Source organism: Clytia hemisphaerica, unplaced genomic scaffold, assembly GCF_902728285.1.
Source record: "Clytia hemisphaerica strain Z4C2 unplaced genomic scaffold, Clytia hemisphaerica genome assembly, whole genome shotgun sequence".
NCBI lineage: Eukaryota > Metazoa > Cnidaria > Hydrozoa > Leptothecata > Clytiidae > Clytia > Clytia hemisphaerica.
The window spans coordinates 382,948-486,334 of NW_027104297.1; the positions used below are offsets into that span (position 1 = coordinate 382,948).

Sequence of the window (103,387 nt, forward strand, 5' to 3'; positions counted from 1 at the left end):
ATCAAACATTTTGGAATTTCTAAATTCGCTTTATTTAGTCTTTGAATTATACGTTTTTTAATTGACATTCAGGTTATTAAATAGACTCAATTCCAAGATTACGAACCTCTGTTCTTAACCTGGATTTATTCCGACTGGCACATAACGTTGTTTCAACGTTCATCTAGCGTTATATAGACGTTATGAACGTTAAAAGGGCAAGCCAGGTTAGCGCACAATTTGGTTTTTTCATTCTTTAAAGAGGCCCCCGGCGGTTTGTGTGATCTTTGATTTCGAAAAGCGTGCGATACGTTATCGATAAAAGAATTCTTTATGGTTTGAAAAACTCCACCGGGGGGCCTCCTTAAACCCAATGAATTTTTAATACTTTGGGCCTTATCAACTTGTTACCATTGTAAAGTGTGTATGCATTACGTTTCAATTCATTGGTCAAGTAGAGACTTGCAAAAACCGTTATCAGATTTATGTTAAGGGCCCTTAGATACCTATATTGATATCTAAAAGAAAACAACCTTTTTTCCGGTATAACTTAAGCATTCAACCAAGTGTCGTTGGAATAGCTCTTACACACTGAACAAATTGGCCAAACTTTCGTCCTCGGAGAGAAAAATTCTTTCAAATATATCCCCAATTGAAACTTATTTGATTTTTGAGGAGCTAACATTCAAAGTCGAAATACTCACCCACTGAATTTGAGCCATTCAACCTTGAATCTCTCTAAAAGAGTAAAACAGCAGTAAAGTCTCTTATCTGACAGGGTTTCAAAATTAGAATTATTAAAAATCGACTCCCCCACAGAAACATAATTTCTCGTAATTTGGACTAGTTAGAAAAATTTTGGCCAAAAAATTGGGAAAATAATTTCTCACAGGGCGTAAAAACGTCAAAAAGGGGTAAAAATTAAGAAATTCAGTCTCCCACAGATCGATTTTTCATTTTATCCCAATTGGCTTAGATTTCTAACAAATTTCACTGAAACAGGGGTGACACAATCATAGGTTTATAAAGCCCGAAGGGCTAGATGTTAAACCTTTGCTGAAAAGTGTGCCGTGGTTAGGTAGGAAATCCTACCTAGGTCACGTGACATTACAATAGGATTTCAGCTCTTGAACAATCAGAAGCTTCACGGGTTTTCGAAAACAAAAGCAACAATATTTTTTCCGATATTCAATTTTTTTTGTCTGCGATGGCTTAAAAACGACATCTAGTCCTTCGGGCTTTATAAATCTATGGACACAAGGTTTGAAAAAGGAAAATGCAGAAATGTCTATATCGTTATATTAAAAACGACGGATCTTTACTTAGTAACCTTGGAACAATCAGTAAGTGAGGAATTGTATAACGACACTTGACCCAATCTAGATGTTGATATTTCCATTAGAAACCAAAAGAAAAAAGTTTTAGAAAAACCAACATCGGACCAATTATGATATTAAACTTAAAATCTTCATAAAGATAGCGAACTTTTTAAAAGGATAATTACTGGATTTAAAGATAAATCGATATCTCGGTAGAATCTAAAATCTTAAAAATCAACAGATTTATAATAAATCACAATAAATTATATTTACACGAATTACAATATTATGATATACACAACAAACTCTTTATATTATTAAAATGATGTACAGAGCAATCTCCGTTATCAAAATCATGCAGGTGTCTATTGCCGGGGTGGGGGGGGGGGGTGGTAGGTACTTTGGCAAAACTTTTTTTACACCCTCGAAAGTCTCTCAAAGGGGGTACAAAAAGCATAAAACAGCAATCGAGTCTCTAACAGGGTCCCAAAATCACGTAATATCAAAAATCGACTCGCTATTAGCGCCATAAAGGGGCAAAATTTGGGCTGAAAATCAGGCAAATAGTCTGGTGGTGTCTATTGAACTTTTTTGGAAATACTTTTTTTGTCTTGGACAAAAGCCATCATGGAGATGAAAAAACTTTGAGCAATACAGCTTTGGAAATTCAATGTAAGGGCTGTGTACAGAATTTTAGCCCAAATCCATCACTACAGCAAAATGGGGCGACATTACAAATAGATTTAGCATACCATGGAACGGCGAGTGCTAGATAAAAACCACAGATTGTGGCGATAAACATAAGTAAAAATAAAGCTTACAATTTGACCCTTGTTTAAAAAAATAATAAGCACACGCAAACCATACCAACGAAAAAGTATTTTTTGTACACACTCGCAGCCAGTCCAGTTATAACGTTTCAACTTTTTTTTGTGTTCAAAAGAAAGAAAAAAAAACTAAAGTTCGAGAGAGTATGTGTTTTTTTGCGACGAAGATGTCACGTCTATGAAACTTTGTGTCAACATTAAATTCTCCGATTTTTTTGAATCTATTTTTTTAAAAGTCAATATTTTGAAAAGGAAAGAATGTGGAATTTTGAACTAAAATAGTAGTGTGATAGCGATGGTGACATAAAGGGAATATTTTGATTGACAATTGATGACATTTTGCTGATGTCAGCATTTTTATCTTCATTTTATTTTTTTGAAGTAGTGGATTGATGTAGATTTTAGCGAATAAAGAGGATATCAATTTCGTTTACTAATTTTACGTCAGCAGGAAAAAAACGTTTTCTCTCTCATTGACTTCTCTAAACAACAATTTTTCAAATCATTCAATTAATGACGTAATCTTTAAAGTAGAGGATTGGAACGGGTCGCAAATCTCAACACAGATCACCTAACTTCAAGATCATCACACGGCAGAACCATGCAGAATGATTAGAATCTACCCGGAGATATTTTCTCTCATCAAAACCAATCGGAAAAGGAACTATGCAATGAATACATAAAATATAATCTAAAGTGTCGGCTGTTGAAGGAAGCGGGCTAGCCCGGTTGGCTAAATTTTGAAGCAGTATCATCTGCTTTAAACTATTTTTTATAGGCCCAAAACAAAAAAGCACTACTACTTTGAATGTCCAGTTTCAACTTGCAAAACACGTGTCGGTGGAATCTCCAATTCTTGATTGACCTGCAAACAAAATCGTGATAAATTGTCGGTTAGTGGGAAGCACGGGTTAAAGGTCACTGGTTATTTAAAGTACAGATCGGAAAATTGTAACGCGCTCGAAACATAAAATTCATAACATACGTTTCTAAAAATATTATAGGTATGCATTGGAAATGTTATGCACAAGTATTCCATTAGAAGATTTGAGTGACAAATTGCCAATCGCAAAATATTGATTATTGAAGTTGTATTAAAAAGTAACATATTCTTGTTGCTTAATAAAATCCTATACCCGCAATTCAATCGATCCCCCCTAAATAAAAGTGCTAACTTACCTTAGAGCTTAGGTACTGATGTAAAAGCATTCGCAGTTCGGAATTCTAAAAGAAAATTATACTATTGATTTGAAGTTGGAGGCTTTTCAAAAAACCATAACTGAAGAAAATTAATTTTCGCGGTCGAAAAGTTTTATAACAATACAACATTCTGCGGACACTAATTTCGTACTTTTTTCGGACAAATTTTACATTTTCGGGGTTTCCTGGAACCGAAAAAATAAGCAAACGCGAGCAAAATTATTTCCATTAAAAGATTCAATTTATATTAAAATTAAAATGATGGCCTGGGACACAAAGTGTCTGAGCGTTGTTCTTACGTTATGTGGACACAACGACGTGGACACATAACACCCGGCGGGGCGGGTTACTCAGTTCATCTAAAGTCTAAAGAAAAAAGTTTCCTGGGTCAACTAGTTCAGTTAAAAGTAAATACCTGTTGTCTAAGGGAATCAGTTTCACCAATGAGAGTCGATCGTTCTTTCAATATCTGACTGTATTTCTCAAATCCTGATACCATCCCATCCCACAGGCGTTCTCTCTGTAGATCAATAACCGAAGCTAGCTGCGTCCAATATTGTTCGTCGTAACTGCTATCACGTCCTGATGAACTACCGATACGGACGGTGTTTGATTTGCGACTGTCCCTAAAGCAAAGATACAGGATGTCTAGGATTAATTCTCACCTAGTTTTGAAGTGTTCTAGATTCTTTGACCGAATTTTGGAGTAACTTTAATATTTTGTTTGTAGCTATGTGTAGCGTTTCAAAGCTTTTTCGATGCTCATTTTGATTTAAATGGTAAGATATACACTCTTTGTAGCCTTCTTCTCTTATTAAAGGGATAATCAGATGGTTTGAGATATTTAGATTACAGAAATCTTCTGTGGTCCTTAGTAAAACCTCAAAGTATTTTTGTGTAACAATTTTCAAAAGTCAAAAACTTGCAATTTAAATATCTCGACTTTGAAAAATAGTTACCTTAAGGGAAGAAATTTTCGCGAGAAGAAATTTTCGCGGAATTTAATTTCGCGAATCAGAGTTTCAAAATGGCAAATTTCGCGGAATTTAATTTCGCGAATGAGCCAGTTTTAAAAGTTTCACGGAATTTAATTTCGCGATTGAGAAGAATTTATCAACTTAGATTAACTTTTAAGCATCATGGAGTTGTTTATATTTGTTTATATTTGATAAAAAATACACGTTGTAATGCTTAAAAATCAATTGTGTCCATCTTTTTTTTGGTAATACCTAGTCAAAAACAACAAAATAAAAGAAGAAGAAAAAAAATCGAATTTCGCGGAATTTAATTTCGCGATTTAACAATTTTGGTGTGTTTCGCGGAATTTAATTTCGCGAATTATGCCCAAATTCGCGAAATTGAATTCCGCGAAAATTTCTTCCGCGAAAATTTCTTCTCGCGAAAATTTCTTCCCTTAAGGTAGGCAAAAATATTTTGAGATTTTGTTCGAGACGATAGAAGGATCCCACATGCCAAATATTACAAACCATCTGATTATCTCTTTAAAGCGGTTAAAACAAAGCGAAGGAGCTACCTGGTCACCGGGATTATACCTACAAAAAACTTTTATCATACACGTGAGTGCTACGCCATATCAACTTAAATCTTACTTGAATGGTTCTCGATTATCGTCAATAAACTTTCTCAAAGATTTCACAACTTCGTTTGGATGAATGAGCTCTTGTCGAACAACCATCGGTATCGATTCTAAACTTTCATTTGATGCCGTCTCCTGATTGGTTAAATCACAAGCTTCTTGTTTCTGATTGGTTGGCGTGTCAACCTGATCTTGATCCTGATTGGCTCCTTCTGTTATTGGAGCGTTTTCATTGGTCAAGGACTCTTCTCCATTCTGTTCCTCTTCGTCTTCGGGTTGTTCGAGTTTCTCCAAATAACGATTATAGAAATACTTGCCGAGTGATACGATGTCTCTTTCTGACTCGATACCGATGGCCTGGTAAAAGAAGATAGGGTTTCATATAGCAGTTCTCACATTGACACAATCAAATACAAAATTAATTAATTGTATGTACATTAACATTATTCGTGCAAACTACACGGGATCGTTTATTGAATTCAACTTTAGCATACGGAATTATCTTTTATATGCCTGCTAACTCCTTCTCATCGTTGGGACTATATATCATTTTAAAAGCTGAAACTTTCAGAATAGATCACAACAGGAGATAGCAAACAAAAATGAACTCTTTGCTGTTTTCAGAGTTGTATTTCGTAAACTGAAGGAGCTAGACAAATTTTTTAAGATTATGACCTGGGAAAAAGCCAACACTCCACTTTTCAAAAATAAAAACGGCACCATTACCATGGAAACTTACATTAAAGATGGCATCCAACTTCATCAGCGATTGTTCATCTTTTTCAATGGGTGCCAACAGTTTGATCAACTTTGCTTCAACAAGAAATCCCTGTCAATTATAAAAAAAGCTAGATTGACATCAGACAAGGTATCAAAACTTGTAGATTGAAATAGTTTTTAAAGAGTTTTTTTACAGGTATTGCACTGAAGTGAGCCTTTGCCTGGGCTAGTAGGCTGCTGAATACTACCTGCAGTTTTGCAGAGGAGATTAGCGGAGATTAGCCGAAAAAGTTAGCATGGAAGTCACCGTGAAAATGAAAATCAATCTGAAATTCAAACACAACACGTTGTTTTAAGGCACGACCACATAAACACGTTCGCTGCCGATTAGGAGTACACTCGGTGGTACTTCGAATGTCCATAACATTTTGATACAGAACTCAGTTTGTTGCTTGTTTTAGAATTCTGGTTTAATACTTAAAGCCACTGAAAACAAAACTAATGCCACAGGTGCCACTGAAGAGTTTGGTTGAAATTTTTGGTTCGGGTAAATTTTTTGATTCCTGAAATAGGTTCAGCAGTGAAAACATTATACTAACTTACCGATTCATCACAAAGCAGTTCCAGCATTCGTTTGATCGCTCCGGTGGAAAGCGGTGCGTCCAAATCTTCATGGCTGTGCTCAATCTCTTGTTTGGTGCTGCCCTCCTTCGTAGAGGTCTTTGCAGTCATTTTGCCGTGTGAGTTACTGTCAGCGGATTCATCATACGCTAAGATCTCCGTAGCTGCATCCAACGCAGTCTTCGATATAGCTTTCTTCGAGCCGTTGATAGGACCAACTTTTTGCAGAAAATTGCTACAAATGTTAAAAGAGAGAAAAATTTCTTTGTTGTCATTTTTGGATTGCAGTTTCGGAAATAAAATGTGTTGACTAAAAGGCTTATTTTCTCAGCTTTCATAACCTATCCAAGGATTATCCTTTCCACCGATGATTTATCTCTAACTGTAACCTTTTCACAAATATTTTTTCTGACAAACGGATTTAGTTATGGGTTCGTTGTTAGGGGTCCGGCCCTCAACATTCCCCAAACCTACAGAATCTAGCCTCCTAGTGGTAAATCAAATGAGAGTCATAAAACTTACATTTCAGGTGAACGCCACGTCATACCAAGTTGCTGTTCAAAGATGATACGATCAGCGGATAACAAATCTTCGATCAACTCTCTTGTTTGTTCTTCATTCATTTTCCAAATATCCACAAACTTCTTGTTGTCCGTTGTTTGGAAATGTCTGAAAAATAGTTGAGTAACAAGATATCGTCTTTTGAAGGCATGCACTGAAGTGAGCCTTTGCATGGGCTCGGCTGATACCGTTTACCGTATACCGTATACAAGATACCGTTCATTTATCAGGTACTGTCAGGTGCCCTCTGTTTGCTTTTTCAAGTTTTCGAGGTTTTCCCTCATCATTAATCGAGAAATAATCTTCTCACCGATTTATAACCTCCACCAATTCAACCAAAAATAAGAGCTTTTCGTCTTTGGGTGAGATTGGCGCCGAAATATATTAGCAATTTTGGGTATTTTAACGTTTTTCAGAATTTAAAGATCGGGCGAGAATTGCAGTTTCAGTACTTCCACTTTGTTTCATTGGATTTTTCGATTTTGGAGGTGTTAAATGGCTTCCAGACTATATTCTCAGCCTTATTGGAACATATTTGAGCTTTTAGATCTTGAGATCCTGAGATCCTGAGGTCGTAAGTCTTAAGTCTAATGTTAAAACTCAGCTTTCAAACCGTACTTCAAAGTACTTAAAAATCACTTTCAGTTTTAAAGTTTTGAGGGAATTCCCCCTTTGTGCCAAATATTTCGGCGCCGATTGCAATGTGACTATTTCAAGAATTGATCCTACGTATGTATACCTTTTATAAACGTCTACAGACTTTTAGCTACTACTTACCTAAATTTCTTTTGTAGCTCCTTGTACTGTTCAGTCATTCGTTTCAAATCATCTGAAAAAGCTTGGTTCTCGTCCCTTTAAGAAAATTTGGTTGGAGTACAAAGAATACCAGCAAAAATGAATTTAGCTTATCATCTTAAATTTGCAACACCTGCTTTCTGGTGTTGCGTACCGACTGGTTTGTTCTAGCATTTCTAGTGTTTTGGGAGTCCGTAATCAAGAAAAGTAGGCACTAAGTACCCTTCCCAACCCCTTAAAGTTGAGGTGAAATCTAATGAAATCACACACGCGACTTTCTTAGTAAGATTTCCTTTCAAGAGTTGCTTTTATAAATCAAAAGTCCTTCATTTCGAACGTAAAGACAATACCTTAAGGGAAGAAATTCTGGCGGGAAGAAAATTAAATTCCCGGCAAATTTAATTTTTTTCTTTTGTGTCCGATTTTTCACCCCCCCCCCCCCCCCAATATCAATGTTTTCACCGTGATTTCGGATTTAAAAATCCGTCATCCGCCAAATTAAATTATCGCCAAAATTAGCTTTTTCCCTGATTTTTAGATTTTTCAGCCATCCACCAAATTAAATTCCCGCCAAAATTTCTTCCCTTAAGGTAGTGACTGGACCTTTGTTGTTCTGTTGACATATAATGCTATCTGGATTTTTCAGCTTTTCTAAGCATAACGCCCGAAGCTAAAATCAGACCTCAAACAAAATCTACATGACGAGTAAATGTTTCTCTGACATAGCCCTAAGGTTTTGCTTACTTGTACTGTTGTTCTTGCTTCTTGAGTTTAAATTTCAAATTGTTGAGAAGGTCTTGGAGGCGTGTGATTTTACGCTTCTGTTGTGATTTCGTTATCGTGTTCTCTTCGTCCCGCTTTTTCAACACCTGTTAATGAATGAATGTATGAATGAATGAATGGCGAATGTTAAAATCCAAGGTGGTCAGTAAAATGAGTCAATAGAATGAGGTTGAGAATCCAGGTTGTTCCAAAAGATGTGAAAAAAAATCCAATTAGGGTCCTGAAAAATAAAAAAAAAACCAAGAAGGGTTCACCTTCCCCCAAAAAGACCTCATCAACGTTCATAGGGGGTACAATTATTTTCTGGGATAGCCCATTAGGATATTGCCAAAACAAAGTGTCGATACCTGAAAATTATACTCGAGTTTTTCTTGATTTAACTGGTATGTTGCTTTCATCTGTTGAAGATTTTGCTCCAAAATCTGAACAAACAAAAAAATTATTATTCAGGTTTCAAGTCCAAAGACAACAGAATGTGAAATGATACGACTATGCTCTTTAAAACATATTCTAATAAAGTTTTTATTACATTCAAAAAAATTGCTACGTTGGACAAAAAGTCTAATTGAAGAAATTTTTAAAGCTCAGAAGTTTTATGTAAGAGCCTCCCCCGTAGCGTAGCCAAGAGGGGCGCAAAATTTTTGTAGGAGAGAAGATTTTTATGACACTGTAATGATCTATTTGTAATATAAAAAGATAATTACTGTGTTATAAAAATCTTCTCTCCTACACAAATTTCGCGCCCCTCTTGGCTACGCTACTGCCTCCTGATATACCTGAACGTCAGTTTCGAGTTTGATTTTGACCATGTTATACTCCTCTGCATCTTGAACTCGCAACGTGTTCAATTGTTCCTCGTAATTTTCCACGTGTTTCTGACGTAATTCTAAATACTCTTGTTCTTTCTGACGCCGTTGTTCACTCTGATTGGTCCTGAAAAATTTTGCATACCATTTTGTAAGGGTCAAATTGTAAACTAAACTAAAACATGTAAAACTTTGTTTGTAAGAAACTAGGTATAATCATACGAGGCCTCAAAGTTCAAGTAAAGAGTTTTGAACCCAGCGGGCACACAACGTTGTTTCAATGCTCATCTAACGTTATATGGACGTTGTGAACGTTGAATAAACGTTGAGACAACGTTGTGTGCCTGGGAAAAGGTTTTGTTTCTAAATAAGTTGATCTTGTTTGCGTGATTACCATTATAAATCATATTACAGTAGAGTCTCCTTTAATAAAAAAATACCATTTATTTTTGTGCGATTGCAGTACATCTCTCCGCTCGGAATAGAAAGCATTCTCAACATTGTCAAGTTCTTTCTTATGAGCACGATTCAATGTTTTGATTTGTTCTTCCATTCGTTCAAGCATGAGATCCGCATCTTCTGACTGAAACAAAAAAAAGAAAATTTGAATAAAACAACACATAAAAGCCAAAGTACCCCAAACTGAAACCTCTAATAATACTTTCGCAGAAGAAACTTTCGAATATTAAGTTCCGCGAAAAATGCTGAAGGTCGCCATTCGCGAAAGTTAATTCCGCGAAAAAAATTTTTTTCGCCTTCGCTTCCACATTCAGGGAATGGCTTTCTGATTTAAAGGTTTTGTTTTCAAATAAGAGAGATATTGTTTGCTTACTCATCAATTCTAATTCACAAGCTTTTTGATATACGGATGTGGAGCAAGATTGGTCAGAACGAGGAAAAGAAAAACAATTTTTTGTTTATATCAGCATAATATAAAATAGCCAGACACTGTCCTGATATGAATTATATGTCTGATATGAAACGGGAAAACTTATGTAAAAATGAAACCTTTAAAGTTATGAACCAACTTTCGTCAACATCTCCTGACTGGCATTAAAGGGGTAATCAAATTGGGAAGATCGCCGAAGGATCAAAATATTTCTACCTGCTTTCTTAGGTCTTTATGAACAGAAGTCATTGAATTGATTATAGTCTCAAAGAGACAGACCTTTCAACGTCATTCCTTTCTGATAAAGACGACCTCGATGGTCCAGAAATATTTTACCTGTTTTCTTAGGTCTTTAACATACTGGTCATCTTTTTGTTTTAAATCTTGTTGCAGCTCATCAATCAGGTTGTCTTTTTCACCGATCATTTCGTCACATAGTTCACGTTGTGATTCCAGCATCTGAGATTAAAGTAAGTAACTAGTAAGTAAGTAGATTATCAATTTGTCGAAATAAGCGAGTCGAGCAACCACACTCATAGACATAATGCTAAACTAAGGATGCAGCCGCACGCTAAAAAGAACAGATTTCGGAGGTTCTTAACTTTTTTTAGATTTTGAAAATTAAAATAATTCTTTAAGTTTTCTTATTCCCAGCACTTTGTGAATGATTTGGTCTAATTTCCTAAGAAACTGCAGAGCTTTGAAAATTTTCTTAAAATGTACTTAAATTTGGCCTCAAAGTCAATGTTTCCATAAACTTTGTTCTTATATAGAAAACATGTAGTTCAAAATAAGAAATCTAAACTTACTCTTGTACCTTTTTTATCAAAAAAATCTAAACTTATTTACTTTCAATCTTTGACTGAAGTCTATTCACGATAAGTGTGCACTCTTTTTTCTTTTACCTATAACTTTTGAAGGAATTCTTCAATCTTTATAAATTTGGTATCGTTGGAGAGATATTTGTGAGTGGAACAATTTGAAATAAAAAAATCTTCAAAAGAATTCTAAAAATGAAGATGAAAATGAAGAAGAAAAAAATGAAGATCTTGTAGAAAAGTGCTATAACTTTCATTTTCACTGGAGAGATATCACTCTTTGATCTTTGGAGGTCATCACTGTGAAGAAATTTCACTAAAATATTTATTCAATACAAAGTTATGATACAAAGTCAATAAGTGATTGACCCCAAAAAACAGCAAAAAACAGCGTTTTTAGACGTCAATCAGCTTATAACTTTGTTTGATATCTTTTGACTGAATGATTATTTTTGAGAAATTTTTTCACAGTGATGACGTTCGATAATCAAGGTTTCACTTCAGTGAAAATGATAGTTATAGCACTTTTCTACAAGATCTTCTTCATTTTCATCTTCATTTTTAGAATTATTTTAAAGATTTTTTTATTTCAAATTGTTCCACTAACTAATATCTTTCCAATGATACCAAATTTATAAAGATTGAAGAATTCCTTCAAAAGTTATAAGTAAATGAAAAAAGAGTGCAATCTTATCGTGAATAGACTTTAGTCTGTCATAATTTGGACAAAATACAATTTTGAACAGGCTGCAACTATGAAAAAAACAAAGTACTTCTTTTAATTGTTGAGGGACGTCCTTCTTCAGTGCACCTTCCCATTTTTTGGTGATCTGAAAAAAAAAATTGAAAAGTAACGAGGGAAAAATAAAGAAAACTTTTGAAACCAGTCTTCATTAAAGTTAATTGGTTATGAAAACCCTGACAGAGCGGATATAGAGAAACACTGCCAGGATCACTGTAGTTTTTTCTTCGGATTAACACATGTCAAAGCTCAAATTTTCGCTTTTTTTGAGCCCGTTGAATGAAACATATCTGTAAATGACAAAATGACAAGGGATAATTTCAGATTTTTTTAGCACTAAGACGCTTAAAATGGTCGAGCTGTTTCTAAAATTAATGAATTTCTGAATTTCATGTCGACTTCCGAAATTCACTTGTCAAACCAACTAGATGACTAACTCGGGCAAAAAAAATAATGGAAAGGACAAATACAACTAATATTATATTATAACGTTTAAGAGGTGTCTTGAATATTCAGAAAACGTTGAAAAGTTAATTTGATAGTTTGATTATCTTGATTTTGTCCTTGTACTTCGTCTCATTTTATAATTATACTTGCACTTTTAATAACCTAATTTTTATTTATTTTTAGAACACTAAATAATTACTGATGATCATTAATATATCGAAACATGTTTAAAAATAAAAATTAACATTGCTTCTGTCAAGCTCATTCGACTATCTCTTGACTTATCACAACTACGAATATCTAATTATCATTTTCAAACACATATTACTGTATTACATGGATTATAAACGACTCCAGTCTACAAACCTGTTCGAATTTGATAGCAGCTGTTTTGACTTCATCTTGCAATTTTTGTGTTCTAAAAATAAGAGAACAATATGATTCGAAAATACCTTAAAAATAATTCGAAAATCATCAAACTGCTTCTATTGTTCGCAAAAAAGCTGAGTAAGCAAATAGGCCGTTCAAGGAAAAAGTTTTATCCCTTTGAAGAAGTCATTTTACCATGAGATGGTGCCCTCAAAAAATATAGAACATCGAGATGGGGAGGGGGGGGGGTAAATTGACTATCCCCAACATGAGAGGGGAATAACTTATCTGGAATAGCCTAAACGACACGAGGTATGTTGTGAGAAATATTAGATCAAGAAGTTTAAAATCATAATTAGAACAAAGGTAAGTACACACAGTCAAATCTCTCTAATTCGAACCTCTATATAAATCTTTCTATAATTCGAACTTAAATCTTGGTTAAAATTAGTGTAAAATGCTCTTTTTAAATATTTCTCTAATTCGAAGAAAAAAATATAATTATAGTTACATGAAGATCGAATTAGAAAAAGGCAACTGAATCACTGATTTTTTCCAACCTTTCACATACCTTTGTCTGACATTTTCATCTTCTTCTTGTCGTAGTGTAGCTTCCCTCGAGTCACACGCTACCTCGATATTCGATACCAACTCTGTACCATCTGAGATCAACTTTGCTAATTGCTATTGAGAAACGGAAAAATAAAGTGAATACTTTAGTAAGGAAATATTACGACCACTGACCTTTATATAACCCTGGACCAAGCAATATCTGCCATCTTTGATTGGAGTTTTTTTTGGAATTGGTACCCGAGGAGAAGCCATTACAAGTTAAAAATTAACGTCTAACGCCGCTACATCATCAAAAGAATTCGAGGAAAAGTAGACCTAGCGCTCTCGATGCATTTACACCGCTATCGAGTAGTGCCGCCATTAGGGTACCAATTTTCAAAAAACTCCGATCAAAGATTTTGCTTGGCTGGGATTGAGAAGCTAGGTCCAGGGTATATAAAGGTCAGTGATTACGACCGCAGTCGAAGGTGACCCGAAGGCTCTTCTTTCGATAGCTATCTACCCGAAGGTAGCGGAGAGAGTGCTACTCTTTTATCTCCCTTAAAAAACTTTTATCAAAACTACATTGGTAATACGCCAATGGGTTAAACCAAAAACCAAAACTTCATTGTATATATTCATGATATAGACCACTGCAATGACTTTACGAAATTATGCAACTTTTCTGTTTTTGTTCCACCAAATACGTCACTTTTTCTATTGTTTAAGTGACGTATTGGGTGGAAAATTTTAAAAATTCTCAGAAGACTCTCCAGTGGTGCATATCATGAATACATACTTGGAAACTCTCTTCAATTTGTTTTCGGCTTTTGGATAATTCTTTAGTTGGTTCGGATGAAACTTTGACTGTAACATCTTCTCCAAGAGTGTCTCTAAAATGAAAAGACCAAAAAACTTTTTGAAAATGTTACATCCAAAAGCGATCTATGATATCCAGATCTAGATCGTGTGTCCATAGGGTGAACAGATTCTTTAAAACAATAGTGCTCTGTTGTCATCCAATTCTGACGTCATGTCACGACAAAGAGTATATTGAGAAAATTGGTCCCGATATACTATGTGGATTCTTTCCCAAATAAGTAATATAATTTAAACCCTTACAACTTGTGGGGAGAATGGGCATGGGAACCGAGTTTACCAAATGGAGAAAGACAAAATTAAATTATATCAAAATTAAACCCAGTCGTTGAAGGTCATTAAAGCCTATTCACGATTAAGTGTGTACTCTTTTTTCTTTTACCTTATAAATTTTGGAGGAATTCTTCATTCTTTATTTAAATTTGGTATCATTGGAAAGATATTAGTGATTTCGCGAATTTTTACTATTTTCGCGAGATTAAAACTCGCAGAAAAGTGTGAGATTCCATTCAAGTAAGCTTTTTAGAAGGATGAGAGAGATTTTGAGAAAGTATGAAAAAGAAGATAGCAAAAAAAAACCATACTTTTTTAAAGCCTCCATACGCCTTGTTATCCTCAATCGTCTTGCAGCAATGCGTTCCTCGATCAATGGTGAATCAACGGAGGGTCCAATATCTTCATCCATGGCAAGATCTTTGATTTGTGACGCCATCTTTGATTATTAATTTGTACTGTTGTAGTATCAATTTTTTCTTATCATTTTTACTTTTTGTTTTGGCTGAAAAATATAAAGAAGTATTGTGAAATTATATGCACTGAAGAAAATACAAACTAGCGACTAACCATGACAATTTGTAATAAAAACCAAATATACATTTTGGATGAAAGAAATAAAAAAAGTAAACAACAAAAGGAAAGCACAACACACAAAAGGAAGTGGTAAGCTGAAGACCGAAGTCTGAAATCAGGTGCGGTACAGGAACACTGGTTTGATGATTTCATGATCAGTTCAAGAGAATTTAGTAATAATACTTAATCACTCAAATTTAAGAGCATAAACATGTTTTTTTTACAAGCAAGTGTCTACGCCTTGGCCAGGCTCGTGTATGCTTAAGCTTTCAAAGCATCAAGGCAGAGCGTATGCTTATTATATGCTTACTCTTTTGTGCTTAATTGTAGGGGGTCACAAAAATCACCCCACCCAATAGCATTTTATAATAACCCCCCTCCCCCCGACTTTATGAAATTTTCATAAAAATATGCCAAAGCCTTCATTTTCCTAGAGGTTTTAGGGAAAATCACCCCAAAATCACTTGATATTGACCCCCCCCCCATTTTATGGATTTCCTCCCAGAGTACCAACTCCCCTGCTTATTCAACTCCTCCTACGATTAAGCACAGAAGAATATGAATTATAATGCATTTATTTCAACCAGAGCAAAGTGTTTGTAAAATCTCATAAAACTTTGTAAACATTCAATTAAAACGGCGTTCAGATTTTGAGACCTAACCATGTAATGTCTTTTTGTGCTTGACCACTTCCAAACCTTTTTGAACATAAAAAAATGAAGACTTGGAAAATACTTAGGCTAGCGTTTATGTTTATGTTATGTTTAGGAAATCTACAATTCTGAGCCTTCGTATGCTCATAAGCGTTGTGCTGATTAAAAAAAAATTGTTATAGCCGTTTTTGTGGTGTGGTGATTTCAATTTTCTAGATTTCAAAATTAAATGACTCAAGAGTGCACAAAATTGACACACAACGAACCATTGAATGCCAAAGCTTTGGTCTCCATGATCAATCGAGTTTTCAAGTAAGAATATTCAGTTTCTATTTTCCTCTCCGATATTGTACTTTCGTTTGGTACCAGTATGTATCATATTTTGAGACTGCAAGAAAGTTTCCAAATCTACCAATTCATTCATCAGCTTAAAATATCCATCTCTTTTCCTTTCATAAATATGTCGTTCTTTTTGCAGTATAATTTCAACTGTGCCTTCCGTTGATAACCTTGCGACCGCAGTAAAACTAAAACCAAGTCCAATATGTGGTTGCGCCCAATCATTAATCCAAAAGTGTGCGATTTCAAGATTGTTAACAAAGATATTTCTACCAATTAATTTCAACGTTACTTTGTTACTGTGCAGAAAATCTTGAATGTTTGTGTTTCGATTGAATCTAGCATCCGGTTGTTCCCATGAAAATTTTGGACATCCTTTAACTTGTAGATGCTTTAGGTTTTGTATTTGAACACGAACTAGATCAATATAAAAATCATGATGATAAAATTCTGTTTTTAAATCAATGATCAGTCTTTGCAAAATACTTTTCCCATCAGCGTTGCACATTTTGTTATCATCTTTGGTCTTCATTTCATCGAGTTCTATCAGTTTTTTAGCTGTATCTGAATAAAAATCATCTTTGAAAATCATTTTTACATATTTCAGCATGCTTTCATATTCTGCATCTCTGGTAGATCCAATAACGCTCAAGGACTCACGATGCAGAACCTCCGCAAAAAATGGAACACCACATTGAACGAGAACATTGAGACGCTCTGCATCAACTGAGTCCAAGCCTTCAAATAGTTCAATATATTCACTAAAGTTTTGTTTGTGATTTGAGATATCAAGCACTGTTGGCAAGATGTCCTTAACCAACACCCAATCTTGGTTATTGATGAAAAAATGAATGATTATTCTATAAAAAGGAAGTATTTGAGATCGGTTATTTTTAGAAATAGCCTTTCCAAAATGGCGCAGTAAGGTACAAAAAATATCGTTAGATTTCCATTCCTCTATATCAAAACAAGCATTTTTGATAAACCCTGATAGAATGAATTCCAAAGTCATTGCTCCAAGAACGCGTCCATCTGATATTGATTTTGACATCAAACTTGCCAGAATGAATTTGGTTAGAATCTTTGAATTGAACATTGAGTGTTCGACACCAAAAAGCAATAGAATACTAGCATACATAGAATCGACTTTCACAGGTTTAATTTTGCTGTAAGATTTGGAGTTTAATAAGTTCATCAACTTTTCCATTAATGAAGTTAACATCTTAGTAGAATCAACTTCCTCATATACGTATCGAAGTCTTCCCAAGAGATATTCGGTGATTTCGGACAAGAACTGCGGATCTGTCAATGTCTTACATTTGTCTACAAAACGTTCATAATCTTCCTTGGAGCAGTTAGATATATGAAGTTGTTGGGCAGCATCCCAAAAGTCTTTTTGATAATCATTATGATTTTTTTCCTTCGTTTGACTTTCCATTCTTGTTATGAAATAACTCAAAAAATGGTGAAGAACAATTTTTAGGCTTAAAAAAACTCAAAAAGTTAAGAACGTCCCAAGGTTTCAAAATTTTTAGATGTTCTTATGAAAAAAAAAACAAGTGATACTTTTATGGACCTACCTGTTTATAAAACGAATAATAACAGTTTAATGAAGGCAATGTAGAAACAAAAACTGAATAATTTAAAATTTTGAAAGTTGGTGCCAAATTTTTTTTTTCGAAAAATGAACTTTTTCATATTCAGCACACTGTAATTCTATGTCTTTATACAAAAATTTAGGAAAAACTAAAGAACAGATTTTTAACAAAAATATTTTTTTTCAAAAATCGGGCTCCGTCAAATTTTGGTTATCACCATTTTGCACCTTTAAAAATACCAAAAATCGCAAAATTCCTATGATTCGATCCAGAAAAAAGTTGGTAACAGACGAACAAACACAGGTTAATTTATAGGACCTCCAGGTAGGTCCAAAAAACAAAACGTGTAGACAAACTGTCATTTTAGTGAATGGTAAAAAAAAGTTTTACCCTCTATGACAATGATAATTTCTTTTTTGTTTTTGTCTCAATGTTTTTTTTATTTTTTGCTGAAAAATAAAAACAAATAATCAATGTTAGTATTTCTATGTAAGTAAAGCAAGAGAGCGTGGATTTAACGAGAAAGATAAAGTTGACTTTTGTTCGAATAATTGGATTTTTATCATTTCCAAAATATCTAAAATACAATATTCTATTTAATGAAGCTAAAGGAATGTTTTTGCAGAATTAGCAAACCGACCCATGAATAGATATACTGGCTTTAATAGGAACAATTTAAGGTCAAATTTAGACTAAGAGTGCAAAAGTTTGTAGTAGGGGTATGACCCCCTAGGTTTATTTCATCCCCCTTTATACCCATCCCCCTTTCTGTAATGAAGTCTTTTATTACCTTATTTTACAGAAATAAGGTAATATAAGAATGTTTCGAATTTTGCAATAAAACGAGACAATGGTCCCATTGTGACCATTTTGTATATGAATAAAAAATTGACCAAACATTTCCAACCCCCCCCCCTTTCTTATGATCCCCTACATTTCCATCCCCCATTTTCTTGGCAAATCTTGGTACCCCCCCCCTATAAGGCCCTCAAAACAAGAATATATCAATTGTTACACTAGGAAAATCTCCATTCAAGCAGAAAAGTGAAGAGAAAATTTTTTAAAATAAGCTACACTTCACAATAGGAAAAAAAATTTGGCAGAAAGAAAATTTGGTAAATTTGGCAGATTTTCCCAAAACACACTGCAAATTTTTTTTTTTCAGCCAAATTTAACTCGTTTTATATATATCTTCCAAATTCTTGCTATTTACGGACTTGAAATAAGTCTTTTTCTAATAAAAACATGGTACTTTTGTCAGCCGTCAGCCAAATAAATGAGTCTTAAAATTCAATTCTGTCAAATTTAAAGTAATACATTAAAGTCTATTGACAAAAGTGGTAATTCAAAGTGAAATTTGAAGACCATCTAATTTCTTTCTCTTTGTCTGAGATTATATTTTCTTTTGGTGCCCAGACGCATTAATTTTGGGCACTGCAAGAAAGTTTCCAAATCTACCAATTCATTCATCAGCTTAAAATATCCATCTCGTTTCCTTTCCCAAATATGATGTTCTTTTTGCAGTATAACTTCAACTGTGCCTTCCGTAGATAGCCTTGCCACCGCAGAAAAGCTATAACCATCTTCAAGATATTGTCCAGCGTGATCATTGATCCACGCATGTGCAATTTCCAAGTCGTTTTCAAAGTCATCAGATACAACTAGCCTCACTTTATCACTTTCTAAAAATTCTTCAATACCTACGTCATAACCAAACACGGCATCTGGCTGCTCCCAAAACAATTTCGGACACCCTTTGTCTTGTAGTGGCTTTAGATTTTCAATCTGAACACGTACTAGATCAATGTAAATTTCATTGTAATAGAAATCCTTTTTTAAATCATGGATCAGTCTTTGCAAAATGCTCTTTTTATTTGTGTTGTATATCTTCTCGTGATCTTTGGACTTGAACTGGTCAAGGGCTATCAGCTGTTTTGCTATATCATAATAAAAGTCATCCTTGAAAATAATTTTTACATACTTCAACATACTTTCGTACTCTGATTCTTCAGTAGACCCAAAACCATACAATTTTTCACGAGAAACAGCCTTTGCGAAAAATGAAATACCACTTTGAACAAGTATTTTGATTTGTTCAGATTTCAATGATTCCATGCCTTCGAAGAGTTCAAAGAAACACCCAAAATCTTCATTGTGATCTGAAATATTAAGCACTAAAGGTACAAGCTCCTTTGCCAATACCCAATCGTAATTCTTGATTAAAAATTGGATCATTGTTTTGTAAAAACGATGAACTTGAGCTCTGTCATTCTCAATAGTAACCTTGCCAAAATGCCGTAACAATGTACAAAAATCATCATTAGATTTTAACTCTTTTTTACTAAAACAATCCTTTCTGAGTAAACCCCATAAAATGATTTCGACAGTCAAAGGTTCTTGAACAAATCGATTGGATATGAATTTTGTCAAGATTTCTGGACGAAACAGCCACTTGGTCCCAAAAAGCATAAGAACAATAGGGTACAAGGAATCTTTTTCCAGCATTGCTGGATAAACATCACTATAAGCTTTAGAGTTTAACAAATCAAATAACGCTTCAAGTAATGAAGTTAGCATTTCAATAAAACAAACTTCTCGATTTTTACCAGGTAGCCAATTCAGGAGCTTTTCAATAATTTTGCACAGGAAATCTGCATCAGTCATTTTCTTACATAGCTCAACAAAATGATCATAATCTTTCTGGGAACAGTCTGCATCCCCGAGTTTCTCGATAGCATCAAGAAAAGCCCCTTGAAAATCAGCGGAAGATTCAATTCTGTCATTTGTCTTCTCCATTCTTATAATGAAAAATAACAAGTTTTTAAAACTAGAAATAAATGAAATCTTAGATTATAGATATTCTTTCATATGATATACAAAGGAGGCACACCTCTATGCTGAAAAAGCAGAATAAAAGAGATATTCTAAACATTTTGTGCTTGAGTGGCAGGAATAGAGAAACAAATTTTCTTTGTTTGTTTAAAAATAGTAAGCAAATGTCAGGTATAATGTTAGGATTGGTTAGGAGATATGATAGTTGAAATCTATTTCAGGCCCTAAAGCAGCTTGCATGAAAACACACACAAGCTTGTATCATTTGGTGAATGCATGAAAATCAAAACAAAATTGTGTGAATAAAATGAAGTGAAATTCTGAATGTGAAAATCAACTTTAAGAGGTCAACAGGTCACAGGTTATTGACACAGGTCAGCTTTAATTATTAAAAAAAGCAAAAAGAAAATGTTTGAAAACACTTATTGTCAAAAATATCATACTGGAGGTATATTGATCTAGAACATTTTTAAGGGGGTACTGAAAAGTCTGCAAAATTTGCCTTGTTTTAGAGGCAAACCCAGTTTGCAGAATGTGGCACGTTTGCTTGAGATCTTGAGTGCACAAATCGGAAAAAGTCAAGTGCAGGTGCAAAATTTGAGGTTTTCAGGTGCAAGGTGTTTTCAGACAAAATTCACAATGTTTGGGGGGTAAATTTCCAAAAAATGTTATATCCTCCCCACACCCCCTCATATTCAATTTTTTTCTGAAGAAGCCCAAACTATATCCACTCACACAGCCAGGATCCTACTAAGGATCCTAAAACATACTTGGGGTTAGTGATTTGTCCTTGAATGTTCTAAATAGCTTACAACATTGCATATAATATTTTAAGAAACATGTTATAAATTATGCTAGAAGTAAGTTATACTTTTCTGTTCTGTAGTTTGTATGACCTGTGTGTATGACCTGTGTCTATGTCCTGTGCCCTGTTGACCTGTGACCTGTTGACCTGCGTTTCAAACTGGCTGCTTTCAGAGGCATAAATTTGTGAAATGTACAAATATTATAGCAAAAATTTCCCTAGAATTGGAAAGAGTGGAGCCTAGAAAGCATCAAGGGCAAAATTGTATGAAGAATAAATTATAAAATAGGGTCAAACATAAAAAACCTGTAGAATATCAAAATAATTCTTTGTCTTTAAATTGATGGTATGTTATGTCCTTCATTGTGTTTTCTTTTTTGTTTGTTTCTTTTACTTTTCGACTGAAAGAAAAATAATAATAAGTAAAACCTTAAAGTATGCTTTAAATTAAAGAAATTATTGAACATAGTAGAAAGAAAGACCTCTTCAGTTTAATTTCTAATAAATAGTTTATCATATCAACGTTCATTAGTGCATACTGGAATTCAACGAAATAACAGAATCTAATTAGCAACTAAATTTGGAATACAAATTAAGGGAACTTATTTTCAGTTTTTTTCATGGTCTTTTGGCAATACCAGAAAGGGTAAAACACATGAAACATGTTAAAAAAATTTTTAGTTAAGTTTTTATCAAAATTTTGAAAAATTCCTAGAAATTAATAAAATAATTACGGTCTTGCTACAATTTTATGAATTATCTACCTAATCTCACTCAAACAATTGAAAAAGTGAGGTATTGGATGAATTAAGAAAATTTTCTACGATAAGATACGATTTTCTACAATAAGATTTATTTTCTTTTTCGTTCTCTGAGATTGTATTTCCTTTTTGTGCCAATACGCACTATCTTTGGAGACTGCAAGAAAGTTTCCAATTCAAATAATTCATTCATCAGTCTAAAATATCCATCTCGTTTCCTTTCATATATATGTTTTTCTTTTTGCAGTATAACTTCAACTGTGCCTTCTGTGGATAACCTTGCGATAGCACTGAAACTATAACCTCTGTGAAGATGTGGTCCGGCATAATCATTAATCCATGAATTTGCATATTCCAAGTCATTTTCAAATTCATCAGAAACAACTAGTGTCACTTTATCACTTTCTAAAAATTCTTCAATATGTTCGTCATAAAAAATGGCATCTGGCTGCTCCCAATACGATTTTGGACACCCTTTGTCTTGTAGCGTCTTTAGGTTTTCTATCTGAACACGTACTAGATCAATGTAAGATTCCTTAAAATAGAAATCCTTTTTCAAATCTTGAATCAGTCTTTGCAAAATACTTTCTTTAGTAGTGTTACACATTTTTTCATAATCTTTAGACTTGAACTCATCAAGGGTTGTAAGCTGTTTGGCTGTATTGCAATAAAAATCATCTTTAAAAACAATTTTTAGATACTTCAACATGCTTTGGTATTCAAATATATCAATATATCCAATACCATACAATTTTTCACGAGAAACAGCCTTTGCGAAAAATGAAATACCACTTTGAACAAGTATTTTGAGATGTTCAGATTTTACTGATTCCAAGCCTTCAAAGAGTGCAAAGAAATACTCAAAATCTTCATTATTATCTGAGATATCAAGAACTGAAGGTAGAAGCTCCTTTGCCAATTCCCAGTTATAATTCTTGACTAGAAATTGGATGATTGCTATGTAATAGCGATAAAATTGGGCTGTTTTGGTTTTAGCAGTTGCAATTCCAAATTGACGAAACAAGGTGCAAAAGTTCTTATTAGATGTCAAATCTTTTTTGACCAAATAATCCTTTCTCAACAAACCCCATAGAATAGCCTCAATAGTTGATGGCTCTTGGGAGATATACTGGTTGGATATCAATTTGGTTAGAATATCTGGATTGAACAAACCATCATTAACATTAGCAAAAAGTGTAATAACCACACCAGACATAGAATCGATCTTCACAGGCTTGGCTTTGCTGTAAGATTTAGAGGTTAACAACTTCAACAAGGTTTCCAGCAACGAAGCTAACATTTCGATAAAACCCTCGTTTTCGTAATATAATGCAACATATGGGGTTAACCTTAGCAGCCTCTCAGTGATTTTGCATAAGAAGTGTACATCTTTAATTTTCTTGCATAGAGCAACAAATTTCTTGTGGTCTGCTTTGGTGCAGTCAGAACTGCTAAGTCTGTCAACAGCAACAAAAAAGGCCTCTTGGTAGGAAGCAACTGTTTCATTTTTTCCAATCTTCAGCAATTGATTCTCCATTCCTATTATGATCAATGAAAAATATAAAGTGATCATAATATTGATTCAATATAGATTTAATAAACATTAGTGACGTAGATAAGATCAAAGTAATTCTTTTGTCTTAAAAATCTGTTATAAGGTATGTATGGGCCCTTCAAAAAGTATGTAAACTCTGAGGGGGAGGGGGGAGGAGGGAGGCTCTTCAAAAAGCATATAGAAGCGTACTAGTTTTTTTTCTAACTTTCAAAATGAAAAAGAAGCGCTGCAAATGAGGAAATTTCAGTTGGCCAGTAATTTTTTGAACACAACAAAAATAATTTGAGCGGGAGGTCTAGCAGAACCTGTTTAGAAAAGTCCGAAATAATCTTGAGATTGGCTACAGTAAACACTAATTTAAAATCTATTCGACTCTTAAATTAGAAGCGCTATTTTAAGTATCTAAAGCCTCTAGTCTTCAAATTTTAACTGGACAAAATGAAAGATTGAGCTTCAGAATGGCCGGTAGAAACTACAAGATGACCGGTAATTACCAGTCATCAGTTGTTATTTGCAGCACCGCTTAGTTTAGTAAGTTTCTAAGTTTCCTTATTACGATTTCATACCAGAAGAAGTGAACAAGTGGGGTCGTTTAGCATAATTTAGGGAAAAAATAAGATCTAGCTGAAACACTGTCTGGCAATACTCACAATCTTAGTGACTTTTTTAAATAGAACATTTGTCGTTCGATTAAGTTTGATTGGACTTGAATAATTCAGCCGTTTGATTATAATTTAGCGACTCCAGAAGTCACACACCTTTTGTTGACATCAAACCAAATATTTCATTTTTCCGTGAACTTTGAACGCTTCTAACTTTTCTTCTATGTATGCTAAAGCATTCCAGTTTTTAATAAAAGAAAGCCAGTGGTCTTAGCTTTCTAGCGGTATTTAACACTGTGGACACGAGCTAGACGGGAAATTGGTAAATTGCAGAACGTTTTTGCGACATTTGAAAATTTGAATTCCATGGGAGAAAAAAAAGTTGCAACTGTTGATTAACAAATGTTTCTGGAAATGGAGGAAAAAATAGTTGAAGGCTGAAAATTTGTATGTTTATCAGAAAAAGGATGTGAGGAATTCAAAAATCATATTCACTAATTCTAGTTCTTTCATTTTCATGTAGTTTTTTTCACTTTTTTGCGGAAATTGACTTTCTCTGTTTCAGAAAAACTTATTCTTTACTTATAACTTTTTGTTCCTCTGTTCCTGGAAATGCCAGAGGCCCCTTGAAAACGTCCTACCACCTTTTTTGACTCATTTCAACCTTTTCCAAGCTACATTTCTTCAAAAACAAAAATAAAACAATGCAATGTCTTCTTTTTTCAAAAAAAGATATATCTTTCATTATTTCGATAAATATACTAAATATTTTATACAAATATCTTTATATAATCCAGACGTAATTAATCGATTCAATTGAGCGGTATTTTTAATCGAACTTTGTCAAACTTATTCTTAATCGAACTTTGTTGTCGATTAATGTTCAACTGAGTTTGGTTGTTGAACTTTAATTGAATAATCACAAATTTCTCAAATTACAAAGTTTGATTAAGTTTGATTACTGAAATCGGACTTACAGTAATCAAACTTTTTTAAAGAAAACTATGATAGTTCGATTAGTTTGATGACATTAATCAAACTTAACCAAACTAATCGAACTTAATCAAACTTTGTCAAGTTTAATCAAACAAAAATTTGAGAAAACCCGAGCAACTGAAAGCTGCTCCACTTCTTGCACATAATTTGATCGCACTTTTTCGAGCAAGCTTGTACGATATTTGTCAAAAGAAAAAAAGAACAATGAAGCATTTCGAGCATGCGCTAGTCATCTGGGGTAATTACGGGACGATTTTGACATATTTGGGCATTACTCTAAAAGTATTAATCCTAGAGATCCAATTTTTTGATATTTCATTTATCAGAGTATGACCTTTACACAAGATTTATTACTTTTCCTTGAAATTTAGTAGATGCTCCTAAAAATAATTTTAAAGGTGTCCCATAAATACCCTGCATTTTGGGGTATACGGGACACCCTCGGGGTAATTATGGGACAGGTATAAAATGTTATCGAAAAATCCAGATATCTTTCCAAAAGGCTATGATATTTGAGGTTTTGCATCCACTAAATGACTTCAAATCCAAGTGCTATCATTTAAAGGACTTTCAACAAAATTAGTGACAGTGTCCCATTTTTACCCCAGCCTTTTTCCCATTTGGGGGTAATAACGGGACACTTCAATCAATAATATTTCTATAGAGCAATCTAGACCAACTGAAGTATATTTAGATGCAAACCTTTGCAGGTTTTGAAAGACTTAGAGTGTAGTTATGATTCCATTAAACTAGAAAATCAAGTTTGTAGTTTTCTTATAAAAAATAAACACTTCAAACTCAAACTTTAGTGTCCCATAATTACCCCAAGATTAAGATTTGACTACGGGGTAAATATGGGACACACTTTTTAGAGATAAGGTGCCTTGTTTGATAATGTGACTATTATGATTTCAAACCATAGTATCTTGATGTCAGAATTCAATCAAAACATAATCAAAGTGATTGCAGTTCTTCCTGACACTAAAGCTTGGAAAATTCCTTCTAAAACTACGAAAATTGATTTTTATGGTGACATGTGAAACTTTTGTTGAATCATCAAAAGTATATGTTAAAATAATCTAACTAGAAATAATCTAACTAGACATTTTTCTAGCAGCTAGAATGACTATCTCCAAATCCTCTCCATCTGAATCCAAATTTATAATAATAGCACCATTTTAGGGGTGTCCCGTATTTACCCCTTAATTTTAACTGTCCCGTAATTACCCCAGATATGACTATACATTTTTATGACGTAATCTTTTTTCCGAGCAAAAGTGAGTAAAGCCAAGCAAAAGGTGAGTTTGCAGCCCTTGCAGGTCGAGATCTGCAGAATTTTGCAAGACCATATATGTCAAGGATTTTGCAGCGGCAGATCTGAGGAATGCAGCCCTTGTCATAAGATTACGTAATCGCTTGTGAAAGTGGCGACTAAATAGGCCACTATTTTCAGGGCGCTTTCGTTTTACACCCTCCCCCCCCCATCCCGCTTTTGCTGAGTGGATAACAGCCTACTTATGCTACCTTATTGGAACTAATTTTCGCGGGTTTTAATTTTAGCGTTTTTCGCGGTTTTTCGTCAAAATCGCTAAAATTTGATCCAGCGAAAAATTTTGAGAGTTGAAAACCGCGAAAATTAATTCCCGCGAAATACAATTTTTTCCAATTTTAACGAAAAAATTTGAAAAATCCCTAGGAAAATGAAAGAAATTTGTCCAAAAAAGGGCAAAACCGCGAAAATTAAAACCCGCGAAAATTCCAGAATGGAAAAAACCGCGAAAATTAGAACCCGCGAAATGCAATCTTTCGGATATTTTTTTTCGACCGCAAAAATTAGTTCCCGCGAAAATTAGTTCCAATAAGGTATGACTTACCTGATAGTCGCGCGGCTGAGGTCGAAAAAAGTGGCTAGAAAATGATTTTCGTGATACACCTCTTAGATTCCACTTTTTTCGATGGAAACTCTCGAATTAGTATGTGTAGATTACAAAATCAAAAAGTTTCCACGATATTATCGTGCAAGTAACGAGTAATACACCTTTCCCGTAATTCAAATTTCTCAGAAATGGCCCGGGAAAATGTGCGCTCCACCGTTGTGTATAAAATTGTTTGGGAGGTAAAAAACGCATTTTTGCCTGCGAGGGGTTAGGGAAAGTGGGTTTTCAGCTTCTAACTTTTGATAGCGATCTTCTTTTGGCAAAATATTTTCAGGGTGGTATAATATCATGAATAGATTGAACATACTAAAATTTGAGGGGATTCTGTTCGACAGAACTTAAGAAAAGCTCAAAAAACCAACTTTCCCTAAGGGAACGCAGGCAAAAACGGGTTTGTTTACCTCCAGAGACCAAACGATGGAGAGCATCAAAATAATGCGCGCGCATTAGTTTTACGAATTACGGGAAAGGTGTATTGGCGATTTTTTGCGTTTCCAGGCAAAATTGCAAGGCCTGGAAATTCATGATTTTTGGGGGGTCTTCAAATTAAAAAAAGACCTATATCACATGATAGAGCTCTTCAAACTGAGCAAAAAAGTGTATTACACCAAAGTCCCAACTTCTCTAGATCAAAATTTATTGGCCTATTTGTGGTAAAAAACTGATGGAAAACAGGGAATTTCCCCACAATCTGCATTAATTTATGCAAAATTAAACACCTTTTTGACCACAAATACGAGTTTCCGTTGTTTTTTTTGGAATCTAAAATATGTATCACGAAATGAAACGTTTTTCGACCTCAGCCGCGCGACTATGATTTTTTGTCAAAATTTGTTTTGAGCAAATTATAGTCTGAAAATTATTTAGATTTTGAAAATTGTTTGATTAGACTCGGTAATATTTAGTAATTTTCTTTTTTTTTCAAAGCTCTGCAAGAAAAGATATGTTTCGAATAAAAAATTGAAATTTGAAAAATCTTCTGGAGTTGCTATAAAAAATCTTCTGGAGTTACGTCTGGTTTATTGTTGGCCTGCCTTGACGATGTTCAATCTACGGCAAAATGTTTCTATAAATGAAACTGTCTAAATTCACAGAAAAATGGAAGGCCAAAGTTACACTCTAACAACTTGGATACAAGATACCTCTCACAAACCGTTGATATTTTTTGCAAACGATATGGCTTCACCGTTCACGGTTTCACGGTCCACACGCGCGTTTCTTTTTCGCTTTCGACTCTGCTACCATGTTAGATTTTTTTTTTGGACTTGATTTTTCAAAACATTTACTTTTCCCCATTCTTTATTCTTATTGGGCAATCAAGGCTTCGTCTAGTAGCGAGGAATCTCTTCAGGTAGCTCAGTAAACACGCGCACGAATTTTCTATCGACACATGTTTTTTATAAGAAAAAACTATGTAATCTCTAATAAAATAAGGGCGTAAGGCTTTTGGGCTTCGATGGCCAATGTATTAAGATCAAGTCAAGAACATTTCAAAGGCTTTCGGGAACACCCAATTTCACAAAAATACTCACAATAATATGATGGCGAAATTAAGAACATTAAGGCTTAAGGCTTACTTATAACTCAAAAAGTTAAGAACGATTCAGCGATTTTCCGATATTTTATACGGCGGCTTCAATAATTTTAGATGTTCTTATAAAAAAAGAAGTGTAAATTTTGTGCGAATTTGGCGATTTGGAAACTGTACAAATTCTGCTAAAATTATCAAAAATTGCTGACTCGTCAAAATAAGTTTAGAATAATTATTCATATCATCAAAATTTTAAAAATTGTTGACCTCCTACACCGGGCTCCTACCTACCCCTGCCCTTTCTAGTAGTAGTAGTAGAAACTTAAAAATTCAAACCCACATCCTTAAGATTTTGACAAATTGGTACGATGACTCGAAGGCTGTGTACCCGCAGGGGGGGGGAGGACTCGTTACCTAAACGACATGTGCAATTAACCGGACCCTTATGAGCAGTGAAAAGGTACCCACGGGAGGGGGGCACTCATATGGTCCGACCTACGGCATGTGCCACACTTAAGGGTAGGTTTTTTGAGACCCTTGAAATGCACTGTAAGGGTGTACTTTTGATAGAGTGCACTACAAGGGTTTTCTTTTAGCTGGATACACTATAAGGGTGTGTTGGGGGGGGGAGGGGGCTGCTGAATTATAAATCGGATGTACCTTTACAGTTTTGATTCGCACTCATTTTGATTTGTTTTGCACATTGTGAAATCTCAGTCTCACTTTTGTGGCTTCAGCAAAAAAAGATATGAAATCAAACTGAACTAGAAGGGTCAGAAACTTTCGGTAAAATGCACTGTGAGGGTACCTTTTCACTGCTCAACTGCACAACCGTTTCTCACCCTTACTAGGTTGTTTGGTTGCATATCTTATTTTGTTGAAGGCACCCAGAAATGAGCCTCTGACATATCGAAACAATGTTCGAAACAAATCAAAATGGGTGTCAAAACTAAATCAAATTTTCTAGCACCAACGGTTATCTAGCTAATGAGATTTACTTAACAGAGATTTACTTAAAGTAACAAATTTTCACATATATTTGCATGAAATATTTCAAGGCCAGAAAAGCTTGAATTTCAGTCTCAAAATAATTGGACACAGGTGATTGAACATGAATCATTGTAATTATTTTCTTTTACTTTAATATGATAATGAGTTTATAATTGCAAATAGAAAATAAAATATTTTTCTGAATAATATGCAAAAGAAATTAGCTATTTTTTGGGTATTTATTTCTATGTGGAATAGGTTTTACAAAAGCAGTGATAAACCATAGTCATTATAAAAACACTGGTCTGGAAACCTTTTGTCTCTTTTTATTGTTAAAAGATAGAGCTTACGTACCAAAATCGATTTATTTTGCAGACCTTTTGATCATCTGATTGGAAAATAGACCAATCCCAAGAGGAGATTTTGGTAACGTGATCAAAAACAAAAAGCTAAAACAATACATTGCCAGACCAGGGTTTTTATAATGACTATGGATAAACTAAATACGGTATGTAGTAGAGAAATGTTCACAGTTTGTGAACTGAACAAAGATTGAGGAGGGGAGGTAAGATATAAAAAGAATAATAATATAGGTCTGATTGCTTCAAGGATAAATTTAATTAATCTAAAAAAACGGGATGAGCTGGAGTTTTTACAAGATGCTTAACTGATTGGTTATTTTTAAACAATAGGGATGACGCGTTCTTTAGAAAAAGTAATAAAATCGTTTGCCTCAACACTTAACGACCAACAGAGTCATCAAAGAACTTGTAAAAACTCCAGCTTGACCCAAAAAAACTTCAATAAATTAAAATTGCCTGGTATAAAATATAATTTATAGTCCTAATTTTGTGTAAAAAACTTCTTTTTTATTCGTCATTCAAATTCAATATATTTGTACCAGTGCTAACATATTTAAATAATCATTCGATCTTGACTTGCTTACCCAGGAATTCCCTGAAAGATGAAAGATAAAATAAGGCTAGGACATTTTTCTACTTACTCAAATGTTCTAATTGGTGCCACAGTAAAAGAAAAGAGTCAAATGGGATACAGTAGACTCTTGATCATTCGAAACTCCAAGGGGGGATAAGAATTTACTTCGAATAAGCGGGATTTCGTATAAATGAAAAATTTGTTTTCCCACGAGATTCTCAACTTAACCTTAATAAGATGGAATTTTCTGAAGTAATCGAGGCATTGTGGTTGAGTTGAGCGTAATAAACACAGAATTTTTACTTATGCTTTTGGAAGAAAGAATAAGTTTGAAAAAATAGACCTTTACATAAGTTACATCAGGAACATCGCTTGCCTCGTATTCAAACAATTACCATGGTGATTATGTCCCTTGAGACAATAAATGATTCTTTTATAAATAGGAAGTAGTTTTAATAAAACTGCTGGAAGTTAATCACCATGGCAATAATTTCAAAACGAGACAAGTGATGTTCCCGACGTAATTTATGAAAAGGTCTATTGTTAACAGAAAAAACGTTTTTTAATCGTAGAAAATCAATCTCTCAATACGAAAAATTCGAATAACTGAGGGTGATTTAGCCTATAAATAGGCCCCAAGGGGAATAGAAATCGCTTCGAATAACTAATGAGACATTTTAAAATTAAGATTTTCAAAGATTATTTAGGCTGCTGGCATCCATTAACGGATTCGATGTGTTTTACCTGGGGTTTTGTAGAGGTTTGCGATTCAAATTAAAGATTATTAGGTATACGACGTATAAAAAGGGGGTAGAAACAAATACTACTACGAAAACAAGACATAGATCTACGACCTTTAACATCAAAAGCTGAATGTATTTTTGGATTATTGCAATGTTTTTGTCAAAAATTGGGTTTACTCGAAAAGAAGTCTGAATCACTCGCTAAAGAAACAGATGAACATAGCTCTTACCAATTATGAACCATAAGTTTTTGAACAGCTAAAAGTGCTTCATATTTTACTTGTTCGTTCTCATGACCCATTCGCTGCATCACCAACTCTTTGCATCCCAAAGCATCAAAAGCTCTACAGAAAAAAAAAACAATCAAGTGATACTTTTAAGGACCCACCTTGCTATTTAACAGAAAACATTAAATACATTAAATTCAGAAACATTTAATGATTCAAACTCGAGGAAATCTCAAAAAACCTTATTTTTGGGCATATTTTGGCCCAAAATCGGGCTCCGTCACATTCGAGGGTTTACCATTTTGATTCTTTGTGCAAAATATCGGATAATTGAATGAGTCAATCTGGAGAAAAGCTCATAACGAACAAACGGACGAACGAACGGACAACGGTTAATTTATAGGATCTCCACCGGGGTAGGTCCAAAAAAGAAATCAGGAAAATCTAATAAAAACCCCCAAAAAACCCCACTTTTTCCGGGACATTTCAAGGACCGAAAAACTTGGGTCCTTGGCGGGTTTTTATAAGATGATCCGACAATTCTAAACACTACTATGGCCAAGCCACTACTTACGGTTTAGCACGAGGGTAGTGTCGAATGAATTCACCCAAATCGTGGCATGCAACAGCTTGAATGATTGGATCAGTATTGAATTGCAACAACTTCACCAGAATCCTGTAGCGATGAAAGTAAAAGTATAAAGGTAAGAAAGTGGTGTACACATGAAGATGTTTTTTCAATATTTTTTTTTAATTCTGTACTTGATAATATAGGTTTGTCTCATGAGAAGCTTCGTATTTTACTTAGAAAACAAGCTAGATGCTGAATGGACCTACCTGATGATGAAAGTTAGATAGCAATGCAAGGAGGAAAATGAAAAAAAATCAGTCAGAAAACGCATATTGTTAGCGAAAATGCATAACGCAAGAAATTCATCATTGATTGATGGTGGGGGGAGAGGGAAGGGTTGTAGGGAAAAAATAGATAGAAAGTTCTGGTCGCAAAAATCAGTTTTATTGAAAATTGAATCATGCTTGATGGTGAGCATTGTTATCAATAATGTTTTTGTGTGAAAAACATAGAAATATAAGGAAAAAATCCAATGAAAATCTGCAAAAACAGCAATTTCCGGAATTTTCAACCGGAAAAAATTTTTTCTCAAAAATCGAAGTCGGCCATGTTTTGAGCATTGCGAAATACGCATCTTTATGCAAAAAATCAGAAAAAAATAAAAATAAAAAATGTCAAAAAACCGGTTTTCCGGCATATTTCCGGCATTTTCGGCCGGAAAAAAATGTTTTTCAAAAATCGGGCTCCGTCACATTTTAGGTATTGTCATATTGCGTCAGTGTGCAAAATTTCATAAAAAAATATAAAGTACAGCTCGAGAAATTCAAGAAATACTGTCTGAAACATGCTTGATGGTGGGCATTGCTATTAATAATGTTTTTGAATGAAAAAACTACCAATTATAAGGAAAAAGTCCAATGAAAATCTAGAAAAACGGCGATTTCCGGCATATTTCAGGCATTTTCCGCCGGAAAAAATTTTTTCTCAAGAATTGGACTCGGCCATGATTTGGACATTGTTAATACGCATCTTTGGGCGCAAAATCAGAAAAAACGTTTTCCGGCATATTTCCGGCATTTTCGGCCGGAAATGAATTTTTTTCGAAAATCGGGCTTCGTCACAATTTAGGTATTACCATTTTGCATCAGTGTGAAAAATTTCATGAAAAAATATAAAGTACAGCTCAAGAAATTCAAGAAACACCGTTTTTCCGGCGAAAATCGGCTATTCCGGCGATTTTCAGAAAGTTCCGGCTTCAAATATCAGTTTTATTGACAATTGAATCATGCTTGATCGTGGACATCCCTATTAATAATATTTTTGTGTGAAAAAACAACGAAATATAAGGAAAAAGTCCGATGAAAATCTGCAAAAACGGCGATTTCCGGCATATTTCCGGCATTTTCGACCGGAAAAATTTTTTTCTCAAAAATCGGACACGGCTAATTTGGGCATTGCTAATACGCATCTTTGTGCAAAAAATCAGAAAAAACTAATGATGAAATCTTGAGAATATGCCAAAAAAACGGTTTTTCCGGCATATTTCCGGCATTTTCGGCCGGAAATGAATTTTTTTCGAAAATCGGGCTCCGTCACATTTTGGGCATTGGCATTTTGCATCATTGTGCCAAAAATCAGAAAAAACTAATGAGCCAATCCTGAGAAAAGCTGGTAACAAACGGACGGACGAACGAACGGATGGACGGACAGAGGTTAATTTATAGGACCTCCAGGTAGGTCCAATAAATGTGTTTTTAATATATATGTATATTAATATATGCTGGATGGCATGGCTTATTGATTGATAATGAAGATAAGAAAGGTTTAACACAATCCAAGCTGATTCGCAGGTTCCCTTTTTTGATAGTTTTTTTACCCGAAGGTAGGGGAGAGATTCTATCTTATATTCCAATGGTGTATTGGCGGCCGCCCACACTAAAGCTCTGAAGGGACAGGCCAAATTACTACCAATGTAGAAATCGCCCGACATAGAAAGCAAAGCGTGCCGTAGCAAATTTCCACATCTGGTATCAGCTAAGTAGAAATGCCATCTTCATTTTTCCCTCAATTTCTTTATTTCCACCCCCCTGATTTTTGTTTGATTATTCGACAAAAAGCAGAATGGCATCGAGTATCAATTTTTAGTAATTTTTGATGACCCTCACACCGTAAACAAATTTTTAATCAATACGGCCAGAAATATCTCTTATCACAGATGACAGGGATAAAAGTCTTACTTTAGGAGTTCGTAATTCTTTTCGCAGATCTTGATTGCATTTTCGCGCTAAAAATTGGAAAAAAACATGATCGTAAAAGTCAAATGCCAAGTAAATGTGCAAAGTTCCCATATGCAATTGCGTAAAGTCAAGTCGGGATGGTAAAGAGAAGGGGAGTAATTTACCCAACAATGTCATTCCAAAGATATTTAGCCCAAAATAAACATTGTTTTGGAAAAAAAAACTATCAGATATCAAATTCATAATTTAAGCTAGGTACATACCCAATTTGGTTTTAGTGACTAAAATTGGATAGATAAGTAAGATGGTTGGATAATAGCCTAATAATCTATGACTTACAGTCTTTTGATGGTTTTAAATCCGAACTGAACAGAAAATTGGAAGGAGCGGAGACCCCTGGTTTCACTTTCTGACGCTTTAGACCACTCGGCCACCACACCTCCACCTCCTTCTCGCTTATTTCGAAAACCTTAAAGGTAAAATATAAGCATACCCAGAATTTTTCCTCTCTGTGGACAGGACTCCATTCTAATCGACCAGATTTCACTTCTGCGACATACTCATCCCAAGTGCTGTAAAAAAACAATAAAAATGAATCAAGCTACTAAAGCAAGCTGTTCCAGAAATATTTCGTACAAGGATTTGACCTTTTCGGCAGTTTATTAACGAGTTTATGTATCTACTCTTTGGCTTTGAGGAAGAATGACTGGCTTGAAATGAAAAGTTATATCCCGTATTTTTAACCCACAAAAACAAGAACAGCGTGAGCGCTGATTTACCGTCGTCCTCAGTCAGTCAGGATCTAGGAAAATTAACCGTCTTTGGTTCAGAAAAGACAGGTACAAACTCGCTATTGTTTTTTTTTGGGGGGGAAGGTAGTAGTACTTTACATGTTATCTTGTTGTAACTTTGACCTAAGATCGACCAAAACGTTGCTTTGGTTATCAAATTACATACATTAGCTAGATGTTTTACTCTAACTTTCAAGAAGCTAAATTTTAGTTCTAAATTTTAAAATCTTATATCGAGGAAAAGTACAAAAAATCAAAAGATGTTAGTTTAAAAAAATGTTTGTCAGCCGAAATAGACATTTTTTAGAATCGCTAAGATTTGATTACATCTAACTTACACCATCAGTATAAGAAATGTACTTTTTTTAAGATGCTAAAAATAGGATTAAAGTTATTCCCCGTTTGCGTCAAAACCCCATAGTCATAATCTTATCTAAATAAAAAGCTTATTATTAAAAGGTCAACGATAAACGTTATATAGGCTTTTCTTGTTCATGAGAATAATTTCATAAGAACATGAGTACACTTAAATTTGAACAAAATCTAAGAACAAATTAATCAAACAATTCCGTTCTCAGATTTCAGAAATGGCTTAAAAAATACTGATTTCAGACCCCTTTGAAGTAGTCAATAAGTAAATTTAATTGAAGTTTAACATAATAATAGTCTAACTTTTTATACCGATACATCATGATTAAGAGCAGTGGAGCCTCAGCCAAAAATTACTGGTTCTTATATAAAGTAAAAAGTGCAATTTTTTGACCTATGTGTTTTTATTGATCTTAAAACTGATGACGCTAGTTTCTAGATCACCTTTCAGTCTATTTGATCCTCACAAAAAACAAAATAAACAGATTAGCTTTCTTTCCCCCTTGCTACGATATATAAAGTCTTTTGTCAATGCTAGACGTGATACTTAGTCCAGATGAAAGCTCAAGTAAAGTATCATTTTTAAAACTTTCTTTGGCTTTGATATTTTAAAATTTTATGTTGACTTCAATGAAATAAGATCAGTAACTTGGCAACTATGCTTGAGCTAAAGTATCATGTCATGGTCACAGAAAGTATTGAATTTTGAGAAAATAAAGCTGATATATTTTGATATAATTTTACGACTTTAAAGCTTCTACTCGCACCAAGAATCCAAGGATTATAGTAAAATGGACGAAAATGGAAAAATCTCTTAACGTTAGCGGTCCAAAAAACACACTTTTGATTTGAAAACATTTTTTAAAACGTTGGTTCAAATTTTCGATCCAATCATTAAAGCTTCTTTCTAATAACTACTTTATTCCACTTTTTAGCAGTTATTTAAAATAAAGCAGAACGAATCATACAGAGTGATGATGCAGTGCAAAAAGGTGACCGTAATTTTACTGCTATTTGTAGTTTCTACAACAAGCGGATTTTGGATTGATTTTAGACACCCGGGAGGGTTATCATGCGATGCGGTTATCAAGACAACTGTCAGCATTTTATTGGACAGTTATGATGACGCCGATGCTGAAGAACCAAAGAAGTTCGATTTTTATCGCCGATTGTTAAGGTATGTGTCAGACGAGCTGTTATGGTCAGTTGTGTGTACCGATATCGAGATTTATTCACCACTAACCAGTCAGTTTGTACGTTTGAATAAAAGAGACGTGCGCGGGTTTTTTTATTACGAGTTTGAACAATACAGCGCAATGGAAGATGGCGATGTGGTAAACTTAATTGATGATTTGCCAAGAGAACGTGATTCCGAGACTAGAGTCTTGTTTTACTTGGACGCTAAAACGAGTGACTCTGATGGTAGGAAGAAGGTGATGAAAGAATTAAAGTCACTTCAGAAATCAGGGTACGATATTATAACCATGTGTCTCATTTCTGAAGCTAACCAGGCGTGCCAAAAATATGATTGGCTGCCAAAACATCATGTGATTCCTTATTTGGATCTAGAGTCTGGGTTCGATTATAATTTCAAAAAGGTCGTTGTTGACGTAATAAAAAATCCAGCTTTCGACCGGTTGAATTTGTTCAGTGATTTGAAATCTGACTGTCAAACTACTCCCTCCTACAGAAAAGTAGATGTCTATGTTTGGGCCTCGCAAGAGACAAGCGTTGTTTCATTGCTGCTGTTAGATTTTCTGGATCGCAAACTGTCGAAAGCTCAAGTTTACGGAGTGACCTTCTCAAATCGACCCGGTAAAGAGTGGTATCTGTCAAAATTGTATTCTGATAGAGTTTACTATCCAACAAGCGAAGAAGTATTAAAGGCTATCGATGACAAGAATAATACAGCTATCCATATTGATATTAAGGATTTAACGAGCACTGTTCAACAAAATGCTACAGCCTCATTACCCAGGGTACAGAAAGTAGTTGTGGATGAGAAAACCCAGGGTTCACCAAAGATGAAAAATGACGGCGTGATTTACATGGTGGAAGAAGATCTGGATAATGAAACATTCTATAGAATGTTGATTGGACGAATGAATAAACTGTTGTGTGGTAATAATGAAATAGAATAAAATAGTAATAAAACTCTTTATAAATAAAAGACAATAAAACTTTCTATTCAGAGCTCTATTGCAAGTAATTTAAAAATGACAGTCAACATTCAAAATTCTTTGAAATGATTGGGTATTCTTATCTTACTCGTTGACGAGAGAAGATCAATTTCAAAGGAAATGTGATATTTAAAGAAACCAATCAAAATATTGAGACGGTATTTATCAGTAACTGTAGTAAACACCAATCGTCAAAAATCACCAGATTGCTTAGACACATTATCTTTAACTAGTTTTTACATGTAAACAGATTTTGATTTTTAATATTCTTCAAATTATATTTTTTTGATTCAAATAAGAAATCCTGCATTATTTTCAATCTTCAATCTTTGCTGGGCCAATGAAACTCGGTAATCAGGCTCTGACCAGTCTGGCTCAGAATATTTGTCTTAGTTTTTATAAGCAAAAGTTGCCTAAAAATCGCCCGAAGGCCCCCCAAAATACATTCCTATGAGATTCAACCAAAGATCAAAACTTCGGCAAAGCCTCAACAGATCTTGATCAAATCTTGATTTTGAAATTCTCCAGCTTACCCTACTTTGTGAATGATAACAAACAAACAGACATATAGACAAATTATACCTTAAATCTTGAACACTGTGGGATAGTTTTTCACTGATGAATTCCAGGTCTTCTTTGATGTCTTCATCTCCCCACGTTTTGTTGATCAACACATTGAAAACCTAAAAGAAAGAATAGGTGATTTTAAGATTTATAATCTAACGAGATGAGTAAGAAAGTTTGCAACCGTAGTTGAAGGCGAGGACCTGAGAGCTCCCATATCTTTAGCTACTGTATATTCTCCTGAAGCAACGAGACGGCGTCGCCACTCGTTTCCCTGGATTTCTCAACTTATCGTCTCCCTTCAGTTGATGAGCATCAAGCAGAGCTACATTAAAGGTTTTGTTTTTAAATAAGAGTGATAACGTTTGCTTAATCATCAATTTAAATCTACAAGCTTTTCCACATTGGATCGATACGGATGTGGAGCAAGATTGGTCAGAAAAAGGAAAAGAAAAACATTTTTTGCTTATATAAGCATAATATAACAATAGGTAGACACCTCCTGATATGATGTCCTGATATGAAATATGAAACGGGAATATGAAACGGGAACACTTATGTAAAAACAAAACCTTTAAGTATAATTTTATATGGATTGTTTGGTATGGCCCGGGTGGAAGTCGATGCTTAAGGAATAATTGCTCATTCACAATCACATCATTCAGAGATCTTTTCCGATTCAGGGCGAGCTAGACGAAGATAAAGGCGGAACATACTCTGACTGACAGAATTTCAGGCTTTAAGTAGCAGCTGGAAATTGGGTCTTTTCCATATAAGTTCCTCTTTTCTATCTAGATGGAAATCTCAAAAGTGTTCAAGACTTGGCACTTACCGGTAACAGCTTGCTTTGAATAAGTGCAACGCATGCATTTTTGATTGTTCAGGCTTCTCTAACAAATTCTAAGACAAAAAGTAAAAATTAGTGATAATCAATCAAACAACAAAAACTAAATACAATTTCAAATCTCCCTTTTTTAAGTCAGCCTCCCTTCACCCCACTCAATTCTATTTGAATATTTCAACCATCCAAAAAATGTTTATTCAAGAGAGCAAAAATTATTAGATTTCTCAAAGTGTTACAGTCTGTGATTAAACTGAACTTGAATTTTCTCAGACTGTAATGTAATTGCAGGGTTCACACAATGATAACACATTTTTTGAAAGCCTACATTTTCTGATCGAACCCTGTGCTGGTTGAATTACTACAGCAAAATCTGAAAAGCAACTTCTAGGAAAGAATATTTACATTTTTGAGAAATAGGCTGGCTTAAATTCTTTAATAGAAAGTGTTATATATAGAATTATAGTTTTTAATTTTTGAGTTGGAGACTTACTCTGAAGGTTGCAATGATGATCCTGGTGACTTTTTCTTTCTGCGAAGTCCTCAAAATGTCCGCCATTACTGGAATAACATTATTTCTAAAAGGATTGAAAAAATGTTGGAAATTATCCCAACCCATGATAACTTTAAGATATTATTATATAATACGCTCAGTATCTCAGGATAATCTTAAGTATAGTTGCAAAATACCAGTTATAAATTATCAATCAAATTAAGTCTTGGAACGATATACGTTACCACAGTAGAGTTTTTGATAACTTCCATTTGCACACCCCTTAAAACTCTGTCAAACTGCAAGCAAATTGAACACCTGTCCATCAAAATTCATCCCTGAGAGAATTCAAAATTTATCCTTGGGGTAGTGAAAGTTTAAACTCAGGAAATTTAAATTTTATGGAAGGTCCCAAACAACTGAACATTGACTTACTCTCCAATTCGTCCAGCAATTTCAACATTGAAAGATAACATCCAAATACAGAAAATGAATTGGTATTGGAGCTGAAATCCAAGATTACTCAGAAGCACCGATACCAAGCTAAAAAAGAATCGAAATAACTCGTTTTCAGAACATTATTTTTTCTTACCCTAAGATACCCATACAGATATATGGTCACATGAAAGCAAAAAGCTGATTGATTACGTACTGCTAAGATTGCTAAAAGCTCATAAGCCGAGAAATACAGGTGTAAAACTCCAAAGGGACGATATTATATTAAAGAATTGCTCCTTAAAAGTTGGATAGACATTGAATAATGACAGTCAAAATCTACCAAAATGTTTTGTATTACTAGAAATTCTTTTATTTCAGATAGCTGAAACACAAATATCTTAAGACTATAGTTATCTATCTGTAGGCCAAAAATAAAACTCTCAAATATCCTTTCGAATAACAAACCTGTCAACACCATCAGCATTTACGAATGGTAATCTGTACTCGTCCACGCGTAACACCCATTGCAAACATTCAGCAGCACTTTGTAAGTAGTCATTGCTCTGGAATAAATAAAGGAAATTTAACAACGGGTTAGTATGAACCATTGTTTCAATTGCTTTATAATGCTGATGCTGTAGTACATATTATATAGAAAATCAAACATTTTCTCCTGTCAGACTTACAAACTTCAAAGCTTCACTCATTTTCCTTTTAGAAAGACGACGCCACAATGAGGCTGTCTTTTGAAAAGCTAATTGTTAACTTTACTGCTAGCTTGTTGGTAGAATGACACTATGAGAAGTATACCTATCAAAAATCTAAAACTTGACAGTGGTCCTGGACTGGGGTTTCCTAGGTTATTTTGTTTTGAGTTCAAATGTTCAAAAGAAAATTCATCTAGATGCTGACAGGTTTGAGCAGGTTTATATTCAGCCCAAATCTCTTTCAGGGGGTCAATAATCGTAATTCAATGTGGAAAACCCAATGGATAAACTCATAAAACAGGAAATAGCTTACTGGTACTGAAAATTGACCTTTCAACCATGTCAAATAAAATACTAAATCTGAATCCGGCATCTTTGTTTTACTGAACGTAGACAATTTAGCTAACAATCGGCTGGCCACGTGCATAATGATCTGATCGTCACGATTCAACAAATTCTTCAATGGTGGCCAGACGTTGAAATTGTGTTTCGCAGCAGTTTGGTGTATTATTTTGACCCTGTCTTTGTCGACGAGTAGAAGATCGTCAAGCATGACTAGGACGTATTGGATGACATGCTCCTTGGCTACTTCACGGATTAGAGTCATCATTGTGCAGATACACTGAAAAAAAAATGAAAATATTGACTGGGGGTGATCTTGTTATGGAAAATATATTCTTTTCTATGGTAGGCACATACCGGGTGCACCAAAAAAAGTATACAACTTTGCCGAGACATTGTGAGCTTCAGGATTTAATTTTTTTGTTGATTCTTTTTTTATTGTATAGAGGGTACTCTAACTTGAATTTTGAGCTATTATACATTAAAGATTTGAAAACGTAGTCCGAAAATTATTTCAAAAAAACTGACTTTTTTTTAATGTCGAAATTTCAAAAAACCATCAAAAACAGCGAGCAAACTTTTCTCTTGCGGTTACCTTGTTTACACATAAAAATACCAAAAAATGCAACTGTGTTCATCAAAACTCGTCACGGAATTTAAGAATATGGTAAGAGAAGCTATTCCCATGTAAGATAATATTTTTAGAAAAGCTAAAAAAATTTTTTGGAAATCTCCAAGGTTTTGATGTTATGTGTGTGCTATATGTGAGAAAATTTTTGAAAAAAATAGATCACAATTCCTCGACTAGTTGTTCAAAGAACTTGGGTCTACATTGAGTTTGATAGTGTTGGAAATGTTCATGTCATGCAAATAAGATGGGAAAACTGTTGTTATAAAATATAAAATAAGAGAAAAAAGAATAAAAGAAATAATGAAATTGTTTTTTTGTCATTTTGTCTTATTTATAGCGTGATTGATGTTTTCAATGATTATTTGAAATTTCGACCTGGAAAAAAAGTTAGTTTTTTGGAAATAACTTTCGAACTGCTTTTTCAAATTTAATGTATAATAGCTCAAAATTCAAGTTAGAGCATCCTCTATACAATAAAAAAAGAATGAACAAAAAATTTAAATCTTGAAGCTCACAATATCTCAACAAACCTGTATACTTTTTTTTGGTGCACCCGGTAGACTAATATTAATACTAGCAATACACTCTTCTCGAGATGCATAATAAATTTATTGTTGTCCTCGTTTTCAAACAGATTTCATTGCTATGAAATTATACATTTAAACCAATTTAAATTCCCAAAAGGCAAATTAACTCTAAAACAAAAGTACTTGAAATTCAAAATGTCTCATGAGGTGTAAACAACACAATTATCATTGTGAATATGTAATTTTATAGCAATGAAATCTGTTTGAAAACGAGGACAACAATAAATTTATGCATCTCGAGAAGAGTGTATTAGCTAATATTAAGTTTAACAAGGTTCAGATCAGTTGTTCTTATTTTCGTTACTATCCTCATTGATATTCTAAAAATACTCTTGATACTATATTACTTAGTTGACTCTATCATTTTCTCCAAAAACACTGATAGCCTTAAATTAATGTAACAACTTTTTCTCATAAAAATATGTATTGAAGAATGTTTCTTGATCTAGCAATCTAAAGATAAAAAGAATCATTAAAAATTGTGCAGAAAAGTATGTCACAATGAGTGTGAATTTTTTTTGCTAAACACACTTGCCTGTTCCGGATCCTTTTCAAAGAGTTGTTTCTTTCCTTCCAAATTTTGTTTATCATAGTGGCTAATGAATTGGTAATCAGCCTGACTGATCATGTTTCCTTGCTGGTAAGACTCCCAATTAATGTGATAAGACCGGATCTCCAACAGCTTGCCTTCAAGACGACTCAAAATAACACCTGTGAAAAATGGAAAAAATATTATGGGCTCTGATATCAAAGACCTATAAATTACATCACAGTACTGCCAGGGATTTTTCCAAGCACTTTGATCTGGGGCCGTATTTTAGATTGAGTTTCTAATGCCTGAAAGGGCATCATTGATGAAGCTGCGGGTCTGAGGGCGCTTTGAAGCTCCTAGTGGGTTCAGAGAGCTATGTCTCAAAAAATTTTGAATATGTAGATTGTATTAGTTATTTTTGCGTATAAACAACATAAAGGTTAAATTCTCCTTAAAAATTTTTTGGGATTGAGTTTCAAGAACTTAATCTTAGATTGAGTAACTTAATCTTAGATTGAGTATTTGAGTATTTTGGCTAGTATACCTGAGTATATACAGTCATAAAAAAATGCTTAGAAAATTCCTGACTGCATAGTAAGCCCGGGGGGGGGGGCACTTAGGCAAAAATAGGTACGGGGACGTGCCGCTGGTCAGGGTACCTTTTTCAGTGTTGCAGAATTACTGACAGGGTATCTAAAATTGCAAAATCCTGATCTGACAGGGGCGCAATTTCATGATGTGTGTCTGACAGGGTCTGTTTTTGCCGTTTTTGCATGTAGAGTTCTTTTGCAAATCGTTTTGACGCGGCGGTGAGCAGACTCCTGGCGAGGGGCAAACAGCTTTTTGCAAATACTTATCGCACGGCCAACACAGGCGCTTTGCTGCTGTTGTCTCGCACCACACGCCCGCCATTGCGCCCTCTTAAAGGGATCGAGGCTAATTTCAAAGATACCTCTATTGAACTATTTAGAATAAATGTTCAGCTGAATAGTGGTACTAACAACATTGTTTCCGGAAATTTTTTTGAAAATTGTATTCTTTTCGAGTTCGAAATCGAAGACTTCTGAGTCTTGCAGGGATCGTGCATCTCCCACACAAAGCGCCAGTAATGCTAGAGCGGGAATCTGAATCTTATGTGATCCTACGGTAATCCTGGAAACGGATATCTGAAATTTATCTACGTTCATTATTACGTTTTTTGAAACTTTAGCATTCTATTTGTTCTTGTACATCTATAATATTGTATGACCTTTCTAGCTTTGAAACACATTTTGTGGAAGTAGAGAGTGATGATTTTGAATAATATTAAAGATATGTTTACTTTGTAATTTCATAACTCTCGTCGTCGATTCTTTTGGTCGGTTTTCCAGGTATTGAGGTTTAATGTTTATGCAATGCTGTAGTTTTTTAGCCTGGAAATGTTGATATCACGTTATATTTTACGAAAAACGCGAAAAACGTGTATAAAGAGTAGGTTTTTAACATAGAATCTGACAGGGTAGGTTTTCCAGGGTAGAATCTGACAGGGTATAGGTTTTTCACAGTAGAATCTGACAGGGTAGGTTTTTCATCGAATTTTTCTTCTGACAGGGTCTATTTTTCATCAAATTTCATTTCTGACAGGATCGACTTTTGAAACTCCAGCGGCACGTCCCCGTCGGTCGTCAAGGTCAGTGCCCCCCCCCCGGGATAGTAAGCTTGGATTCATATGAGTTTACCAGTCCAAGATTCTATGTATCATAAAGCCGGAGCATTCCGCTATACAGAAGAAGACACACTTCTGGAAATTTATCTAAATCATTGCGGTTCTCAATTAGAAAAAATATTGCTACTTTTAACTACATTTCAGCATTTAATATGTACATCCAAAATACCAATCAATTTCCATACAGTGTAAACCATCGCTACTCTAATTTTGTCTAATGTATGAATTCTAATGAGAGTGTATTCAAGAAGCTTTTTAACACACATACCTTTTTGTGAGTTGTCTTGCATGTAAGCCAAATCATCACGGTAGACAGCATAGTCAGCTGAGTATGTTGTCATCTCGAAGATGTCCGAGTCCACCTTTCTCACCAGTAGTCAAGACTTTTTGCTCTTTTTTTTCGTACACTAAAAATAAGGTTTTTTAATTCAAACTGGATTCTGAAAAGACGATGAGAAATACTTGTTACTTTATAATAAAACACATATCATATCATGTTGTATGAGTAGGGAATGCAGAGCTTAAAAGTTGGAAAGAGTAGAAAACATGCTGACAGAACATACTTTGTGGGACCGTCTCTGGACATAAAATGTGAAGAAGTAAAAGTAAATAGAGACCAATACAAACAGTAAAAAAGTGTAAATTTTTATAAGTGAAAGGAAATTGTTATCTCCAAATAACAACACTTATTGGTAACAATTTTAAGTAATAGCTATATAAAGGCTATCATAGGAAACAATTTCTTCAGGAATTTAATCCGTGATCCTAAGGTGTAGGCTATTTCTCAACTCTTTGAAGGAAGCAGGAATTTGATGCGAGAGTTAGATTGTCAACAAAGTGCCGTAAAAAATCATTGAATTAAAGAGGAACTTTAAATCTAAAATATTTTCATTTTGAAGAATTTGTGCAAAAAAGTGAAACATGGTAAAGCTTCGTTTTTTATTGGTTCAATCGAAATAGGGGATTTGGAAAGTTTTCTATGTTTGTTTTTTTGCACAAACCGCTGTAACTATGGGCGAGCACCCCATTGATGATGATGTTGGCTCGAAATCAAAAGTGAAACCATTGAAAATGAAAGTAAAATCAACCCACACTCCAAATTCCGTAATCTTGATATAAGAGTTTAAGCATAGACTGTATGGGGAATACTTCTGTCAATATGTGTATTATGTGTAAACTATTAAGCATTTTATTGTTGGAATAGAAAAGAGAAAAGAGGTATCTTTTCTAGCCTAATTATCAGCTGTCAGGGGGTGTAAAAAGAATGTGAGAGCTTATTTGTATCAAAAGCAAAAGACACAGATTTTACCAAGCTGCCCGTCTACGGCTCGCGCAACATAAAATCACTCTTGCCCCAAAGTTCCCGCACAGATTTTATTTGTGAAACACTTTTGATTTCAGTGCCGTGAAGATGTTACAAGATGGCAGAGGTTTTTGTACAGAAATTTCCAAAAAAATGGAACTTCAAAATGGAATATGGCCAGGCCCAATTGATTGTTTGGTTTGTGTCCTATTTAGAAGCTTTTAAAAATGGGTCAGTCGGTCGGTAGCTAAAATTGGAACCTTTTGGAACCTTCACAGTAGGGCTGACAGTTAGTTGATCTTAAAGTGGCTGTATTTTTCTGTGTGTTTTAGTCAGAGAGTTGTTGTAATACATTTTTTTGCTCAGAATTTCATGCTCTTTCAGATGGTACCAATCATTTTTGTTTATATTGACTTTAGAAATCAGCTATTTTCCTACCCCTTATTTTCCCTTGCAGTTTTGCCTATGGCGTCACTGTTTTGGCCTAATCCGCGTCCTCCCTCTCAAAAAATATCTTGTAATATACTGTTCTTTGGAATAGACTAGAAATGGTTAGGTCGTAAAAAAGATGTCACGGGACCCAAGGCTTGGCCCCCAACTAGAAAGCCCGGATCCATAAAGGCAAGCCCCGGGTGTTCTTTTCTTAAGGAATACAGCCGCAACTCGTGGTTACACGGGAACATTTGTGCCACTCGCCTCACACAATATAATGGTGTAAGCTGTGCCTTATTTTTAGTTTCGTTTCTGTGCCTGAAGTGGAAGTTGTTTAGGGTCTTTTCCCGTTAAGTGTGGCGTCTTTGAATATGGACGTTGCCCCTTATAAAGAAAGAACCGCAGAGATTGTTGATCACATGAAAAGGAAGAAAGAAGGATTTGATCTCTCAGACTCAAAATAAAACATTTTTTCTCAAATACTTTGAGTCGGTCGAAGGACACGAACCAAACTATTAATTGGGCCTGGCCTATCTGAAAAACTACTAAAGGTTGAAAAATAAGTGACCCGTCATTTTTTTCTGAGGATAAGGGCTTTTTATTAAACTTGCTTTGACATTTTGAAATGAGTTTGAAATTTCGACTGACCTTCCTACTAATAATATAAAAGTCGTTTTACTTGGGAAATGCAATCGATTATTTAATAAAAGTGGTTTAATGGAAATACTACAAGAGATTTAATTTTAACAGTTTTTTTCCTTGGAACTACACGAGATTATTTGTGAGAGCTTTTGACGACACTTTGTTTTCGAGGACCTTTTTCAGCTTTTGAAGTACCCAAACGAAGTATTGCACACATAGTACTGGTCTCGACGAGATGAGTGGAGGATGCAGCAGAGCTTTGAGCTACTTCCAAGTATTCCAAGTAAGTAAACTGGTGCAGGCGAGTACCCTCAAATTCCCTGTCCTCTGTTCCCAGGCGGGACCCCCCCAGCAGAGCCGCCATCCCGACACAGGAGGTACAGGTACCATGAGTGGTCCTAAATCCGACAGCCCTGCCTAAATCCGACCCCCCAAATAACTAATGAAAAAAATTCTATGTTTACAAACATTCCTTCTCCATGTTGAACAATAAACTATTGCAAGAACTCTTGAAACAAAATATCTAACAAAATGACTATATGTCAAGATGTCAATTAAATGTGATAAAAAAATTGTGAGATGTAAAAATAATTGCTCTCTTATTTTTAATCCGTTGCTCGTGTTTAAAAGGTTAACAATTTTGTAATAAAAAAATATATTTTGTATACTGTAAGAAGCAATTATTGTTATTTGGTTCAATTGGTTTAGTGTATCAAATCTCTCAGTTTATAGTTGACACTTTGGTATCTTCATTACTGTAATTTATAGTCTAATAGAACTTTTTTTAAAGAGATCACCCTGTTGAATAATTATATGTAGTCCAGCATAAAAACAATGATACAGCCATGCATAATTACTGTTTCATTCATATTGTAACAAATTATGCATGGCTATATCATTGTTTTTATGCTACGACCAGATAAATTCTACTTGGTGTCTGTCATGGCTAACCTGCACGTAAGAAATACAGTCAACTTTCAAGGGGAATGGGATCGAAAATTAGACGTCATATATGAGAGTTTCTTGTTGACGGTGACTTTTATATTGTCAAGCGTCAACTGATTAATGTTGTACCCATTCTGATGTTTTAGACCCTTTATTGTAAGAGCTGAAATCTTCTGAGCAAAAGTGTGAGAGGGAAGACAATTTTTCTGAAATTGTATCAAACCTTGCCTTCTTTGTTATAACTGGAACGACTAAATAATTTCAACAGGAGGGGCCTCTTTAAAAAAAGGTATATGTCGACAACCCTCCTCTAATTCCGACACCCTATTTATCAGCTGAAATTAATAGAAAGGTTGAAACTGTTAAAAGAATTGCTTGGTGGTCAGAGAGGAATAATCCTTTTTCAATCAGTGATTCAAGCATGTTTCAAGCATTCATATCATTCCTTTCTCTAAAAAAGGGTGTCGGAATTAGACGAGCAGTTACATCAATATGCCTTCTTACCTGTCTTTAAAAATATAAATAAAAGTAATCACGGAAAAGGACGCGAAAAAAAAAGTCATAAGTGTGAGAACAGAGTAATCAAACTCGTTAGAAAAAGTACCATTAGAAGTCATAAAAAATCAACCTGAATAAATGCAATCGGAATCCCAGAGAACTTCATAATTCCCCAAACAACATTACATTACTATGTCAAACTCCCATTACATAAATTTTACAATTACGTCAGAGTAGACTACGCTCGCCACCGAAGAGGTTTATTTGGAAAGGGTAATTACATTTTATTGTTCGCTTCTTTTTTAAAGATTGGCCGGGTTGGAAAAGTATGAATTTCTTTGTACATATTTTACCAGGACCCTGCCGACGCACCGGACTGTCCGGTGTATTTGTCCGGTGGCAAAAAGTATCCTTTCGCTGCGTCCGGTGTCAGTCCGGTGTTGCCTACAGGGAATTTTGGACGCCGGACATTTATGAAACAAAAAATTAAGAAGCACCGGCGGACGCACCGGACTGGTCATGTCCGGTGTTTTGATTGTCCGGTGGGAAAAAATATCCTTCTCCAACACCGGACATCCGACTTCCTTAAGTCCGGTGTAGAAATTGTCCGGTGGTAAAAAAAATTCTCATTTTACACCGGACTTTCGCGTGTCCGGTGTTCATTAAGTCCGGTGCGTCGGCAGGGTCCTATTTTACCTACCCCAAATATTTAGGAGGCTGAGTTTTAAACGAATCGTCAAGTTGAAACGAACGATAAATGTATCAAGGTATGTTTTATTTACCCCCTGGTGACTTAACAAAAGAGACTTAACTCGATGTTACAATCCAATTATTGAAAGTTTGTCTCGGCCTTTTTATAATGATGAGCGAGACATGTACGTTCTCTGATTATGCAATTTTCATATTGACATTTTCGAGGCATTTTGATGTAACTGACAAGGGATGTCGATATTAGACCAACTTACGATACGTCACAGCAAAAGGTTTGTTTTTATTTTAGTTTGTATATTTGAAAAACCCCATCGGATTTAGGCAGGGCTGTCGGATTTATTCAGGACCACTCATGATGATACTCAATTAAGAAGAATCGTTTTCATCCTTGGGAAATACAACAGATTACATTACATTATTTCGCAGACTGTACTGTCTTGCATAAAAACATTAAAATACTTACTTACCACCAGTAACCAGACAAAACATCAGATAATATGGTTTCTGAGACCAAGTTAGGTCAGCGAGGAGGACTTAAAACACATACAGGTAGTTTTTGATCGTGTGACAAGCTGCTCAATTTTGTTTTGGTTTGATATAAAATTGGTAAAATTCGGTATCTACACAAAACTGGTAAAAGGTTTTATTTGAGAATTTTTGAAATATTTAACTTAGAGACCGAGTACCTTCAAAGTGGCATCGTCGGGCCGAGTAAGACGAAAAGGCCGTATAGGGGATTTTATTCCGAATTTACTCCACGCACTGCGTGTCATTTTAACCGAATTAAAAAACCGAGCTAGGATGTAGGAAAAAACCAGTCATCCCGAGTTATGACATAATTTTTTACTTAATGATGTCATTTTACATTTCACAACTCATACTCCGAAAAAAGTAACTGACTCGGAAATTGAGCTAATTGATAAATTTATTCGAATATTTCAATTCGGTAGGGATCTTATAGACTTCCAGGCTATATTCTGATCCCTATTGGACCATTCTTGGACTTCTATTCATGATATGCACCATTGCAATGTCTTCCATTCCACCCAATAGCTGATTGGTTGAAAGTGACGTATTGACTGATTTTACTGTCACTTACAACCAATTAGCTGTTGGTTCCGTGATGTAATGTCAAAGGACATTGCAGTGGTGCATATCATGAATACTACAGATGAAAATTCTTCTTTGAAGTCAAATTTACATTTTCTATAATACATAATTTATTTTGACAAAACTCCTATCAATTCAAAAATATACATACATCATTGCTGAAAAATTAAAATTCAAAAAATCAATAATAATCTCTTATAAACAACTATTTGAAGGGTGAATATTACGGACGCCAATCGAATTAATTTTTTCAATTTAACACGTGCGAAAAGCCTTTAAGAATGTTGTGTTGAGATCGAGTCTGCTAAAAGAAGTGCCCTACGTGCCCACGTGCCCTCATTTTTTAACGTGCCTTCGTGCTCTACATGCCTGACGTGCCTTCGTGCTCACGTGCCTTACGTGCCCAACGTGCTTACGTGCCATTTAGTCATTTAGCAGACTCGTTGAGATCATAATTTCCTAATTTCGTTTAACAAGTACAAGATATCATGTTTCTGGCTACATAGTTTACACCACATTCTATTATGCAAAAATCAACACTTAGTGTTATATGCACTCTGGTGACAAGAGCAGTTTATGCTCGCTTACCCGAGTCGTACTGGTGAGTCCTTGGAAGAAACGAAACAAGTGTTCGCGTTTGCGACGTTTGCAGATAGATACATATATTATGTACACCTATTTAAAAAAAATAAGAAATAAATTTTGCTTTAAAGTTTCCACTAGCAGTTTTTACCAAAACATCCTTTTCTTCAACCTCCATGCTGATATCCACTAAAGTGTACACTTCATCCAATTTTTCTTCGTCATAACCGATGGACGTGATTTCACCCAACGTCTGTTGTGACTTTTTGTGGATAATCTCTTCACCTCCTATTGGCCAAATCTCATCTTCGGTAATCTCAATCTTCAGCAGTTTGATGTTTGGCAATCCCTAAGAACGAAATAATTGTTATGTGAATAAACTCGGTGATGAAGAACGTTAAAACTTTTCTCTCCCAACCCTGTATTTCATATTCTAGATACAAGTGCTGGCTAAAAAGTAATTGTTTACTACTTATCTATCCTTTACACCAGTAGCTTTCCCTAAGCCATTACTTTCACGAACCTTCCTCTCTCTCTCTACTCCTTAGGCTGCGCGCATCCCCAGAATTTTTTTGTTATAGGGGATGCGTATCGTGTATGAAATTCTCGTCCGAGAGTTACCCCCAATTTGGGGTAGCCAAAATTTGCATAAATTTACATAATTTTGTCACATCCATCCTATATCAAATTATATCAGAGGGGATGCGTGCAGCCTAGCTACTCCTTAGCGAGTTTACGTAATTTCCTTTTTGAGGACGGTGGCGTGACTGAAACAATTTAAAACAATCCACATTTCTGGCCCGCAAAAAAGAAGAAGTAAAAGTGCGAATTCACACCGTTCTCAGTCAGTTAGGATCGAATCAGGACAGATCAGAAGCTACCCGTCTCCATCGCACAAACATAAATAAGCTTTTGTCTTCTCTTATAGACCAATTCACTGTGATGTCATTATGTTTTGGTTTGTCTTGTTTAGTCTAGCGAAATTGCATTAAAATACAGGATAATGGAGACAAATGCCCCCAATTTTGCCCTCAAACTTTGTCTCTTTTACCTTTGTTGTCAAGCTGAAAATCTAAAACAAAAGTGAGACTTAGCGAGATCACAAAAACAAACCAAACCAAGTGAGAAGTGGTCTACGCCGGCTAACACTTTGTAAAATGACCTCACCTCTTCAGTTGAATATTGTTTCATCACTTCACTTGGAGTGTTCAACCCGATTTCATTTGGTACTTTTCCAATCCCTTTCTGCACACGCAAACTGTCCCATGCATAATGGCCGATGTTTCGTATGCCGTAACTTATACCTTCAGTCATTAGTTCTTGGTATAGACCTTGGCATTGCTAAAATAAATATTAATAGTCATTTTATTTGTTGATTGTTGTAATCTCCACGTATACAAGTACGAATGTGTTACCCGAAAAGTTTTAGCCGCTCGCTAGGCATATATAATGCATATATAATGCTTTGGTCCAAAATTAAACATTTTTCTGGCAACTACAAAATCATTTTTACTATTCTATTTTTTAAGTTGCATCTGTGTGAGTTACTTACCTTTAATAATACCCCTTTTAGCAGACCAGATAGGATTTTTTTCGCTTCCAGCGAGGGGGAATATAACGGTCTGAAACTTGATGAGAATCGGTATTCATATGTTTTTCATGTGTATTTGAATTCGACTGTTTTCAAGTAAGAATTTTAGACCGTTATTTTCACCCTCACTGGCCGCGAAAAAATTCTATCTGATCTGCTAAAAGGGGTGTTCGTAAAGGTAAGCATTCTTAGAATACTCAGTTGGATGAAAAAATAGCACAATATTTAGGAGTGAGGATTTGTTTACTTATGATTATATTTAATGGAGACAAAAAATTCGAGAATAATTTTCCACTGGGGATGTTATTTTTCCAGTGGGGGGGGGGACCCACCGGGGCTTTGAGAACGGGGTGTTCTATATAGACCAGAAAGGAGAACTTACATTGGTAGGAATCAACAAATGAAATCCGTCACCAAAAGCAGCAGGATGAATGATCACATTGCTTGCATATCCCACATCCAGTACTTCACATCCTTCCAAATGCTTCACCATACCATTATCTGGAGGGGGAATCAAACTTTCCAGCAAGCTCCTCGTTTGAGGGCCCACCACACCAAAACATCCATAAGCATCTGTAACATTTTGCAGGATGACTCGTTTTGAATGTTTATCTTTGTGAAGGAGTTCTTCCAGCATGGTGTTTAGATAATTGTGACTGACCGGATCTGTTGTTAACAGGATGCTTGATGGTTAAGAAAAAAACATGTCAAATCCCAGCTGGCACACAACGTTGTTTCAACGTTCATCCAACGTTATATGGACTTTGTGAACGTTAGATAAACGTTGAAACAACGTCGTGTGCCGGCTGGAATAGAAATAGTTTTCTTTTTCGTAGTCTCCTAAATCGTTGAGTATTTGGTTGAAACGAAACCTCGACAGCTCTTAAATTTTACTGTTCCTAGTGCTTTTTTATTCCTTTATTAAGTTAAGAAAAACTTAAAGTCAGCAATTTTCTTAGCTATTTCTGAAATCTGAGGCTTGGATCGTTCTTAGTTTATTTTTAGGTTTTGACCGAAATTGACCTGGTGTTCTTATAACCGTTTATTTTACCTGTCTGAAAGTTTATTAACAGTTGCCTTAGCAACGCATCTACCATGTTTGTTGATCACGGGTGTAACCATAGATGTCTTTCCAGCTCTTAATGCATTAAAAGTATCTGATGGTAATATCTCCTCCAATACATCAAGCAGTGATCCATCTTTTATTTCCTGGAAGTGTATAAAATAGTAACTCTCACTTTTTTACACAGCCACAATCCCCCAATTTGTATCTGAAACACTTTACATGGTCCCCCATCCCCTCATTATCATCCTTCGATCTGGTCCGAGAGGGACCATCCCCTACTGTCAGCGTTGAATTCTCGGCCACTATTGGATAATGGGGTCCAGGGGACTGATGTATTGCCAAAATGTTTAGAATGTTCTGTCTTAAAGGTTTTGTTTTTAAATAAGAGTGATATCATTTGCTTACTCATCAATTTTAATTCACAAGCTTTTTCACATTGGATTGACACGGATGTGAAGCATAAGAAAAAGCATTTTTTTGTTTATATCAGCATAATATAACAATAGGCGGACACTGTCCCGATATGAAATATGTGTCTGATATGAAACGGGAACACTTATGCAAAAACAAAACCTTTAAGATATTTGTTGGGGAATTACAACTTTAAATACTACCCTTTCACAAATTTATTCGTTGAATTGTTTTTCATTCAATTTCAATTACGAGCTTCAATCGTGAAAGATAAACGTCAAAAACTTACCATCAATTTGAAAACGCTTTGAGAAGACAAATCCACGATCCCAATCGATGTTTTGGCTGCTTTGATTTCATCTTGAACATTTTGAAGCCATGCTGGTCGACCAAATGACCCAGGGAATTCATCTAAATATGTAAGGTTGAAAATCACAAGGCAAAAAACAAACTCGAATTCAGTCCCTTAGTTTGTTTTTATCATACCAATTCTGATACAGCACTCATAATCGTATCGCGTCCATCAATAAAATCGATAGGTTCAAGTTGCTCTAGGTATTGACAGAAAAGGGCCCTTTAACTCGTTTACGGAGCTATACTTTTCAATTTTTCATCACATAACGATTCATATATTGATATTTGATATATACCTTGAGTTTCTTCTTTAAAGTAAGTAGGAATTTCCCAACCATAATCTTTGATCCAAACTGCCCCGTGCTCAGTAAGGTGGGTATGTACGCTAGAGGTCAGGATATTTCTTGGGGAAGCGTAACATTTATCTGGATATTTAAGAAGAAAGGTGTTTTCGAGTGTGTTCAATGCTCCAGTTCTGCATCTTTTCTTATTGTTACACCCAGGTTCCAATCTGCGAATGTCTGCCGTGTATGGATCATAATTCGGAGACTCTCTGTATGTTATCAGTTCCGCTAGCACACGTCCGGTACCTCCACTGAAAGCAATTCCGAAAGATGTCATACCCGCTGCGATGAAATAATTATCCAACTGAAAGAAATAAATGCCGAAAAGGTATTAATGGGTGGTTTACAAATTTGAATTTCACACCTTTCACATTTTTTTATTCAATGCATGTTATAATTTTTGGCCACTTAATTTAATGGGGAGTAAACCGCATGAAATTACCTTTTCAATAGTAAAAAATTTTTATTAGCCAATATTTTGGCCAAATTTTACAGTAGGAAGGGGTACTACATGTTTTTTTTTTATAAGCATAACACTTATAAGCATATGAAGGCTCAGATTTGCAGAATTCCTAAGCATAACATGAGCATATATGTCAGCCTAAAATATTTTTCAAGTGGTCATTTTTATCTGTTTTTGTTTTATTTTTATCCACGGCTAGTTACATTCCACTGCTCCCAAAATCTGAACAATTTTTTTACAAAATTTCTGAAATTTCATTAAAAAACTTGGCTCGGGGTGAATCATAAGCATAATTATTAAGCATGTAATAAGCATAAACTATGCCTGGATGCTTTGAGAACTTAAGCATACACGAGCCTGACCAAGGGGCATACCCTTGCTTATAAAAAAAACATGTAGCGGGTCTGTGAGAAGGAGGTGTCAAAGAGGATTGAAAAATTTGACATTGAAAATGTTGCTGTAAAATGGTTGGAGTAAGTTCTTTGCCTGGAAAAGGTTGATAATCTTTAGTTCTTTAATATAGTTTGTTTTAATAAAAGATATTTACCTCCATTGATTTTGAAATATGAGGATGATAGTCTGGAGTGAAAGATTCTGGCCCGTTGACGAAGGACCGTACTTCCGCTGTCTCAATCAACGGGTATCGGTTACTTATACCTTCCATCAATGGCACTGTGAGATAAAAAGGAAGTCTGTAATTTTTGCTATTATTGCATGAATTTTCATGTAATTTCAGCTCTAAGTCAAAATTGTAGGTAGCGTTTAAAGTTAGCCTTCGCGTAGCTTAGACTAGCAAGCGTCCGGGAATAGCGCTTGTAAAGAGTTCTTATGAAAATAAAAATTGTCGTATGAGAGTGATTTGGAATACGAACGCATGCTGTAACGAAATACAATAATGATGTTTCACTAATCAACCAGTAGCCCAAAACCGTACTACTCTTTTTAGATGACAGAGCCAGATTTCCCAATTAATTAATATACTTACTGAACTGTTCCCAATTTTCATCCAATAATTGAAATTCAAATTTCTCAGGTATGTTGTCATGGAAACATGGTAGAGGTTTTGGTTCGAACCCACCAGTAAGAAAACCGCCACTCCATTCACGCGTGTAGACGAAGGAATCATAGTCACGTGTTATGGGCATCATGGAGTCAACTCCACATGGTTTGGTTACGATATAGAAATGTTGACATGCGTGTAAGGGTACTTGCACTGGAATATCTGATTTCTTTAAAGATACAACTTTTTATAAAAACCTGTCCCCGTGTATCCCAAGCTTTATTACGTTACCGACTCCACATGATTATATGTTTCCCATTATTGGGCGCTCTATCAACAAGCATCAAAAACCGATAATACACAGGGAGCAAGACTGCGTTTTACAAGAATACGTAGAAGGTTTGCAAGTCAACGTTAAAGTATTCGAGTAATAGTAGGGGGCCAAGCCTGGGGTTTCGTGACAGCTTTTTTACGACCTAACCATTATTAGTCTATCCCAAAGAACAGTATATTACAAGATATTTTTGAGAGGGAGGACGCGGATTAGGCCCGGGAAAACTTTTTATGATCAAAATAGTGACGCCATATTCAAAACTGCAAGGGAAAAAAGGGGTAGGAAAATAGCTGATTTTTAAAAGTCAAAATAAACGAAAATGATTGGTACCATCTGAGAGAGCATGAAATTCTGAGCAAAAAATTGCATTACATAACTCTCCAACTAAAACACACAAAGAAATACAGCCAAGTAAATACAAGAATACAAGAATTCAATACAAGAGAGTAATCTCACCTGGCCAAGTTCTCGAGCCCACTGAAAAAAATAATAGAAGTATCAGTAGGACCTGTCATATTTTTAAGTTCAGTGGTGTTCCTAAAAAAATCAAATCGTATTGCCGTTTCATGCAATGTGAGCCCGGAGGGGGGCACTAAACTTCCCAAGTAAGTAAGTCTGCGACCGCAGTCGGAGGCGACCCGAAGGCTCCTCTTTCGATAGCTATCTACCCGAAGGTAGGGGAGGGCGCCACTCTTTCTTCCTGGATTTCTCCACTTACCCTTGATCCTTCTCTTAATTGCTGAGCATCAAGCAGAGAGGCATCAAGTACCATTTTGGGAATCTTTGGTATGACCCGGCTGGGGGTTGAACCCACAACCTTGCGAACCGTAGCCGGATGCTCTAACACTGTACTACGGTCGCTTCTTCCCAAAGTGCACTACTGTAAGGGTTGAAATGAGTAAAGATGAGAAAAATGCACTCTATGGGTGTTAAATTTGACTATGTTTTGCCTAGAAAAGTTCAAAAGTTCAAAAAAAACTTTCAGGGTTCGGTTCCTAAGGCCTAATTTTGGGCCGCACGTATGGTCGTTTTTGAATCGAGTGCCCCCCCGGAATGTAAGTACACGTAATATTCCGTAATATTCAAACACTGTAACGACAAATCTCGATTCTTTTCAATATGATGGAGACATGCGCGATAAAATTCTTTCTGTCCGTCACCACAGGTTAAACTTCAGAGAAAGCTAAAGTGTGGAGCTCACGATAGGTTTCATGACTTTTTCTACTAGATTCAAATATTTTAAACTCTACGAGATGACAAAGATTCAATGAGACAGACATATTATATGAATGTCGTTCTAGTCCCTTAGCTTGATTTTTCATAATTTTTACGGTTATCAGTGAAATCAAAAAAGGGTACAAGGGGCTCTGGGTACAAGATTGACAATAAACGACAATGAAACTCACCAGACCAGCACTGTTGACGAAAAAGTCGCATTTGATGGTCCCTTTGTTTGTTTGAACGTGTGTTACTCGCCTCCCCTCACAACCAACTCTCTCAACTTCCACACCTTCTAATAGTCGAGTGCTTCCTATAAAGGTGTGTTTTGATTGATTAGAAAAGTTAACAATGCACGCTGTATGATGTTTGTAAATGTCATCGTTATTTTTCTCGTGAATTGTAGTACTATACAGGGTGTCCGGAATAAAAGTATCGTATCAAAACAGATATGTACAAAATTAGCAACGATAAGCAACGATACCAAAAAAACACAGTATCTCTAATAAATTATATGTTCAAGCTTGATACTTTTTTTCGGACAGCCTGCACAACTTTGATATTTCGTTTAGGAGGATTAATTTTGATATCTTCACTTAGGAGGTGTCTAACATCTTCTTTGAATCGAATGTCTGCAAATGGTGCTGAGCCCTCCGTTGGTGGCTGCAATTCTTTCGGTTAGCCAAAGATTTATATTATTACATACACAGAACAGTTTTGAGCTATGTTTGCTACACTGTTAACCAAATATTGAGATCATACTCGTGTCATTTTAATTCATAAAGGAGTAAATACTTCAAACTTACCATTTTTCTTGGCACCATTTAAGAAAGCATTGATGCAATCTGTTGGATTAACCACATTGTCGTTGGGAGAGAATAATCCAAGCTGGAAAGAAATGATGAAATGTTCATCGATTTAATTTCAACATGATTCTACAACAATCACAATATCTAACATGTTCGCAGTCGACTACCAGTAAACTAGTTTTCAGAAGCCTCTAAAAGTTAAACTTTAGATGAAATTCCACGAGGTAAGTGTTTTGATTTCTGAAAAGAGCTTGTAAGTGAACGTGTTCAATTCAGGAAAAGATAAACGAAAATTTCAAGCCTTACCTTAATATCATTTATCTGGATGTGAGGATTGAGTCTTTGGGCTTCTGCTGGTGACACCAAATAACATTCGCCACCAAAACCGCTATAAAACGTTAAAAAAAAAACAGCAAAGGTAAAAAAAATCTTTCCCATCTGGCACACAACGTCGTTTTAACGTTCTTTTAACGTTATATGGACGTTGTGAACGTTAGATTAACGTTGAAACAACGTTGTGTGCCAGCTGGGTTAAAGGTTTGAAAAAGTTGTCTCTGTGTAGTTTTTTTTCTGGAAGGTCTGTACATCATACCCGCCGGCATTATCCAATCCTAGTACCTCACGGGATCAAACCTTACTTGACCATGACTTCCATGCGTCTCAGAAATTTCGCTCTTTCATCTGTTTGTGCTAAACTGAGGCTACCACATTTCTTGTATCCTGAAGTTGAATGAAAAATTAGAATGCTTTTACTACATGTCTGTTAGACTCGAACCCAGTCCCTTAGTTTGCTTTTTATGATTCTGATAGTGCTCACGAAAAGATCAGGGGGTGTTAAAAGAAAGTGCGTTAACCCCCTGAAAGGATTGTATTGCGTGTAAGTGACTCTGGGTACAAGATTTCATTTCTTATTGTAATCCAAATTCAAAGCTTGCTAATTTAATGATCTCTGAGTAAATTTTGGTTGGGTTGTCGATAGAGAAAAATTCATCAGAATCTTAGCAAACTCTTTTTGGTTGAAATAGAAAAAAAATTCAGTTTCTTCCAATTTCAGTGCAAGAATCTATGGTATCTATGATTAAAACATTGGTAAAATGACCTTTTGAAAATATCGCAGTAAAACCGCTGACAGGGGCTCTCAAGCTAAGCGACCGACTGTAGGTGTGCTGCACTTTAAGGTTGCTAAAAGTGATAAATAAAAAATTCTTTAGGAAAAAAAAAATCACTTTTGCCTTAAATCGGACAAAAAAATCAAAAGTCGTCAAGAAAATGCACCGTAAGGGTCGATTTTGCTCAATTTTACTCTCCAACATATCCTAGAGCAACTCAAATCAACCTCCTTCCCTGTGTATTATCAGCTTTTTTATGCTTACTGATAGCGCTAGATAATATTCTCTGGCGTGCATAAGTAACGTAAATAAAGCCTGGGATACACGGGGACGAGGTTGAGAGCAACTAATACCAAGCAGAAGAACAATGCACTCACCAACTCCGTATTCTTTCTCAAACTGTTGAAACAAACTTTGACCATACAAAACATTTTGTGTGTCAATATAATTCCCTCTCAAACTGATCACATTGCCCGCTGCATGCCATGATGTGCCACAACCAGGACTGAAAGATGGAAGGGAAAAAGGTACTCAATTTTCTAAGATAACCTTTGTTAAGGATAGATTTTAAGCTTATTACCTCTAGGGTGTCTTGTATTATAAGTAACTTTGAAAGCGCAGCCAAGGGCCATACGAAAGCTCCCTTTCTCTTTTTATCTGTCTACCCTAAGGTAGGGACACCCCTGTGTCAAAGACCAAGGTGGGGCCACCCAAAGACCCGGTGGGCCCCCCCCCCCCAAACCACTGAAAAATTTGTTAGTCCCCGGTGGAAAAATACCCTACAATTTCAACCCCACTGGGAAAGCGACCTTGTTTTCATCTCCTTTTGAAATTCAATGGAAAAAATTGCACACCAAAACCATCCCCACTGGATTTTTTAACCTTGGAATAATAGAATTTCTATCCCCAGTGGGATTTAGATAGAAATTTAGATCCTCACTGCGGAAAGAAATTTCACCGGGGCTGTGAGACAGGAGTGTTTGGAGGAGGACTTCTATCCTTTTATTTCCCTACTTAACCCACTTGACCCTTCCCTTAATTACTGAGCATAAAGCGGAGATGTATCAAGTTCACCATTTTGAATTAAGTACGAAGTCTTTCACCCGTGTTTGTGCCATAACAAATAATGTTGAAGCACTTAGCAACGAACACAAGGGCTTGGTGTTAAAGTTCCAAATGAGACGATAAAGGAAGGAAATCGATGTTATAATGGTAACTGATAATTGCCCCTGGCAAAAGTCTGGTAAAAGTCAACCATGCACGGTCATCATTTAGCCTTTCTATAAAGAAATACAAATAATGTCACACTTACGTTCCCTGCTCGAGGATAAAAATATCTTTCCAACCAAGTTCTGCTAAGTGATAAGCAATGGATGTACCAATGATTCCACCACCCGCTATCACAACTTCCGCTGATGTTGGGAAAGTTTTGGTGGATAGTCTGTGTTGACAGATAAAAGGTTGACTAGTAAGTGGTAAGTTAGTATATTCATCTGTTGGCTGTAGGCGGAGACGGGAGTGAGGAAGTCCTCGTTTCATTTTCTATTTGTGCTAGACCTGGAAGGTCGAGTGCTGGGGTGGAGCACCACACCTACTCTCAGCTCCCAGGCACTTACCGCCTAGATCAAAACCTATTTCCTGATTTTTCCACCGATGCCCATTGTATTCCTAAACTCTTGTATATAGCTCAAAAGAAGAGTATTAACGAGATGGTTACGGAAAGTGCTGTGTCAAAATTTTAAATCAAGCCAATTTCAAGATATTGGTTAAAAACTGATTTTGACATCATGAAATTCGTCGAAAAAACACGTCATAGGTAAGATTCAAAAGACCTCCTTATTGAAAAACAGCGATAACTTCAAATTAACTAAAGCAATCAACACCAAATTTTGACTGGAGATTAAAGATTCTGAAATATTTTTGAATTAATAATCAACGTCTTCAGTCAAAATTGTGTGATGATTGCATACTAGATTTGAAGTTATCGCCGTTTTTCAATAATGACGTATAATAACGTCCAACGTATAATGTATAATGACGTCCTTTGAATCTTACCTATGACGTGTTTTTCGACGATTTAATGTCAAAATTACGTCATAACGTCAAAATCACGAAAACACACACTGTATCCAGCTAACTGAAGCCGAAAGCTTGAGATATTTTTTCGAAAAATCAAAACCTACCTTCGCTTGCATGCAAAGGGTAAAACATTTCTCACTAATTTTCTCGTGACATACATTTTGTATCAGTCATGGCCTCCTCACTACTACAACTCCTTGGAAAATTTTCTAATCGAATTTCGAGCTATGAGTGGCAAGGTTTTAAATGACAACATTTGCAGAACTAGAATAACAGGATTTACCAGGTATTACCACAGTAATATGAGAAACTTTGGCATTACACAAACACATTATCTCACAAACTAAATTTGTACAGGCTTCGAACATGCAAAGTATTGTTATGCAAAGAACTCCTTTAGGCGTATAGACTTTCGTGATCAGAAACTTTCACGATTTTTGCGAATTTTGGCGCTTTTCGCGAAAGTAAATATCTTTAAAAATTCTAGGAAGGGCCATTCGCGAAGTTCATGCTCGCAAACTTTGAACAAAATGTAACTTTTATGGCACTTTTTAGCCTGTTAAGACTAATAATTCAAAGGACAAATGTTTCAAGCCAATTCAAGAAGTATTTGTCCCTCTAAGCCATTTTTTCATGTGAAAATTCTTAATTTTACGTCTTCATTCGCAAAAGTTAAATTCGTTAAATTTGCGAAAGTAAATGTGCTGGTGAATTTCGCGATTTTTCGTCCTCGCGAAAATTTGTACGCCTCGAGTATTTCTGTCACGATTGCCCAGATGGTACACAACGTTGTTTCAACGCTTGTGTTAAATTCACAATGTCCTTATAACATTAAATGTCATCAAAGTTTAAGGTTTTGTTTTTAAATAAGAGTGATATTGTTTCATTAATCATCAATTTTAATTCACAAGCTTTTATATATTAAATTGACACGGATGTGGAGCAAGATAGGTCAGAAAGAGGAAAAGAAAAACATTTTTTCGCTTATATCAGCATGATATAACAATAGGCAGACACTATCCCGATATGAAAGTTAAGCTAAGCTTCACAAAACAGTTTTAGTTATGTTTTTGGGTTTCCAATTAAGCTACATCGCTACAGTGAGACAACAACATTCTCCGACTCTCTCAACTGCGAGGACCAACGAAATTTCATACACTAGAATAGTGTTTTCAAGGAATAAATTTAAGAAATCAATTTAGCATGTAGCTGTCGCTATGAATGCCCCGCGAACGCATTATCGAGAATGAACGTTTTCAGGCCGCAATTTACATTGACTTGATTCTTATAAACTAGATGGTTATAAGAAAAATAAAACTCTTGAAAAAAAAACTCTTGAAAGACCTTAAAGGAAGAAATTTTGGCGGGAATTTAATTTGGCGGATGGCCGAAAAAGTTTTTTCAGAGGGAATTTAATTTGGTAGATAGCTGGATAAATTAAATTTGACGGGAATTTAATTCGGCGGTTGCAGGATATTTTTGGCCAAAAGCATTATTAAATAAACAAAAAAACTGTTTTAAGGCTCATATTGTGCGCTGTCCCTAGTTTACTTTGTTAGAACTAAAAATCAATAAGTCCCAACTAAATAGGTGGGCGTGAGCATTTTTCAACCGCTGTGGCCCGCTCAGAATCGGAAAAAACATCAACGACATGAATATTTTTCTGGCGAGCAAGTCCGCTACGTGAAGCAACAAAAGCCCCTGCGGGGCAATGATGAAAACATTCGGAATCTGATCTCCACACTCCACACTAAGCTTAGACGATACTATCGTCCGTTTAAAGTAAATGCGAGAAAGAGTTAGGGCGTCAGGGCGGTTTACGGGAAAAAAGTAGCGGTAGAGTTTTGGAACACTGTAAACATCTCCGCCACTGCTTACTCCACCCGAATTTATCACGCCTCTCCTAAACTATTCCCTTTTTAGTGATCTTGTGTAGACGATAGGATCGTCTACACTAAGCTTTTCTACCCCCTTTACACTATTGATGATTCTGATGAACGCGTTGAGGGGGGGGGGGGTAACAATTTTACTGCACTCTTTACGTCGAAGAATCGTTTATCGGACCTAACTCGGGAGGTTGTTCTGATTTAGACGATGTTATCGTCCGTATAATATAATATTATGATATAACATAGTTTGTATACTATAAAACGTAATATGTTTCACGGCGGATAGAGTCTGTGTTTACAACAGCTACTCCCGTAAAAAATTCCCGTCTTCACGTTTGTGCCTCTTAGATGAAACTCGTCTTAGCCTATAGCATAGTCTAGATCTGATCTAAAGTCAGTGGGGGGCGTACGGGATATCGGTATTGGCCTTTTTTTTAGGTCAGTAAATCGGTATTGGGGGAAAAATTTGATCAGTAATCGGTCTTTTAAGACCATCTCGGACCATCTCGGTAACGGTAAAAGACCCTTTTTTATGTCGGTATTTCGGCATTTTTGGTCAACTATCGGTATCAAAAAGCCATTGTGCTTTTCACGGTATTTTTTCTACCGTGTACACCCTAAGGCACCCAAAGTCAAAATACATTAAACAAGTGATACTTTTATGGACCTACCTGGTTATGTATTTAATACATATATAATTGATATCTAATTTCAAATGGTGCTTAATGACTCTCTGCTTGATGCTCAGCAATTAAAGAGACAGCACCCTCAACTGTGATCGCAAACTTACTTACTTACTTACCCCTTACTTACTTATTTTGCGTAGATTAAATATATATTAATCAAATATATGTAATAAGGCAAAAATAAAAAAATGTGTTTCCGGAAACCGGCCAGGTGAAAAATAATTTTTTTCTGACCCGGCCGCAGACTATAGGTTTATCTATATATGGTTCATCTTAAAGAAAACTAAGCTGACCGTTCAAGCTATCAAACGTCGTTTGGTTAGAAATTTCCGCTTGTAAATCAAGTTTTGTTCGTTAGTAGTTGATACATTAGTATTCAAGGCTTACTTCATACTGTTTGTACATAAAAGTTATCTTTAAAGTTCTATTTCAATGATTTTAAGTTATCAAAAATAGCGATAATTGTAAATAACATGTAAATAAAAACTGCCCTGGAAAGCCAGGAATTTCAAAGCTCAGGAACTGACTTGTCGTTTTGGAAGAGATAGAGTTTTGACATGATTGAGTAGGGATATAAAATCTTACCTTGCACTTCTAAAGTGATGATTGAAGATATAATTTAAACCGAATCCAATGTACCCTGATCAAACACTCCACCAGTGAGCTTGAATGACACTCCTGTATCGTTCCAAGTTGTTTTTTCCAAGACGACTTTCAAAAATTTGAAGACTTATCAACTGATAGCCTATTTCCAAAGATTCGCTTTCCTTCCTCTGTTACTGTACGGGATCTATCGTCCCACAAAAGTGTTGTTTTATTGTCGAAAAGCTTGAAGTTTAGTAAAACTTCGCTAGATTTCACGTTGTAATTCCACTGGAAATCAGCATTTGCCCCTTTTTGCACAGTCAGCAATGTTGAATTATTTGCTGGAGTCACTTTCTGGCTATGGGCTGAACAAAAGAGTTAAAAATAAGAAAGAAAAATCAGTTTTAAATTTAAGGATCTTTAGGAAACCTGATTTCTAGCTGGACATCGCCCGCTATCAAATAAACATATTATGGAAAATCTTAACTAACACTACAATCACCGCAATGATATTTGGCACAAAAGGAGAATTCCCTCAAAACTTTAAAACCACAAGTGGTTTTTAAGTGCTTCAAATTAAACAACGCAACGCCTATAGATATATACTGGAAGCCACTTAACCCCTCCCAAACGATAATCCAATGTAATAAAAAGGAACTCGGAAATTGCAATTCTCGCTCGAGCTTTAAATTCTAAAAAACGTTAAAAAACCCAAATTGCCAATTGCAGTACATTTGTAAATAGATTTCAAAAGAGTTTTTAATATTCAATTTACCTTTATTTAGAGAATCAGTTACAAGAACAAATCCCAACATCAATCTAATCATCGTATCTGCATATTGTTTTGAAAATAAATTTGATAGCACGAATGAAAATTATCCACATGTAATATTACAACAACCGCTAACAGCCCAGCTGGCACACAACGTTGTTTCAACGTTCATCTAACGTTATATGGACGTTGTGAACTTTAGATAAACGTTGAAACAACGTTGTGTGCCAGCTGGGAGCAAAGAGGATGCATGAATATTTACAAAAGTGATCTAATGCATTATGTTTGTAAAGTAAAATGTATTTGTTGCATAAGAAAAACAACCAATAAACAAATAAAACAAATTTACTTGTAAATGCATGTATTCAAAATTATTTGTATTAAAAATTTACAAAACAAATTATGCTGTGGCACTCAGTTTTAACAGACCTGTATCATGCACAGAAAAAAGTTCTGGCAATCTCCCTCAGTAAAGCATAACTTCCATTACCGCTAGCTGAAGACTCGGGTGGTAAGAATTATCAAGTACTTCGGAAATAAGAATTCAATTGACTAGGAAGAGTGCCAGCACGAAAAAAACTTGTTCAAAACCTCTTCGTCTAAACATGTGTCTAGGTCAATAACTTAAGAAGCGAAAGAATTTTGAAGGTAAAGACCGGGTTGGAATCTCAAATTCTAGTGCTGCTGTTAAATGTTTTTCCCACGTCTTGCGCCTACTATGCAAAGCTTCAGATTCGGATTGAAAACATTCACTATTCCACAAAGACCAGTGCTAATGACGTTTAAAGGAGAGATTTGGAGTTGCAAAATGATGCAATGTTCAAACAAATCTATACATCGCAACAACTTCTTTCTACTATCTACAAACTATGTACCAAGACGATAGATGAAGATCAAATGTCAACAAATATTCATATATTGAAATTTTTGACTTTCGAATTCCATGACAATTTTGAAATTCATGCATGGGTCGGCTCTCCTTGGTTTGTATTGTCCATCCTTATACATTTTTCAATCCTTTTATCAATGTTCCCAAAAACTTTCCATTGAAGTAACTTTTTTCCAGTATTTCGTTTCTTCCAGTATCGTACGAATATCACCACTAACGCGATAAGGAAGATGACGCAACCACTGACAACCAGGTCAAGCCATAATCTGTCACCTAAATGTTTATTAAAGTAAAGAAGTCGTTCAGTTGTTCAGAAAAGAAAATCAAGCCTTTTTGAGGTTCATGGTAGCCCGGGGTCACCCCGGGGTCACTTATTGCTTTTTGATGGATGGATTGGATGTGGCGGTGATAAATTTGGTCGACTCAGTATTTTTGGCTTTGTTTGAGGTGGTAGCAAATACATGCCACTAGTTCAGTCAGAAGTAGACTCTATTCTAGGTTCATGATAACTTTGAGAGCAATGATAGTCAAAAGTTTATGTATGTTTTTGATAACAAATCCAAACCAGGGGAAAGCTTGGTAATGACAAGGCTTTTAGCCGTTTTAAAGATTATATTAAGATTTTTTTGATAAAAGTCAAAACATGATGTTTTACGTTAAGTGTTGCTAGCCTTCCTACACGTTTTTATAAGAACAAACTATACAAGAACATAAGGCTTCGATGGTCAAAATATTAAGAACAAGTTAATGAACACTTTAAGGCTTTGGGGACTCGAAAACACCCAATTTCTTAGGAAAAATGAACAAAAATAGTCAAAAAATGGACAAAATAAAAACATGTTAAGAACATTTTTTTGGCCTGAAACCCAAAACGTTAAGTACATCTAAAGGCTTCAAACATTTTGAATGTTCTTAAAAATTAACGTGTAATTTTTTAACACAAGGATTTCTTTATAGTTTTCTATATATAAAAAAAATCCTGTCATTTTACCTTTAGAGCTCGGAGCTTGATGAGATGACGAAAGAGGTATTTTATTTTTTGACCCCTTTGCAACATTGCCATAAGGCAAATGATATTCTGCCCATATCTGTACCATTGTAGGTTCAACAAGGTCTTCAATAGTGAATGCTGTTCTCTTCATCGGTCCTCTTTGTATAGTATTCGATTGATTTTTGATCTCCAAATAGTACACAAATCTGCAAAGTTCATTTTCAATTTTATTCCATGAAAGTTGAAGCCTCCCATTTGTGTAGTTAAATTTGGAAATTGTCACCTTGGGTGGTTTACCTAAAAGTTATTTTCAATAACCGATTAAAAACATCTAAAAAAAGGTTTTTTAAGTTTTATTACCGACGCCATTGAGGTCCAAATATACATTTGCATCCTAAATTAACCGGCGCCCCTTGAATATGCAATAGCTCAAAACTACTTCGAGTTCGGCAAAAATGTTCCTGTTCTGATACCATATACCTTTCAACAATGTTAAATCTGAAACCCATTTTAGGATACACACAATCAAAATTCAAGGTTTTAAATTTGCCTTGATCAATAGGAAAAGTTTTTAGCGTTTTTTAAAAGAATTGGCGGGAGGCTAATAAAAATTAAAGTGTCCATCCAAAATGATTAAAACAAGACCTTAAACCCTTAAAAGTTTTGCAATGAAAGTTAATATTATTCGCCCTTACTCGATTTATGTCTGAGTAAAAAATTAAAGCTTACATTGATCTTTAGATGCAATATATATAGAATCGCTGCAATAAGGTGTCCCTCCAATTTCTGATCCCAAATTACTGAGGCTGACAACATTATGACTGCACACTCGAATGCTCACTGATGTTAAATTTGCCAAAATGATGAATTCATTTTGAGTACGTTGGATTTCTCTTCGCTGAAATTGTAAAAAAATAAAAACTGAAGAAGTTACAGAAACTATGAGTTAGGGGCTTCTTCTTGGTTTTGAAAATGTAAAAGTGATATGTACCTAGAACGAATCGCACTACTTTTTGGTTTTACTAAAGGAGACCCCCTAAGCGGTTTTCGTGATGGCGTGATAAGGAGTATTTTCTAGTGTGATTACGTGATTTGGAAATTTTGATTGTGATTGCGTGGTCAGAGCCTCGGGTAAAAACGTGATCGTAATTTGAAAGATTTTTGAGCCGTGATGCGTGGTTTGGACTTTTTCAAAGGAATGCGTGATTATCCAAATTTTTTTCTGAATTTGCGTGATATCGTGATCGAAGTCAAAAAATTACGTGATATCGTGATCAGACTTACACCTGGGCGGCCTCCTAAGGGGATTTGATACAATGCTTTTGTGAGCTCTCAAAATCGTAGAAAAGCAAACTAAGGGACCTGGGAGCGAGTTTCTTCAAAAGTGGAATAATAATACTTGTTGTTGATAATATCAAGCAAATTCTTTAAGCATTAAATCGATCAATAAAAATTATAACTCACTCCGTGTTTTTCTGGGAACGATTGGCAATCCTTAGAATCAACACATTCGATTATATAGGTCAAAGGCTTCAAAGTCCCTGCATCATTTGGTGATTTCCATGTAAGATTGAATGAGTTTCTTGATACTGGTTGTGTCTTTAAATGTCGAACTTTTTCTGGGTAAGCTGTAAGAGAATAAACAGTCTCGAAATCTTTTTAGACCATGTTCACACGTCACAGTTCCGTTTCGCTCCGAAACAAAATGAAGCCATTCTATTGGCTACATTCAAGTTTTAGGTCACTTCTAACCAATAGAATGGCTTCATTCCGTTTCGGAGCGAAACGGAACCGCCGCAAATTTTTTTTTCCGTAAGCGGCCCAAGCCCTGATTTAGCGGCCCAAGACCTGGGAAACTTTGCAACTTTTGAGACTTGCTTTTTTTGGAAAAAGAAGATAAGCGAACCGTTATATTCCCATGGAAAAGTACTTCAATTTGATGATCTTCTAATGAATGTGCTCTAATAGTTTTTTAGAACTTTTTAGGCCAATAATTCAGGTCTGGAGCCACTATAAATTCTAAAATCACGGCAAAAAAGCAAATCTCAAAAATTGCAAAGTTTCCCAGGTCTTGGGCCAGTAATTCAGGTCTTGGGCCGCTAAATCAGGGCTTGGGCTGCGTACGGAAAAAAAATTTGCGGAACCGCCACGTGAGAACACGGTTTTAGACTTTAAAGTTAAGAACATATCCGGATAGACTTCAGAAATTGGAGGTTCTTATTAAAAACGTGCACGATGAATATAAGAGATCTGAGCTATAATACAGCTATATTCTAAGATACCTAGAATAAAAAGAGAAGGTATTTGAAAAAAACTTTCAAATTGGAATAAATGGAGGATTCCCAAGTTTTTTTTCAAATTGAAACGACCTTTGAAAAGAAGGATTATTATAGATAACAGGCCCTCTTCAAAGAACCGGTAGGATTTTTTCAGCCACTGGGAGTAAAAATCACGGACTAAAACTCGATGGAGATTGATATTCCCGTATTTTTCATGGCCGGAGATTTGAATTCTTTTGTATTCAAGTCAGAAAATTCAGTGAGGATAGGAAAACTAGCATAATTCTTTTTAGTGGAAATTGGCTTATTTGATTATTTTCAGTGGGGACAAAAATTGCAGGATAGTTTTCCACGAGGGATGATATTTTTTGGCCAAATCTTTGGAAGGGGTGACCAGCGGACCAGTGGGTCTGTGAGAAGGAGTTGTTAGATATCAATTTACCATGACAATCAGCCGACCATTTACCAATGTCTCTGTCTGCTCTCATCCGATATGTTGATCCTGATTTTACATTTGCACATAGACATTTGAAACGTGAATACGGCATATTGAAACTATTTTTACCACACTTCATGCATTGGGTGTTGCCTTTTTTGGATTTGTAGAAACCTTCTCCGCACACTAGAGTGAACGACACCAGAAAATTAACCATGAATAGAAAGGACCTTTGCTTTTGATAAGATCTTAAAAGAAACTTTAAGATCTTAGAGGATCTTAATTAGAATTCCCACCAGGGGTAGATAAAGATATATTCCCACAGAAGGTAATCAAAGAAAGGAAGAACCAATTGAACAAGAAGAATGGAATAACATCATCTTAGCAATCATATATACAGTATAAACCAAGTTTTGTGCTTGATTGCAAATTTTACCTCCAAATTTGGACGACAAACTATTTTACTCCTATTCATGATATGCACCACTGCAATGACTGCACGAAATTATACAATTTCTGTTTTTGTTCCACCCAATACGTCATTTTTTCTATTGTTTAAGCGACGTAAAATCAATCAATACGTCACTTTCAACCAATTAGTTGTTGGGTTCGTGGAAGATTGCAATGGGGCATATCGTAAACAGACGATTTTGAATATAATTTAGACCAAGTAGCCAAATAAAGGATTCAAATCCTAATCGAATGAAATAGTTTTTCAAGAATTTTTGGATTTTTTTTTTTTAAATTACGTATGTGAAGAAAATGTGGTAGAAATTTAAACGACCCTTGTCTTAGTGCCCTGGTGGAACTATTTCTCTTACTGGGGATGAAAGTGACTGTGGAAGTTTCAATGAATATAGAAAATCTATCGCTGTTCCAGCTCAGAAACGCCAATAAGATTTGTTTTAGGATCTGCTGGACCTTCCGCTCTTGACGCAGACGGTTGGAGATGGATCTTGGCCTCCAGGAATTATGGCAACGTTGGATCTGACCTCAGAACTTCTCTGGCAAACATGCTTAAAATTCTTTGTCGCACAAACTGGACCCAGCAAAAGACCAAAGAAACATTGAAGCTTTTCTAGCTTGTCGACTGATTCCCCTTGACAAAAATCCAGGGGTTCACCCAATCGGAATTGGAGAGGTGATCAGGCGTATTTTTGGAAAAGTTTTGATATCTACCATTAAAGGGGATATTATGAAAGCAGCAGGCTCACTGAAAGTGTGTGCCGGCCAACAGGCAGGTAGTGAAGCTGCTGTACATGCTATGAATGAAATTTTTAGTGAAGAAGATAACGACGCCATCCTTCTTGTAGACGCCTCTAACGCTTTTAACACCTTGAAACGAGATGCTTTTCTGCACAACATTAAATTTCTCTGCTCAGCAATCTCAACATATATACTAAACTGTTACAGTAAAAATTCTAGACTCTTTGTCACTGGAGGCTCCGAACTGTCATCAAGTGAAGGAACCACCCAAGGCGATCCAATGGCTATGCCTGCATATGCCCTAGGGTTGGTACCTTTGCTAGATTTATTGAAAGAGGACCCGCTATCGAGGAACGTCAAAGAAACTGCATTTGCAGATGATCTTGCTGGTGGTGGTAAGCTTGCTAACCTCTTGAAATGGTGGTCAGAAATAAACAGACTCAGACCCTACCTTGGTTATCACCCTAAGGCTAGCAAATCTTGGCTGATTGTAAAAGAAAACAAGTACCTTGAATCATTAGAACTTTTTGAGGGAACCAACATCAATATAACAACAAATGGTCGGCACCATTGGAACTGAACATTTCAAATCTGATTACCTTAAGTTTAAAGTATCAGATTGGGTCAAGGAGATTATTTACCTATCAGATATTGCCAAGGCACAGCCTCAGTGTGCATACAGTGCTTTTGAAGGTGGGTTCATTCACAAATTCATATTCGAGTCTTGGATGACATCTCCGATCTACTGAAGCCCCTAGACGACGCAATAGACCAGCATCTTATACCAGCTTTGACAGAGGGATATCACTGCAACCAGATGGAAAGGAAGCTCCTCAGTCTACCGGTGAAGTTGGGGGGGTTTGGGTATACCCATCCTATCTGAGATCTCCGATATCGAGCATAGCATCTCAAGAAGAGTCAGCCACCAGCTCAAAACTGACATAGTCAACCAACTAAAGGAGCTCAACTGCAACCCACTAAACGCAACCACCAAATACAAAGTAACACGTGAGAAAGAAGAAAGACAGAAAACACTGCTACAGGACATCAGATCCCAGATGAACCAGGACGAGCTTAGAGCAAACGATCTAGCCCAAGCCCAAGGAGCGTCAAACTGGCTGACAGCATTACCCCTGAAAAACGAGAACTTTGTATTATCGAAGAGAGAGTTTTTTGACGCAATTATAGTACGTTACAGATGGCAATTGAAACACTTACCTACTCACTGTGCATGTGGTAAAGTTTACACTGTCGAGCATGTCTTATCCTGTGCCAAAGGGGGTTTTGTCTACCAGAGGCATAACGAACTCAGGGACACTATCGCTAATCTGATCAGTGATGTCAAGAAAGACGTCACAATAGAACCACAACTCGAGCCACTTACAGGGGAGGACCTGCCAACCGGAACAATCACCGAACCCGGAGCAAGAGCTGAAGCGCTATGGGGTTCTGGATTAGAGGCCAGAGAGCATTTTTTGATGTCAGGGTATTCAATGCCTACACTCAACGGTACTCTAGGAAGAGCCTCAAAAGCGCTTTCGAAGCAAATGAAAGGGAGAAGGAAACCCACTATAACCATCGAATCATAAACGTGGAACAAGGATCCTTCACACCCCTAATTTTCACAACCAACGGGGGAACCGCTAGAGAAGCTTCAAATTTCATCAAATCTTTAGCTATCCTGATTTCCGACAAGAGGGATGAACTGTTTAATCCGACCTTAAACTGGTTAAGAACAAAACTTGCTTTTGCTCTGATTAGATCCACAGTCTTATGTTTACGTGGGTCTCGTGTGCTCAAAAAGCAGAAAACTGAAAACTTGGAGGATATTATTATCACTGAAGCTACTGCTTATATCAACTAGTTTTTTTCTTTTACTATTTTCTAACCCTTTGTTTTTCTCTTTTTAATCCACAGCAAAAAAAAAAAAAAAAAAAATAATAAGAATTGTTTTGGAATGAAACTTTACCATTCAATTACCAATGGGGGTAAAGAGAAATGGCTATTTCCTAGTGAAATTGAAATTTTCGGGTATTTTTTCCAACGGGGACGAATTTTTGGCTAAATTTTCCGTGAGACAGGGGCTCCACCGGGTATTTGATACAGGGTTGTTTTGAATACTTCAAACTTTGTTTACTGTCCTCGAAGTTGTATTGTTTTAGGAAATAAAACTCACATTTACATTGCTGATTTGTTCTGTCAAACCAGAAGCCTCTTTTGCAAACGCATCTAACATTAACACGAGATTTCCCTTCATAATCACAGGTTCTCAAGAAGGACATATGCGGATCCAACGGTACTGCATTTCGTACACAAACACCATATTGGTAATTAAACCGTCCTTTGTTTGCCGGGGCTGGAATACTTGATTTATACTTTACCAAGTTATGTGTTTGTGGCGGACACTCCAAGTAACTGATCTTGAATGCTGATAACGTGACATTTGTTGCATTTGGATATCTTGCCACTAGTGGTCCCAAACCAAACCAGATGACTGTAAAAAATACACGTTTTTTATATAAGAATAAGCTATATAAGAATTCGATGCCATGAACAAGCTAAAAACATTTTAAGGCTTTTGGACTCTTAAAGAACCGATTTCTTAAAGAAATCGACGAAAATACTCAGAAAATAAGGAAATAAAGAACATGTTAAGATCTTCTCATCTGATATGAGACAAAATTCAGTCATCAAATGCTAACAAATGTGTCAAGGGAGTGATTTACAGTTATAGTTTCAAAAGTAAAGCCCATTTTGTTTTGGCGTCTACTTAGACTATGCTATAGTTTAAGACGAGTTTCATCTAAGAGGAACACCCATGAAGACGGGATTTTTTTCGGGTGTAGCTATTGACTACAGACTCTATCCGCCGCGCAACATATTACGTTTTATAATATACAAACTATGTTATATCATAATAATATATTATACGGACGATAGCATCGTCTAGCGTCTACTTAGAGTGACATCCGTACAGATTTCCATTTTAATTAATATGACAAGAACATTTAACCGTGTATTTATAAGGATACTGCTCTCATATGTTGTTTTACTAATGTACACGTTTGTTTAACCTACGCGGAGCGCTTAATAGCTATTTGTGGTATAAAACAGAAAATTTCCAAAAAAAGGGATTTCCGAGATATTCATTAATTCTCTAGGGATAAGAAGAAGACAAGACAAACTAAATACCGGGATACCGGGCTACCCCACTGACTGCTTAAGCTAACGAACTTGAGATCAGATTGTGAATGTTTTCTGCACACCACGCTGAAGCTCTAAATGGATGTGTGAAAACCAACAATCTGACGAATATGCTATCTCGAAATCGTAAGGTCCGTACCCTGAGTATCAGAGGTTAAGTTTTCAAAGAAAATAGTAACCTCTGAAGACAAATAATAGAAATTTTATCGCGCATGTGTCAATCTAATCACTGTAGAAAAAATCAAAGATGAAGAGCAAATATTACCATATTAATGTCTAGCAGACTGTATCAGTATGCAGTTTACTATTTACGAATTCCCCAGAAACCTCCAAGTGTAGTTGAAATGAGTTTATTTCGAAAGAAATCTTTTACATGATCCCCAAATGTATAAAAGTAATTACTAAACTTTTAATTATGGAAATGTCACTTTAATTGAATCGAAATAATAGACAGACTTTATGTTACGATTCTCTATCACTGACTATTTTTACAAAGCATTGATGACTTTTTGTAAGTTGTGTTTTCAACGACGGGAATAAAAATATCGACTTTGACGCTCATCCAAGATCTTGGATGGTCGTCATGGTTACTTTTGTCTTCGCTGATTGCGCGATGAATAGAATCTCGATTCGTCGGCACAGCGTAAATATATGATTTTGAGCTGTGCTTTTCACGGTATAAGGTCCGCGTTCATCTTAAAAGGACTAGGAATTACAAAAAAATGCGTGATTGTGTTTATGAATAGGGCGCCGTATCAGTTATTAAAATTTCCGGCGCACAACAAGATTCTTGTTGTAGAATTTTCCGCGGGAGGACTATTTTCCTCAGATGTATAATTTTCAAGCACCTTCAGAGGTTTACCGTGCGCGTAAGAAAGTTATCAACAGCTGCTATCAGGTTAAAGCTAACAGGATTTACGTAACTTTTGATAAAACTATGTATAAACCCAAACTATTTATACAATTTTTGGATAAAAAGAGATTGTTACACGTTAAAGGCTCATTTGGGGACACGAGAAGTTGTTTTCGCGTTGGTGCAATGCAACATGCTCGATTCCACCAACACAAGAAAAAAATTGCGTGTCCCATGGTTTTTGTTTCGTTTCATGAGACAAAATGTGAGGGAAATACCTAAAAGACACGCTGATTATGTTCCTGGCACAATAGAGCAAAATTGATTCAAATGGAAGAATGGAGTGGAGACACGAGAAAGTTTTTCAGGTTGGTGGGATCAAGCATGTTGCATTGCACCAACACGAAAAAAACTTCTTGTGTCCCCAAGCCTTTAAACTATATAACTATATAACTATATTTTTACTTTTATCAGTGGGCAATTTTTAAAGTGTGCATGTCAACGTGAATTCGTTGTATAATGGGGCCCCCCAGCGGTTTGCGTGAATGCGTGAATGGGCTTTTTTGGTTGCGTGAATTCGTGAAAATCGAAAAAAAATTGCGTGAATGCGTGAATTGAAAAAACTTGCGTGAATGTGAAAATTCATGTTTCTATTGCGTGAATGCGTGAATCTGCCCTGTTTTTTGCGTGAACGCGTGAATTTTTCCTTTTCACAGTTTGTAGAAAACCCCAAGGTGCGCACCTATTTCAAATTCAAGGGATGCCAGGTGAAGGTGTACAAAAAAACCTGCAACTTTCAAATTCTCTATTTTGTAAAACGATTCATGATTTAGATGCGCTTTCTAGCAATCAAGACACCTTAAATTTCCAGATTTTTTCGCTCGGGCCAAACATGTATTGGCCCTCGAATCTTAAATAACTCTAATTTGCCCCCTTGAAAGTGTTTGTTTAAGATAAAACCATGTTTATTCATGATGAGTGATCCAGGGCCAGGGCCATGGCCAGCCAGGGCCAGAGTCACTGGGGGAAGGAGGCGGCCATGACTTCACCACGTTTTTGCAAATAAAAAGAAACTTATTTCAAAGAAACTTTTACCCATGATATAGACTTTCGATAACCTGATTTCTTGGCAAAATTAGTCTGAAATGGAGCCGTATTTAAGCACATCAGAGGGTTAAAATAGAAATTTTCTCCTGTCGGCGCAAAACATGGTTGCGCCTCCTTAGTCACTATGTTTTCGGCCCCTCCACGTTAGGAAATTAATTCGCGAGGCTTGATTAAAATCTTTCTTTTTGATTTTTTTTGATCGTTTCGCTCGCAACAAATGTTCATTCTTTTAACTCATTTTACAAGCTATCACGCGATCGTACCTTGCCTCTAACGAATTTAGCCTACATTCTTTTTCAATGGTGTTAAAGAGAGCATTTTTAGCCAAACGCGAGTGACAGAAATGCAAAAATTTCCTCTCTGCGTAAACCACGGTTGCGCCTCCTTACCCCTGAGCTAAGCATCATGGTGTCATACTCGAGTTTGTTTGACCTATTTTTGATAATGTTTAAGCTATTTTTTGTACAAAAATTCGCCTGCGGCGCATATCCTTTCACTTACTATCGTGATACGTTAACTTCAGAAGCTTCACCTTTTCCAAACGACCGTGACAAGTTAGAAGAATCAAATATTTTGCGTGATGGCATGTGATTAAAGTTGAACAATTACGTAACACTTTCTATTTGGGGGGCTTCTTATGACGCTACCAAACACGGTGTTTTATAGTCAGGTCTACAGGAAAAAATCACTACTGAGTTAAGTCTTTCTCAAGTGCATGACCAGATCCGGTCGAATAATATCTCGAGTACAGCCTTGTCATACTTTTTTATGCAAATCGAACGTTTTACTCCATAATGGCGGAAATTAAGTAAATTACGTAACTTAGTGAAATGTGCAAGACCTCTTTTGACATTTTCCCCGATTTTTTCCGAAAATTTTCCCGATTTCCCAAAAAGTTGGGTTTGCGTGAATTTCGAGAAAAACTTGCGTGAATGCGTGAATTGCGAAACATTTTTGCGTGAATGCGTGAAATTTGGGTCCACTGGGGGGGGGGGCTCTATAACCGTTTAGTAGTTTAAATTTATTGTTTCAACATTTCAAGCTGCTTAATAGAGCCTAAGCCAAAGAAACAAATGCAATTTTTATTTTCGCTTGAACGTTTTACGTACGTCAACATTTGACTGATGTAACAAACAAAAGTATGGCATGTTATAGATTTTCTGTTACTCCCAGGTTCCAAATAAACGGGGGGGGGTGTTGGAATAAACGGGGGTGGATTGGAAAATTTTCGAGATTTTAAATAACGGGGGGGGGGGGACCTAATTGTACTTAAATTGTACCTAAATTGTACTTTTGAAAACCCAAAAATAAAGTAAATATAGGCTGAACTATTTAGGAATTTAGAGCAAAATAAGGGGACTTCCCTTTGACAGCTGAAAACATTCTTAAAAATTAACAAGTGGGGGTGACGTCACATTCGTCGTAACTCGGGTTTTTGTAACTCGGGTTTTTGTAACTCGGGTTTTCCGGGCCTCTATCTCTAAAACTGCCCTTCCCAAAGTTTGCCTCTTGACAATATTTATCTATTTACAGTATATCAAAGGCATCTCATTCTGTACAATTAAAATATTTGGTGTAATAAAGCTTGCAGGTATCACACTTAAGTAGCCTGTCAATAATTTTGTCAAAAAGTGTCACTTTGTCTTGAAAATGACAGGTAACGTCCACGTTATTAAAAGCAACATTAAAGATGTTTCTCGAGGAAGAAACACGCGCATTTCCTTTCAAAACTTAAAGTTATGTAATCCTTTGTTTTGTGTTTATACAAAAATGAGCGAAAAAATGTGTGATTTGAGTGGTTTCACAACTTTAGTCACAAAACGTAAACAGTTTGGCTGAGTTTTCCGTTTTCCATGCATGGCTTTGGGTTAAGCTTTTTTTTTACTGTTATTATTTAAGATAACAGTCTCAGACTTGATTTTAATTTGCAACTCGAACTTTTAATTTGCAACTCGCACTTTTAATATGCAACTCGCACTTTTAATATGCAACTCGCACTTTTAATATGCAACTCGTACCTTCAATTTTCAACTCGCACTTTTAATTTGCAACTCGCGAATCTTGTGTGTTAAAATGCAACTCGTAACTCGCAACTCGCGATTTTATTTTGTTAAAATGCAACTTGTAACTCGTAAAAAGTAACTCGCAATTCGTGGTTCTAAATGCAACTCGTAACTCGTAACTTGTAACTTGTAACTCGTAACTCGCATATGAAAAATCCTCGACAGTTTTTTGTTAAAAGTGTAAAGGAACTCAAAAGTTTTATCTTTAAATCCCATAACCGACCTTTTGACTATGTTCAGTAGGCTTCTGCTCATCGCTCATCCTCTATCGAAAAAAGTTTCTTATAGGAGATATATCTATAGAGGTTAGCGAATCAAACTATATGTTCAGTGCCCTTAACAGGCGTTTGCGGATGACGGGTACCGTATCCACTTTATTATTTTAGTTTTGTTCAAACAATTTCAAAAAATTTGTTTCTCACCGAAATATGCAGTTCCCATATATTCCGTTGGAATTCTTGGATTTTTGTGGACTGGGAATGTCATCATTCTTTTGTTTATTCTATAATTTCCATCCGAAAACCGAATTTCTTTATCTTTGTATGGTGTAAGGATGGTCTCTGCAGTGAAACTTAATCCAAGCCTGAATATAGGGAGCGCGTTGTATATCGATGAGGATGAACCATCAACTGTTAAATTGGTCTGAAAATCAAATAAAGCTGCTGAAATTATTGCGAAGTCTTTTTCTCTCTGTCCCACAGGAGATTTTAAAATCTAAAGGTGAGGAAATAAAAATTCACTGGTGCAAAATATTTGCTTAAGGGGTTTTAGTTTGCTCTTACAAGGTGAAATAAATTAAAAACATGTGAAAATACAAGGATATTTTAAGAGAATCTTAACACTTTTTTCTTCTTGAGCGGCCACTTCAACTTACCTCCATAATAATTCTCTGAGCTGGTTTAATATTGATGCCGTTAGGTGATCTAAACTCTACAAAATGGAAGTTTTTTGGAACCTCGTGTGTTTTGATGGTAATTCTTTTTGGGTCAAGGTTTGAAATGATCTTGTAATTCATCTAAAGTAAGAATAACATTTGAATTATTTTTCTTAAAAATCAAATTCCTATGAATTATCTTTTCAACGGTGAAAGAAGGCAAAAAAAAACAAAGATTAAGTGCGAAACTTAAATTGAACGGACATTTATAGTTATATTTTTTCCGTTCAGTGCTTTTTTGCTTTTTATTTTAACCTCTTTGCTTATTTTTCCCAAGGTTTTCCATTCTCCAATGGACGATAGATTCGAGACTGTCATTGAATCTTTTTACATAATCTCGCATTGGTTGAGAAATTCCTGGCGAATGACTTACTCTCGGGTATCTAATAAGCGTCCCCCCGCTAACGAAAATTTTCCAACCCAGGACATTCTTATTCCAACCCCCCTCCCCGCTTATTAATTTTTAGGAAAATGTCTTTGAAAGTTTTCTACCCCCCCCCCCTAGAGCTTGTTCCAGCCTCCCCCGGCTATTACGTATCCGAGTGTAGATATAAGTGCTGTCTTAAAGCATGTATTATTCTTACTTACTGAAATATCACTGTAAGAAATGGTCCAGTTTAGAAACCCCACAACATCTGAATCGTAGAGAACACCTAAATTCGTGAAAAGAATCCATTAAATGAGAAAAATGTAAGCAGAAAAGAACATCATATCGTGGAAAGTGAGAACCTACAATGGAAATGTTAAAAGGAAGGACTATCTATAATCAGTGCCATATTATATTGGCACTTTTGGCTAATTTACCATTTTTCGAAAATTGAAGTTCGAGAGAGAATGTCAATTTCAGGCCTTCAACTTGATTGCATCGATTATTACGATCTGGGAGGGATTTTTTGGTTCTAAGGTCCTAAGTATAGTGTTAAAACTCAGAGTTGAAACGCTACCCTTCGAACCTACGTACGGTGAATTTCCCTTTTGTGCCAAGTATTTTGTCACTGAGTGTAGACATTCCAAGAGAATAATAGTTGTTCACGCCAAAAGTAATATACTTTTCCCCTGGGTACCCCGATTTAAAGTCAGTTAAAGAAGAAATACGGAAAGGCGATGAAAACTTGATGAAAAGTTTGACTGAAATCCTGGGGATGGGTGTCGGATATGTGGGGAGCGACAAGGGTCATCCCTTTACACACCCTGCCTCTAAAGTCTTTCAAAAGGGTTGCAAAAACCATAAATTAGCTCGAAATTATAAATTAAGTCCTTGAAAGGTTTCAAATTTACGAATTATCAAAAATTGATTCCCTCACCTGAAAACGTTACTAAAAAGAGTCAATTTTCGATTTTTGGCTCGGGCATACCCGTCACCTTGGGAAAACATAGTACAACCCCACCCCCCGGATTAAAATATAACATATAGCCTAAGTTAGCCATTGGAATTGATAAATCGACAAACCTCGCAAATTCTAAATAAAAACTTACTTTCTATAGCTTGTGTAATTTGAGGCAAAAATAAAATGGCAGCATAAAATACTCCAATCATAATCATCTTCTGTTCCTTCAATTTAAAGAACAAAAATTGAATGGAGTCTCCAATAACCCTTTTAAATATATACTCATGTCATATCGAAACTAATTTATCAACTTGTAGATTAATAATTGAAGCACGCGGTTTTTTTCTGTAATTATAATTCGAAAGTAAAAGTTGATATCATACAATCATAATCAAAATCTGTCTGTGGAGGGGGGCGTACCATGGAGGTATAAAGAAACAGGAGAAGTATGCTATTGTAACCATGCTCGCCTTACGATTAAAAAATTTACGAGGTATGCATGCTCATAATCTCATATATCGTGCATTTTTAATGAGCTCTTTTGTTGATAGATGAAATCTTATTGGCTAACTCAAGTGTCGGAAATAAGATGAGACGAGATTCATTGTTTCTGACATCGGCGTAAGAAAATATTTGGACTAAAAAAGGGCCTGTAAGCTTTGCAATCCTTCATCAAATGACAAGATTTTTCGATCAACATTTTCTTCAATTTGAACTCTATTGCTTAATACTTTCCTCCAAAATTCTCCAGCGACTTTTTGTCTACAAGTTGGGTCTGAAATTGTGTGTGCTTATAAAGAACTTTTTATTTTCTGGCAGGAGAAAATATCTTTTCAAAACAAAATTTAATGGATGACAAAATTGAACGCAAACTTATTTCGTGGAGCTAAATTTTATTTCATTCTCGTATATTAGAAGGCTAGAAATCTTCGATGCTGATAGTAAGAATGTTCAGAGCAAACTTGAGTTCTACTAAAAAGTCGTATTTCATCGGGCGAGCCTAGAATTTCTTTTGATTTATTACATAAAAGAAATCAAAAGACTTTAACGACCAATTACCGACAAATTCATCTCCTGTCTTTCTTTATACCTCTATGGGCGTACGGAGGTCGCAGACACCGAAATACCGACGCATATTTCTTGGATTACCGTCAACACCGACAGCAAAATTTGGTAAAATCCTTATTTTCGTCACCGCATGGCATGTTTGACACCGAAATACCGTCACTTTTTTCTTCAAACACCAAAACACCGACAGAAAAAAGGGTTAATACCGTCACACCGTCAAACCCGTACGCCCCCTTCTGTGTCTAATTAATTAATTGTCAATAATTTAAAAACGTTTGACTTGAGAGGAATTTCTTACATTTTAGTCATTTGTAAAACATTTTTTTCTTAGATTTTTTTGTAAACAAAAAACATTACACGTTTTTTTTTTTAATAAGGAACCTTAACTTGGCTCTGAGCCTGGAGTTCCTTATTTTGCCAGAGAGTTTCAGCTTCAAAGTTCCTTATTGAGTTCCTTAGTTACTTAGCTGTTAAGTTTGGATTTGCTAAAAGTGTGTAGCTTCTTTATCAACATTTTTTGTCTTTTTGACGTATTGAAAGGCGTTTCAGCAATATTTTCTGTCTTTTTATTTAGGTTGTTGTAAATGTGTGCAAGTTCAAATTGAACTCTTGCTGTTCCTTAACTTGATTATTTATTCTCAGCCTGAGCAGTTCCTTAACAATTCCTTATTTCTCAGACCATTTTCAGCCTCAAGTTCATTATAAACGTGTTCCTTATATAAAAAAACGTGTATTTAGAGTTTCTGACCTATACTCGGCTTTTAATTGATTTTTTTTTGGTTAGAAAACTGGTATATTTATAAACCCTTAAGTGCCACGACGGAAAGGTGCCTAAAAATGATCAAAAAACCGTCCAAATCTCAAAAAAGGGGATTTTTGTCCAATTTTGACATTTTTTGACTTTCTGCCTTAAATTCTCTCGCTGGAAAGACTCATTATTGAACTTTTTTGTGCTTGACCATGAAGCAATTCCCACGAGTTACGAAAGCATCCAACGAGGACCTTTTTTTAAACATCCGTTTCCCAGACATAAGCCTTCCTAGAAAATTTGATCTGTTGGCCAAAAGTTTCAAAAATCTTATTCCTAGAAATGAAGATCTGTTTTTCCGCAAGACCTGAATTTTTTATCTCAATAAAGTATCTTTCCTAGAAAATTTGATCTGTTTCCACAAGTTTTAGAATTAAAATTTTGATCTGTTCTCTGTCACCTTTTTTGTGTTCGCGAAAATCTCCGGTTGGGGAAACGTCCGTTCGAGGAAATGTCCAGTCATAGTCATGGAAACGTCCGTTCGGGGAAAAGTCCGGTCGGGGAAACGTCCGGTCGGGGAATTGTCTGTCGTGGAAACGTCTGTCAGGGAAAAGTCTGTTGGGGAAAAGTCGGGTCGGGGAAACGTCCGTCGGGGAATTGTCTGTCGGGGAAACGTCTGTGTGGGAAAATTCCGTTGGGGTACCGTCCGGTAATCATAAATTTGGAGCCCCTCAGATCTGGCACTGAGCATAGTCAAGAATTTTACGACTAGCCATAGCTTTCACTAACTGCCACCCGCTAGTACAAATGCTTGTAAAAACTAATTAATGCTAATTAAGGCTTTTTAATGCTTTATAACAAAAGTTTGGAAATGATTTGGAATAGTTAGAATGATTCTTCTCAGCATTTTCTTTGAGATATCAATAAATAAGCTAACATAAATGAAACATATTTTTTTTCTAAAAATGTGAATTACTTTTTACAAAGAATAAAATACGAATCTTAAAATATTCATTAGGAAAAGTGCCCAGGTCGTAGAATCAATTACAGACAGTTACCGATACTAAACCAGTCAAAAGACATGCAACTATATTTATTTCAACCAATTTGAAATATAAATAAACCAGCTGCGCTGGAAAGTCAGCCCAAAATGCTTAGAAGGCTTAGAATGATTAATAGGAAGTACAGATAAGAAATCTGGCTTTGTTAAAATCTGAGCAGCTTGAAAGAACGTATCTATTTGCTTGAAACGTTCAGAAGAAAACAGAGCAGTGCGTAGTGGAATCCGTATCCAAAGCAGAAGTCGGTGAAAAAGATTTATTCCGTTGTTGTTATACTCTTTCCATGAGAATAATGAAAGACCCAGATAGAAGAAATAGCCTACAAGTAGTATATAACTTTTAACATTATTCGAAGGAAAAAAATTTCTTTGATATACTCACTTTCTCCATCTATGCTTTCTCTATAATTAGCTCTCTTTATTTACAATGCAAAAGCATCTTTTTATTAAACTATTGGATATGACGCAAAAAAGAATTTTTTTTCTCTTCTTTTTTTCTTATTATTAATTATAAGGCTTCTTTTTATGTTATGTGTTTTTTTTTCTTTTCTTATTTTATCTTGCTAAGAAAAAATTATTTTCGCGCGCTAAATAATCCCGAAATCCTGTTTCCCGAAAATAATCCGAAATCGGAATTAAAAATGAAAGTCTTAACGACGACGAGCAGCGGGAAAAAAATCGTCGAACCGATTTGAAGAGTCACCGGGGCTGACTAATAAAACATAGTAGAACCAAACAGCTTAAGAAATGCTATGAGCCAGAAACATAACGAGCAGGAACCAAAAATTGACAGGTAACAACGTACAGTAACTTGGTCTAATGTCGACATCCCTCCTCTAATTCCGACACCCTGTTTATCAGCTGAAATTTATAAGAAGGTTGAAACTGTTTTTCTTTGCTTAGTGGTCAGAGAGGAATAAACCTTTTTCAATCAGTGATTGAAGCTTTCATATTATTCCTTTCTCTAAAGAAGGGTGTCGGAATTAGACGAGGGATGTTGATATTACACCAACTTACGGTACTTAGGGGTTTTTCCAACGGTTTAACAAAGGATATCGTGATCCAAAATTGTTTACATTAAATGGATTTACCAGTAATCTAGAAGCTGTAACAGCGTTGTGTAAAGGATGGAAGATGATAGGACGTAACGTGGTAATAGTATCAGTAACGAGGCAATATTGATGAGCAGGAATAACACTTGTCAAAAGTAAATGCGTATAAGTATTTTGACAACAGGAGGAGAGAGCTTGAATTTAAAAAAACTTCCAGAAAATTCTCCATTCCATTTCCTGCATGTTGACCAATCGGGCAAAATTCTACAAGTGGAATAGAATCTACTGTCGAAAGCTGAGTATAATGCCCACGGCGCCTGCTATTATAAAGAAAAAGTTTTTAGGCTAGCAACTGCCGTCCCGGAAAAAAACCGAACATTTACGGAAGAGACTAACTACGGGTAGGCTTGCGCGACAAAACAAAACAAAACAAAACAAAACAAAACGCGCAAAAATTCGAGATTCCAGTCCAATATTCCTTACGCCTGAAACTATAACTGCCTCCTCACTCGCTGTGCTCGTTGTGGTGGCAAAAATATAAAGTTTTGGCCCAATAAAATAATCCTTCCTATTTACTCTTCATATTTATTTTTACGAATATTTTGAAAGATTAACTAATGCAATCGTAATTACCTTTTTAACGAGGTGTTATTGCCACTGGAGGAAGCCTAAAGCTTCTGAGGATGGCATTCATAGCTTCACGCATAAGGATGTTGGGCAAACATCTCATAATTTTGCGTGTGTTTTTCAGTATTTTAGTTCCGCTTAACGGTAGCATATCTTACGGTCTCTCTATTGTTTTATCATCATCAAAAAAGACTTTTCCGGAGTTATTTTGATCTGATTACTCATTTCGAAATGTCAGTTTGTCTTTTTCTTATCCCTGGAGAGTTAAATGAATCTAGGGAAATTCCCTTTTCTGGGAAATTCCCTTTTTATACCCCAAGTAGTTATTAAGCGCTCTTCATATGTTAAAAATATTACTCTACTCAAAGCATTCGAACAGTTATGTTGCTAAATGAATCTACTAAACGTGTACATTAGTAAAATAACATATGAAGAGCAGTATCTTCAGATATATACGCGTTTTGTAGGAAAAACCAGTAAGTCACATGATTCTGGCTGGGCTGCTCTTAAATTTATATGAGTTTTTCAGCCTTAAATGTCAATATTAATCAAAATGGAAACATGTACTTCTCAGTAATTTCTGAAATCTAAGGTTAAGACTCTTCTTAATTTGTTCTTAGATTTTGGCCAAATTTCAGCCTCGTATTCTTATGCAATTGTTCTTATAAAAAAACGTGTAAGACAAGGCACGGATATCACTCTAAAGTAGACTGTAAATCACTCCCTTGACACATTTGTTAGCATTTGAAAGAATTTTGTCTCAGATGAGAGGTCAGGTTACTCTTAACAAAAAATTTTTTTAGGGCTAAAATCATTCCTTTTGAACGCAAATTTAACTCTATGTATTCGTTTTGCTGCGGTGGCACCTTATTGAAAGTTATGGATAGTCTTTAAATGATATCTTCCTTCTCAGTGAAAAGACAAAAGAAAAAAGTGTCAAAAGATGGGATCTACAATCATGGTCGAAATAGAATGAGAATTCCGGTTATTTTAACGTTTTTCAAGATTTAAAGTTCTGGCGAGAAAGTCGATTTTGGGCTATCTCTTTAACTTAATCGAATATTTCAATTTGGGAGGGGTTGGCAGACTTCCAGGCTATATTCTGAGCCTTATTGGACTATTTTTGAACTTTTGGATCCTCAGATCCTAAGGTCCTAAGTCTTAAGTCTAATAATAATAATAATAATAATAATTTCTTTCTTTCTTGTTGGGGGAACGTAGTTACAAATCAGGATCAGGTCCGGTTATCGTGGTCGCTGGTTGGATTCTTTAACAGTGAACAGAACTGTTAAAGAATCCGCCCCCAGCGTATTTTATTGACCAAAAACTGTTTAAGAATCCGCCCCCCTTCAGTTTAAGAATCCACCCCTACTGTTCAAGAATCCACCCCTCTTCAGTTTAACAATCTGCCCCTCTTCAGTTTAACAATCCGCCCCTCTTCAGTTTAACAATCCACCCCTACTGTTTAAGAATCCACCCCTCTTCAGTTTAAGAATCCGCCCCTTTTCAGTTTAACAATCCGCCCCTCTTCAGTTCAACAATCCGCCCCTCTTCAGTTCAACAATCCGCCCCTCTTCAGTTTAACAATCCGCTCCTCTTCAGTTTAACAATCTGCCCCTCTTCAGTTTAAGAATCTGCCCCTCTTCAGTTTAAGAATCTGCCCCTCTTCAGTTTAAGAATCCGCCCCTCTTCAGTTTAACGATCCGCTCCTCTTCAGTTTAAGAATCTGCCCCTCTTCAGTTTAAGAATCTGCCCCTCTTCAGTTTAAGAATCCGCCCCCTTCAGTTTAAGAATCCACCCCTCTTCAGTTTAAGAATCCACCCCTCTTCAGTTTAAGAATCCGCCCCTTTTCAGTTTAAGTATCTGCCCCTCTTCAGTTTAACAATCCGCCCCTCTTCAGTTTAACAATCTGCCCCACTTCAGTTAAAGAATCCACCCCTACTGTTTGTCAATCCGCTCAGTTAAAGATTCCGCTCCTTTTCAGTTTAACAATTAACCCTCTGTTTAAGAGCCTACCCCATTGAGTTTCAAGCCCGAAGGGCTAGAGGTCGATCTCTAACCTTTCTCAGGCAAGAAAAATTAAAATCCTTAAAATATGCGCCGTATTTTTGATGACGGATTGAATCTAGCAATTCCTTTGTTTTCGAGTGATATATTTTTCCAAACTAAGCGGTAAATTTTAGTTTCAATCCGTCATTTGTGTAAAAACCAGGCGGGTCGCTCAAGGCCGCGCAACTTTGGTAGGATTTGTTGGCTTCAAATCCTACCAAAGAGATAGACTTCTAGCCCTTCGGGCTTATACTTCATTGGCCTACCCCCCCCCCCCACCCACCATCCACACTTTGCTCTCAAAATTGTATTATCAAAAATACTATGACTTTTTTTTTGAACACAAACGTTTTCGTAACCAATAACCTGGGTAATAGATGGTGATACTGTGAACAAAGCCATCTAAGGTGCTACTGGAAGACACAAAGGGGAAACTTAAGTTTACCAGATTAGATACCAGTTTCCTTTTTTTAACCCTTTCCGGACGCACGGGCCATTGGGGGCCAATTTTGGAACTAAATTTCAAATTGCCATACCTCGCAAAAACTAAGGACTTAGTTCAGCTAAATTTTAATCAAGATAAGATGGCTTTTGGAGCAGTTCCCACAAAAACGATTTATTTTCTAAATTTTTGTATTTGAGTAGGCTAGCAGTAGCATCACATGTAAAAGATGGCTAAAGTAGATTTTCTTTTGAAAAGATTTCAAGGCTTAGAACTGGAACTTTTGTCCATAAAAATCACTATTTATGAGCATAAACTAACGTTCTAAACTAAATCAAATCATTTACTGTTTTAATTGGACAAATGTATTTTTGGTCATGAAACTGAATTTCAAGAAAGTATTTGTTTGAGTTTCGGTTTGGATCATTGGGTCACTTGCAGTGTTTTCATAAGAAAGTAACCCTAATTTGATCTTTTTCATAAGCAAATTAATGAAAAAAAACAGTTTTTCGATTCAGATTAGTTTGATATGCTTGACATTTTACTTATGTGGAATTGTGAAATGTTTGATAATGACTAAACCCAATTTTTGAACTATAATTTATAAGAAACACTATTCATAAGCATAGATCATAGGCAGGAAGGCTTCGCCCTCCTGCATACCCCATGTTGGCTATACCCGACATTGGAGCCGACATTGGCGCTCAAAAGGTTAACTCGATCGCTCATTATTACTATGGCATTGAACAATTTTGACCATAAATTGAGTCACAGTGAAAGGGTTAAGTGTGTTTCTTTAAGGCAGTAAATTTGAAATAAGGTTGCTTTAAGATCCAAAATACTGATAATAGTCAGAAAATACCGAAATACAGACATAAAAAGGTGTCAATTATCGATACCGAGCGGTGGTTTGAATACCGAGTACCGATATCGACTTTTTCCTTTAATCCCGAAATACCGATCAATAAAGGCCTCATACCGATGTACCGATCAACCAGTACGCCCCCCACTCCACTATTGTAATGAAGACTAGAGTCATCAACTCTTAAATTGTCGCACTTTAAACACTGATATCCCCTTAAATAGAAATTAATAAGAGGTTGGCCGTCCGAAAAATCATCACAATCCAGAACATAGATTTTTGGCGAAATCTTTGCCAATCTTCGAAATTGTTCTGACTATCAAAATCAATTTCTTCCTATAGAAAGTTTGGAAAATTTTGCGTTGCAACTAAACTAGACGATTTTTATCGTCTGCAACAAGATCTCAAAATCAAAAAAATAATAAAAGGCAAAAAATGCGGCCGTGCGAAAAAAATATTGGGATCCAAAAATCGCGCGGAGAGAAAATTGTCGGAGGAACTGAGGAAGCCGTTTGTTCTATGTTATCATATTATATCATGTTATATCATATCATATTATTATATTATTTTTTCCGTCTATGTTGTAACCGAAAGTGCATTCATTCCCACAGACTTGGAACGAAAAAAGGAGGTACCCTAGCTAGTTTCGCGATGGTTTTTTCCTGGCGTAATAGCGTAATTTTGCAAAAAAAATTGGCATGATTGCGTGATTGGAAATTAAAACTTGATTGTGATTAAACAAAATATAGTGGCCGTGATGCGTGATTACACGATCTTTAGCATTGCACCGCTAAAATTGCGTAATTAGCATTGATTTTCGTGATGCGTGATCAAGACTGAATTTTAGCGTAGTCGCGTGACTTTATTGAGTCAACTCTCGGGGAGCCTCGCAGACGGGCTTTTGAGACTAATAGTTCTCTTGCGAAAAAATTATTTTAACCTTGGGTAATTTGTAAAATCAAAATTTAACGAAACTATTAGTAAAAAAAGAAAAGTGCGGCCTTCAGGCTATGTTCCTTTTTCTGCCACATAAAAATATCAATAACAAAGACTCTTAAAAAGTTATAGTTTCCGCGTTACCGGCCGAGTGAGAACTTTTTTCGAGTCATCGGGCCGCAAAAAAAATTAATTGAGAATTTTGAAACAACTTTCCATCAATCTCCAAGCAGATCCTCTTTCTCCACTGAGTTCCATATTCGCCACATCCCTGTAGAGCAAAGCGTGGTGTGCGCAGAATATTCAGATCTGTTATGGAGGCCCCCCAGTCGACCCTCAATTCATGTATTCACGCAAAATATTTTGCCAATTCACGTATTCACGCGCAAAAAAAACCATTTTCACGTTCACGCGCTGATTTTGCTTTTAATTCTTTTGTTAAACGATTGTGACCTTATTGGGCTAAATTTGACCTTTTTATGGCCAACATAAAGTTTTCTGTAGTTTTTTGACCTTATTTTCGACAGCGTCGACCTTTTAAAACCTCTTACAATTATTGGAGCTTTCATAGGGCAATGTTTAAGGTCTGTCTATCACGTCAAGTTACAAAAAACTACCTCTCTGGCGTAAAACCCTATAAAGCCTGCCTGAATTTGCTTCTTATGAGAGGTAAGTGCAAAGTTAAGCCTTAGCTTTAAGGTTTCCCTAGCCCAGCTGTCTATTGAAGAAAAGCTGTGGAAAGGAAAAAGCGAGCGAAGCGAGCGCGAAAACTTTTTGACAACTTTCACTCTTTCATTGCTGAGAAAACGGCCTTAACACACTATTGTTACCCTAATATGCCTTGTTTGGTCAGACAATTCATTCAGAATCTTTGATTATTTTCAACACTGACCATTTACTGGTACAAATCTGGTACGGCGAGTGACGTACCTGCCTTACACGGTGCGGCGTGTTTTCTGAATGTTCGATGATGCAATCATATAAAAAGTTTTAGAACTATCTACCTACTTTTGCAAATTATCGAAGAATCAAGAGTCTGTTAAATGACGCGCCTTACGCGCCCACGCGCCTTACGCGCCTGAATTTTGACGCGCCCTCTTACGCGCCTGAATTTTGACGCGCCCTCTTACGCGCCTTATTATCAACGCGCCCTAAATTTTTGACGTGCCTTACAGTATTACTACCTTAAATTTTTGTAAATTTTGACGTGATTTTTATTGCCCCCCCGGCACGTGAAAGGCGAATATTCTGCAGAAAATTATTCAGAAAAAAAGACGACAACAACGGCGGTTCATTTCATTTTTTCTGATTTGTAATCCAATTTTTTTAGCATTCTCTATGAGACAGAAGTGATTTTATTTCTATGGATGAATAGTATTTCTGTGAAAAAGGAAAAGGAAATATTATCCTTGCTATTTTTAGCCTTAGGGATGTAATATTAAATTGTAAAATTTGAAAAATCGACGTGGTACGCACGTGCTGCATCCGGAATTCTGAATGAAAATCGAAAACCAGGTGATAAACCAGAAAAATTAAATTAAAAAATTACACCCGGGATGCACACTACCTTATTTTATACACACAAGTAATCTAATTGTTCACACCAAAACGAATTTTTCGTTAAGTCTGTTTCGAACCTATTTTAATTTCTCCTTTCTCTCCTTGGTAAAAAAAGAAAAGTTCACTGTAAATAGTTACATTTCTAGGAAGAAAGAAGAGAAGAAGGTGCGTCAAAACTTAAAGGCGCGTCGAAATTCAGGCGCGTAAGGCGCGTGGGCGCGTCATTTAACAGACTCAAGAATCAAATACCCTTCCTTCACTTTCTCCAAGTTCATGCAGTATCATTTTGTGTACTGCATTTAGTAACAATATAAGCGATTACAGAAAGACGACCATCATTAGCGCCGACGAAGAAAATTTTCTCATTTAGACTTTTTTGTTTTGGCTCAAAACACTCTCACTGGATGCAATTAATTGCATCGCAAAATGCACCCTTAGAAAAATAAGGAAAAATATTTGTTTCATCAAGGATTATGGGAGCGAAGCGAACCAGGAAATTTTACATATTTAGGTTTATTCAGTTTTGTTTTAGACAAAAATTTGCTTTTCACGTTCACGCTCAAAATCTCGATTCATTAATTCACGCTGGTAAAATCTTATTTTCACGTTCACGCGGATATCTCAATTCACGTATTCACGCGTTGAAAAAGTCCAATTCACGTATTCACGACAGAAAAAAGGGTCATTCACACGTCACGCCAGCCCCTGGGGGAGCCCCGTTATGAGATTAACTTTTCATATATGCTAGTTCGGTTCAGCATTGGAATTCCTTAAGCGACAGTAATTTCGTTTTACAACCTTTCTCTAAATTTGGACGTTTTTTATGATCAAATCTGTCTGGTTTTACCGTCAGTCCTCTATTAAAGAGTGAATACAACCTAGAAAAACAAGGTAAAATAACTTTTTTGCAGCCACCCGCATGACCTTTTTTTCTTCACCCGGTAACGCGGAAACGAATAATATTTTAGGGTTTGGCCCAAGTATTAATATTTTTAAAGGCTCCACTCTCCACGCTATTGATTTAATATGCATATTTTCTTCTACGCGGTTTTGGTTCTTTTAAAAAGGTTGCTGGAAGGAAGAAAAAAATGACAGACAGGTCTTCGTTTTTTCTTCATTTTTGCACGTGGGCTTAGTAGAATGAATGAGCAAATTCCATATAAATATCAAAAGTTAGACTTTGTGATCATTTTTCATCAAAGCTTTTTTCAAGATGGAGTTTGCGCAAATAGTTCAAATGCAAGATGAACAGGTTTTGACCTACGAGTTAATGCAACGGGGGGTACTAGCAAGGTCGCGAAAGTGCCAAAACCGTAACAAACACGATTATGATGTGGACATGCAATTGTCTCAAAATGTTAAACGCTGGTAAGTAAGGTACTTTGTTAAAAACTATTCAAAAGAGTCTGTTCGAGCAGTTTGGTGAAATTAGTCCATTATTTTGGTAAAAGATAATCAGATTTGAGTCTGAATATGCTCATAAGCGTTCTGCTTATAAAAGAAACGTGTATTCTTTATTAAAAATATAGGATATACTGTTGATAGTTCGTTATCTTAAAAGTTATTTTTTGAACTTTATAGGAGATGCAATGATTGCACCAGTAATGTCTCGGTTCGGACGAAATCATTTTTTCAATACTCAAACGTCTCTTTGCTCACCTGGATCAAAGTCATTGATTTGTGGAGCCAAGAATATTCGATTCGAGTAAGTTTTATTGTTTTTAGTCCTTTTGGAGCCTTTTAGGGTACGTCATCATTTATTTTTAGAGAAAAAAAATCATAAGAACGTTTAATTAGATATTTTTATACATACTACCGTAAATGTACAAATTAATGCGGTCTTGGGCTTATATTGTTATAGAACACAAGAAAATTCATATAATAAAAGCTTTTGTTATAAATAAAAATTAAACACATCCTTTTTTGTTTTCCTTTTTCCGATAATAAGAAGACTTTTTATATCCAATGGGGTGAAATTCAAAACTTTTAAACCCACTGGGTTGGGTCAACGGTTATATTTTTCCACCCGGGTCATGAAAATCTATTGTTCTTTTATCATATTTTCATAGTGGGGTGGCTCTTTTTAAGATTTTCTTCCCAGATGGTCACAGAGACAGGGGTGTTCTAAATGTGTCTGTTTCCCTCGTTTTTAGGCTATCAAGAATGATGTTGATGTTTCCATCCCAACAGTCTCAGAGATGGTTAAAGGCTTGCGAGAGCAATGTCAGGCTTCCATTCACGACCATCCCCCTCAAATTGGTGGACCTGGTCGACATCTCCAAGTCAAAGTCTTGAAGCGTTGCTCAAATAACTGTGACATCTTAATCATCAAAGAGCAAGGAAGTCACCATGGTTTTTTACTTCATAACACTGAAGGGCGTTACAACAACATAGAACGCCGTTATATTCTGCCGATTCAACCGGGTAGTACGTTGTTTGCTGCAGAACAGTATAATGTACCGGATAATGTGGCTGTATCAAATGTTGTTGGATTGTATCAAGGAGATGCTAACCCTGAAGGACTTGCCAAAAATTGGCTTCGTTCGAAGCGAGGCATACCCTGCAATAAAGCTGGTGGGTTCCTCGCGGAATATAACTTTCGATTTTTTGAAAATCAACTTGATTTTGGAGAGAGGTTTATTGGCACTTTGAGCAGACGGTATGCAGATGAATTCATCCAATAGGATATTATTTTTTGGATATATTTCATCACTTTTCATTCGTTGTCTATCGTCTATCGGATGTTTTGATTTGTTTTCTTTTATTGTAAAATTAAAAAAGTGACATCATAATATTGAAACAAAAGAAATTCCACTCCTCTGTTTTTTGTTGTTAATTTTATTGCAATCCCATCACACTGACACCGAGAAAAAATTTCGTTGCCATGACAAAAAAGTTGTATTTTGGCCACCCATAAAAAGAGAAGAAAAATTATGAATTTTTAGGAATAATAAATAGCAATTCAATTTCGTTTAAATAAATAGTCCTTTTTACTGCATTTTCAGATAACTCCTTATTTTTGAACAATAGAGAAATAAACAAAAGACAATCTTGTCGATTAAATAAAGAAGAAAAATTCCTTGCATTTTTTTCTTCTGTGCATGATTAATGAAGTTGAGAGTGAAAAAAGAGGGGAAAAATCTCTTTTCAAAAATCGAAACATGAATGAAATTTAGAAAATCATCAACACATTCATATATCATCAATTTTTTTCAAAATTTAAGTAAAAAAATTATTTTTCGCGGGAATTAACTTTCGCAAATAGCGACCTTGAGCATTTTTCGTGGAATTTAATATTTGCAATCTGGTGAAATGCCGTAATCCAAACCTTCCAGATGTTGAAAATTTTCCTGACCTTTAAGAGCAGAGCGTTTTAGAAGAAAATTTCTACATCGGGTGCCAGATAAGTTGAGGCTGTTCAAATTTGTTGTGCTTGCAGTGGATGAAACAGAGGTGAAATACTGGAGGTAGTATCTTTTATCCTCTAATTCCAGGAAATGAATATAGGTTTGCGTCTCTTGTTCGACATCTTTTTCTTTTCATTTTCACCGGGCATTTTCACTTTAAAACCCACAGTCGAATGAATAACACAACTTTAAATTTTGACGAAAGAAAAAATGTGACAAATAACTTGAATATCAAATGAGGCTATTATTGAAATTCAATTGTGCTTGAGCAAATATAGAATGATTGAAATTTTTTCTCACGCAAGTTTGAATGAACCTTTATCGCGTTCAGCCACCAGTTCTCTGTTATTCGATTTCCGGAAATTCCACAGTGCACTATTTTCTAAAGGTAACCATGGCGATATAAAACTTAAAGTGAAATATTTTTAACCAATGAAAATGAAGAACGAATATAATAGATTTCAATTCATAAAGTCGAGGTCAAACAGAAAACTCGCTCACAGTACTTTCACAATGGCAGTAGCAGCACGACAAGGGTTTATGAGAAGATGGGGAGGTTTACTTTTTGGCCCTGACAAAGCAGCAATTGTGCATTTTTTACAGGGAAAAGGATTGGTTTCTGTGCAAAAGGTGTGTCCGAACTGTCAGAATAACATGCACATGGAAGCACACGCAACATGCCCTGATGGATACCGATGGTAATTATTATTTTTGATTTAGTTTTTATCCAAAGACAATTACCGCTAGTTAAGCTTACCTAGGTTTTATTGTCTTTCAATTAAAGATACCCTAAACGGTTTGCGTGATTGCTTGAAAGGGCCTTTTAGCTCCTTGCGTGAATTAAAGGGTGACTGGGGGGGGGGGGTATTAATAATTAAACGGTTTCTATATTACAATTTTGGCGCGAACCAGCTATGTGTTTTTTTTACAAATTGACCTATCCGTCTGTTTATAATTTTTAGGAGATGTAACCGACCATGTCGGAAAACTTTGACACTCAGACATGGAACGATTTTCGCGAATTGGCACAGAACCTCGATATCGGATCTTTTCTTTATGATCTACTTATGGTCGAAGAAGATCAGTTGCGCCAAGGTTACTGATATTGTCGGAGTGAAAAAAGATCACGTGATTGCCATGTTTCAACTGCTGCGAGAAGTTTGTAGCAACGACCTTCAAAGAAACCCAATTAGAATTGGTGGTGGTGGGGCCAATTTCGTTGTCCAAATAGATGAAAGCCAATTTCATCACAGACGAAGAGTGAGTTTTATTTTTTCATACACACTTTTTTTTATTTTGATTTTTTGATCTTAGGAGATCATCACTGTGAAGAAATTTCATTAAAATATTTATTCAATATAAAGTTATGATACAAAGTTAATAAGTGATTGACCCCGAAAACAGCAAAAAACTGCAGAAAACAGTCAATCAGCCTATAATTTTGTTTGATATCTTTTGACTGAATAATTATTTTAGAGAATTTTTTTCACAGTGATGACGTTCGATGATCAAGGATTCACTTAAGTGAAAATGATGGTTATAGCACTTTTCTGCAAGATCTTCATTTTTTTCTTCTTCATTTTCATCTTCATTTTTAGAATTTTTTAAAAGACTTTTTGATTTTAAATTGTTCCACTCACAAATATCTCTCCAACGATACCAAATTTATGAAGATTGAAGAATTCTTTCAAAAGTTATAGGTAAAAGAAAAAAGAGTGCACACTTATCGTGAATAGACTTTAACATTCCACATTAGCCCTGAAAACCCCCTGAAAAACAAGAACTGGTGCAACTTAAGTCTAGACTGTTAGATAGACTTTCCGAAAAAGGAGCAAATTACTGGCTGGAAAAAGTGACTAAAATGGGAGGTAGTTTGAAGTTAATAATATTTTTATGTTTCTAGGGTGGAGTCGGCCGCGTTGCTCAAGCTCCCGTATGGGTATTTGGACTAGCTGATACGAGGTTCGTCCCTGCTAGGGGTTACATGGAGATTGTTCAAAGGAGAAACCGCGTAACCTTAACAGGAGTAATTAACCGCGTACTTAGTCAAAATAGTGTGATCCACAGTGACGAATGGCGTGCGTATATCAACCTGCCACAGTTCGTACCGAACTGTATAGCACATGACACCGTAAATCACACATATAATTTTGTCGATCCTCAAACAGGAGCCCACACACAGGTGTTTAGATGTTTTAATTATCTTTTTGTTCATTAAAATTAATCCATGTGATGAATTAGCAGATTTCGAATGAATATTTTTATCTTTTAATTGAGAAGAAATTATACATGGAGTAAGACTTCCTCATTAAATTCCATGCCGGCTAGTAGATAAAAGAAGGATTTCTCTACTTTTTAGCACATTGAATCCTACTGGAATAGATTCAAGCTCAAGATTAAAGCAATGAAAGGAATAATGCGTGCTGACCTTCAAAGCTATATGGATGAATTTATGTGGAGGTATAATATTTTCCACTTACAGACTTTAACTGCCTCCTCGGTAGCTCGAAATTCTCATTTCTCTCGTGAGTTTTAAGAAGGGTATACGATCGGGTCAAAAATTGCTCTTTTATTATATTAAAGCCATTGACCTTTTACATAGTTATATAATGTATGTTGATTCAGCAGATTGAAATAAATAGAATCTTTTGTAATGAATAAAGAAAAATGTGGAGCAAGATTTTTTTCTTCCTTTTATTTACAAATTTGAAAGGACTCTTTAATTAAATTTTTTCTGACATCAGTTTCAGACGAGTCGGGTGTATATAACGCCGTATAATTCCTTTAAACTCAATAAAGGTCCTCTTTAAGGAATTTTTTGATAAACTTTGTAGCTAAATATTTAGAATATAATAAAGAAATGACTTGTCCTTAGAAACTTTTTCTTTTGTTTAATTTCAGAGACTGGTATGGACTTGATCATCCATTCGACAATATTATTGCACGCATCAATTTCGACTACCCCCAAGGCTGAGAAAACGATATGAAAGTGGTTTCACCAATTGTTGTGTTTTTTGTTTTAGTTTTTATTTTGTATTTGAAAAAGGAGAAAGAGATATTTCAAGCCTAGATAAATAATTTATTTAGTTCGTTCGTTCTCCTTTCGAAGTTCCTGTTTAGATGTTATTTGATAAGGATCTAGTCCTGGCCTGGGCTGATGAAAAACATTACGCAACAAAAGCATTTTTACAGTACTCAACCTCGTTTTCATGTTTACCTAATTTTTCAAAAGCCTGTATAAATTTTTAATTTGAAACATTACATAATGTTGTTGACATGAATACACCTTTTTTACAAGTATATGCTATTTTGAGCTATTTTCTATAATATAACAATAGATCTATTGTTTTCTTTCAAATCCAAATCTCAGGCCTCAATGAAATAAATCAATGCTAGATAGAATACATCGATGTGAAATAAATCAATGGGGAAGTAATGGGCACAAATTCGCATTATTAAATTCCGCAAAACTGAAAACTTTTTGTGACCTTTCGCATTTTCTTTTCAAACTTTGGTGATTTTCCAAAACGAAGACTAAGAAGTTTTCTTTTGCCAACATAAAGGCCCGTATTTGGCTATATTTACCTTCAAATTACTGGGATTGGATTTTTAAGGTTTTATTCGCATTCACATTAATTAATTCCGTGATAACCTAATATCATAACAGATCATGAAAATTCTTTGCACACCACGCTCTGCCCTAAAAGGATGTGGCGATTATGATGATCTGAAGAGGTTGGATATAACCCTTTTATGTATTTATCCGCTCCGAAGGATGGATATCAAATGAGTTTAGGCTAAAAGATAGCACTAAAAGATTCACTTCGCTCCGAAGTCGTTTAGAAATTCACTCAGGCCGAGTCTTTTTTCTTTGAAAAATAGCACGCAAATTTGTAAACATTTTCTGAAGAAAATCCGCAGATCCTCTTACGCAACTCCGTAGAGTCATTCGCATTGATTTATTCTGCATTAGCCTATAAAAAGTAGGCGTATTTTTTCTCCAAAATCCCTAATTTCAGGGGATCACGTGACCAGCCAAGGCTAGGGCTAAACGTATCAAGATTAAAAAGTAGCATATCTAGCGCTCGCTGGGATTGAAGTTGGCAATTTATATCTAAATCGAGGGATCTTTTTATCAGATCTCTCCGTAATTTGGAAGATTGCGTGAATGATACGGATACGTTATACGTTGTGTGGATACATGAATTTTGAATTTATCTTTGTACGTGATGCATTGGAGAACTTTCGTTCGAAAAATATCGTGAATTGAAGAATTTTGCCCGATTTCCCCGATTTAGCGTGAAAGTTTTAAAAAATCCGTCCGTAAATTGTTGAAAAGATTACATGAATGCCTGCTGCACAAACCATTAAAACTTTTCAACTTCTGAAGTAAGCCTTCCACAGAACGGATTAGATCCTATCTCGGAATGGTGGGCTACTTTTTAACCCTTTCGGAATGGGAGCTTTGAGGTCTGCGTAAATGGCCTTTTTGCTGTCGTGAATGCGTTAAATGGATTTTTTTGTGCGTCAGTTAGGCAGACTTGAATTGAACGTGTGCGTGAATGCGTGAAACAAAGTGTTTGTGTGACCATGAAAGCAGACATTTTTGCGCGTGAATTTGTGAATTTAAACCTTACACGTTACAGACTCATTTTCACTGAAATAAAATTTCCCGATAAAGCGACCTATGAATAGGTTTAAAAAAAAAAGAAACATTGAAACATTGATTTCGAATAATTTCGCCAAAACTTCAACGCTTAAAGAGGCTTTTGTTAGGTTGAAACGCCGACCAATATCCAACAATGATTTTTGTTAAATTACCCGCAAAACTCTAGCCAAATGTGACATGCTCACAAATTTAATGTGGTGACAGGGCAAGAAAGAGTAATTCATACATTTCATTGCCATCAACTTAGGCAAAAAACAAAGATTTCAAATTGAAAAATAATTATCAGGATGGTTTTATCCTCGCCTCCAAAAGCCGTGTTGGATATATCCGACATTGGCACTTCTTGGGTTAACAGACGGGCGACTGCTTTAAAGTAAGCAAAATAATCTGATGGAAGGAAAGTCTTTGTCCTGTCATGTAGTTACTATAGACTATCCGCACGGGTTTGTAAAATTTTCAAATGAGCTGCTATCAGATTAATAGGGGGGGGGGGAGATTGTTAAACTAAAGTTAAAGAGGAGCGGATTGTTAAACTAAAGAGGAGCGGATTGTTAAACTGAAGAGGGGCGAATTCTTAAACTGAAAAGGGGCGAATTGTTAAACTGAAGAGGGGTGGATTCTTAAACTGAAAAGGGGCAGATTGTTAAACTGAAGAGGGGCAGATTGTTAAACTGAAGAGGGGCGGATTGTTAAACAGTAGGGGTGGATTGTTAAACTGAAAAGGGGCGGATTGTTAAACTGAAGAGGGGCAGATTGTTAAACTGAAGAGGAGCGGATTGTTAAACTGAAGAGGGGCGGATTGTTGAACTGAAGAGGGGCGGATTGTTGAACTGAAGAGGGGCGGATTGTTAAACTGAAAAGGGGCGGATTCTTAAACTGAAGAGGGGTGGATTCTTAAACAGTAGGGGTGGATTGTTAAACTGAAGAGGGGCGGATTGTTAAACTGAAGAGGGGCAGATTGTTAAACTGAAGAGGGGTGGATTCTTGAACAGTAGGGGTGGATTCTTAAACTGAAGGGGGGCGGATTCTTAAACAGTTTTTGGTCAATAAAATACGCTGGGGGCGGATTCTTTAACAGTTCTGTTCACTGTTAAAGAATCCAACCAGCGACCACGATAACCGGACCTGATCCACAAATCACAACTAATAAAATCCAACATTTTACAAAATAAAATTAAAAACGACGAGATGTTAAAACTCAGAGTTAAAACTCTACCCTTCAAACCTACTTTAGAGCACTTACAAATCGATTGTGGTTTCAAAACTTCCCGGTGGATTTCCCTTTTTTCTCAAGTATTACGACCATGATTGTCTTTGAAAACTGAAAATGCTGATTTCTGCTCTGCGGGGGGTCTAAAATTACCAGAAAAGCCTAAAAATTTGAAAAATAACCCTTTTCCGACCATTTTGAAGCATTTTCATTGAGTCAAAATCAGTTTTTGGTGAAATATTTCACTTTTTGAAAAGGTCCCATTTACGGAATTCCAAAAATGCCAATATTTCAGAAAATTTTCAATTTTTTAAAAGTTTTTGGCTGTTTAATCGAAGAAAGGGATATTTTTAACCGGAAAATATGCCTTTAGTTTGAAATTAGACCCCCAGCAGAGCAGAATTTTGGCATTTTTTATTTTCAAAGACAATCATGGTCGAAATAGAATGAGAATTCCGGTTATTTTAACGTTTTTCAAGATTTAAAGTTCTGGCGAGAAAGTCGATTTTGGGCTATCTCTTTAACTTAATCGAATATTTCAATTTGGGAGGGGTTGGCAGACTTCCAGGCTATATTCTGAGCCTTATTGGGCTATTTTTGAACTTTTGGATCCTCAGTCTTAAGTCTAATGTTAAAACTCAGAGTTAAAACTCTACCCTTCAAACCTACTTTAGAGCACTTACAAATCGATTGTGGTTTCAAAACTTCCCGGTGGATTTCCCTTTTTTCTCAAGTATTACGACCATGATTGTAGTTAAGGGGGATAAATATGTACTTAAATGGTACCCGCTAGTCCGTACGATCGAAAAGATAAAAAATTTATTTATTTATTAAAGGATTGAGGTTCAAGGCGCGCCGTGGGCCTCTAAGAACCTATCTTTTTACAAACGCTTGTTGTTACAATTTTCTTTAGGTATAAATTTGTTCTGGGGCTTCCCCTGACTTTAAATTGAATAGTTTTGTCTTTCATTTGAGCATTGAGCTCGCGTGCTTTCTTGCTAAATTCTTTGATTGTCAAACGTTCAATAATTGTGAGGTTTTCTGTCGCTCGATAGGATGAATGAGGGCCTTTGTATGTCGTGATGGTTCTTAAGACTTTGATCTTGTCTTCTTCATTTTCGAAAACTACCTTGATTGGTCGATACCTCCCTTCCTCCTCTTTCTCTTCCGTGAATACTCCAATCCTCTGTGTGTTTACAATTTTTATGTCCTTGATACCCAGTTGTAATCCAAGGATTCTGTACTTGATAAATTTCTCGTCGTAGATTTTCGTTGTATTTTCGGGATCCTCAAAATTTTCTTTGATTCCATGGAAAATTAGATTGCATGCTGTGGATCGTTGTTTGCCGACTGTTTCACTTCGAGCCATTTTCTCCACTTTATTTGATTCTTGATTCATCTGTTTGGATAAAACTTCAGTATAACTAACCTCTTTCAGCTCTTGCTTCTTTTCGATTATGATGTTCTCGATCTTTGTTTCTATCTTCTTCTCGAGTATGCTCATCTTTGTTTCAAGGCTTTCTTTGATTTCTTTTGTAATAACGTTGAGGTCGTTTGATTTCAGTTGGGAGATTTCTTCATTTTGAACTTTCATAATGTTTTCACATGCTTTAATTTCCTTTTGAAGTCCTTCGATTTTAGCGTTTCTGCATGTTTCAACTCGTTCCATCAGCTCTGGTGAGATCTTAACGCAACTTTGACATTGGAAACTTCTAGATTTAAACGTTAAGCAAATCTGTATTTGGTAGATTGGTAGCTAGGAACAGTTATAATGAACATCTCGATGGCACTTCCTGCAGGTCAGAGTGTCTTTTGGTATTGTTCCTTCTCTAATAATGCATTTTGTTGGGGTTCTTGGTCATTTTCATCGATTTTTTCCTCCATTTTCCTTGCGAGATTCGCCAGCTTAAAAAAAGACGTCTTGATGCGAAAAAGTATTTGACGTGAATTGGAAAATTATTTTTATAATATTTCTAAAAAGTTTAACCTCTTAAGATGAAGTAGTCAAAAAATGTTCAATAGTTTTAAATCAAAATTTCCAAAATTTAATATTCTATCCCAATTATTTTTTTGACAAATGAATCCGGTTTCCATTTCAAGGTAAAAATCATAGAAACTACTCCATCCTTCAAACTAAAAGTCGTTTTTTTATAAGAACAAACTAAAAGTATATAATTTTTTGCTTGTCAAAAATCTTTTTGCTTGTTAAGAACAAGTTGATAACATTTTAAGGCTTTGTGGACCCGAAAACATCAATTTCTTAGGAAAATGGTAAAAAATATTCACAAAATGGTCAAAATATACTCAAAAAGTTAAAAACATCCGCAGGCTTCAAAAATTTTGGGTGCTAAAAAAACGTGGAGGATATATCCAATTTTTCTTTCCTTATTGCCGACCCAAAAAATATCAGCGTTTTGATTGGTCGAGAGAGCATCAAGATATTTGCGATATTTCATATTTCTTTAGTCTGGAAATATGACCGCGTTGACTTTGGGGGACTGGGTAAGCGGCGGGAGAAAAATTAAAACAAAACAGGACTTGGCTGGGAATCAAAGGGAAAAACGCAACAAAAATATGTTCAGATTAACTTTTACTTTGGAGTTCTTCCATAAAAGACACTAAAATCAAATCTGATGAACAAAGAATTAATTATAAAACTACTTGACACGACCCAAATATTTTCAACTGTTTGGCAAATTGTCGTGTGATAACCCAAACAGTTTTTTTATCATGCATACAAAAAAACTTGAAATTCTTCAATATTTGCCAATAAAATTTCTCATAACATAACAAGGAAAGTGTAATGTCTTGTATTAAACCAAATGACGAGTGATTTTTATAAAAGTTCTCTCCTAATTCTCGTTCTCCACAACAACGTACGTCATTGACTTTTCAACTCAAAAATCATTACAGTACATCTTTCTTCTAAAATTCGAAACATTTAGAGCTTGACGATAATCAAGAAAGCATCCAAATTGTTTTGCTGTTGAAAAAATGTTGTTCTTTAACCATTATTACAAGCATACATTTCCATCGCGGGACTTCCTTTCCTCTGCTATTCTTTCCCATGGCCATGTCATCGAAACAAAAACATAGAAAAAGACTGTTATCAATCTGATTAATCCAATGATGGAGGGTTCCTTCTCTATCGAAACCATACTGTACATCATCTGCATTTTGAATTATCAATCTAGAAACTTTCAAATACATCTCTGAAAAATCTGCAAC

General features: G+C 35.7%; 7 protein-coding genes across 9 annotated transcripts; all 7 read right to left on the bottom strand.

The window, feature by feature from the left end:
* Positions 1-2,737: 2,737 nt before the first annotated feature.
* Positions 2,738-14,688, bottom strand: LOC136817285 (dynein regulatory complex protein 1-like). The gene is made up of 18 exons (XM_067073621.1): positions 14,489-14,688; positions 13,825-13,918; positions 13,045-13,157; positions 12,471-12,522; positions 11,689-11,745; positions 10,434-10,556; positions 9,649-9,791; positions 9,179-9,335; positions 8,750-8,824; positions 8,364-8,488; positions 7,602-7,676; positions 6,786-6,932; positions 6,246-6,498; positions 5,662-5,751; positions 4,936-5,279; positions 3,741-3,951; positions 3,305-3,349; positions 2,738-2,990 (listed from the first exon to the last, which is right to left on the bottom strand). Exons 1-18 carry the CDS (start codon positions 14,614-14,616, stop codon positions 2,925-2,927), a joined length of 2,298 nt encoding a protein of 765 aa, XP_066929722.1. The 5' UTR covers positions 14,617-14,688; the 3' UTR covers positions 2,738-2,924.
* A 954-nt stretch (positions 14,689-15,642) lies between these two features.
* LOC136817286 (uncharacterized) lies at positions 15,643-17,788 on the bottom strand. The gene is made up of 2 exons (XM_067073622.1): positions 17,734-17,788; positions 15,643-17,184 (listed from the first exon to the last, which is right to left on the bottom strand). Exon 2 carries the CDS (start codon positions 17,181-17,183, stop codon positions 15,729-15,731), a length of 1,455 nt encoding a protein of 484 aa, XP_066929723.1. The 5' UTR covers position 17,184; positions 17,734-17,788; the 3' UTR covers positions 15,643-15,728.
* Positions 17,789-18,476: 688 nt separating this feature from the next.
* Positions 18,477-21,383, bottom strand: LOC136817287 (uncharacterized). The gene is made up of 2 exons (XM_067073624.1): positions 21,287-21,383; positions 18,477-20,140 (listed from the first exon to the last, which is right to left on the bottom strand). The coding sequence occupies exon 2, from the start codon at positions 20,137-20,139 to the stop codon at positions 18,712-18,714; it is 1,428 nt and encodes a 475-aa protein (XP_066929725.1). The 5' UTR covers position 20,140; positions 21,287-21,383; the 3' UTR covers positions 18,477-18,711.
* Positions 21,384-21,645: 262 nt separating this feature from the next.
* LOC136817288 (uncharacterized) lies at positions 21,646-28,046 on the bottom strand. 3 transcript variants are annotated; one of them, XM_067073626.1, is made up of 2 exons: positions 27,974-28,046; positions 21,646-23,280 (listed from the first exon to the last, which is right to left on the bottom strand). In XM_067073626.1, the coding sequence occupies exon 2, from the start codon at positions 23,276-23,278 to the stop codon at positions 21,833-21,835; it is 1,446 nt and encodes a 481-aa protein (XP_066929727.1). In that variant the 5' UTR covers positions 23,279-23,280; positions 27,974-28,046; the 3' UTR covers positions 21,646-21,832. The 3 variants fall into 3 exon arrangements, with proteins under 3 accessions (XP_066929727.1, XP_066929726.1, XP_066929728.1); XM_067073625.1 differs by lacking the exon at positions 27,974-28,046 and adding an exon at positions 24,055-24,452; XM_067073627.1 differs by lacking the exon at positions 27,974-28,046 and adding an exon at positions 23,947-24,450.
* A 3,193-nt stretch (positions 28,047-31,239) lies between these two features.
* LOC136817289 (V-type proton ATPase subunit H-like) lies at positions 31,240-49,315 on the bottom strand. The gene is given in 14 exon segments (XM_067073628.1): positions 31,240-31,375; positions 31,833-31,934; positions 34,067-34,113; positions 34,560-34,638; positions 37,989-38,089; positions 38,803-38,846; positions 38,849-38,870; positions 39,305-39,389; positions 39,740-39,847; positions 40,208-40,305; positions 40,763-41,071; positions 42,545-42,720; positions 44,515-44,653; positions 49,245-49,315. Coding segments are annotated over 13 exon segments (1,362 nt in total). The 5' UTR covers positions 44,588-44,653; positions 49,245-49,315; the 3' UTR covers positions 31,240-31,257.
* Positions 49,316-49,996: 681 nt separating this feature from the next.
* On the bottom strand, positions 49,997-61,426 carry LOC136817244 (pyruvate dehydrogenase phosphatase regulatory subunit, mitochondrial-like). The gene is made up of 16 exons (XM_067073579.1): positions 61,352-61,426; positions 60,481-60,609; positions 59,546-59,673; positions 58,698-58,779; positions 58,366-58,447; positions 58,057-58,138; positions 57,439-57,563; positions 56,489-56,509; positions 55,684-55,927; positions 55,246-55,370; positions 54,188-54,539; positions 53,827-53,948; positions 53,112-53,269; positions 52,443-52,743; positions 51,637-51,810; positions 49,997-50,818 (listed from the first exon to the last, which is right to left on the bottom strand). The coding sequence occupies exons 1-16, from the start codon at positions 61,405-61,407 to the stop codon at positions 50,567-50,569; spliced, it is 2,433 nt and encodes an 810-aa protein (XP_066929680.1). The 5' UTR covers positions 61,408-61,426; the 3' UTR covers positions 49,997-50,566.
* A 4,712-nt stretch (positions 61,427-66,138) lies between these two features.
* On the bottom strand, positions 66,139-79,197 carry LOC136817245 (uncharacterized). The gene is made up of 7 exons (XM_067073580.1): positions 79,082-79,197; positions 78,630-78,849; positions 73,157-73,474; positions 69,781-69,960; positions 68,524-68,687; positions 67,789-67,957; positions 66,139-66,341 (listed from the first exon to the last, which is right to left on the bottom strand). The coding sequence occupies exons 1-7, from the start codon at positions 79,085-79,087 to the stop codon at positions 66,139-66,141; spliced, it is 1,260 nt and encodes a 419-aa protein (XP_066929681.1). The 5' UTR covers positions 79,088-79,197.
* Positions 79,198-103,387: the final 24,190 nt, after the last annotated feature.

What these genes read in the sequence shown, in the direction of transcription:
- LOC136817244 (XM_067073579.1), bottom strand. Translation starts at nt 61,407, where the DNA reads ATGTATGTCACGAGAAAATTAGTGAGAAATGTTTTACCCTTTGCATGC. An exon ending in TTTATCCTCGAGCAGGGAAC is followed by an intron (nt 59,674 to 60,480) that starts GTAAGTGTGACA and finishes TCCATCTTTCAG; the next exon opens with TCCTGGTTGTGGCACATCAT. An exon ending in TCGTCAACAGTGCTGGTCTG is followed by an intron (nt 56,510 to 57,438) that starts GTGAGTTTCATT and finishes TATTTTTTTCAG; the next exon opens with TGGGCTCGAGAACTTGGCCA.
- LOC136817286 (XM_067073622.1), bottom strand. Translation starts at nt 17,183, where the DNA reads ATGGAAAGTCAAACGAAGGAAAAAAATCATAATGATTATCAAAAAGAC.
- LOC136817287 (XM_067073624.1), bottom strand. Translation starts at nt 20,139, where the DNA reads ATGGAGAAGACAAATGACAGAATTGAATCTTCCGCTGATTTTCAAGGG.
- LOC136817245 (XM_067073580.1), bottom strand. An exon ending in AACAAATCAGCAATGTAAAT is followed by an intron (nt 69,961 to 73,156) that starts GTGAGTTTTATT and finishes CGTTCACTCTAG; the next exon opens with TGTGCGGAGAAGGTTTCTAC. An exon ending in CGTTCCCAGAAAAACACGGA is followed by an intron (nt 67,958 to 68,523) that starts GTGAGTTATAAT and finishes TTACAATTTCAG; the next exon opens with CGAAGAGAAATCCAACGTAC.
- LOC136817285 (XM_067073621.1), bottom strand. Translation starts at nt 14,616, where the DNA reads ATGGCGTCACAAATCAAAGATCTTGCCATGGATGAAGATATTGGACCC. An exon ending in CGTATGGAGGCTTTAAAAAA is followed by an intron (nt 13,919 to 14,488) that starts GTATGGTTTTTT and finishes TTTTCATTTTAG; the next exon opens with AGACACTCTTGGAGAAGATG. An exon ending in AACTGCTTTGTGATGAATCG is followed by an intron (nt 5,752 to 6,245) that starts GTAAGTTAGTAT and finishes TATAATTGACAG; the next exon opens with GGATTTCTTGTTGAAGCAAA.